The sequence below is a fragment of the Nicotiana tabacum genome, chromosome 15 (genome assembly GCF_000715075.1).
Source record: "Nicotiana tabacum cultivar K326 chromosome 15, ASM71507v2, whole genome shotgun sequence".
Taxonomy (NCBI): domain Eukaryota; kingdom Viridiplantae; phylum Streptophyta; class Magnoliopsida; order Solanales; family Solanaceae; genus Nicotiana; species Nicotiana tabacum.
In genome coordinates, this window is record NC_134094.1 from 11,379,669 (window position 1) to 11,523,847 (window position 144,179).

General features: G+C 36.9%; 5 protein-coding genes and 1 non-coding gene across 14 annotated transcripts; 3 read left to right on the forward strand and 3 right to left on the reverse strand.

Moving 5' to 3' along the window:
* Window positions 1-3,664: 3,664 nt before the first annotated feature.
* Window positions 3,665-19,663, reverse strand: LOC107828586 (inactive poly [ADP-ribose] polymerase RCD1). Of its 2 annotated transcripts, XM_016655933.2 has the most exons (8): window positions 19,351-19,488; window positions 16,977-17,100; window positions 9,048-10,308; window positions 7,820-8,061; window positions 6,854-6,945; window positions 5,833-5,994; window positions 5,599-5,694; window positions 3,665-4,120 (listed from the first exon to the last, which is right to left on the reverse strand). In XM_016655933.2, the coding sequence occupies exons 3-8, from the start codon at window positions 10,175-10,177 to the stop codon at window positions 4,055-4,057; spliced, it is 1,788 nt and encodes a 595-aa protein (XP_016511419.2). In that variant the 5' UTR covers window positions 10,178-10,308; window positions 16,977-17,100; window positions 19,351-19,488; the 3' UTR covers window positions 3,665-4,054. The 2 variants fall into 2 exon arrangements, with proteins under 2 accessions (XP_016511419.2, XP_016511418.2); XM_016655932.2 differs by lacking the exon at window positions 16,977-17,100 and having other exon boundaries at window positions 19,351-19,663.
* Window positions 19,664-44,114: 24,451 nt separating this feature from the next.
* On the forward strand, window positions 44,115-48,855 carry LOC107809964 (dolichyl-diphosphooligosaccharide--protein glycosyltransferase subunit DAD1). Its single transcript, XM_075230547.1, has 5 exons — window positions 44,115-44,273; window positions 44,487-44,534; window positions 48,137-48,224; window positions 48,305-48,348; window positions 48,569-48,855. The coding sequence occupies exons 1-5, from the start codon at window positions 44,187-44,189 to the stop codon at window positions 48,650-48,652; spliced, it is 351 nt and encodes a 116-aa protein (XP_075086648.1). The 5' UTR covers window positions 44,115-44,186; the 3' UTR covers window positions 48,653-48,855.
* A 25,958-nt stretch (window positions 48,856-74,813) lies between these two features.
* TRNAT-AGU (transfer RNA threonine (anticodon AGU)) lies at window positions 74,814-74,887 on the reverse strand. Its single transcript has one exon. It is a non-coding gene; the product is annotated as a tRNA-Thr (tRNA).
* Window positions 74,888-76,050: 1,163 nt separating this feature from the next.
* LOC107797376 (cellulose synthase-like protein D3) lies at window positions 76,051-82,272 on the forward strand. 2 transcript variants are annotated; one of them, XM_075230548.1, is made up of 4 exons: window positions 76,051-76,315; window positions 77,455-78,353; window positions 79,129-79,936; window positions 80,299-82,272. In XM_075230548.1, the coding sequence occupies exons 2-4, from the start codon at window positions 77,497-77,499 to the stop codon at window positions 82,048-82,050; spliced, it is 3,417 nt and encodes a 1,138-aa protein (XP_075086649.1). In that variant the 5' UTR covers window positions 76,051-76,315; window positions 77,455-77,496; the 3' UTR covers window positions 82,051-82,272. The 2 variants fall into 2 exon arrangements, with proteins under 2 accessions (XP_075086649.1, XP_016475745.2); XM_016620259.2 differs by lacking the exon at window positions 76,051-76,315 and adding an exon at window positions 76,389-76,896.
* Window positions 82,273-85,726: 3,454 nt separating this feature from the next.
* On the reverse strand, window positions 85,727-94,546 carry LOC107797380 (bZIP transcription factor 16). The gene is made up of 13 exons (XM_016620265.2): window positions 94,180-94,546; window positions 92,914-93,029; window positions 92,608-92,664; window positions 92,438-92,512; window positions 89,779-89,868; window positions 89,472-89,531; window positions 89,203-89,372; window positions 88,366-88,420; window positions 88,065-88,101; window positions 87,684-87,973; window positions 86,921-86,998; window positions 86,720-86,845; window positions 85,727-86,494 (listed from the first exon to the last, which is right to left on the reverse strand). Exons 2-13 carry the CDS (start codon window positions 92,986-92,988, stop codon window positions 86,381-86,383), a joined length of 1,227 nt encoding a protein of 408 aa, XP_016475751.2. The 5' UTR covers window positions 92,989-93,029; window positions 94,180-94,546; the 3' UTR covers window positions 85,727-86,380.
* Window positions 94,547-102,928: 8,382 nt separating this feature from the next.
* LOC107797378 (uncharacterized) lies at window positions 102,929-107,873 on the forward strand. Of its 7 annotated transcripts, none has more exons than XM_016620261.2 (3): window positions 102,929-105,954; window positions 106,515-107,215; window positions 107,366-107,873. In XM_016620261.2, exon 1 carries the CDS (start codon window positions 103,005-103,007, stop codon window positions 105,876-105,878), a length of 2,874 nt encoding a protein of 957 aa, XP_016475747.1. In that variant the 5' UTR covers window positions 102,929-103,004; the 3' UTR covers window positions 105,879-105,954; window positions 106,515-107,215; window positions 107,366-107,873. The 7 variants fall into 7 exon arrangements, with proteins under 7 accessions (XP_016475747.1, XP_016475749.1, XP_075086652.1 ...); XM_016620263.2 differs by having other exon boundaries at window positions 107,102-107,215; XM_075230551.1 differs by having other exon boundaries at window positions 107,102-107,215; window positions 107,488-107,873.
* The last annotated feature ends 36,306 nt before the right edge of the window (window positions 107,874-144,179 follow it).

Here is a 144,179-nt window from a genome sequence, read left to right on the forward strand (position 1 = left end):
ACTTTTATTTTTTCAAGTACATCATCAATATATAATTCCTACTCAATAATCTATGGTTCCAACTTCCAATACCTATGTGATTATTAGGAATATTCTTATCAACATAGTCACAAATAAACCCTTTTTTTTATTTTTCACGCGGTGTCCGGTGTTCGGTATCTGTCACATGCATTGGAGTCCGACTATATTCGGATTCGCGCCGCGTACGGCCCCATTCGGGAGGAAGAGTTCCCTACTAAGGATTTTTCTATACTCAGGGCTCGAACCCGAAACCTCTAGTTAAAGGAAGTGCAGCTCATCCGCTGCATCACATCCTTTGGTGGTCACAAATAAACCTTACTAAGAATAAGTAACATAAATTCTTCTCACAATATTCTCTATTCTCTAAGGTTTGAAACACTTCCAAAAAGGATTGATGCAAAGTGTCTCTTTCCTAAAAAGCAAAAAAGAAATATTCTCAAAGAAGACTTGACCATATTTGAAAGAAAGAAAGATAAACAAGTTAAATAAAAGAAGAATAAAAGTATGAACATTTCCTCAATCATAACTACAAAACATGACTTAAAGTAGTAATTCTCACTTTTTACGTTTTATGAGGTCCTTTACCTTGCTTAGGCTTAGGTATATAAGGCTTAGGTAAAGCATCCTCTTATTTTGATTTTTTGGGGCAAGTTAAACATTTGGCGAGTCAGCCAAAAACTAATTATATCCGCTAGTCAAATATATAAAAAATATGTATAATATATATATTGTGTCGTTTTATATATTTTTCAGCTATTATTTTTGAAAACGAGTATACTGTGTCGATTTTCCCCCTTTTTGATATGTGTGGTGCTTGTACCAACTTATGCGCACCTCCTAATTTTAAGAGGTACCTGCTACATCCTATTAGCACAGATATCGAATAATTATATACACCAAAGCTTTAACATATGAAATAAATGACCTAGTATTTTTTCATCCCTTGGAATTTGAACCTAAAAGGGCTTATAGCATTCTCTAATTATAAAGACTAGCATAAAGCAGCAATAAGTTGGAAACATAATGAATCTTTCTAAAGACTTTTAACCTCGTTGAAAATGACCTACATATCTTATGAAAGCAACTCGATGAACATAATATTCAGATTACTCGACAAGAGAACCCAAAAACACCTTTGTCTAATTATTCTTCGTTTTTCACTAACCACTTATTTTAAGAAAAAGTAAAGTGAAATTACATATATTATTTTGACTGATATTCTTACTAATAATTACAATAGTTAATAATTAAAATGTGGCGTATAACATGTAGCTTGACTAATGACTACTACCAATCGTTAAAACACAAGCGGGAGACATTTGTTTTTCAAGCCAACAAAACCCATAGCGGTGGAGCGTATCACTTTGTCATGCCAGAATTTTAGTATTATTCTCGTATTTTTTTATTCTTTGACTTTTATTATTTCTTGTTGTTTCTCTTGTTTCAATTATCTTATCATCTTGTTGTTATTACTACCTCTTTTTTATGGCTTTTTAACTACTGTATTTCTTTTAAATAGTATTGTGATTGTGTTTCAATTGAGCTGAGGTCTATTGGAAATAGTCTCTCTATCTCACAAGATAGGGCTAAGGCTGCGTATACACCATCCTTCTCAGAGCTCACTTGTGGAATTGCATTGGGTTTTTTTTTTTTGGTTGTAAAAATCATAGTGATTTCAATGACAAATAGGTATAGCAATTAACGATATAATCGCCCCTATTTCTAAAAGGGCTTATGCACTTCACGACTTTATTATGCTATGGGGTCTCGAAGTAGAGATGGAGGAGATCAAACTCGGGAATAGAAAGAAAGCTCGCCCTCCTTTTTGATCATTTTGATGGTGGGGGATGAAGTGAACAAAACAAACTCGCATTTCTTATGGAAGAAATATAGGGAATGAATCATATTGGAAACGCTCCTAACCCAAAGGTACAACAAATAGGTCAAAAGTTGTTGATAACCTAACGACTGCTAATCACTTTGAATAAAAATCAACACTTTCTCCACATGAAAGCTAATCAGACACCAAGTAACTTTTTTTCTTTTTAAGAAGTTAAAACTAAAAATTTATCAATTTTGAGATAGGAACAATCAATATGCAAGACTAAAATTCTAAACAAGAAACATAACTTTTTACAAAAGCAACCAAGATAATGTGTTGCATTTTTCTCAACCACTAAGTTGGCAGTTGATCGAAAGATAACTTCAATTCTCCTAGCCAGCAGATGGGCGGCGTGCTTATCTTGTGTGACAACACTATGGAAAAAGCGCGCTTTCTTTTAACATGCTATGTTTCTCACATTTACCTCTCTCACTTGTATTCTCTTCAAGAAAGGGCAAGAAATGACATTAGCAGCAGTGATGGGTCCATAAACTATCAATAGAAGTGTTTCCAAATATTTTCATAATTGTTCTAAGTTATTCAACAATTCCACCCCATGTCTTCATTTTGGTTAGATGCTTACATCTTTCCGCATAGTATCAAAGATGAACCTTAAAATAGACAGAACATATAGATGAAAGTTTTTACCTAGTTGCTCCAAAATGTTTGATTTCACATATGAAGTGTTTCCTCGGATTTTCTGCAATTGTTCTAAGCTGTTCCATCTGTTATCAAACTTTTTGGGTTTATACTTGTGTTTTTTTCAAGTAATATCAAAGTCAATCTTCAGTAACTTCGTAACTCACCTTATGAAATGTTAATCGTGTTGACTGCAACTTGTTATATATAATAATGTGAGGTCTAACATTGCATGCCGACGAGACGCACAAATATTTTTTTGGTGATAATACTTAGGCTTGTAAGCAACTCCTCTCAAGACGTTGCAGCCAACCATTTTGCTTTATGGTCTTCCCAGCTAACATTCATATCAAATAAACCGAAATCCCAATAGTATGTGTAACTTCTTTTCCGTGACGCTCATGCCTGACCTGAGAAGAGGTAGAGGGCGGCATAAAAAGTATTGGGACGAGGTGAAAGGTTATCAGACAGGGCACGGCTTCAGATTTTCGAGGACATAACCCTTGATAGAAAGGTGCGGAGGTCGAGCATTACAGTTGTAGATTAAGGGTAGCTCGCTGCGCCGGCAGGACTGCTAGCGGTGGTTTTTATTATGTTCCACATTTTTTTGTCTCACATTTTGGCCTTTCCATTTATTTGCTGTATTTTACGATGGTGATACTATTTTTCTGATTTCTGTTATTACGGATCTATTATCTCTGAGCTGAAAGCTTCCGGAGCTGAGAGCTTCCGGAAAACAGCATCTCTATACCTTCAGGTATGAGTAAGGTATGCATACACTCCACTGGGTGGTGGTTGAGTTTTTTTTGTTGCTAATGCCTGATCCCACTTGCACGCATCTCAACTATTATACCCTTTACCTACTACCTGCCTCCCACAAACACAAATACCGGATAAATCTACCTACCAATACTTAGATGGGAAGAAAATACCTAAAAAAAAAAATTTGCCTCCGATGAAACTTGAACCTAAGATCTCATAATTCGTCTCCCACTTCATTGATCACTAGGCACTTCGTAAAAGATCAAGTTCATCCACCACACCAAGAACAATGAATTACACGCAAACGAAGCTCTTCACAGATCCAATTTTTTCATGCATAGTCAACACAGAAACACCAGGTAACGCCCAATTTTCAAGCATAGTCATAACCGTTTAAGAGTACAAACAAGCAACTTCAGTATGAACTCTACAACACACTTGACACAGACGTACCACTTGCCAAAATATAAGGGAGATAGAAACCTGAAATGTGCAAGTTTTTATGCGCTCACTTCATCTATCAAATCCCAGAACTCTGTAGATTCTGGATAGGTGAAAGCTAAACGCACGTAACACATTTTCACAAAAAGTAGCAACCTATATTATGTCTAATCGAGCGCTCTTGCGCCGAAGATGAACGGGGCTACGCGATCCGACATTCAAGGAAAAAGCAACAGCGACGTCTACTCTATCCACTTGTTATATAGCTAAGAAAAAACAGCTGTTCATAGAAGCAAACACTAGAAGCCTTCACTCCAGGCAGACACTCTCCTGCTCTTGCTTTACGGGGACCAATTCCATTGATTTAGGTGGCACCTGCGAAATAGCACCAAAAGGAAGTCTTCAAAGAAAAATAAATGAAACCGAAATAATGCACTCAGTAACGTATCCAGCTCTCCAAGCAATTCTGCTTACACTATGGGACATAGAGTGTATGGGAAACTAGAAATTTCCAGTTTTAAAGTTTCTGATGTTCATATTTTAAGAAACATACAAACATCCGATGCAGTTTCTTAAATTTTCCGCAATCATATAATATATATTGTGGTTCAATGTTAGTAAAGCATCCGATGCTACGAGATGAGCAACTGTCCCTCATTACGCATCTCAATATGATGCATATCAAATATCTTAAGCCATCAATTCAAAGAATCCTAGGGAAATCCACTCTTTTATAAGCACCATATACTTGTGCCAACAAAGATTAGAACTGAACAATTACACACGTACGCAAGTCGACCAACGACGACATTAGTGTCAAATCAGACCAACGATAGGAACTATTTATAGACGGAAAAACATCCAATATTGAGTAACCTACCACTTAAAAGTACAGAAGATATCTTTGTTCACATTGACTTCCTAATGGCTACTTAGATTCAAGAAAATTTTGTTATCATATATGTTATGATCCCATATATTTTCGATATTTTATGATTATATAAATCTTTTGCAACTAAGTTGCAGCATATTTCCTTCGACTTTTATGCACTACATCGAACTAACAAATATGCTCCATTGTTAGGCCCCCCTAATGTAATTATAACAATCGTACCTTATAATTATAAGATATAGACTATAATATGTCAAATTCAATTTAGTGGTTGGTTTTTCTAATTTTTTCTTTTTTCTTTTTATTTTTCTTTTTTTGAGAAGGTAACAGATTTCATTATATTAAAAGATAGTCCTTAGCACAAAGACTGCTAAGGAGTAAAAACAGTGTTACAAGACCCAAAAAGTTGCAAAAACAATCTTGTAACAGCTACAAGGAACCAATGAGATCTACTAGAGATCTCTACATCTTGTACAACGGTTTCTTTACACCAAAAGTCCTTAACAGCAACCAATAATAGACATCAGGGTGCATGAACCATATAACATTGGAAGCCCAACATTTGGTAAACCAGGAATAGGGATACGTCAAGACTCCGATAACATGTAATGAAAAAATGGACCTTAAGCCTTACTCAACCCACAAGCTAGCCCATAAAGTGAGGATTGAGCAAGACATACACGGAGATAACAACTTATCCCTTAACCAATGTGAAACACTTAACGTCGCCTTACGAAAAGATAAAATGTGCAAACCTAGTTGAAATTGCTACTAGTTGGACCCAAATGAACATTTTTCCAAAGATTGTGTGGAAGTCTGTCTAACCAAAATCTAACTCAACGTTTGGATAAGCAACATAGAGAAAAATTCTTAAATGGACAGGGTATGATATTATGAATGAAGCATCGACCAGCTAGCACAGCAGCTGCACCTATTTCTTTAGAAAAAGCAAAGACCATACCTTGCACTGAAGACTCGTTATTGTGGACCTTAACAAAGTATCCCCTACGATCAACCTCAACTTTCTGACAAATTCATCCCGACTTATCTTCTTGTCCTATCGATGTCAGATAAATGAAACAAGAGGAAAAATTTTCAGTTCAGTAACAATCCAGGCACAAATTAGAGAAATAAAACATTCAGCAATTGTTACTTTTTTCTGATATGCAATTTTCAGCAGATGCAATATATATACCTTGAATAACTCATAATTGCTACTAACGAGGTTCATGTCCTCTTGAGGCACTTTCCTCGAAATTGCTGCAAACAACATGGGGAATGGCATCCAGGGGGACTTCGGCGTCCTTGCATCCTTTTTTGAGGCCAACCCCAGTGAATTCTGATAGCCGTCAGTTCCCTATAAGAACACACAGTAATTGTTAGCTGAAAGGAACTCCACAAAGTTTGATGAAAAGATGACCACCAAAATGACAATGTTGCTGAAGAAGCAGAATCGCCATACTAGCACGTCATTCACTCTCCTCTATTTGGATCAAGTAAGGCTTGCTGGATGAAGTACAACTAAACAACTGTCAGGATAGGAATCAGGAAGCTGGGTTTAGAAACCAACAACTTCAGTATCAGCAATTATTGGAACTGAGTTCAAGATCTAAGTATATGTACAAAAAAACCTGCAGCAATTATTTATATACATTGTTAACATAAATAAGAGTTCTTTAAGCATGTGCATTGAAATAATAACCGTCTCCAGTAGCTTATGCAGATTCCAGGTGACAGCATGTATTCTGTAGTGGCATGCGCCAAACACTATCTCAAGTATCCAAGGTAGCAGCATGTATTCTGTAGTGGCATGCGCCACACACTATCTCAAGTATCCAAGGTAGCACTAGGGCAATGCTTATGAAGTCAATTGTGTCCCCTACAGAACTAGCATGCAATTGAGGAATATAAACAGGAGATGATTGGAGGTGCTAATATTTGCACAAACATCTTAAAGTAGGAGGCTGCCCTTATACATTTGCTTATTTTGCCAAGAAATTCACGAGGTGGTCCTTGAGTTGGAAGAACTCCCTCTGTGTTGCTCGACTCCCTCTCAAAGTTTTTTCAAAATCCTAGTTTTACTGCCTCATCTGCCAAACTATTTCGCATGTGCTTCATATCCAATAAAATCCTCCAACTTACCCCATCTTTTGGTTCAATCAAGACCAAAAACATAAATCAGCAGTCAAATTATTTATAGCTGTCAATAGACTTACCAAGTCAGTAGGAAGTGTATCTGCCGGTACCTGATTACAACAAGTACTGACAGCAGAGACATCAATTGGGCTCTCGTTTCCAACAAGATATCCTGTAAGGGCAAACATGGTAAAGATAATTCAACGGCTACATTATTTTGTAAAACAATATCTATCAAGTATTCCTCAAATTTAAAATGTCAAAAGAGAAAGGCGCATAATTTATCTGTACAACGCCAAACACAATAAAAACTGCAGTTAGAGGAAGGCAGACAAAAAAAGGCACACAAAAAAAAAAAAAAAAAAAAATTAACAGGCATTCAAGAACCTAGGCAGGTCTAAATTGCAGAACACTGAAAACCAAAAATCCCGTAACTCAATTGCCCTCAAACTTTTACAAATCAAATTCCATCCAACACTAATCAAATTTGCAGTCCCTCCCAAAATTTTAGAACATTAGAATTAGTCATATTAACCCAGCTCTCAATTCCCATCATTAACCAACATGTAGAGATTAACACATTAAGAATCAATCTTTACATGAAATATTCAGTACAATATGAACAAAAGTAGTACGTTAAATGAAAAATACAATAATGTTGGTAAAGGCAATCCTAGGAATCGTCTAAACAGGATTAACATGGACATAAAATAACAAATACAAATGCTATAACACTGATAAGCACTAACAAGTATAAAATATTTATTGTTTATTGTCCTATCACCCACAAAAATTAAGAAATGGGGATGAATTTGATGATTTCAAAAGTTGGAAGGGGCGGACGAATATTCGAACAAAGCTGGAAGGATCTTTTACTTCCTTATCTGCAAAAATGAACAACATCCGTCCCTCCCCGAGCAGCCAATAAACTGTTGGAGTATTTAAGAGACGGATTCATGAACATTTAACACGAGCTAGCTAAGGGGAATAACTTTCCTTTGACTTATGCAAACAGTAACCATAAAGGAAAGGACTTAAATTATCACCTTCAGCATCAGGAGACAACTTGAAACTGACAACATATTCTGGAAAGATATGAGTATTCATATTCATAGTCCAGACCACATAACACTTCGGATTTTCAAGATTATCAACGCCATTATCGAAATCCTCACTACTGGGATGGAACTGCTTAGATCCAGGATAAACCAATTCCATGTTTCCCATTATTACACGGCACAATATCATGTGTTGTACACCATTTTCGTCATAATCACAATACTTTGCACTGTAAAGAAATGAAAGCAACAACATCAATAAGCTTCATAATGAGAACAAACAAATCGACAAAAAGGAAAATACGATCATGGCAGGTCAGCCACAAAAGGCATAAACTTCAAAGCATCAAAAGAGAAGCGACCAACTATAACAAGCTCCTTTACGCATCAAAAGACATCTTATCAAATCTCACAAGACGACTAGAACAAGTGAAATTTCAAGACACAAAATAATAACACACAAGACTAGCATAGCATATCATCAAACATTCCACATGAAATTCCTCTACAACAACATGAAACTAGTAAACCCAGAGTTATATCAACGCATAACACAGGTCAATATTTGCATCTTTTAAAAGCGACTTATGTCATTACTCATTTGACAAGCACTAAGGAATCAATTCATGGAGCTTCTTAGGAAACTACCGTGAAAGGTCGTAAAAGCTGTGACAAGACCCAAAAAAATCTAGTATTTGAACCTGGATACCAGCAATAGAGATCAACTTGGCAATGCAATCAAACAATCCTACAGGAAACAGTCAGGTACCATACCGGAAGAAAAAAACAGAAAGCAGTAACTGCCACTTTCAAACTTGATTCATATTCCTATCACTGATGATATACACTGGGGAAAATTATAAATTGAGTAAACAAAAAATGAAATCAATATACATTAGACTGGTCCTACTTTTCCAGATCTGAATCTGTATAGCATTTTAGAGACATACAGCACGACAAGCATTCAGTCTGTTTTACCAGCAAAATTATAGGGAAGATTCAGATTACCCCAAACCTTGAGGTTTGAATGTTGCCACTACCCCACTGTTCTCATAAAAAAGTTCACCGCTTTGGCCATGTTGCTCGAAAACCTATATGCTCTACCGACCGAAAATCATTATTTCTAAAATGCACCTGTATGTGTCTTCTTGCAACTTTGGCCATGTTGCTCGAAAATTCAGTTGATTGAAAAAAGCAAAAGAGGAAACAACACTACCTGATCTCAGTACAGTTAGCAGGGAAAAGATGAACACCAACGCCATATCTGGACTTGGATTTGGATAGATCATAATTAGCAAGCCCATATTTCATAATATTCGTAATCATTCCTTTAGAAGAAGGAAGCCAAGCACAACTAAGACTGGCACCCCCACGCTGCTTCTTCGTAATTTCCACCTGCTTTTGAAAGAGTTCCCTTCGAACTTCCATGAAAGTACTTGAAACACGATGTAATTCAAATATCTTTGCACCAGAAGGTGAATTGATACCCTTGAGAAATATCTCACCCACAACATCTGGGTCCAGATATTCCCACTTGCAGCCCGCAGCATATTCCACCAATTGATGATTTTCCGCGGAGTCATCCTTGGATTTCGTATCTGAGACTCTGACACAATTATCACCAACTTCTGCAGTGCAATTTTTTGCTGCAGGTTTGTGACATAAGTTAACTTGCTTAACAATAGCATTGGACTCTCCACTAGATTCCTTCAAACTTGACATATCCGCTCCATTAATTTCAATCTCCAGCTGCATCTCCAGATCATTGGATCCCTCTGTCTCAGAATCTACCTCTATGGAGTCCTTGTGTTCACTGTGACAACACTCATGCAGTTCATCACAATTAGCAAATAATTCCGGGAAAAAGCAATTGCCTGCTTCATCAATCCATGCAATAGGTTGTTGCAGACCTGACTTCAGGTCCAACCGCAACATATGGAAGAAATCAAGCACAAATTTTTTACCATTGAACTCCACCTCTGTCACTGATTTCTTTATCCGGAGATTTTTCTTAGCCATTGTAACAATGTTCTCAGGGAAATCAGTCCACTGACCCTTCTGATAGTACATCAAACGTTGTGGAAGCCCACTTTTCCTGAAATTGAGATAATATCTACGCAAAGATTCTCTTGGGTGAAACGCACAACCACCACACGTGCTGTTTGATCCATTAAGCTTCCTCCGCTTTCCAAGAGGGCGGATGGATGAGTTCAGCGAGGATCGGACTGGAAATATCATGTGGGTAGCCCCGGAGAGATGGGTCTCGCATCGAGCCACCCGTTTTCTCTTCAAGTCAACAACAATGTTTTGGCTCCTATCCAATACCTTTCCGTATTTTGTTTCCATTTCTACCTACAGGATCAATCCCTATCCGCTGGTTTAAAGCCAAAGGTTCAAAGATAGCAGTTATATACAACTCGGTCTTGGTTCTGCCTCAGAGAGACCACGCGCATGCCATTGGTTGAGTTTGATAAACCCTGACAAAATAGTGAGACATCATCAATAACAGGATCATAGGTTAAATAATAGGTCGCGCATCACTATTTCTAGAATACCACAAACTAATCATCGCATACAAGTCCACTAGGAAAACCGAATATAAACTGTCAGTCCAACCATCTAAAAGCTGACAAGCTGGCACTGGGATGAGTACATGTATGCGCTGAAACTACTCCGCAATATTGGTACTTCAGTCATTCGACTAGCATATGGAGCCCGCTAAGATAATTATCCATGATCACAAAAGGGTTGCAAGTTGTAATCCTTTAAGGAAAAGTTTCTAGCATTAGTCTACATCAGTAACAATCAGCACTTTAACAGAAAGAAGCATACAAATATAGAGTCTATCCACCTGCAAAATTTGTAAGAACCACAGAAAAGTACAATACCAAAAACTCCAGTGAGGACCAAGAGAACTACAGGAGTAAGCCATCACACAGGAAACATTCAAACTTTCAAAGATTAAGCTGAAAATGCATAATGCCGAGAAATCAACATACATTCAAAGCTCAAGATAGAGCTTGAGACAGAGGCGGACCATTATCCACTGAATTTCAAACCGTTTGCCACTGCCCTCGGAAATTTCTAGTTTATCAGCAAAAACATAGAGCTTGAGAACGCCAATTTGGATTTTTAATACGACTTGATTCATCTTGTTTTCTTAAGAGTAAAGTCGAGATCCAACGTTTTGAGATCAGGTTGAAGGTCTAAATATGGATCAGTCCCCAAAGGGAAAATGAAACAAAATCCTTACAAGGCCACAGGCAAGTGCCGTTCCCAAGGTTTCTAGCATACTAGACACAATTGTTTCCTCGAAAAACAGTCAAACAAGATGCTCTATATGGTACCACATACCAGATAATGTTAGATCCACAAAACCAAGAAAATGCTGGCAGTTTTTTCCTTGAGAAGAGCTTCGATATTGCACCAACCCAAACAATTATAAGCACACATGGAAAACAATTGCCATCTTATCATCAAATAGTAGACATTGGATCACATTCATCACAATTCATAACAAAAGGAACATACTCCCAACAAAATGTCTTGTTGTATTGATGCAACTATCTCACATTATTAGGAAGATAGTGCTTGGGCCCCTCATCAGAAGGGACATCCAAGACTGGAAGTTAAATGATCTGCTGGGTTTGCTCGACAAATTTCAGGTGCTAACGTCAACTCCCAGGTGCAAGATAGGTTGGAATGGGGTGAATCAAAAGAGAGAACCTAGCATGCTCCAACAAGGAACTGATCATCAAATGGCCATGGAAGCTTATATGAAAAACCAAACTACCTACTCCCTCCGTTCATTTTTACTTGTCCATTACACCAAAAATACATGTCCACTTTTACTTGTCCATTACACCAAAAATACACTTTCACTTTTACTTGTCCATTTTACCAAATCAATAGAAAGACAATCTTCGTTTCTTATTTTACCCTTATCATTAACTACTCATTCCTCAAATCATTTCTCAATACTTTTTTAAATACTATCATTATTAGGGGTTATATGATAAAATATATACTACAATTATTATTTCTTAAGGGGCATGTAAAGTCAAAATCAAAAGTGGACAACTAAACGTGGACCCGAGTACAAAAGTAGCTAGGTTTATCTGGACAACCTTGTATGAAGCTTGTCTTACTCAAGACAATCTTAGGAGCATATGGACTGTGAATAGATGTTATATGTGCCAAATGGAGTCTAAGAGTGTAAGGCATTTTTTCTGCACTGTTAAGTAGCAGCTGAAATTTGGAGTGTTTTTTTTTTTCAGTTTTTGGAATTGCTTGGGTCATGTCAACAGTATCAAGGAAGCTTATGAGAGCTGGTGCTCAGGAAGAGTTGGGCAATCAGTCAAAAAAATTTGGCAAATAGTTCTTGGTGCTATTTTGTGGAGTATTAAAGGAATCATAAATATTTTGATGGGATTTCAACTCCGATACCACTCGTTTTTTTTGGTTAGCATCCGATACCATACTCTTAAAGCCACTTCTTTAATTAATAATTTATTTAGTTGGTTCAGTCAGGCCCATGTAACTAGTGTTGAACTTTTTCTGAATTTTATCTGTTCCTTAGTTGTCCAGTTTGTTTTGGTATGAGCAGACGCTCCCTTTCCGTAGTAATTTTTGTTATGCATCTTCTTAATGTCATTTAGTAAAACTCTCTAACTTCATCCAAAAAAAAAGAGGAAAAACTAAATAAGTGTGCAAGAAAGGGGCTCTTTTTGATAATATCATTTGTATTTTGCTGCAAAGACAATTTTGGTCCTCATAAACACGAGCAAAGATAGCCTTAGGAAAAATATAAAACGAAAATATGCAGCAAATATCTTGATCCTCTAATGGTTAATCTTTCTATATTAGTATACCTCAAACTTTAAACATGCTTAAAATTATTAAATGAGAAGACAATTAACCCTATCAGCCACCAAGGCTTAGTTCAAGTGGCAAAGATTGAGGGACTATCACAGCTCAGAACCTTACGTCATGCTAACTAAGATTGGCACCTGAGTGGAGAAGGGTAGAGGAGGGGGCCATTATCCCCGAGTATCAAAAGTAATCTTTGGTCCCAAGGGTTGGCTCCAAACAGATTTCTCAATCATAAAAAACAACTAAGCGCATTACCCACATCGAATTCAAATTGGAGAGATGACTCATTTCACAACCCATTTTTTTTTATAATTGTGATGTCCGTACCAGCTTGCTCGCACCTCGACTAATTCCACAGGGTACCTGCTACCTTCCACCACCATAGGTATCGGGTAACTCTGTCCACCAAGGCTTGGACAGATGGAAAGAAATCACCTAGTGTGTTTGCCTCCGCTCGGATTTAAATTTGAGACCTCATAGAGTTCTCAACCCACTTCATTGACCACTAAGACAAATCCTTGGGTGCTTTCACAACCCATTTTTACTCATGTTACAATCGATTTTTCCATATAGCAAAAGATCAATCATGTTGTTTGAGATGTTGTTTGAGAGACAAACACATTGACACATCGCACATGGTATGTTTATGGGAAGGTGTTAATCAAAGGGTGTAAATATTTTAATGGTCATCACTTCCAACGTACATCTACCATCAGTATTTTGAAGCAAATATGGTGCCCGCAATGCGCTATTATGTGGACCCTTTTTTTTGGATAAGTTGAAGAGTTACATTATAGGACACCTAGATGGTGTAGGATGTAAAGATTGCAAGATTAATATTAAGCATTACATAAAACTAATTATGTTATATATACGCTAATCCTTCCCAAAATCCTAACCATCTATCTATACAAGCAGGCATCTCCACTATACACAACAAGAACAAAAATAAAAATAACTTTTGACCGATCCAACAAGCTCCCAACTCCAAGAAATTGCTCTTATTATTTATAATAACCAAAAAGGTGTAAAAATGTGTTCTTTCATAACTTTTTCTCCCTTCATCCGTATTGTTGCTCCTCGAGCGGGGGCCAAAATTTCCGTCGGTAGAACCTAAATGTTGTCCGAAAGACCTCGCACATACAACACCAACTAAACTAAAATGCATCTGCTTCTTGAATAGTGATGTTCCTAGGGCCTTACCACGTGGAAAAAATCAACGCTTGATGCTTTAGATTCCACTGAGACTTAAGTACAGGTACAACTATTCTTTCCCCGAGTCTTGAAGAGGTATCTTTTATGTCGTGAATTGTTCGCTTACTATAAAGAAGAGTGCGCTACGTCTCGCTTTTTGATTCAAGCCCATGAAACTTGTCAATTTTTTTGTGTTCTTCGCTTTTAAAAACACCAATAGGACAAAAACTTATTACAGAGGTACTACACCATTTGAAGATACCTAATAAAATGAAAGATGTTAGACGCTTATGAGACCAAAACTACTATACGGAGTGAATGTTGGGGCGCCAAGAGTTGAGTACAACTAGTACCCACAAGATAAATATATCAAACAAGTAGATCAAATTAGAAATGATCAAATCAACCAAAAGGTGTAGAATCTCTCCTACATTACATGAAACACCAAAAAGCACTGGTCTAAATACAAGAAACTACGGTCATTGAAGGTGTCAAAAGGAAACGAGACAAATTTGCGTAGTATGGAGCTGGAAAAATTAAATTTGACGCCGATTCATATATATTACCCTAACAAATTTGAGATTTGGTCTAGTTGATTGATCACTAGCCAATGAAGTGCAGGACAATAATCTAGTTCTCCAGAAAGGCATTCTAAATGGCCTTTTTTGAGTAACAAGTTTTTGCATAATGACGTTTCAAAAGGTTTTAGTGATATTTACAACTAATTAACATTGTGAGAAGTAGTGTTGGGGAAAGCAAGTGCTTCAGCACTTTTAGCGTGAAGCGAAGCGAGGCGATGGGAGGTCGGTTTTTGAGTCCAATGTTAGGCGGGTTAAAGGAAGCGCTCACTTATTAGCTTAGTAGAAGTGTGAAGTGACGAAGACCCAAAGCGAGCGCTTCGTTAAAAAACGACAATTTTAGAAGAACAAAGAAAGTTCGGGACTCTTTTTTAAAAAAATAAAAATAAAGGAGAATGATAGTCCAGGTTGGGACTATTTCAAAAGAAGTCAATCCTTTGGGTCCGAAGTTGGCAATTGCTTCTTGCTAAAGAACTACTCCCTCCGTTCCAATTTATGTGAACTTGTTTGACTGAACACGGAGTTAAAGAAAAAATGACGACTTTTGAAATTTGTGATCCTAAACAAGTCAAAAAGGGCCCAGAGTATTTGGGTGGTTATAAAAGTTTCTTATTAAGGGTACAATTGTAAGTTTAAGCTAAATTATTACCAAGTTTAGAAAGGGGTCATTCTTTTTGGACCGGACCAAAAAGGAAATAGGTTCACATAAACTGGAACAAAGGAAGTATCAACTTTTTGAGTCTGAGGAAAAGTGGGCTGTAGGAAGCGCTCGCTTCTTAGGCAGAGCATGAAGCGATGAAGATGCGAGGCGAGCGCTTCTTTAAAAAGCGACAATTTTAGAAAGGAAAAAAAAGAAGTCGACATGACTCTTTTAACAAAAAAATAAGGAGAGTCCAGATTGGGACTATTGGACTATTTCAGAACAAGTCGCTCATTTGGGTTCGAAATTGGCTGTCGATTCTTGCTAAGCTATCGACTTTTTGAGTCTAAGGCGAAGCGGGGTGAAGAAAGCACTTGCTTCTTAGGCGGAAGCGCTCAGCGTGAAGCAATGACGACGCAAGGCGAGCGCTTCTTCAAAAGGGATAATTTAAGAAGAAAAAAGGAAGTTGGTGACTCTTTTTTAAGAATAAAATAAAGGAGAAGAAGAGTTCAGGTTGGGACTAGAAGTCGCAATTTGGGTTCAAAATTGGCTGCCGCTTCTTGCTAAAAAAGTATCAACTCCAGGTTCTTCTTCCCTCCTCCCTCCTCCCTCCTCCCTCGCTATGGTATTCGATATGGGGATTTTAATTTTTTTTCCAGTTACATTTGGCAGCTTATTTTAAAAAAAATTATTTTCTTATTTTCCCTTTTCTCTGTATCTCTCTATTTTTTATTTCTGTTTTTGAGCCGGTAGCTTCTATTTTTTAAATTATTACTAAAGGCTAATGACTTCTTCTATTTTATCCATTTTTAATATGAATAACTGTTGATCCACTTATATTTTGGTTTAAAATAAAAAATATATATTATTTTTGTTAGAATTCTGGTTTATTTAGTTATTATATTTATTTGAGCAATGTTCATTTTAATATTATTTTGAAATTGCACCTCACTTCAATAAAGTGAGCACCTTGCTTCACGCTTTAAGCGAGGCGGGCCCTTGTCGCTTTTTTCCGCTTCACGCTTTCAAAATCACTGGTGACAAGACAGCATTTCAGGGCTCTACAATACCTTTACATACACTCATCTAACAACCTTGCAGCTTAGGTTGTAGCAATGCTGCTCTTGCCATTTCATTTAGTTTTTTTTTTTGAGTTACTCAAAACACGAAAATTATATCAGTATGAAGTTCAGTATTACTTTATCCTTCATTTAGTTGTTTGCACCTTTATTTTTGTTGTAAGTAAATTTTATACCGATGTCCTGGTACAATTGTATACAACATTCAATGTGGAGTGACAATCCAAGAATTTGGATAGAGCTAGTAAAATAACAAAACTACCCTTCTGCCGAAGCCTTTCCCAAGGATCATAAAAAGCATCAACAATTTAATACATCCTAAATTATTAATCTTATATGTCCTAATAACTTCTATTCATATTTCCCAAAAACTTCTGTTTGTATATTCAAATTTTCAAATAACACGTGCACATTTATGCATCGCTTTAACTTTAATATATTACTCTAAATTCAAGATTTAATTAGTAAATTAAAATATGAAATGGGAAACAAAGGAGCTTAACAACTAATATAGGTAAAGAAAAAGAGAGAAGTCGTGCTAATTTTAAAGGAGTGATATCTGACCTTATTCTTACATTCCAATAGATTAGTGATTGTGTATGAAACAACTACATGTCAATAACTAAACAATAATTATTAAAACTAGAAAGCATTTTGTGTATGATATACTTAGCTAGAGAATGTCATCTTTTCATGATACAAAGGAGAAATACGCAAAAGGAATAAAAGCAACGTCAATTAAAAATACATATATAAAGAAAATAGGAGAAAGCGAAGAGTACCTCCTCAAAGAATTAGTTGAATCCACTGACAAGTTGATGTATTGAAGTGCAGACTCGTCATAGTTAGATCGAGATCGTTTGGAATGTGAATTATTTGCACGGTATAGTTCGAGAAAATTACTTCCTTAATTCACCAAATAAGGTAGATGATTGTCAAACACATAAGATATTATACTAGTGAGTACACATTTTACGCATTTAAACTTTACATGTAAGAGGTCTATAATTGTTCCTTGGTGTCTACTTGTGTTAGAGGGTTGGATGGGTTGAGTTAAATACAATTACACATAAATACCACGGCCTTGGGCAAGATTTCAGAAGTAAAATAAGCTCAAGTGCCGATAAACAATCCCTTATCACCCAATGCATTCCTTCAACTATTACTAAAACGTGGGGAAGGTTCAAATTATCCTCTTGAATTTCTAAATATATAGATATCTCACCTACAATCTTCTTTGATCATCATGTCCTAAAAATAATAAACTAAAATTGGATCGTAACACGTCTATGATCTTAAACCTTCGTCTCTACTCATTTTTGTTAGAAAAGTACCACGCTCGAACTCTTGACATAATGGCTTGAAGAGGATTCTTCCAACCAATATAAACAAGAACAACCGATAACATTCATCTTTGCTCATAAACTTCCAAATCCCCACCACGGTGAATCAATTAAAAAATATCCATAAATGCTACCAATGAAGTTAGACGAGGGAGAAGTCTGGAGAGGACCTTGTACCACGCTAAAAAGTACAACATACCTCCGTCGACATGCAGGCACCATTTGTTTTTAAGAAACCTTTAACATGCATAATATCTAATATCTTGATTTAAGTACAAATAGGTACAAACTTTATATTTTGGCACATTGGATTCATCTCCATGATATATGTCTTTGTCTTGAAGTTTTGGCATGTGATCGTTTCTTCTAAAGAAACCAAAATTTATTAATAAGAACCAATAGGTATGTCACCAAATACACCCTAATGAAATATCCCAAAATGTAAAATCAACACCAAATAATTCCAAAAAATAGACACTACCCACCAAACATTCCACCATTTTGGGAATAAATATGATCAATACAGCAGCATCTTGACTCCCAAGAAATACACTAAGAAAATCACTATCCTAAATACTAAATTTTAGAGTCCGAAAGCTAATGCTGAAACCTTAGTGTGAAGAAATTGAACCTAAAGGACAGGCAAAAACATAATGACCATAATCTGAACATATGCATGCAAAAGTGTAGGAAATGCGACGAAATTACATAACATCACCCGTGATGACCTAGCCCTCGGAGACCCCTTTACAAACTATACAAGCTTTTTCCAAAGCATACGGCTTTCTGGATGTAGATGATGATATCTATACAGATGGTGTAGATTCAAAAATTCAAGTTCTCTCCGGTCCTTTACTAATACATTCCCGCCTTGTTGGGCAAGTTCACTTCATTTCCCATCCAAAAAGTCACAAAAGGGCTTCTTGGGGGTGTAGGTGGCATTTTCGGCCAAGGCAGGATGTGAAGTATTTGACAAGAGTGGGTTGCTCTAGTGGTGAGCACCCTCCACTTCCAACCAAGAGGTTGTGAGTTCGAGTCACCCCAAGAGCAAGGTGGGGAGTTCTTGGATGGAGGGAACCGAGGGTCTATCGGAAACAGCCTCTCTACCTCAGGGTAGGGGTAAGTTCTGCGTACACACTACCCTCCCCAGACTCCACTAGTGGGATTATACTGGGTGGTGGTTGTTGTTGTTTGCAGGATGTGAAGTATTTGTTGAAAACTTCTTGGTTATAAACAAAAGATCATCATGAATGATGATCTACCACAACATGCCCAAAAGTGCGTCCGAGTACAGTTCTTAATCGATATCAGCAATAAAAGCTAAAGGAACTAACGCCCCAATGACATAAACTCCAACACACAATAAGTAAAACAGATTTTTTAATTCAATATAATGTTAAAAGAACGTCGTAAGTTACTAAACATCTAAACCAATTCATCAATTTAAAAAAAGCTAAAACTTTATATTCTCAATGCCATTTAGATGAAAATATTCCATTTTCAGGAACATGAATGATCATTCACCAGTTTGTTCGACAAATTACAAGTGCTCAGTAGCCAATCACGACTACGATAAACGAAATAACAGAGCCTTCACCTTTAACACCATAAAACATCATATATTCACTACTAACAATAAAACACAATGTATTCTAACATCCACACACATATATTAGATATAATAACATTAAACAAGACAAACACACACACACACAACAACAAAAAAAAATGCATGTATCGTATATGAAATAAAGACGAGAATACTTCAAAAAAAAACTGAATTTTCACACAGATCAAAGATCGAGGGATTTACATAAAGATGAAAGAAGTCGACGAATGAATTTTGCCTCCTCCGATTTCCTCCTTCTCCAGGGAATGGTGGCGTCAAACCCTAAGTCGGCCCAAAGATTTACCAAGTTCCTTTTCTTCTTTGTATCTGGAGAGAATAAAAGAATGAGTGGACTAATATGCCCCCAAAGGTACAGATCTCCTTTAGACCGACTATGATATTTCGGTTATTTTAGGAATTAAAAAAGGGTAATGTCGGTAACGAATACGGGTAGATGGTGTAGTGCAATGAATCGGGCCCCTTTTTGGCCCGAAGTACAGGCCCGAGCCCGAGATATGACCGTTACTTTCACCGACTCAATGGGTGATATTGGATGAGCGTGTTACTGAATGATTTAAATGTGGGACCCATTCATTATGTGTTTTCAAAGGATAAGACGAAGCTAATTTATTTATTATTTTTATTTTTATTTTAAAATCATTAGGTGGGGATTGGGGAAGTAAGATGATAATGTCTATATTATTCGAACTATTTTATTTTAAACTTTATAAAATTATTTTCGCTATAAGTATTTCGTTTTGGGTTTTCGATTCTTTAACTATCGTTTCTCTTTTACTCATACAAAATAAAAAGATAAAAGAAATTTGATTTGTGAGGATAGCGAAAAATAAATACCAAAATAACAAATTTTCTATTTAGAATCTTAAACAATGTGGTTGTCATGAATTCACTATGTTTAATTAAACTATCTATAGCTAAACGAACTATGATTTGCCTACTTAGGAAAAATGATTGACATAATTTTACATTAGAGAATAGCCGAATCTATTCAAGTTTCGATACATTATATTTACTCATAAATTCATAATTGTGTGGTAGTAGGTACAAAATATAATTGTGTTTATCATTCTTTTATGACAATAGATGTAAATCTAATATATGTATATATGTTCTTAAAAAATCTACAACAATTATATATAGTTTGGGTTGAATGTAGTGAGTATGCTTTTCTTTACTCCCATTAACCGAAGGACATGAAAGTAAATTAAAGACAAGAAAAAAGCTAAATAATTTAGTGTTGTTTTATGTTTTTCATGATAACGTTGCAAGTAAACTCAACAATTTAATGTTATTTTATATTTTTCGTAATAACGTTGCAAGCGTACCCTTCAAGTGAGATCTCAAAACTATCAAACTTCATCATACACAAAGTCAGGTATAAATTCAACGTGTTAAATTTCAAGTTGAGTTAATAGCAACATCATTATATTAGTCCAATGATAGATCATCTACGTCATTTCAATATTAGCAACTCAAATACAACACACAAAAAAAATCAACTATATTTTATGTCACATAAAGTGTTTGTAATTAGGCAATGGAAATACCTAAATCTTAATAGGAAAACTGTAATGACCCGATCGGTCGTTTTGAGTTTTAGTATTTCGTTCAATGGTTCGAGGTCTTGAGTGACTTCATATTGTGTATTATGACTAGTGTGTTTGGTCGGATTTGATTTTCAAATGTTTCGGGATGTATTTGAATGAGAGATTCTCACTTTAGAAGCTTAAGTTGAAAATGTTGATCGAAGTTTGACTTTTGTGAAAATGACCCCGGAACTGTGCTTTGATGACTCCGGTAGGTTCGTATCGTGATTTTGGACTTGGGTGTATGACCGGAATCGAATTTAGGGGTTCCTAGGTTGATTTGACTTGTTTTGCCGAAAGTTGGCAATTTAACGGTTTAGAATTTTGATAAGTTTGACCGTAGGTTGACTTTATAACTATCGTGTTTAGATTTTTGTTTCGGGTCTTGGAATAGGTCCATTTTTTTATTTGAAACTTATCTGCAAAGTTTGGCGTCATTTCGAGTTGATTTGATTGGAATCGGACGCGCAATTGTGTTTTTAGAAGTTCTTGAATTTCATGTATTTTGGAGGTCCGATTCATGGTTCCAGATGTTATATTTATGGTTTGATCGCGCGAGCGAGTTCGTGTTATATTTTTAGACTTGTATTGATATTTGGTGTGGAGCTCCGAGGGCTCGGATGAGTTTCGGATGCGTTTTGAAGTGTTTGGAAGAGTTGTACAAATGCTTCAGGTCTCGCAAATGCGAGACTATGTTCGCATTTGCGAGGTGGGTGATCGAAATTGCGACGTATGCTGGGGTCTGTCGGGTTCGCATTTGCGAACTCAGTGTTCGTATTTGTGATGGGGCCTGGGCTAGGCTTGTTCGCATTTGTGATCACCAAGGTCGCATTTGCGATATGTTCCATGTTCACATTTGCGATATTTCCGCCTCATTTGCGGCGCCAGCAAGACTGTGATGGATGTCGTTTTTGCGATCATTCTTCGCATTTGCGACATCTGCGACTGAACATAAAAACTAGGGGGTGACTTTAGTCTCGTTTTCATATCTTTGAACCCTAGACTCGGTAGGAGACGATTTTGAGAAGGGATTTTCATCTACTCTCATTGGGTAAGTGATTGTGATCAATTTTTAATTATTTTACATGATTATATATGAGATTTAACACCAAATTTGTGAGAATCAAAGTGAAATTTTGGAAATATTTGTCTATTTTTGAAAAATGAACTTTTGAGATTTGAGAGTCGAATTGGACTCGGATTTTAAAACAAAACACATATATGGACTTGTGGGTTATGGATAGTCGGAATCTCTAACCTTGGACTCGGGTTTTGACAGGATGGACTCGAGATTAATTTTTGGGGAATTATGTAAAGATCATAGCTTTATTTATTGGAATTAATTTCTCTTGCATTATTTGATGTTACTAAGCTGATTTTGGTAAAATTTGAGTCGAGCGGAGGTGAATTTTAAAGAAAAGGCTATTTTAGAGTATTGATTGAGGAATTTTGAGGGAACTATCTTGCCTAACTTTGTGTGGAGGAACTACCCCGTATACCCATAATGGATTGGTTTGTTTGCACTATTTGAACTACGTGAAAGGCGTGTACTCGAGGTGACGAGTGTATACACGGCCTTATATATGAAAATTTGACTGGTTTAGACTCTTAGGTTTCTTATGCACACTAAAGTCAGGTTGCTCTATCATGTTATGTCCTCCATTATTTAATTCACTCTTATATGCCTTATTTGAAATTGTTGGTTCGTATCCTATTACCAAATATACTCATACATGCTTTAATTGGAGTTGTTGCCTTTTTATTATCATGTTATCTCTTTTCATAGTTGATTTATTCTTAATGAAAATCATTGTAACATGTTATGTCTTTCATAGTTGATTTATGCTTATTTGAAATCATTGTTACATGTTATCTCTTCCATAGTTGATTATTCTTGTTTAAAGTTGACGTTACATGTTATCTCTATTAATTTTGAACTACTCTTACTTGAAGTCGTTATTATTTGTTATGTCTTTTATTATTGAGTTTATCCTTCTATTTCATTGTATTGTTGTAATTCTTATATTGATTTACTTGTCGTACCCTCGTATTATTGTTGTTCTCGTTGTACTTGGTGTTGTTGAGTTGTGGACTATGTGTGGTTGTGGTTGTGGTATTGGAATTATTGCTATGAAAACATTGTGGTATATAAGAACATGTGGTGCGAGTTGTTATATTATATTGTTACGCTTTTGGTACATGTGGGATTGTTGAGAGGATTGTCGGGGTATTTGCACGTGAGTTGTCTGTGCTAAAGTTATTATTAATATTTGCACATGCGGCGTGACAAAGCAGGCTATACATTTTGGGTTTGCGCATGTGGCGAGACAAGGTGGGATAATTATTATACGCGTGTGGCGAGACAAGGTGAGCATTTATTTATTATTGTGCACGCGGCGAGACAAAGGGAGGCTTTGTCGGGGATGATTTGTGATGGCCTGGGCAATGTTATTGATGATAGTTGTGTTGGTGTGACCTTCGTGTGTGTGTGTGTCATGCATATCACAAGTTTTGTTGCGTTTTCTCAATGTGCTACTTGGTGTCTCTAATTTTACCTGTTGACTTGAGCTCTGATAGTACACTTGCACAAGAATACACTGTAGCATGTCACATATAGCAATGCATGAGTATGAATTTTGATGTTTATTGATCATGTACATGTGTTATTGTATACCTGCGTTCTGTGCGTGATTGGACTGTTGGTACGTGAGTTGTCTATGCGGGTATGAAGTATTGTTACTATTGTCACTATTGTCATTGTCACAACCCAAACCTACGTGACCGGTACCCAGCACACTACCCGACCCGAGCGAACCAAACCATGTGATGCATCCAAATCATATGCATGAAAACCAATTTAACTGTGGAAACTCCTTGAAAATCATATATATTTTTAAGTTAAATGATAAAATATTTTTCAATTCAAAATCACACATGACGTCTTCCATGATAATAACAATGAGACTAAGTAAAATAAATATACTTTCATGTATGTCGTGTACAACCCCATTACTACAATCTTTCACAACTATCTATGGAGCCTCTATATCAAAGAATAGAACCAGCAGTTGGAGTAATTCCAACAAAAAAAATAAGAAAGAACATGATAACTACCACGAAATAAAAGTGGTGCTTCATAATACCTCTGAAAGAGAGTCATCCCAGCCTGACTGCATGTCACGTATCATACTTCGTCCTGAAACATGTAAAGTAAGCAAGGCCCTGGAAGGGAGGGCCCTAAGGGCTGAGTACACCACAACGGCACTAAATAAGTATCATAAACTCTCTCTAACTTAAATTCTTGGGACAAACTTTATAAAAATAATGCACCGATATTTGATATAAAACGATAAGAAATTTTATCAATTCATGACCCTTGTTATTTTAAATAACAACCAAGTGAAATATAACCCACAATATAAACTTTTAAATCATTTACATCAATCCAAGATTTTGGATAAATTCATACAAAATTATTCCATTTGCTTTAAGTCATCGAAATCACTTTCGGCTCCTTAAGCCTAAACATAAGAAAACCATTCTTACCTTTCACTGGGAGTACTATACCATCACCGACATAAGAGGGTCAACTAGGTTATGTACCCGTCACACCTCATTTTTCCTGGGGGATAGGGGGAGCTGTCACACCTATTTTTTCCCGAGGTGGTAGGGGTAGGAAATTTTTCCAATTAAAGTGACATTAATCGAAATTGAATTATTATTTAATTCAGAGTCGCTACTTGGAATAAGTTATGGTGTCCCGAGTCACCGATTTATTTTAAAATTCCAAATCAAAGAAATTGACTCTATTTATGGTCCGCGAACACAGAAGACCGGGTAAAAAATTCTGTTAACCCGCGAGAAGGTGTGAGGCACTCCCGAGTTACGTGATTTTAGCACGGTCGCTTAACAATTAATACTTGGCCTAATTATCTAATTTATTACATATTTTATTTTACTTTTCAATTATCTGATTTATTACCTGTTTTAAACATATTGTGCATTTTATCTTTGACCGCTTTTAATTATATATTTAAATCGATTTTTAGTATTTATGGAGTTATTTCTTAAACAAGTTATGATGTCGTACACTTGTCGTTTGGTACACATTGCAAATCGCGCCATGTGAAACGCACGCGCCACGTGAAACGCACGCGCGATTTACAACATGTTTATTATTATTATTTGAAGTTATGGTCAAGTCGCGTAAAAAGCGCACTCGAATTGGGATTTACGTATCGTGACCATGCCACGGGAACCGTACCCATGGCCACAATAATTTATTAATCGCGCCCAAATCAAGCTACGAAGTTTATGAATTATTTGTCTTAAAGTGATTTGAGATTTGTAAAGCCATAAGAGTATGTCATTGTAGACAAACATGAAATAGATTAAATTAATTATTCAAGAACTACAAAAATGGGTCATTGTATGAGATTAATGGGCCTAGCAGATTTCAAGTTTTGGCCCAAAAATAAAATAATTTTTTTCATTAGCTTATAGTAACTTCACAACTCCACTTCCTTCAACAACTCATGTGTCTAGGCCCAAACATTGGATCTTCACCAGTGACATAATTCTAGTTAAACTTGTTTAACAACTTAACTCTATACTTTAGACAATTGACAACTTAATTTAAAATAAATATGGAACTACTAAAACTCATTTATTAACATATGAAGGACTAAATAACCAAATAGAGACATGACATTACTTGAGCTTCCATTTCAATGAGATTTTTTTTTTATGAATAATCACAACTCACTTATCAATTAACAAATTTCATTAAATCATTTATGGATGAACCTTTTTTTAAGAGAACATGCTAATAAACTAAAATAAATATACAAAGAGAAAACTCAAAAATTGGCATGTTTAACAGAGAATAATTTCATTCATTCAAGATATAAATGAACACCAAAGAACACCAAAAGAAAAAGAAGCAACCCATATCATTAATCAAAACAAGATAAGAAGTGGACCTCAAAAGTTGAATCTGAAAATTTACGGTTTTACAGTTTTGAATCTTAAACTCATTCAGACCGCACGCAAGACCTCAAACAGAGCATCGAAACTCGTCGACAACCTCAACTAAAAAACTCACTCTTTCGACTGAGTTTGGATGGTAGTTTATGATATTAAAATGGTTGTTCTATGGAGGTTTAAAGGTTGTTTTTGGGTGGTGAAGCTGGTGGTTTTTCGAAAGAAAGACGAAGAAAGAATGACACAAATAGAAATTCACTAATCCTAAAAGAAGAAAATAAATTTCTCTCAATCCCCTCCTCCCTCTTTTTTTTCTTCTCTCCCTCTCATTTTTTTCCCTTGCATTTCTCTTCTATTTATAGAAAACATTTCGGATTTTTTTTATTTCTTAAATTTTTTAATTAAAAAGAATTTGCACTCCCCATCTTTCTTATTTTTTTTAAAAAATAATTCCCCACTTTCCTTTACTTTTATTTTTTAATTTCTCACTTTTTTTACTTTTAAAATCCTACTTTTTGTACTTTTCTTTTTTTATTTCTCACTTTTTTTCTTATCTTTTTTTTAATTTCCACTTACTTTACTTTTCTTTTTTTTAAAATCAGATACTCTTACTTTTATTTTTTAATTTCAACTTTATTTTACTTTTCATTTTTTAAAATTTTCACATTCTTTTACTTTTATTTTTTTAATTTTTCACTTTCTTTTACTTTTTGTATTAAATAATTTCTGCCTACTTTTACTTTTACTTTTTAATTTTATATTTCTACTTTTACTATTTTTTTAATTCCCATCCGAATTGTTTTTAAAAATAATATTAATTAATTAATTAATTTTTATTTAGTTTCGGTTTTTAAATTCATTTTATTTAAAATAAAGATAAAAATAAAAATAATACTAATAGTAATAATTGACTTTTTTAAATTATTATTAATTTTTACCCTAAAAAATGTAACAAAGCTAAAAAATATTTATATTAAATTTCTGAAAATATTTACATAGTAGAAAGTGATAAAAATTCAAATATAGTCAAAAATTAGGTGCTCACAGTTGCCCTTCTTTGCTTGGAAACATGAAGAGTTTTCAGGCAAAGACTAAGTGAGTCATGTGACTAATTTTTTACCAAACCATTATTCAAAAGGAAAAAAAATAAAATATAAGGTGCAGCCGAGTCCTGCTTTTGGACAGCCTACATATCCCGGGTTATAGGGGAATCAGGTCGCGTGTAGTTCAAAGAGAATGGTGGAATGATGAGTTGAGGAGTCAGGTGAGGTTTTGTCGAGGCTCCGGTCCGTTGTCCTGCTATTATATCAAAATAAAAAAGAAACTAAACAAGTCTATCAGTTATGAGTTACAAGATTAATATCTATGAGTCTTCTAAAAATTTGATCTTGAGTCTTGACTGGTTCTTCATGCAGACTCTGATCTAAACCTTGATGCTCGCTAGCTATGGGTTCCAGTTTATTGTTCTATAGCTTCTTCTAATCAAAACAGGACTCCAATGCTCGTGGCTTCAGTCATGTCTTGAGCATTCTACATCTTTTCAAATGCTTTTGCATTTTGGATTCACTTATTTTTTCTTTTCTTTTATTCTGAATTGAGACTACTTCTTTTGGTCATCTCGAACCCTGTGCCTTGAGGTAAAACCTACTCAGACACCAAAACAAACAAACGAACGAAATTTTTCTGCCCCAGTTTGCACTGGAAAACTTTCGTGAGTTATTGTAATAAAATTCTAATCTACTTCTTTATTGAAAGCAATAAAAGGTCGGGAGTGGTGTATCCCGAAAAAGTTATTTTTTTTGGATGGTGTTCCTTTATTGTCAAAACTATGTCTCAACTAAGGATTGGTGTACCTTATATTGGAAAAATGTAGCCAGGGAATGGGATACCCTATATTGGCAAATATATAGGGAGTAGTATACCCTGCATTTAAGATCAAATCAACTACGGAGTGAATACTCTATGTTGGAAAGGAGACTAAGGAGTGAAGACCCTATGTCTAAAATAAAAACAACTAGGGAGTGGAGACCCTATGTTGGAAAAGAAGATTAGGGAGTAGAGATCCTATGTCCAAAATAACATCAACTAAGGAGTTGAGACCCTATGTTGGAAAAGAGACTAGGGAGTGGAGACCCTATGTCCAAAAATCATCAACTAGGGAGTGGAGCCCCTATATTGGAAAAATGACTAGGGAGTGGAGACCCTATGTCTAAAAATCATCAACTATGGAGTGGAGACCCTATGCTGGAAAAGTGACTAGGGAGTGGAGACCCTATGTCTAAATATATCAACTAGGGAGTGGAGACCCTATGTTGGAAAAGCGACTAGGGAGTGGAGACCCTATGTCTAAAAATATCAACTAGGGAGTGGAGACCATATGTTGGAAAATCGACTAAGGAGTGGAGACCCTGTGTCTAAAATAATCAAATAGGGAGTGAAGACCCTATGTTTAAAAAGTGACTAAGGAGTGGAGACCATATGTCTAAAACATCAACTAGGGAGTGGAGCCCCTATGTTGGAAAATCGACTAGGGCGTGGAGACCCTATGTCTAAAAATCAGCAACTAGGGAGTGAAAACCCTATGTTGGAAAAGCGACTATGGAGTGGAGACCCTATGTCTAAAATAAAATCAACTATGGAGTGGAGACCCTATGTTGGAAAAGTGACTAGGGAGTGGAGACCCTATGTTGAAATAATCATCAACTAGGGAGTGAAGACCCTATGTTGGAAAGTCGGACTAGGGAGTGGAGACCCTATGTCTAAAAACATCAACTAGGGAGTGGAGACCCTATGTTGGAAAAGGCGACTAGGGAGTGGAGACCCTATGTCTAAAATAACATCAACTAGGGAGTGGAGACCCTATGTTGGAATGGAGATTAGGGAGTGAATACCCTGTATCTAAAATAACATCAACTAGGGAGTGGAGACCCTATGTTGGAAAATAAACTAGGGAGTGGAAACTTTATATTGGAAAGGCGACTAAAGAGTGGAGACCCTATGTATAAAATAACATCAACTAGGGAGTGGAGACCATATGTTAGAAAAGCGACTAGGGAGTGAAAACCCTGTGTCTAAAACATCAATTAGAGAGTGGAGACCCTATGTTGGAAAAACGACTAGGGAGTGGATACCCTATATCTAAAATAACATCAACTAGGGAGTGGAGACCCTATGTTGGAAAAGAGACCAGGGAGTGGAGACCCTATGTCTAAAAACATCAACTAGTGAGTGGAGACCCTGTGTTGGAAAAACAACTAGGGAGTGGAGACTCTATATCTAAAATAATCATCAACTATGGAGTGAAGACCCTGTGTTGGGAAATCAGACTAGTGGAGGCCAAATGTCTAAAAATATCAACTAGGGAGTGGAGACCCTATGTTTAAAATAATCAACTAGGGAGTGGAGACCCTATGTTGGAATAGCACTAGGGAGTGAAGACCCTATGTCTAAAACATCAACTAGGGAGTGAAGACCCTATGTTGGAAAAGCGACTAGGAAGTGGAGACCCTATGTCTAAAAACATCAACTAGGGAGTGAAGACCCTATGTTGTAAAAAACGTAGCTAGGAATTGGAGACCCTATACTACCGTGATTTTGAACCCTTTTTTCTTTCTTTTTTTCTCTTTATCATCATTTTTTTATTTCAGAGAATGAGTAAATGCGGGAAAGAAGTTTTGGAGGAGACTTCCCTTTTGGAGTGGTTGCTGCAAATCTATTTCTAGCCTTTGCACAATTTTTATTTGATTGTACCTCCTTCTTGCAAGGTTGCTTTTGGTTTGCACCTGTTTCCTGTTTTTTTCAAACAAAAAACAATTTGTCAGTTTTAAACGGTGGTTGGTTTTGTGGCCTTGATTGTTTCAGTAACTTGGTCTCGGCCCTTTCAGCTGCAGCTGGTTATTTCCTGAATATCGATTGCACTTCTGACCCTAGAGAAACTTTGGCTTTTCCAGGCTTTGTCATGACGGGTAGTCACGTGAGACTTAACCTTTCAACTTTATTTTGCCTTTGTGGGCATTCGACTTTGATTTTCCTTTCTTTTCAGGAGTTTTGATTTTGAAACATCGGCTATCATGACCAGTCGGAGTCGACTCGATGCACCTACCGAGGCTGGGTGCCTTCTTGAATAATGGCTCGTATCAGACAAAAACCCTGTAAATCAATCTTTCCATCCTTTCTTTGTCTTAGTTTCAGAACAGAGTTAGACCGAAAGAGATTCAAAAAAAAAAAAGAAGCAATGGAATGGACAAATGAATTTAAACAAGAGGTATCCCTTTCGGGGAAAAGGAAAAAAATGGACTTATCTAGAGTGCATGCGGACTTCAATGAACATGACATGCCTCTTGGACTGGATGTCTGATCTGCGTAAACCGTCCAACTCTAAGAAATTCATCATAACTTATACCTCAAAATTGAGAAACCTTGCCAGGACTATGTCGATGCCGATAGTTGTGAGGATCCCCTTTTCGATCAGTGACGCCCTTTGCGGGTTTTCACCAACTGACCTCTATCATTTCTCTTCTTACCATCGCATTATAGTGCTCTTTTCAAGTCTTCACTAACAATACTCTCTCATTATAATTTCTCTATTTATCATCGCCTTATGGTGCCCGTGAAGGTTTTCACCATTAAGACTCTCTTATTTTATTTCTCTCATTTGGTTGTATCAAATCCAAGTGGTTGCATCCTTCAATTCTTGAATGTTCTTGTTGCTTGATCGGAAGGACTTTGAAAAGGACTTGGGTGAAAAAGGATTTGGATTAAATTATAACTTTGGAACCTTTCAGACAAAACCATCGCCAACCAATTATAACATATGTCCCAAATTCACTTTTGGGGAATTGTGGATTTTTATTTTGGTGTGACTGAACCGAGAGAGAGGCTGCCTACGTATCTTTTGTAGTTCAAGGAACATGAACTTGTTTGGATTTTTGTTTTGTTTTGTTTTTCTTCTTCTTCTTTTTTTTTTGTTTTGTTTTTCTTCTCTTTTTCTTTATTATTATTATTTTTTTTTTAAATAACATCTTCAGGCTCCAAAGAGGGTAATCAAATAAAGGTAACCGACTCAAAATGGTTAGCAAAAGGATTAATGATGTTTGGATAGCGAGAATGAAAACCTTCGTCATCCCAATCAGAGAACATTAATGCACATTGAGGGTCAAACATAGTACCTTTTGACTACATCCGCGTTGACAGTTATTTCAGGGACATTTCATTTGTTGCTTCCGAGGTACAACACTCTCTTTTGCAGTACTCTCGTTATAATGTATGGACCTTTCCAATTTGGAGCCAATTTTCCTTTAGCTTCTTCATGAGGTGAGAGGATACATTTCACAATGAGTTATTCTATTTCAAATTTCATGGGCCGCACTTTCTTGTTATAGACACGGGCTATTCTTTGTTGGTACAATTGCCTGTGGCAAATTGTGGCCAATTATTTTTTATCAATTAGTGTCAATTGTTCCAATCGGTTTGTGACCCAATATTTATCCTCAATCTCGGCTTCGACAATGACCCGGAGAAAGGGAATTTCAACTTCTGCAGGTTTTAATCGGGCTTGGCATATGCTTATTCTCATACTGTTTCAATTTTTTGTTTTATTTCCTTAACCTCATTTTCATTGCATTCTGCTTCTTGATTCATTATTTCGAAGTTTGACAGAGTTTTAGGATCTAGTCATGAAGTCCGCAAACATGTCATGTTATTAAAATCTACATGAATCAAAACTGAAAAGAGAATAAGAAAAGTGACAAGATTAAAAAAAAAAAATCATAGACAATGAAATATTAATTTCATTTGATTTTTTTATTCTTTTTTTTTTAATTTTGAAGATAGAAAGGTTTACATCGAAAAGTACGACAATAAAGTAAAATATTTGGATCACACCCTGAGATAATCCGGACGCAGAAAGGATAGCAAGACTAGCTACCGAGACTCCCGTATGATGAAGAACTTTCAGGCTTAGCGACCGTTTTTTAGCTTTTCTTCTGTCTCGGCAATGGATGCAATGACCTTCAGTGACGGATCAAATTCTTCATCTTCACAAATCATTCCGACTAATGGCACATTGGCGTGAGTAGGCAGAGGATTGTTCATCATATTAGGGTCCTTTTCTTCCACTGCTCTTTTGAGAGTCCAACAATCTTCAGTATCATGTCCCACTCCTCCGGATTAGTATTTACATCTAGCATCAGCTCGGTGCAAGGGGGACTCGGGGTTTGGCCTGTTCGGGGTTAATGACTGCAGTAGAGCTAGCATGACTAGCTTTTAGAATAAGCTCGAGAATGATTCACCAATAGGGGTGAACTGATTCCATCTCGGGAGGCTTTTTTTTTTTTTTTTTTCATATCTTGATTTCTTTTTCTTTCTCTGTTTTTTTCTCTGTTATTTTTTTGTCACTCTTTTCTTTCTTTTTCACTGAATTTTTTTTCGGTTTATTTTTTCACTCAATTTGTTTATGGCTATGATCGAATCCAATAGAGATTGTCTACGTATTATGACGCCGCATGAATCAGATCTCGTGTAGTTCGGAAAGATAAGAAATAAAATATATAAACTAACTCTTTTTTTTACTCATATACAAATAATCCGACAAAATCTCCTAGCAACGAAAATATTTTCAACTTTTTTTTTCGATTTCAATTTTTTATTTTTTTTATTTTTATTTTTGGGAATCGATGAAAGAAAGACATCTAAATAAGAAAGAAAATATTTTTGGATTTTGATTTTTTTTTATTATTTATTAATTTCAAAAGAAAGAAACTATTTTTTTAGATTTTCATTTTGTTTTTGAAATTTGGGAGAAAGACTTACAAAAAAAGGTTGAAAATATTTTTTGGATTTTAATTGATTTGTTTTCCTTTTTCAAATGAAAGACTTCTATAAGGAAATATTTTGGGGATTAAAGTTTTTTTTTGTGTTTGGATTTTTCTAAGAAAAGACTCCTAAAAATGAATTAAAGGATTTTTTTTTATTTTTAAAAATTGGAGCCGGAACCGATGAGGTTGCCTACGTATCTCACATCCGGTGAGAATCAGACCCGCGTAGTTCGGTCAGTTTTGACTGAACAGGAGAATCATGACTTTTGAAAATATTGGCTTATTTTCTTTCTCTTTTTTTTCTTCAAAATTTAGGCAGATTTTCAGAATATTTTTAAAAATACCTAACTCTCACTCTTGTTTTTTTTTTTTCTATTTTTTTAAAATTTTCTTTCCCTATTCTAGAAGTCGGTCAACATGCAAGCCGACACAAACAAATGCACAAGTAGCACGTAAGATGCATCATGATGGTCTTTTTAAATTGGGTACATCTGTCCTAGATGGACCCAACCCGTGTGTTGAGTCCCCAAAGTCAAATGCACGTGATGCAAACAAACGTTCCTACTAGGGATCCGGCATGAGGCTATGTTATTCTAAGTTTAAATCCTAGGGTGTATTGTTCTAGATCTGGTTTACCCGAGCGGACAACTCGAGCCGGGGGGGGGGGGGGCAGCGTACCGGGAATACAGAAACTTCACCAGCTTTGAAACTTGTCCGATCCTCGTTCTAAAATTAGGATATGACTCTAACATAAAATAAGCCAAGTGAAGCACACGCTTCCCAAAAGATTTAGAAGACTCAGAGAGAAGAAAGGTTTTCGTAATAGTTTATAAACAGTTCACGGCAATATCAAAGCGGTAAAGAGCGGTAATAAGCACATTAGGCTCAAACACGTAAAAAATCAGATAATAAACAAAAGCCAAGTATAAAAGTCATCTAAGCTCGAATTCTGAACCCTGAACTAGAAGTTCTGGGTTCGTATCCCCAACAGAGTTGCCAGAGCTGTCACACCTCCTTTTTCCCGATGGATAGGGGGAGCTGTCACACCTCCTTTTTCCGAGGGGGTAGGGGTAGGGAGTTTTTTTTAATTAAAGTGACATTAATCGAAATGAAATTATTATTTAATTCAGATTCGCCACTTGGAATAAGTTATGGTGTACCAAGTCACCGATTTATTTTAAAATCCCAAATCAAGGAAATTGACTATATTTATGATCCGCGAACACAGAAGACCGGGTAAGAAATTTTGTTAACCCGGGAGAAGGTGTTAGACACTCCCGAGTTTCGTGGTTTTAGCACGGTGGCTTAACAATTAATACTTGGCCTAATTATATAATTTTTTTAAATTATTTTTTTTACTTTTTAATTATCTGATTTATTACCTATTTTAAACCTATGGTGCATTTTACCTTTGACCGCTTTAAATTATGTATTTAAATCGATTTTTTTAGTATTTATGGAGTTATTTCTTAAACAAGTTACGATGTCGTACACTTGTCGTTTGGTACACATTGCAAATCACGCCACGTGAAACGCACGTGCGATTTACAACATGTTTATTATTATTATTTGAAGTTATGGTCAAGTCGTGTAAAAAGCGCACTCGAATTGGGATTTACGTATCATGACGATGCCACGGGAACCGTACCCATGGCCACAATAATTTATTAATCGCGCCTAAAGCAAGTTACAAAGTTTATGAATTATTTGTCTTAAACTAATTTGAGATTTGTAAAGCCATAAGAGTATATCATTGTAGAAAACATGAAATAGATTAAATTAATTATTCAAGAACTACACAAATGGGTCATTGTATGAGATTAATGGGCCTAGCAGATTTCAAGTTTTGGCCCAAAAATAAAATAACTTTCTTTATTAGCTTATAGTAACTTCACAACTCCACTTCCTTTAACAACTCATATGTCTAGCCTCAAACATTGAATCTTCACTAATGACATAACTCTAGTTAAACTTGTTTAACAGCTTAACTCTATACTTTAGACAATTGACAACTTAATTTAAAATAAAGATGGAACTATTAAAGCTCATTTATTAACACATGAAGGACTAAATAACCAAATAGAGACATAACATTGCTTGAGCTTCCATTTCAATAAGATTTTTTTTATGAACAATCACAACTCACTTATCAATTAGCAAATTTCATTAAATCATTCATGGATGAACCTTTTTTTAAGAGAACATGCTAATGAACTAAAATAAATATACAAAGAGGAAGCTCAAAAATTGGCATGTTTAACAGAGAATAATTTCATTCATTCAAGATATAAATGAATACCAAAGAACACCAAAAGAAAAATAAGCAACGCATATCATTAATCAAAACAAGATAAGAAGTGGACCTCAAAAGTTGAATGTGAAACTTTACGGTTTTATAGCTTTGAATCTTAAACTCATTCAGACCGCACGCAAGACCTCAAACGGAGCATCGAAACTCGCCGACGACCTTAACTAAAAAACTCACTGTTTCGACTGGGTTTGGATGGTAGTTTATGTTATTAAAAGGGTTGTTCTATGGAGGTTTAAAGGTTGTTTTTGGGTGGTGAAGCTGCTGGGTTTTTCGAAAGAAAGACGAAAAAAGAATGACACAAATAGAAATTCCCTTAACCTAAAAGAAGAAAATAAATTTCTCTCAATTCCCTCCTCCCTCTTTTTTTCTTCTCTCCCTCTCTTTTTTTCCCCTCGCATTTCTCTTCTATTTATAGGAAAAAATTCGGATTTTTTATTTTTTAAATTAAAAAGAATTTTCATTTCCCATTTTTCTTATTTTTTTTAAAAAAATAATTCCCCACTTTCCTTTACTTTATTTTTTAATTTCTCACTTTTTTTACTTTTGATATATTTAAAATCCCACTTTTTGTACTTTTTTTTATTATTTATTTCCTACTTATTTTACTTTTTATTTTTAATTTCCACTTACTTTACTTTTATTTAAAAAAAAATCAGATACTCTTACTTTTATTTTTTAATTTCAACTTTATTTTAATTTTAATTTTTTAAAATTTTCACATTCTTTTACTTTTATTTTTTTAATTTTTCACTTTTTTTTACTTTTTTTATTAAACAATTTTTGCCTACTTTTACTTTTACTTATATTTCTACTTTTACTATTTTTATAATTCCCATCCGATTTTTTTTAAAAATAATAATAATAATAATAATTATTATTAATTAATATTTATTTATTTTTGGGGTTTTAATTCATTTTATTTAAAATAAAGATAAAAATAAAAATAATACTAAATAGTAATATTTGAATTTTTAAAATTATTATTAATTTTTACCCTAAAATAAAATGTAACAAAGCTAAAAAAATATTTATATTAAATTTCTGAAAATATTTACATAGTAGAATGTGATAAAAATTCAAATATAGTCAAAAAATAGGTGCTCACAGTACCTAGCGGCAAGTATCATATACCATATTTGCTCAGGTCGTCTCATCGTAATGCCGTACGAATCGACTCAGCCATGCTAATAATAGCACAAAATAGTACCCTCTCGAGGGAGAGCACTCTGCCGTAGTCTATACTACAAAGTGACCATCTACGCCTACACTGGTACGTGTAATTTCATGACAACGAACACGATATATCCGAAGCCAATCTCGATGAACACAAGTAACTCCCAAAATATTTGATACTTCAAAAATAGATTCATAGCATAGTAGCCTCGAAGGATCTATTTTTTATCAAATTATAGCATTTACAGAAAATTTAAATCGCTTGAACAAAATTTAAATAAATAGCCTTTTACATGCTAAAGCCTTTAGCAATTTAACATCAATCTTTAAAAGATACCACAAATGTTATTCTGCTCATCAATTTCCAAAAGAAAATACTTTTCATGAAAACTTATCTTTAGCACTCAAATATGTATACTCTTGTCAATACGTAAGTTTTGATAAAAACTTATTACATTTACCTTGAGTGTCATTTTTGCGAACAAGATTTAAAATAAAATTTTATAATACACCATGACACTACATATGTAACATAATATTTTAATACATGGAGACATCCGTACTTGTTTGTCCCCACAAGCACGAAAGCACATTTGCAAACACTTAAGTATTAACTCGAAACATGCTTTTAGAGAAAGTCCCTCAAGAAGAGTAAGTTTTAATCAACTTACATCGCTTTCGCTTTATTAACATTCACAAGCCTTCAATCCTCCTCCATCATTCCAATGTTGATTAAAATGATCAACATCACCAACAAGTCGATATCTAGAATTATATATCTTAATTACATCAAAATATAACATAAGATATTGATCAACATCCATATATGGCTCATAAGTTGGATACAAGCCTCCAACAACTCAAATCGCCAAATAGTTTTACATGCTAGACCATTCAACTCCATTCTTATGTTTTAATACCCATTCGAAGTCATTAGTGATACTACATCAATTGTCCATTGCCACCAAGTTACTATTCATCGTCTTCCATAATCAACACTTGCAAAATATACAATTCGAGCAATTATTTAATTGATCACTTCTAACTTTTGCCAACAAATAACTCCATAGGTTCATTGTACTCATCAATTTCATCGCCAAGATCACTACTCATCTTCTCTCTTATTTTCTCAAAAGTACTATTCATGCCATGAATTAGAGTTTTATAATCCAATCTTTCAACCAATAAAACTTGTAACAAATGCTTTAAATACCTCTAACTACTCATAATAAACGAGTTTGAAGCATTGGAATTACCTCTAGTAGATCAATCTTGAAAAATTATAACTTTGGTGATTTTTGTGTTCTTGAGGATTTGATGATGAAATCTAGCATTTGGATGCAAAAATGATGTTAGAACTCATGTATACTGAGTAAGAATCAACCCAAAACATTATTAACAACTTATCTTAGTTGATTGGACTTGATTTGAACTCAAAATCATCTCTTCACCTCAAGAACCCTAACCCTCAATACACAAAATACTCTCTTCCCCCGGTTTTGTATTTATAAGCCCAGATTTATGGGTTTCGGATGCGGCCCCGGATGCTTCGTATCCCCACTTCACTCCTCATTGAAGCTCGGATGCGGACCTGTATGTTATGGCAGCACTTCACTTCCAGCCTTTCTTTCGGACGCAGCCTCAGATGTTTCGAATCCGCAGACTCCTCTGCTAGTATTTGGTAATTTGGTTATAACTTCTTGTAGGAATGTCCAAATGACAAACGGTTTGAAGAGATAGAAACTAGACTCAAAGAACTTTCATTGGATATATTTGTCCATCACACACATATATATATATATATATATATATATATAGAGAGAGAGAGAGAGAGAGAGAGAGAGAGATAGATATGCTCATCCAAAGTTTGATCTTATGCGTACTCATTTAGAACTTTAGTCTATCATGTAATTTCCAACTTGACTTGGACTTAGGTCTATCCTTAGACCCCACATCACTTATAATATTCCTCGTACACTTATTATCATATCCAATTAATATCCATCATATTAATAGTCCTCGTCTACATACAAAATAATATAATTAGCGCATATCAACTTTCTTAATAGTGCTTAAGTACTTCGAAATTTTTCGGGGTGCTACAGTCACGTGAGTTGTCCATGCGGATATGAGGTATTGTTACTATTTGCATGTGAGTCGTCCATGCAGATCTGAAATATTAATGGTATCGGCACATTTCATGTTGTCACGACCCAATTTCACATATAGATCGTGATGACGCCCAACGTCAGCGCTAGGCAAGCCAACTAATGAATTAAATATATATTTCCTATTTTAATAAGTTTTCAAGTAATTAAACTTTATGTATTTGCAATATTTAAGGAAAAAAAAGGTTTAAATAAATAAAACCAAGTAATAGTTCAAAACCACAATTTTACTAGCGTGTGTGCCAAGACCTGGTGTCATAAGTGTATGAGTATCTAGTAAATTATACAAAACTCAACTACTGTCAGAACATGAAATAAACAAAGTACAAATACAAAGGAGAGGCTCTAGGAGTTACAGAACGGCTCAAAAAACAGCTCCCAGTGAGTATCGAGTCTAATCTCGAAGAAGTAGCGACGAGAGGTTGATTTCGACACTTACTATGGGTCAATAATATTAATATATGATTATTTAAATAAGCACAGTTTATGGGAATAATAACAAATTTCCTTAACAAGCAGGAATAAATAATTCTTTCACAATTTAATAATTTTCAATAAGTCATTTATCTTCACAAGCTGCAATAATAATGTTAAGAGACCGTGTAATTTTTATTATTAAACACAATTTATGTCGAGGTCGTACGACCCGATCCAGAATAATGTGTACACTACCAATGATCGAGCGGCACGAACCATAGATGCATCTATCGAGTGCCGAGGCATTCGGCCTACTCCACAAGAAGAGAAGGATATATTATAAGCATTTGACTTAAACATTTTTGAGGTTTTATACAAAAGCAATACGAATTTCATTAGCGATCTTTCACAATTTCTCCAACAAATACCAATATAATTTAGGCATTTTAAACTATCAAGTATGATGCAAAAATTCCAAATAGTTCATGAATTGGGTCATAAACTACCCGGACAATAGCATAATAGTAGCTACGCACGGACTCTCGCTACCTCGTACGTACATAGCCCCCACAATTATCAACAATTATTTATTTAAAATACCTATGGGGTAAATTCCCTCTTACAATGTTAGATAAGAGACCTACCTCATCTCAAAGCTCACTTCCCGATCACAATCTTGCGTTATAGCCTCAGTTTGGTGCCGAAAAATCCAAAACTAGTCAAACGTTACATAATTTAATCAATAAATACTCAAAATTTCATAACTTATCTATTAGGGTAATTACCCAACCCAAATTGGTAAAATTCCTAAAATTCACCCCAGGCCCACGTGCCCGGATTTCGGAAATTTTCAGAGAGAATCGTCATCCATAACCTTAAGAACTCAAATATACAATTTTTATCCCATTCCATAACTATTTTCGTGGTTAAAATCTCATTTTTATCAAAAATCTAGGTTTTTCATCTTAACCCTTGATTTCCACAGTTTACATGTTATAATCTACTCATAATCTATGTATTTAAGTCACAATAGGTAGAATTAACTTATATCTAAGTTGCTAGGTGAATACCGCTCTCAATAAGCTCCAAAATCGCCCCAAAAAAGAAGAAAATTAGTAAAAAATACTCAAACCTTAACTTAAACGAAGGTTCTGCCTTATGTGATTTTCGCACCTGCGGAGGTACGACAGCTTCTGCGAAAAAATCCCCGCAGATGCGGTCTCCTCCAGTTGGGTCAAATTCTGCACCTGCGGACCATTTGCCCGCTTCTGCGGGTCTCACGCCGCTTATGCGGCTTGGTCGCTTCTGCGACTCATCTCTCGCACCTGCGCGCTCACAGGTGCGCCCAATGGCTCCACTCCTGCAGCTTCTGAGATGCCTCTGCTGGACCGCTTCTGTGGCTTCTTTCTCGCACCTGCGGCTGTCCATGCAGAGGTGCGGTTACACTAGAAGCTAGAAGCTTCAACCATTGCTCCTAAGTCCAAACTTGGTCCGAGCCTCGTCCGATTAACACCCGAGGCCACACCCGAATATACCAACAACTTTGAAATCATAAAAAGGACTTGCTCGAACCCTCGTAATGCGTAAAACAACATCAAAACTAAGAATCATACCCCAAACCAAATTGATTCAGCTTGGAAAATTCAAGTTCTTCAAACGCACTCCGAACTCGCCGAAACATACTTAAACTACTCGGGATGACACCATTTTTTGCGTGCAAGTTTTAAATCACCATATGGAATTATTCTTAGGCTAGAAATTCCAAACGGATCTCGATTACTCCAAAACCTACTCCAAATCAAATTTGAAGAACTTTAAATCTTCAAATAGCTAACTTTCACTATTAAGTGCCGAAACGCTCTCGGGTTATCCAAAACTCGATTTGAGCAAACGCCCAAGTACAAAATCATCATATGAACCTATGGGAACCGTCAATCGTTTACTCAAAACGTTGACCGAAGTCAAACTTACCCTTTTAAAGCAAAACTAAGGGACCAAGTGTTCCGTTTTTAATCTAAACCCTTCAAATTCTGAACTAACCATCCTCGCAAGTCATAAAACAGTAAAAGCATATACTGTGAGTCTTATTTAGGGGAACGGGGTTCTAGAAGGCAAAACGACCGGTTGGACCGTTACACATGTAGTACATGAGTCGTCCTTGCGGTTGTGATTGGTAATGTGGGCACGAGATGCCAAGTGATTATAATTCGTGATTTGGGACTTGTGATTGTGATTATGAGGTGTGGTACCTCAGGGTGATTCTCGTGTAAACCTTGTGTAAGAACGATTGATTATTTGATTGTTACTTGTTTTCCTTACCTGGTTTCATTAGTACTTTAATTGTGTTCTGATTTTTTGGCAGCATTATCACCTGTTTATTCCTTGTTGCTAATTGTTGCTTCTACTCTCTATTTGCTAATGTTGTATTGTCATTCTTTCCATGGTTAGCCTTATATTAGTATAGTTCTTTTGTTAGCTTTATATTCATACTTGTACAAGTTCTTATGTCTAGTAGGTGCCTCGACTGTACCTCGTCACTACTCCACCGAAGTTAGTCTTGATACTTACTGGGTACCGTTGTGGTGTACTCATGCTATGCTTATTTAAATTTTTTGTGCAGATCCCGGTACCTCTGAGCTTGCTGGTCGTTAGCTAGCTGTTGGAGTTTTTGATACGCAGACTTCAAGGTACACCTGCCACTACGCTCGCAGGCCTCAGAGTCACCTTTTGGAGTTTTACATTGTTATTATTTACTTCTATTCCAAACAGTGATGTATTTGATTTTCTTAGTTACTCTTAGAAAGGCTTCTAACTTCATACTGCCGGTTTTGGGATATTGTAAATCTATTGATCGTTGTTGGCTATGTATGGCAATTACTGATTCCTGTTTAATAGTTAAATGGTTTAAATATATTAATAACTCTGTATGTGTTAGGCTTACCTAGTCTTAGAGATTAAGTGTAATCGCGACATCTTAAGGTAGAAATTTGGGATCGTGATAAGTTGGTATGTTGAGAATGAACCCTTTCTATACTCTGTATTTAATTTTAATCACTTCCTAATAACAAAAACGTTCTAAAACGCACAAGTTAAGGTGTAATCCTCAATCTGCCACCAATAGGATATAATTCTTAGTGAGTACATTAATTTTTCATATTTGGAGAGAACTTATGATATTTTGTTTCTTTACCACATTAAATATTTGGATGAAAAGAAAAGAAATCGGAAGATTGTAATCGTCCACAAAACAATGTGAACTTAGGGAATCAATGTAATATTTTTTTTTGGTCATTGGGAATTCAATGTAATATATATGCATGCATCCACATATATAATTTGTGTTGTGCAATGTATAAAAACAAATTTTTGCTTAACATTGAGACACTAAAGAATAAATTAAATATAATCAAAGTTGAGACCAAATATTTTTATATTTCCCCACAATACATCCCCACAGCTAGTCTTCTCATCACGCTTTTGCGATGTTTGTTCAAGGCAGACAATGCACATGTCTTAAGGAAAAATCACATGTGTCACTGCCAATAAATAAAAAGTACCAACATTATTAAGCAATATGATGAATTTGCAATTATCTAGATGTATATATGAGGTAACAAATGAACACTATGTGTCAATTTGATTTATAAATGTTTAACCTTTGTAAATCATCTAAAAATGGAACATGTTGAATAAATAACATGTTCATTTATTAATCAAATCAAAAGTTTGCATAACTTAGAATTATATTACTAGCCCGAATAAATCAAGAATTCAACCAAAAGAATATTAAGAAAAAACGAACAAGACACATTTTTTTTGGTGGTAACTATGGACTTTTATTAATTACCAAGAAACAATTCACGTTCAGCTAAAAAAACAAAATGATGTTTTAAATTTAACCTCTACTCTGTAGCTTTTTCTTCTATTTATGATCTTGCTTTTACCAATTAAAGCTCCAAAAGTGATAAGGGTACTCATGTCCTAGAAAGCCGTACCAACCCGACTATAGTAAACAAGCAAGAGAAATAAAGCTATAACCTACACATTACAAGTCATATGGATCCAAATATAACAATTATTTTTTATCTCTAACTTGAAAGTAATTTTAAATTATAATATAAAATTAATAAGCAAATATGGACACTTTATAAATTTGGATACGTCAAATATATTTATTTCACGCTGAGCTCTTAGGAGCAAAAGTATAACTAGAGTGGCAAAACATGCCCAACCCATGTAACCCGCCCAACCCGCTCAACCCGTCCAAGTACTAATGGGTTTGGGCTAGAGTGATTTTGTTAATGGGCTAATTTGGGCTAGCCCAAAGTAATCAATGAAAAATCACTAGCCCAAATTGACCCATGATAGTGCCCAACTTTGGCCCATGTGATTGCCCAAAATTCTCTCTTGAAGCTGGATATATGTGAACCTCTACTGATGCTCAATCAAATAAAAATATGAGTAATTCCTTATCCAGAAAGGTGGATTTTAATTTATAATCTCATGATAAAATAGAATTATCTTATATGGTCAAAACATTTGTTCTTTTTATAAATCACATTTGTGGATCAATCATATTGTTTGGAATATTTAAAATAAAATAGGAATTAATTTAATCTTAAAAGTGAAAGAATAGATCTCATATAATTATTACCTTTGAAAAGTTTCATTTTTAGAAAACAAAATATTAGTTCATTTTTAGAAAACAAAACATTACTTCAACCGTACTTTTGCACCATAGATGATTGAATTAGTATTAAGCACAAGAATTTACCTTGCAAATTAAATAATTCTCTAACATTTTCATTTATTTTTATTAATTACAATAATTAACAAGTTCAATACTATCAGATCTAAGCAATCGAATTAGTTGTGATCTTAGTCATAGAACGAGTTGTTGATAGAGTCTTACAAAAAGAAAATTCAAAATAAAAGAGAACATATACAAAAAGTAAAGATTTCTCGTGACATTGATGGTCTACAAGAAAAAAAAAAGGATATTGTATTGTAAAAATAACGTATCAAGTTGGACGGATTGGGTTAACTCATATTGACCCAACCCATTTCACTCCAAGTAACATTTGGACAAGGTTGTACAATGACCCATTTATTAGTTCAACCCATTTTAACCCGTCCAATTGTAGTCCAACCCGCCCATTTGCCACCCGTAAGTATAACATATGACAAAATAGATGCAAATTTAGACCTTTTCCCTCTTCACCATCCGGGTCAATTAATTTTTTTTAGCTCTTTACAAATTTATTTATAGTTTTATGATCATATTTCTTTTTTTTTATATTATTTATACGTAAGAGATCTGTCATTTATACATAAGAAATTTTAAAAAGTTATTTTCTTAAATTCAAAATTATAAAGGAGCACGATGTATAAATAATACTAACACTGTGAGATTCAAAGCCATTTGACATTTTTTTTAAATTTGTTTTTGGTTTTTCTTTTTCATTGAATATTTCATTTCGACCCGTTTTATACTTGACTAGTTTGGGGGTTTAACACTTTCATCTCATATCAGTTAGAGGTCGCAACTAGCAAGTGAGAGAGAAAAATGGCGAAATCTTCAGCGACCAAAGACGCTCAAGCACTTCTCCACTCTCTCCGTTCTGCTTACGCTTCAACTCCCACTAATCTCAAGGTTACCCTCTCTCTCTCTCTCTCTCTCTCTCTCTCTCTCTCTCACCATTTTTATGTTCACAAGAGCATTTTTAGATCTATATATCAATCAATCAATACATCTCAATACTAGTTTTGGTCAAATTAGTCGGGATCAGCTATACGAGTGCTTTATTTTAGTTATACTACTGAATCCTTAATTGATTTTTTTGTTTTTGTTTTTGTTTTAAAACAGATCATTGATATATATGTCCTGTTTGCTATATTCACCGCTGTAATTCAGGTAATATTTTTTTTTGTTATGAATATACTCTGTCTTATATGTACTCGTGGTTAGATTGATTGATTTTACTGTATAGATCTATGTATTGGTTTATTGTGTTGGCTATGTTATTTGTATTGGTAAACTTGGACGATACGTGGCTAATATTGGAATTATTTGGTTCTTACGTGCTTACTTTGAGGCTTTGAGCAAAATCTAATTGTTAATTGAACCATTTGTTTTGCTTTTGGATGCTGAGGCTTAATGAGTTCATGGCGGGCATTGTGCAGCGTAAGTAGATTTAGGTTTATGGTAGAGGGGCGGGCTCATTATCCCCGAGTTCTGAAGGCTGCGGTTGGTCCTAAGGCTTGGCCCTAGATGGAAAAAAGAAAAGAAAAGAAAAATAGATTTAGGTTTCATTGGCATTTGGTCTCTTGGTCATCTCAGAAATTGCTGATGTGTTATATATAGCATTTAATCCCCTGGTGAAGAGCTCATACCCTCTAATCATGCTGACCGCTGACGGTACAATAGAACCCACAAGCCATAACAGTTGGGTGGAACCTTTGATTATGGAGTTATAGATTGCTTTTGTTGATCTAACTCTGGAGTTAATGTTGAAATTGTATTGTAACTTCTCTACAAAAGATTTTAGCATTTAAACAGCTGTAAACAACAATTTTTTGCTTAAAGTACAAGTTTGCATAAATAAAATGGCCAAATTATTAGTTAGTAATCGATCTTTTACTGAAGAAAGAAGCATTCTTGCTAATGTCATTGTCTTAGCAAAGCTGTTGTCGAACCAAGGGAAGAGTCTACACTATTACTTCTTTGATGATGGAACTCCTCCTTTTTTTTCTAAACCAAAACAGCACCAAATTGCGTTGTCCTAATGGATTCTCTACGAACCACCATGAATATCATCATCTTACTCCTCTGGGGTCTATTGTTGCTTCAGAACATCTCCTTTTCTGTGCTCACATCACAAAAAGAAGTCTCCTTGCACTTATCCTATTTCTTGAAATTCCTGTACTGGGTCTTGGCAGCAGCACTGTCCAAGGTTATTGCACTGCTCTAGGTTAATATGTCCCTAGAAATCTATGTTAAAGTGAATTTACAGTTTCTCCTCATGAAAGGCCTTTGATACCCTGATATTCCTTCACAATTTATGGCCTTAAACTGATCAGACTTGATAACTTCTCCCGGTTGGGAGTGAGCAGTCATCTATTGTCTGTGAGAATTAATATGAACTGTTAAAGCACTTGGGCATCAGTCAAGCTACCTTGGGTCTATTATTTAGGGGGATGGGGAGATTGATGAAGATGTCACACATCGTATTGGGGCGGGATGGATGAAATGTTGACTCGCTTCCGGTGTTTTATGTGACAAGAAGGTGCCACCGATACTTAAGGGTGAGTTCTACAGGGTGGTGGTCAGACCAATATTGTTGTATGGGACTAAGTGTTGGCCAGCCAAGATCGCTCATGTCCAAAAGATGAAGGTAGCAGAGATGAGAATGTTGAGGTGCGGTCACAGCAGGTTAGATAGGATCAGAAATGAGGTTATTCGCGACAAGGTGGGTGTGGCTCCTATTGAGGACAAGATGCGGGAAGCGCGGCTTAGGTGGTTTGGTCATCCGAGGATGAGGAGCACAGACGCCCCGGTGAGGAGGTGTGAGGTTGACATTGGAGGACCTACAGAGAGGTAGAGGTAGGCCAAAGAAAAGGTGGGGAGAGGTGATTAGGCAAGACACGACGGAGATTCAGCTGACCAAGGACATGACCCTTGATAGGAAGGTATGTAGGTCGAGGATTAGGGTAGTAGAGTAGGTAGTCTAGAGTGTTTATAACAATAGTATTGGTACACAGTTTCGCTTTCTGTGGGCAGCAGGTTTTTATGACTAACCGTTGTTTTCTTTCATTGTGGATTACCGTATTACCTTGTTATTTTTATTCTGCTTTTATATGGCTTTTTGGTACTGTCCCTTTTTGTCCATATTTTCATTAATGTGGTGCTTATGCTTTTCTGAGCCGAGAGTCTATTGGAAACAGCCTCTCTATCCTCATAAGGTAGGGGTAAGGTATGCGTCTAAGTTGCTCGGACACGGGTGTGGATTTAGAGGTCGGATCTTTCAAGATGTAAATTTTAAGATTCAAGGATACGGATCCTAGTACGGATACGGGTGCGGGGATCCGGCTAAAAATAATTTAAAAAAATAAAAATCTCTCTAATTTATGAGAAATTTTGTGGAATACTTACGTATAACTTGTAAAGTATGGATTTCCTTTTTATTCTCAAGTTGTAGATAAGTAAAAGATTGATTTCCCATATAAGATATGCTATTTTCTTCAAATTTACCCTAGTTTTAGTTCTGATTTCGGTAATCAAATTGTATCTCGTCTCGAATTTTTCTGTCAGTCGTGGTCAAAGTACCCAAAATTGTTTGACCAGATCCGGTACGGATACCATACCCACACCCATACTAGTGTCGTATCGACACGGGTGCGGCACCTAAACTGCCATATCAGAGCAACTTAGGACGGCGTACACACTACCCTCCCCAGACCCCACGGTGTGGGATAAGACTGGGTATGTTGTTGTAATGGTCTCATCCATACCCTTATCTTCATTACAAGCCCTTAACTCATCACAAGGGTGCTACATCTGATGGAACAGGGATGGAGCGATGTCTCTGGTAGAATGATTCAATTGAAATAGCGAGAAAAACTCACTAAAGCACCTTTATATGAATCTTCTGCCCTTGGCATATGGGCACAATGCATTGCGAGAAAGTGAGAGCTTCTGTGGGAAACCTCGAAAGGGTGAATATCATCCTATTTCATTTTTTATCTTCTTCTGCTTCTACTTCCACCGCTACCAAACAGGTTGATATTAGGTCATGTGCACCACCTCCACCACTCATTCCTTGAATACATTTTTCACTGCATAGATCATATATCTCATGCTACAGGCCACTCAAACCTCATGCTCTTAGGCTAGCTCTTTAAGCTATTGGTTCTTGATGACAGTGTAACAGAAGCATTTGCTTGGACTCTGCCATAGTACTTGATGTGTTGTCCTTCTTTTACCCGTCCAAAACATCTTTTGATCGCTTAACTAGTCAAAATGACCTGCAAATAATAGATTGCGAAACCAGCAATGAAAGGAGTAACGCTCTTGATACCTGGCGTTAGGTGTTCGGAATGGAGAAGAGAGATATGTATTACTAGTTACTACACATCATTTATTGAGGTTATGCGACATGTTCGAAGTTCTATGTGATTATGCAAAATGCTAGCCGATTTTCCTTTGGAAGTTAGTAAAGCCTCTTATTTTGGTCAGAATGAGTCCTTGAGACCAGAGCTGCTCATAACATTGTATAAAAAGAAGAAAGCTAGACATTCATGTTATCCCAGATTCGACTCATAAGCATAAGTAAGATCTATTTGAAGTTTGCCTGTGTATAGAGCTTCGCTGCTGCTTCATGCCTGCATGGAGATCCTTTCAGCTATTTTACTGCTCATGCCTAAAGAGTGCGGAATTTATTCTGTATCTGAAATTGAGATGTCAACGTGCTTTGTTTATCCCTAATGGGGATTGTTAACCTTTTTTCACTTTATCAGGTTGGGTACATGGCTATTGTTGGGTCCTTCCCATTCAACTCTTTTCTCTCTGGGGTACTCTCTTGTGTAGGCACTGCAGTCCTTGCTGGTGAGCTTATTGTTCTCTGTCATACACTTCTTCGTGGGAAAATGTTGAGTTTAACCAATTGTATCTATCTTTGGTCGCAGTTTGTCTCCGAATCCAAGTAAACAAAGAAAACAAGGAATTCAAGGTAAGCTTTCTTTGGGAAAGATCTTCTCTCATAGTTTCCAGCTCATCAATTCATTATTCGATCTACTTTCCTGAGATGCAAGGAGAAACTGAAGTTTTGGATTAACAACAAATGCATGGCGTTCTCATCCTAATCATCTAATAACTTGCTCATTTCATAATAGAAGTAGAGAATTATTATATATATATTGTTGTTTCCTTATATTTTGCCACTACTGCAGGATTTGCCACCAGAACGTGCTTATGCAGATTTTGTTCTCTGCAATTTAGTGCTCCATTTGGTGATCATGAATTTCCTTGGATAGATTGACGTTCCTAATCTCGAGTGAATGCTGCTTATCCAAATATTCTTGTCTGTAAGGATGCTGTTAAGGCAAGCACTTTAGCAATATGAGAGTTCTGTTTGCCCTTTTTCATCATCATTTATGAACCTGATAATTTGTCAATTAGACATAGGTACTTTGGATAGCTGTTCTTTGCAGTTTTAAAAGTATGAACTTTACCTCAATATACGTACCCGTTCTCCCCTTGGATTTCTTTTTGCACTCCTTATTTTTGATAATTTAGCTGTTCAAGCCTATAGTTTTCTTGCATTATTGTTTCTATAATTAGTTATTTCTGACTCTGCCTTATAATCTCTCTTGTAGGGCTGGTAAATTATCTTTCTGGGCTTTTAGAGTGATAGGACTATATACTAACTGTGAACAACTAATTTTTTACCACACCCAAATTCTATACTATTTTAGTGTAAATATTTCTTTTAGGTCTAATCTTGATATTTTTAAACTTTATCTCACTTTTAGTAGAGTTTATAAAAATACAAAAATATTCACACTTTTAGAATACAAAGTTTATTTCTATTTGTAAAGAGAAAAAGAAAATTTACAAACAAAAATATTTTGTTTCTTTTAATTAGAATTTTAATAAGTAAATTATGGTATATTTTCTTAGTATTGTTTAAAGTACATATAAATATTTAGTTTTTCTATATTGTAAGAAATGTTGGTTAATCTTCTTATATTTCTAATTTAATTTATCTTTTAAAAACAAAAAAAAATAAGTAAAAAAAAAATGAAGTTACGTTAAAAGAGATAAAGTTTGTTATCTCAAAACTTTATCTCAAAAATCTGATTTAATAGTCCCATTACCCACTCCCTTCATCTCTCTCACCCCGCACTCCCACTCCCTCACGTCACATGCACACACAATATATAACCACGATCCCATTACAGTTAGGGGGGATCACTCACTTACACATTTTACTTGCATATATATATAGAGAGAGAGACACACAGTTAGGCACTCAAAGGGAAGATCTTAGAAGGAGGAAAATAGCGTGAGAGAGAGAGAGAAGAACGAAAAGGCTGCTTTCTTCTTCAGTGTTGGTTTCCATCTCTATTGTAGCAAAACCCAGAAATTTTCAGCCATAAAAATTCCATAAATCGAGCTTCAACTCCAACCCATATCACTAAATGTAGCACCTTAAACCCACCTGAAATTAGTGTCGATTTCCGTTCAAAGTTCCGGTCTTGAGTCAGCTGTTGGGTTGTATCATCAAATTCCTCATGTTCGTGATTGTTCGGCGCGTTCTGTCGAGAACTTTGTTATATTATAAAGAAGAAAACATTACTCTAAAGGTTCAATTTCCCCTTTTGCTTGTGATAAATTACCATCGACATCTTATTGAATGTGTTTATCTGTTTGTTTGAAAGCTATATGTTGTGCCGTCCCTTCATCGTTGATTATCTTTTTGTAATATAGATATTTTGGTGCTATTGCCTACATGTGTGATAAATCTGTAACTCACTGGATTTCCCATCTTCGTTTAGTTTTGTAGTATTTATGTTGTTTTAGACAGATTTTGATAATGAAATGTAATGAAGAAGAAAAAAAAGGTTTTTAAGACATTTTATCTAGCTTTTTATACATTTCTTAATTGAACCAATAAAGCTATTGTGTGGCATAGATATAAAAGGACGTGAAAAGAGCATGAATTGTTGTTTGATAAACATATGTAAAAGTTAAGTGAATTGGCTGGAGGTATATCCTTCCGTTTTTGTTTGCTGTACTACTATGCTTAGGAACACATGCTTTTGTATTGCGAAATTTATGTAGTTTGTCTCCATACTGTTTGTTTGGATATAGTCATTAAGTTAGTTTCTGGGTTAATTAGCAATTGGAGTACTCGAGTGCCTACATGTTAAGAAAGGTTTGTTAAAATTGAACAAGTTGTTATTTGGTTTAGTTGGCCTAGACACAAGTTTAGTAGGCAATGAACTTTTGATAGTTAATTTGAATTAATTGGGCCAAATCAGAATCATCGGGCCCAAGATGAATAAGCTAGTCTATTACTTATAAATTAATAGATCATCCGAATCCTTCTAGAATAGTAAGATAAATGAATTGGCTAATAATTCCAATAACCGAATCTTACCATTTCTATCCATAATAGTATCCATAAATCGTGACCTTCACAATAATTTCAAGCTTAGGAATGAATTACTCTAAATATGCTAGAAAGTTTTAGACGCACTTTAAATATTAGCCCATGTGTTCATACCCGAACCTTGGATTGATATGCTTGAAAAATAAAATAATCATGTGCGCATTCCCGCGTCTCGATGCCTTTAAATTTAAAATAATTATGTCTTAACCATGTGTATATTTCGTACTTTGGTTTAACATCTAACTTCAAAGAAATACCTTGTGTGCGTATCGCATCTGGGTCCAAACAATTAATAAAATTTAATAATTAATTAAGCGATAATAGACACATCACAACCAGTAATATACTAGCATAGTCAATAATTGATTTAAGCCTTATGTTAGTCAATAAAAGCGACCGTGCTAGAACCACGGGACTCGAGGGATGCCTTACACCTTTCCCTCGGTCAACAAAATTTCTTACTCTGTCTTCTATTTTTGTAGACCATAAATAAAGAGTCAAAACTTCCGTTTGTTAAGGGATTCAAATAAAAGGTGACTTGGAACACCAAAACTCAATTCCAAGTGGCGACTCCAAATAATAAATAATCCCTTTTCAAAACGTCACTTTAATTGGAAAAACTCTTCTAACTCAACCTCGTAATAGGATTGCGGGAAAAAAGAGGTGTGACACTAACTAAACTGAATTAGCTAACCATTGTTTAGTGAAGATTCTTGCAAATAATGTATCCTAAATTTCATATCAATTAATCAAATACTCTACTTGATTATAATCGGCAAAAGAATAATTAGAACAAAGAGCTCTACAAGCTTGGGTCATCGACAGATTCACATGTAGTGTAGTAGGAAAATAAAATATTTATTCATACTACTGAACTATAAAGGCTGTTTGTGAAGAGAGAATATTGTTCAAATTCAGTTGCTCCTAATCTTAAATACTTATATTCATCCAATTATTGCTAAACACGTATTAAAAATTGTATTCCAAAGTGAACCCAGTTTACTATGTAGCTAGGACTAAACTTTTAACATTTACTTAAAGAATGTAACACTAATATAAGCCATGGCAGAGACAACATTCATCCGACACTTATGAATATATAAAATTGTCCAACACTGCTTGAAACTAATATAAAAAATATTAATTGGGGAATACTAAAAACATTGATTGAGCTTTAAGGTCTTTCTTTCTCTGGGAATAATTTCATAGGCTAAGTGCAAAAGCATTGTTCTCCAAACTTGTAAATAAAGTGTTGGTGTTACAACGTTTTCTCTACGCCGGTCCGTAGGCGAGAGTCTTGAACAACTTATAAATTTTAAGAAAATTACAATAAATAGTAAATATAAACTCATAACTCTATTACTCTTACCTCTTCCCAAGTCCTTTTCTGGGGGAGATTTGTTTGTGCCTTGAAATTGATTCATTTTAGTCAATGTGCTTAACGACATATCTGGTCATCAACAAAGAGGAATCTAACAAACATACGACATTTGTTGGCATGTAGATATTCAAGGAATAATAATTGACAATAATAAAGATGCACATGTTGTTGTTGTGGACTGTGGAGGTCATGATTTTAACCCATATTGCTTCAATCCATTGACCACTGTTTTTCTGGTCCCACGCTCGAATAAATAGTAGTTTCATTTTATTATTATTATTATTATTATTATTATTATTATTATTATTATATATAAAAAGGGAACAGAGCAACAGAAAAAACTAGTTAGAAACCAAAGCGAGGGAATGAAACCCAACAACGTCCTCCGCAACACGCGAAAAAATGCTAGAAGTCACATGCTATAAGTTATTGTTAGTGTTTCTTTGAATTTTTTCCCTTTTATTTTCTGATATTCATTTTTCAAAACGCGAAGTTTGCGTCGTGTTATGGTATCTGTTGCTCGAATTTTTGAGGACATATTGGGCCAATATTTTTTTTTTAAAATTATATAATAATCGATGAATTTGTTCGCGTTTCACACAATTATCAAGGACATAATTTAGCACTATTGCACCAATATGAGCGCAAATACTATTTCACTTTTTGCCAAATTTGAAGTTTAGTATTTGAACTACAAGTGTGAAATATTGAAATATTGATTCGATAAAAGTGTTCATGTGAAGTACTGATTTTCGACTTGCGAAATCTTCAATGTTCATAAGCTTTTTCTTTTCTAAATGAACTTCATGGTCAAACCAAACTTCAATATCGCAAAAATTAATTTTAACTTTTACTTTAAATACTTTTTTTTTTCAACATTAACTTAAGCTAGCGTTTGAATATAAATTTAGTTGAAACTTGAAAAAAGAGTTTTAGGAGTTGTGTTGAAAAATAATTTTTGGAAGTTAGGACATGCATTTTATTTGGAAAAAACTTGAACTTTTGTGAGTGGAAGAAAATTTTTTACACTGTCCTAAACCAGTTTTTGGGAACTTAAAAAAAATATTCTTCAAAAATTGATCATATTCCATGAACAAACAGTATTTTTAAAAGAAAATTGAAAAAAATATATCCAAAATCTATGGCCAAACGGGTACTTGGAACTTGGGAAAAAATTCTTTAAAAAAGTGTGGGGTCAAAACAGTCAAAAGCAAAAGATTGGGGGCGTGAAAAGCGCAAATCATGGGCTGGGTAAGGCCCACACGGTGTTGGCCCACTAAAAACAAACTTTTTAAGACATGAACGCACGAATTGGAAAGGGAATCAGAGATTCATACACGTGGCTAACGGACACGCAATATTCCTCCGCAAGTTTTGGCGTCTACTCAGCAACAGATTCTACAGCTCAGCAGATTTGGATTTGGAATTCATGACCTTTTCACTTCATCAATAGACCAATGGGCCCCATGTCTATTCCCTTTTGTAGCTTTGTAAAAATTAATTTAAGCACTAACTTAAATTTGTTATGAAATATATCTCAAAGTAACAATATAGAACAAGAAAAAACAAGCTAACAAATATAGAGATGAGAGATTCTTATTTCTTCTTCAATTGTGTGTTCTTTTCATTTATTACAAGCCCTTTATATAGGCACGAAAAATGAAGAAATATGTCATTAAGCATTTGAGATCATGGAGGAAGATCATGGGGAGGTTATGGAGTTACAATCATAATTCCATAAGTATTATAGTAGTGAAAGTTATGGAGATAATGGAGAAGAGTAGTGAGCATTACTCCTTTGGTGGTTATGGACATCCACCATAATTCAAGATTTTATAACACTCCCCCTTAGATGTTCATAGATAATGTGCCTCGTTAAAACCTTGTTAGGAAAAAAATCTTATGGGAAAAAAATCCTAGTGAAGGAAAAAGAGTACACATATCATGTAATACAGATTGCTTGATGCCTCATTAAAAACCTTGCAAGAAAAATCCAGTGGGATAAAACCGTAGCTAAGGGAAAAAAAGTACAATGCGTATTTGCCTCCCCCTGATGAAAATATCAATTTATTTCACCTAGATGATGTGTTCCGATCATGTATACCAACTTCTCAAATGTTGAGGTTGATCATGCTTCGTTGAATAGAATCACCAAATTATTAAGCGAACAAATTTATTGAATATCTATTTCACCGTTCGGTGAAGATTGTGTCTGATAAAGAACTTTGATGAAATAAATGATTTATTCTGTCTCCTTCAATATATTCTTCTTTCAATTGTGATAAGCAAACATCACCGTCTTCACTATTATTGGAGTCTTCTCTTCAAAGTAAAGTCACACACCGGTTGTGTGTTGAGTGACTTAATTTAATCAGTTGCTAGTATATTGACATTGTTGAATAAGTATCAACAATTGATTGCCTTGTGAAATAATAATATGGCAGTACCCTCACATACAAATAGATTGTTTGAAGAACGAACTTCAGAAAATGCCTGCATTTGCATAACCAACAAAACTTTGGCAATATTTGTTAGAATAAACAAATCTATATCAAGGATTCCTTTTGCAATATAATCCCAATAGTATTCCAATATCTTCATATAGGAATAAAACTATATGTTGCTAGTATATTGTTATACTCATAGTTCTAGCAAGATATATTAGTGCACCAATTTCATTAGACATAAAAATAAATCATGTACACCATGATCGCTCTAATTCACATAAGAATTTGCTGAAACTTTATTTAATAAATTTCTTGGGAATCTTAATATGCTTCAGAACAATTTAAATCCTTCAATGATTTTTCATTATACGCATATTAAGTTTTTCATATATTGCCAGATTAAAACCTGAAATGACTACATTCACCACAGGAGAACATGTCTCTATATAATCAATGCCAGGATATTTCCAAATCTTCTTGTGACACAAGTCGTCTTTATATCTATCGACTTGACTTTTTTCGCACAAGAATACATTTATACCTCCACTGGCTTTATAATTTCAGGTGTTGGGACTATCCGTCCAGCTTTACATTTTTCAGGTGAAGTCAATTTTATTGCGTATTTTTTTTTAATTTTGGCCAATTATTTATCTGTTCACATTCCATGACAGATTTGAGCTCAAGATCCTCGTCAATATTAATAATATTGAGCGCTACATTATATCAACAATATCGTCGACGATCATTTTATATCGGTTTCATTATTGCCCAATAAAGCATAACTTATTGAGATATCGAGATCTCATTATTTTCAGGTACCTGAGCCTCTCCCATGAGGTCTTATGAAGTGTTATGTCGTGATACTCTTCTAGAGCACTTGCATCTTTATTATGACCATCTTTGAATATTTGCTCATCTCCTTCTTCAAGGAGTTTTATCTTTGGAACTGATTGGTCTATTACGCTTCTTGCGTGCCATAGACTTTGTCCCTCATGGACTTTATTCTATTTGGAGCATTAGCAGCTGAAATATGATATTTAGTTTTGGGTCAGCAAATGCGTCTGGCAATAATTTGCAAGTGAATTATCACTTGAACTTCAAGTTCATATTTTCTTTACGAGGATCTATATGTATTCACAATAATTTATTCCACGTATCACTTTCTCAGCTGTCCATTTTCTCCCCTTAATGTTGGGATCACCAACACATTTCCCAACCTTCTTTAGGACCCCATCATTGTGCATTGTGGTGGCATAATTAAATCATATAACACATCCATATTTCTAGATGGAAATTATTTGGTTCCTGACCCTGAATCAATTGTGATAGGGAGAAATTTTCATAACTTGGCTAGATGCGTACAAGTGCTGCTGTATATTAAATAATACATCTCATACCAAATTTTGTTTTGGGAGTTTTGTTCTCATAACCAATAGTTTAACTATAATTGCAGGCATATAATTTCTGCTAAACCAACTTGGATTTAAACCAGCATTATCAAGATAAATCATCATAATTTATATTCTAGAACTTTGCTCTAATAATTTGAGCAAGTAACCTTGCAAAAATCAAACTGCAAATTGAACAAATGCACATGTGACCATAGAATAGATGCATCTATTAAAATTATATAATAATAAATGGTCCACATGGCAGGTGACTGGACCCATATATTTATCACCTTTTATTCGTTCCAGAAATCAAGGGATTCAATCCCAACCTTAACTGGCATATCATGAGTATAAGCAGCACAAGAGATTTCTTGAAGAATCTTTTATTTCTTCAATATACGTGAATTCTCAATTAATTTTCGCATCATAATTGAACCGGGATGGCCAACCGGTCATGCCAACTAATATTTATTTCAGTAAACCTCTAGTTTACTTGTGGCATGTGATTCCATCATCATGCTTATACTTGTGTAGTACAAATAGAAGAAAAGTCGGGTAACCTTTTATATTTACCCGGTATGATTATAGTAATTTGAAGATATTCAATCTTCTTTTCATTTATAGTCTCAATATGCCAACCACTTTGTCTTGTACATTTGAAACTCAAAAAGTTTCTTTTGAGACTTACTACAATATTAATGTCATGAATAATTTTACCCATCTGGGTAGTATAAATTAGCTCTTTCGTAGCTCTTAATTAATTTTGTACTATAAGATCTTTTGTGACACCATCCATATGGTGAATTTCTCCTTTACAAATAAAATCATATCATAATATCATGGTCAAAATCATCATAAGCAAAATCATTTCTTGCTTTAATTTTGCCTTTAATAACTTTTATAAGGCATGCCAAAATATTTTGGCGTATCACATGTACGCGTCAATGATATATTTATGTAACCACACAATAATATTTATTCTCTTTATTTCACTCAAACCTCCCTTAGAGATGAGTTGTGTGGTATTCATCCAATCATGCATTGCATGTATTTATTCATTATTTTTATCACATATTGCCACATTCACCTTTAGGAATTGGTCTGCATTCTCAATGCTTATCACAAGACACATTCTTTTCAAGGAATGGATCATAGTCAGCAGCGTGCTTTATTATTTTTTCATACCAATTTGATGGTAAACATTGCCTTCACATTCTGAAGGACTATTTTGAGAACCCTTATTGTTCTCCTTTTATAATCATAGTGATGACTATTATTATTTTGTTCTTTGGAACACTCACGTTCATCAGTCAATCACTTGTCTTCATTTAGACTTATTATGCGCCGCTACCATATTAACTTCAAGAATGGAGCAAATCAAGTGGGATGCGCTTCATGCCTTTTTATGAAAAATATGTTATTTTTCTTTAGTCATCATTATATTATCAATATGATGCATTGGGACTCAAACCCAATATCTTACCCATATAAAGGCATATTAGGCCATAATGAATTGAGACTCAAACCCAACGCTTATCATCATGGAGCATCAGGACTTGCTCCCGATGTCTTACCCTCATGGTGCACTGGGAAATGAACCCACCGTCTTATCCTTATATAACATTTATCACAAATTGTCTCGTTTACTTCAGGAAATGGAACATAATTTTACATAGCCATAAATTCAAACTTTAGTAAGTTCATGATATAATATAAGGGTCTACCAAACTCTATAGAGAACCAGGTTCTCTATCTGTTCTACTAGAACACACGCACACAACAGTAAATAGATGACAAGAGGAATTTTACGTGCAAAATTCCCAGCTCAACGGGATTAAAAACCACGACCTACCCTTGTAGGATTTCAACTTCACTACTGAGCAACTTTTAGATTACAACCTATGCAACCTAGGAATTAACCTCTTAATCCCTTACTAACTTGTAATACTCTATTACAAGCCACTTTGTAATAACTCTATTACAAAGATTTTACAACTCAACTAACTCTAGCCAAGACTCAAACACAAAGGTTTAAGGTTTACAAAGAGTTTTCTACAGAATACTTTTGAACAAGCTAAGTAGGAAATACAATTTAAGAACTATTACAAAGTTACAACTCAACTAAGGACATACAATAACTTGCTGTGGGGAATTGGTCCGTAGTAGTATTGTTCTTTGTTCTTGATGCACTTGAGAATTGCTTGCTTGATGATCAATGACCGTATGAGAGCTTCAATGATTTCTCTAAGTGAACAAGTGATTTGTTTTACCTTTCTTGATGTTAATAATGCATTTGTGACATCACTAGGATGATGTAAGCAAGGTAGGTAAAAGACACTCCCCATAAAGTTGACTGTTGCATTGTTTCTGCACTGTAGCATGTGCAGGCAGCAACTTTACAGCTGGGGCAGTTGACTTGTACTGTTTCCTCGGGAAATGATAGTTATCTGTTCCCTCTGTTGTTCCTCTGACTCTGAAGAGTTGAAGCATATTCCAAGCTGGAACCTTTCGATCTTAAGGTCTTGAGGATATGTAACTGGTTCCTTATCTGGTTCTTGGCAGTAAGTTTATTAGATCATAAAATATAAAGCAAGATAGTTGTAACCTATCAATTTCCCCATTTTTGATGATGATAAACTTATAATTGAAGATCCCAAAGAAAACGCACAGAACCAGAACGTGAACCTGAAAAGTCTTAAGTTTCCCCCTGAGTCTGTATTCCCCCTTAATCAGTGCTCATTAATCAATTATGCACATTAATCTTTCCCCTTTTGGCATCATAAAAAGAAGAGCAACAAGTATATAGCAAAAAAAAGTCTAGCTTGAGTTAACTCATGCCACTTGTGTGCACACAACATGACTAAAAATAGAGCATAAAGACAGGGCATAGTTAGAAAAAAGGGAAAAGCTTGCATTATCATTAATTTGGATTTTTCAACAGGAGCAGAGTCAATGTTACTACCACTATTCACAATTTTTAACAAAAAAAAAACACCACAAACATCATCATAAAAAAAACTGATACTGAGGGAATAGACTGATCACTAAAGACTAGACACTGAAGAGACGCTGTTTAGGGAGCATTGGAAGGAGATGGCTTAGAAAGGGCTTGGAGGACTAAATCCATTCGAGCATTTGCTGACATTTGCTCATTGAGCAGTCTCTCTTTCAGGTCCTCTACTCGTTTCCTGAGCTCAACATTCTCTTTGGTTAGACGAGCAACCTCTTCTCCTTGAGAACAACTAGAACCAGGTGTCTCCTGCAACTGACTTAACTGAGTCTCAAGGATAGCATTACTTGCTTTCAATTTCCTTATCTCCGAGGTAGCACTGTTTTGAGCGTTGATCAGCTGAGATATGGTAGAAGTGCTTCCAACCCCTCCAATTTTCTCGATACACTCACATTCTTCAAGGGTAGCTTTGGAGAAGGTTTGCTTCTTGGTGCCCAATTTAGCTTGTCCCAAAGGAACCTTGAAGTGCTTAAAGACCTTGGTGAGAAGGAACCCATACGACATCCCATGATTACCATCTTTAAAGTCTGTCACTTTATTCATATGCTCTATCATAATCCAGGCAGATTGATGGTAGTGAAGTTGTCCAGTGCTTCCATGAGGAACATGTCTGCACGAGAGGTGATAGATCTTTTCTCAACTCGAGGCAGCAGTACTTTATTCACCATCTCAAACAACAGTTGATATACAGGAAAAAGGCCTTCTTCTGAACCCATTCCCCCTGCTGAACTGCTCTGTCCTTTAATATGGCATTTCTGAAATTTTGAGAATAAGATCTATGGACACTAGACAACCCTTCAGCAGGCACACCAAGAATGGATCCCAACAAGGATGAGTCCATCACCATATCAACTCTATTCACCAACACACAAATGTGATCATCTTCAACTTTAAAAAGGTCAGCGTAGAAACTTTGGACTTCCTCTTCATACACCATTGGGGCATCATTCGTGAACAAATGTGTCCAATGTTGGAACTCACAGATCTTAACCAACTGTCTCATACCAGCCTCCTCCAAGATATTAGGGGCAAATATGCAGCCCCAAAGTACCTTTTGACTTCTTAACCCCTCTTTCCCGGCAGTCCTTGGATCTCTCATTCTGGCCTTCTTTGTGGAACCAGGTTCCTCATCCGTATAAGCACTTCTCTTAGCAGATTTGCAAACATTCTTTCCCTTTTCATCAGGCTTCATAGACTTTTCACCAAATTCTTCCATCACCCTGGCAGCAAACTCTTCTACCAACTTATCACCAGATTCCTTCACCACACTTTTACTAGCAACAACATCATCAGACTTGTTCAAACCTTCAACAGACACATAAGATCCCATTTTAGGCTTGGGGAGACCATGTGTCACGACCCAAAATCTAACCATGGTTGTGATGGCGCCTATCGTGTTATAAGGCAAGCCTATTTCCCAAAATATTACAACTAAATCGATTATAATAATTTAATAAAACATTTCCAACATTTGAATTTTTCATAAACTAAATCAACTCTAAATATAATTATAGAAAATACGGAAACGAGCCCCAAACATCGGGGTGTCACTAAGTCTTGAGTATCTAGATAACCAAACTAATACAACCAGTGTCTAAGTATCAACACAAGACAGAAAGAAATATATAGAAGGAGAGACAAGACCATGCGAACGCTGGCAGCTACCTCGTAGTCTCTGAAACTCAATTCTCCCGGACTCAACGACCTCCGTAATCAAACACACCTGGATCTGCACATGAAGTGCAAGGTGTAGCATGAGTACAACCGACTCAGTAGTAACAGAAATAACTAAGGAACTGAGTAGTAGTGACGAGCCAAGCAAAACAGTCCAAGTATTTATTTTCACAATTTACAATAAACATAAATAAACAGGTAAATTCCATAAAAACCAACAAATGCCACAAAGAAATTAACAGGTAAATGCAGCAACAACAAAAGTAAATGTAACCTCATAGCAATGTCACTTCATCACTCAACACTCAATACACTCAACACTCAATAGGTACCTGCGCTCATTAGGGATGTGTACAAAATCCGGAGGGGCTCCCAAAACCCAGGCGCTAAGCACGGACAACTCACGTGCTACACGGACAACTCACGTGCCATAATATCAATCCCTAGATCCGCACGGTCAACTCACGTGCTACGCAGACAACTCACGCCCTATGGTATCAATACCTGGATCCGTACGGATAACTCACGTGCTGCACGGACAACTTACGTGCCTCAATCAAATACCTCACAACAGGCCCTCGGCCTCACTCAGTCATGTACCTCTCTAGCCTCACCATCAACAACAAATAAGGGAAACACAGCCCACGTCAAGTATCACAGCATATCAGAAAAATAATAGGAACTGAGGTAAACATGTACAATAATATCTATGACTGAGTGCAAATAATGTGAGCATGAATAAAGCCTAAGCATGATCTCTAACATGAAGGCAAACAAGTTCAATAACAAATAAACACATAACCACAGATAATAGCCATTAGGCCTCACAGCCTCACAGGACGGATCAAGTCTCAATCCCTCATGGTTCACACCCACACGCCCATCACCTAGCATGGGTATCACTTCCAAACAATCACGTGATGTCAAATCTCCGGGTTTATACCCTCAAAGCCAGAGTTAAAACTGTTACTTACCTTAACAACGTAAAATCCTACTCCGGGATGCCCTCGTCTCTGGACTCGGTCTCCAAAAGATCTGAATCTAACCAAAATCAGAATACTACTAGCAACATAGGCTAAAGAATCGAATTCCATAATAAAAACTACATAAATAGGCCAATAATCCGAAATCGGCCAAAACCCGCCCCCCGGGTCCACATCTCGAAACTAGTCAAAAATGGCAGAATAACAACCCTCGTCCTCACCCGAATCTAAACATATAAAATTCGTCAAAATCGTACTCCGTTTGGTCCCTCAAATCCTCACTTAAAACTCTCCAAAACACAAACCCTAACTCCCTCAATTTTACCCTAAACCCCTACTAATTTCATGGCTAATCAGTGGAAAAACATCATAAATGCGTGTAAATAAATCCAAGCGACTTACCTCACTGATGTCTCATGATTCTCCCTTGAAAAACACTGCCCAAAGCTCAAAACCGTTCAACAATGGTGGAAAAAGGGCAAAAATTCGCGAAGGGTTACTTTTATAGGTTCTGCCCTAGGGGTTCCGCACCTGCGGACCCTTTCTCGCTTCTGCGCAACCGCACCTGCGTAAAAATCCATCGTAGGTGCGGAACTCACTTATGAGCCCACGTTCCACACCTGCGCGTGACACGCCGCATCTGTGAAGCCAGCCTTCTTCCTTCCTTCCGCATCTGCGCCCCAGGTCTTGCATCTGCGGGCTCGCAGATGCGATAGCCTTCTCGCACCTACGCATCCTGCTTAGCCCACCACTGCCCGTACCTGCGAACCCCCATGCGCACCAGCGGCCCCGCACCTGCGACTCCCTTTCCGCAGGTGCGGAAATATCAGTAGCAGCAAGTTCAACTGCATTTTCCTACTTCGACAAATCCGTTAACCACCCGGAATCACCCCGACGCCCTCGGGACCTCAACCAAAAATTTAAACAAGTCATATACCACTACCCGAACTTAGTCAAACCTTCAGAACACCCAAAACAACACCAAAACACCGAATCAACCTCTAATTTAAGCCTAAGAACTTCTAAACTTTCAAAATTCGCCAACGATGTCGAAACCTATCAAACCACGTCCGAATGACCTCAAATTGTGCACACACGTTAAAAATGACACTACGAACCTATTCCAACTTTCGAAATTCCATTCCGACCTCGATACCTAATTTTCTACTGCCAACCAAAATCGCCAAATTTCTAACTTTCGCCAATTCAAGCCTAATTCTACCATGGACCTCCAAATTATATTCCGGACACACTTCTAAGTCTAAAATCACTCAACAAAGATAACCGAATCATAAAAATCCAAGTCCAAACTCGTTTACTCATAAGTTAACTTACGATTGACTTTTCTAACTTAACTTTCTAACTAAGAGACTAAGTGTCTCATTTCACTCCAAAATTACTCCGAACCCAAACCTACCAACTCGATACAACTCAACACAGCTGAACAACACATAAATAAGCATAAATGGGGAAAACGGGGCTACAACTCTCAGAACGACTGACCGGGTCGTTACACCATTCTTCTGTAAGCGCTTTCTAGTTAAGGAACTAGGTTCCTCTTCTACTTCATCATCCACATTCACAACTAGCACTGACTTCTCGCTCACAACTTTCCCATCTTTCACTAATTTTCTTCTCCTTGACTTAGCTTGGCTATTCTTAAGTGCAGACTCAAGAGCCTCCTTCCTTTGCAACCTTATAGTAGGTCGCTTAGGAGTGGACTCTTGAGCAACCATTGGTCTACGCCTAGTCAAGCTAGCAATCGACATATCATTAGAATCTTCTTCACTAACACCTTTTTCTTCTCTGGACACATATCTTTCCTCAGGCATCACTACACACAAAGGCTCAACATCAAAGGGAGCAGGGTCAATACTGACCTGGGGCTCTTGAGAGGACCTCTGAGTTAAATCCTCCTGGGAGGAATCAGGTCCCTCATTTGGTACCCAGTAGTATTGTCCTGTGCCGATTATTCAACATGCACAAGCTCTCTATCCTCTTTCATAGTCTTAGACTCTTCTCCCTGAGTCCCAAAACCATCATCATCTCCTTCTATAACAACCCATTCATGAGCTATAGATAATATGTTCTCTATTGCCTCCTTTTCTTGTATATCCATGAAAAATTCAGTAGAGAAAGGAGTGTTACCCGTGGACATAAGATCGGGAGCAGTCTTTGTTGAGTCAAGCTTCTCGGAACTATCAGTTGGATCTACCTTTGACCCCTTTTTCATAGGTGAAATTGAAAATGCCTGATTTTCTTCTTTGTTAGTAATACTCTATTCATCCCCTTTTTTCGGCGAAGTAGGAGAAGGGCCCTGGGCTACAAATCTTTTGGGAGTCGAGATTTTGCGACTCCTATGAGAACCAGAACTCGAGTGGGTAGGAGAGGAGACAGAATATGGGGTGACTATGTCCTAGGGTTTTGGTTTGCAGTGGTGTGGGGTGAGGAGTCTAATATGGGTGTATCAACAGGTGAGGACTCAATGAGGATGTCACTTGGAGAACTTGAGGTTGTTTGATTTTCAGCCACGGTGAGAAGAAGAGAAGGGATTTGGCAGTTTGAAGAGAGGCAAAAGAATGGGGTTTTGAAGTTTGATGGGAGGAGTTGTAACAGTGATAGATGAAGTTATGATGGATGAGGGACCGATTAAGAAAGGGCAGCCATTTTGGGAGTCGAATTGATAATTATCGGGTAGGACGTTTGGGTTCACAAGACGCAGTGAAAAGAAACTAACGCACTGATGATGTGGCACTTGTTTTATCCATTCAAAATTGTGCATAAGAGAATAAAGAAACTACTAACTTGTGTTAGAGGAACCAGGTTCCCTGACAAATCTTGCATCTATAAGCTTTGCCCTTTTTACCAGCACGAACTGCATCAACTGCCTATTTGCTCTGTAATCATCATGCGTGTCTACCTGTAACGGTATAGAGATGAGTTAGACTTTCCCAGAAAATACTTTTTAGCTAATTTTACCTGAACATGTCTTTCATAGCCAATCATCGAGGGACCAGGTTCTCAGTTGGGATTTATCAATCCCAGAGCCAGACGATTTCTTTCAAAATGTTCTCTACTCAAGGCCTTGGTAAATATGTCTGCAATCTGATATTCTGTGATGCAGAATTTCATGCAAATGAGTCCCTTTTCAACATTGTCTCTGAGGAAGTGATGCCGCACATCAATGTGCTTGGTTCTCTTATGTTGGACTGGATTTTTGGCCATATTGAGTTCACTTGTATTGTCGCATAGGAGAGGCACACAATATGAGAACACTCCAAAGTCTTCCAGCTGCTGCTTGATCCACAACGACTGAGCACAACAAGAAGCAGCTGCTACATATTTCGCTTCTATAGTTGAGAGTGCCACTGAGTTTTGCTTCCTTGTACCCCACGAGATTAGGCAGGAACCCATGAAATGTGCCATTCCAGACGCGTTTTTCCTGTCCACCAGATATCTTGCATAATCAGCGTCAGCATACCCAATAAGATCAAAGCTGTCACCTGAGGGATAGTAGAGAACCAGTTCTTGCGTTCCTTTGAGATATCTCAATATTCTCTTGGCAGCTTTCAGATGAGATTCCTTTGGATTGGATTGAAATTTTCCACAAAGGCCCACGCTGAACACAATGTCTGGTCTGCTTGCAGTAAGATACAAGAGTGACCCTATAATCCCTCTATACATGGTCTGATTTACAGGAGAACCAGGTTCATCCATGTCTAGTCGGGTAGCTGTGGCAATAGAGGTGTCGATGACTTTTGATGCTTCCATGTGAAAGCTTTTTAGCAACTCCTTGATGTACTTCTACTGACTTATCAATGTTCCCTTTTGAGATTGCTTTACTTGATGTCCTAGAAAGAAATTTAATTCGCCCATCATACTCATCTCGAACTCACTCCCCATGAGTTTAGTAAATTCTTCATAAAGCGAGTCAGTTGTGGATCCAAAGATGATATCATCAACATATACCTGAACAATGAGCAGGTTCCTCCCTCTTTTCTTCAGAAGAGTATTGTCAATTTTTCCTCTTGTAAATCCATTTTCTAGAAGGAATTTTGACAACCTTTCATACCAAGCCTGGGGAGCCTACTTTAGCCCGTATAATGCCTTGTCCAGTTTGAACACATGCTCAGGATGCTCGTGACTCTCAAAACCAGGAGGCTGCTTGACATAGACTTCTTCTTTCAGATAGACATTTAGAAATGCACTTTTGACATCCATTTGGAATAGTGTGAACTCCATATGAGATGCAAAGGCAATAAGAATTCTAATGGCTTCCATTCGAGCAACTGGAGCAAATATTTTATCATAATCGATCCCTTCTTTCTGATTGTAGCCTTGAACTACAAGCCTTGCCTTGTTTCTTGTTGTATTTCCAAACTCATGAAGTTTGTTCCTGAATACCCACCTGGTTCCTATGATGGTTCGATCTGCAGGTCGAGGGATCAGGTGCCATACCTTATTTCTTTCAAATTGATGTAGCTCCTCTTGCATGGCTGTGATCCAGTCTGTATCTTTCAGCACTTCTTTGATGTTTTTGGGCTCTATTTGAGAAAGAAAGGCTGAAAAGGCAAGTGAATTTCTGGCTCTTGATCTGGTTTGAATACCTGAATCAAGAGGGGTAATTATGTTGTCAAGAGGATGTGAGCTTTTGTGCTTCCAGTTTGGTACCTGAATCTCATTTGTAGAGGATTCAGGTATATCTGACTAAAGTTCTTGGCTACTTCTTACTTCAGTAAGTGGAGTACCTTGGACTGCATCAACAACTCTATTTTCAGCTTCAGTTGTTGTGATCGTAGGGCCAGGTTCCTCTCGAAAGGATGGAGATGTATTTGTATCATCTTTTCTGGAATCCTTGACATGATTCATCCTGTCTTCCTTTCCATTTTCCATGTCGATAAATTCACCTGGAATAGATAAAGGTTCTCCATCTTGGTCAACACGTCTGTCCTTCTCACAGGAGAGGTGAGATTCATCAAAGATCACATGTATACTCTCTTCAACACACTGAGTCCTTTTGTTGTATACTTTGTAAGCTTTGCTGTGGGATGAGTATCCCAGAAGGATTCCTTCATCACTTTTGGCATCGAATTTTCCAAGAGCTTCCTTTCCATTGTTGAGGACAAAACATTTACACTCAAAGGTCCTTAGATGTGTCAGCTTGGGCTTCCTTCCATTCAGCAGTTTATATGGAATCTTGTTCAGAAGGGACCTGATCATGCACATGTTCACCAAGTAGCAGGCAGTATTGAAGGCTTTTGCCCAGAAATTCTTTGCGATCCCACTGTAAATCAACATTGTCCTTGCCGTCTTCAAGAAATCTATTTTTTCTCTCCACAACACCATTTTGTTGAGGTGTTCTTGGAGCCAAAAAATTATGAGTGATACCATTTTCAGTACAGAACTCATCAAATTTGGCATTGTCGAACTCTGTATCATGATCAGACCTGATGCAAACTACATTATTACCCATCTTCACTTGAATCTTTTTGATGAAAGCAACAAACACTTCAAAGGTTTCGTCCTTGGTTCTGACAAACAGGGTCCAGGTGAATCTGGAGTAATCGTCGACTATAACGAAGATATATTTCTTTCCTCCCTTGCTTGCCACCCTCATGGGTCCACATAGATCCATGTGAAGAAGATCAAATGACTTTGAGGTACTGACATCCCTTTTGGGCTTGAATGAAGATCTGACTTGCTTACCTTTTACACATGCATCAAACACTTTGTGATTTTTAAAACTTGACTTGGGCAGACCACGAACCAGGTCCTTCCTGACCAATTTGTTCAGCAACGTGAAGCTTGCATGACCCAGCCTCCTATGCCATAATTCGGTATCATCGTTAATAGCACTTACACAGTTAAGATCACCATTCTGTAGATACTCAAAATCAGCAACATAGATATTTTTGTATCTTTTTGCTACTAGCACCACCTTACCAGTCACTATGTTTGTGACTGTACATACTTGTGACACAAATTCTACCTTGTTTCCCTTATCACAGATCTGGGAAATACTTAGTAAGTTGTACTTTAACCCGTTCATGTAGTACACATTTTCGATTGAGTGTGAGAGAGACTTCCCAATCCTTCCAACTCCTAGAATGTATCCTTTCTTGCCATTACCAAAGGATACACTCCCTCCTTGCAGGGCTTTAAGTGAAAGGAAATCAGATGTACTTCCAATCATATGCTTTGAGCAGCCACTATCCATGTACCATTGTAGGCTGCTTCCTTTCAATGTTCCCTGCACAAGAGAATTATGAGTTAGACTTAGGAACCCAAACGAGTTTGGGTCTATTGTAATGAGGAAAGAGGTGAATGAGGGATCTTGTGGTCCAAGCAGGCATCATGCTTTTTTTTTATATGAGGGACCAGGTTCTCTACCAGTAGTTACTTTTTCAACGAAAACAATATTTTTCTGTTGTGACTGAAATCTGGTCTTACAGTTTTCTTTAAAGTGCCCAGTGTTTCCATAGTGGGTGCAAAGCCAATTATCAGGTACAGTAATATACTTGCTACGAGGGTTATAGGGAATCTTTTCCCTTTGGAACCCAATCCCCTGCCTGTTTTCCCTATTGTTGGTGTACATGCCAGTGATAACATCATAGGACCAGGTCCACTTGAGTGACTTTTCAAGATCACTCTTCACTCTTCCTAGTTCTTAATGTGTGCCTCGCTTGCAACTTCCTTTCCCTTTTGAGAATTTTCAGGCCTACTCTCTATTTTAGGTTCTCCAATTATTTCCTTCAAGTCCACTATCACCACTAATATGTCATCTCTCTCATGCTCAATGTTAGAAACTCTCTCAGCTAAGACTTCTTTTTCCTTTCTTACACACTCACAAGTCTCTTTTAGGTCTACCACATCGACCATTAGATCATCTCTTTCATGTTCTATATTTATAATTTTTTCATCTAAGGCATCCTTCTCTTTCTTCAGGTTCTCAATTGTTTCCTTTAAGTCAACAACCACGATTACTAAGTCATCTCTGGTTTGTTCTGCTTCTCCTAACTCCACAGTTAAATCATCTTTATTATTTATAAGACTGTGATAAGCATCAATTAACATATTTTACAAAGACATGAGTTTTTTAGGAGAATAAGATTTCAGATTTCTCTGAACATCCAGAAAATTTACCTCATCATCGTCGTCATCTTCATCATCATCAGACTGAGCCATCAAGGCAAAGATTGAGTCATACTCAGTTTCTTCGCTTTCTATTGCTATCATTGAACTATCACCATGATTATTTTCTTCTTCAAATTCGCTGGAGGAGTCTCCCCATGCAGCAAGAACTTGCTTTACAACATTGTTAGTGGCATTCTTTCTCTTGAAGCGTTTATCAGGAACCAGGTTCCTCTTGGCTGCTTTGGCAAAGTTGTTTTTGTACTGATCTTGCTTTAAGAGAGGGCACTCCTTGATGAAGTATTTTGGCTTGCCACATTTATGACAGAGGTCATAATTCTTTGGCTTGCTAGAACTTCCCTTTTTTGGAATGCCTCAATTCCTGAGAACCATCTTCTGAAATCTTCTTGTCAAGTAAGCCATATCACCATCCTCACCACTTGAATCATTGTTGTCTGTCTTGAGGACCAGGTTCTTCTCCTTTTTGGGTTCTCTTCTTTTATTATCCTTCTTCTTCTTTATTTCATATGTTTTCAGATTGCCAACAAGTTCATCTATGGTCAGTGTTTACAAGTCCTTCACCTCTGTAATGGCATTCGCTTTGCTTTCCCAAGAACTGGGCAGAACACTAAGGATTTTCCTGACAAGCTTGTTTCTTAGAATAGTTTCACCAAGAGAGTGAAGCTCATTAATGATGGAGGTGAAAAGAGTGTGCATATCTTGGATGGATTCATCATCTTTCATCCTGAAAAGCTCGTATTCAGTTTTGAGCATGTCGATCTTGGATTGCTTAACCTCCTTCGTGAGCTGTCTGAAGAGCCTCCCAGATTTCTTTTGCAGATTGGCATGCCGATATCCTGTTATATTCATTAGGACCAATGCCACAAACAAGAATTTTCTTTACACGAAAGTTCTTTTCTATGGTCTTTCGATCAGCGTCATTGAATTCCTTCCTCGTCTTGGGAATGGCTACAGCTGGGTCGCCAAGATTCTTGGTGGGAACAAAGGGTCTGTCACATATGAGATCCCATAGCTCAGAATCTTCAGCCATGATGAAGTCGTGCATCCTAGTTTTCCACCATCCGTAATACTGTCCATTGAACCTATGTGGCCTGTAAGTAGACTGGATTTCTTCGAAGTTTAGAAGAGCAGCCATGAGGATCCTTTCTAGGTGTTAACCTGATAGAAAAAACCTGTTCTGATACCAATTGATACAATATAAGGGTTCACCAAACTCTATAGAGAACCAGGTTCTCTATCAGTTCCACTAGAACACACGCAGCAGTAATTAAATAGCAAGAGGAATTTTATGTGGAAAATTCCCAGCTCAACAGGATTAAAAATCACGACCTACCCTTGTAGGATTTCAACTTCACTACTGAACAACTTTTAGATTACAACCTATGATACCTAAGAATTAACCTCTTAATCCCTCACTAACTTGTAATACTTATATATATATATATATATATATATATATATATATATATATATATATATATATATATATATATATATATCTTTTAATTATGTTATTCATCTAGATTAATGTTTTCACTGCTTGTGAAGAAGAATAAAAAAAAAAAATAAAAATCTTCCGGTCACGGGCCACGAATGAAGATAAAATTTGATTTTGATAAGTTTACATATAGTATATTAGTACACAAATATGTATTGGATCAAAAGTTTCATTGATAATATTTCTTATAATTTTTAATTCACTTATTTATTACGATATTGTTTACTATGTTGAACTCATAGGTTACAACTATCTTGCTTTATGTTTTGATGATCTAACAAACTTACTGCCAAGAACCAGATAAGGAACCAGTTACATATCCTCAAGACCTTAAGATGAAAGGTTCCAGCTTGGAATATGCTTCAACTCTTCAGAGTCAGAGGAACAACATAGGGAACAGATAACTATTGTTTTCCGAGGAAACAGTACAAGTCAACTGCCCCAGCTGTAAAGTTGATGCCCGCACACGCTATAGTGCAAAAATAATGTAGCAGTCAACTTTATGGGGAATGTCATTTACCTACCTTGCTTACATCATCCTAGTGATGTCACAAATGCATTATTAACATCAAGGAAGGTAAAACAAATCACTTTGTAAACCTTAAACTTTTGTGTTTGAGTCTTGGCTAGAGTTAGTCGAGTTATAAAGTCTTTGTAATAGAGTTATTACAAAGTGGCTTGTAATAGAGTATTACAAGTTACTGAGTGTATTTCTTGTTTTTCCATCAAAACAAGAAAGTATGTAACAGATATTGCATTTAAGCCAGGAAGACAAGTAATCTTAAATATTAGAACGGGTAAGAAAATTTTCTAACCATTTTAAACAATTCAGAAAGTAAGTTTCAATAAACACTAATCATCACACTAAATATTACATCAAACTCAAAGTGACAAAATACTTGGTAATTAGACTTAATTCTTACTGGTTAACGTGTATCAATAGCTATTAAGCTCAATATTAGAAATATCCTTTATGAACTACTAGAACTAACTATTGTATCAAACATTTCCTTTGCAAATAATTAAACATTCTGGAACGTATGCTTCGTGAAGGTTAAAAACAAAACATGTAGGCAATATATAAAATTTTATTGGTCAGAGAGTCATGTAAGAAGAGAAAAGTTTAACAATTATATATATATATATATATATATATATATATATATATATATATATATATATATATATATATATAATATTAATTAAATAAAGAATACAATTTTTGATAAATTAAAACTAAAAAGGCATCAACCAAATTTATGATTGGATTCTGTATTATATATGAAACAAATGATCATTCTGCTTTGTATGGTTATATAGAAGTGATTATAATCACAAATAAAACTTAAAGCAGATTTCACATAAAAATGCACAACTTCAAAAACAAGTACCTTATTCCGAAGAGAAAAACACAACTTAAAAAGAGTTAGCAAATCAAAAAGGGGATAAAGTAATATTAGAACATATCACCTGATTTACTTCAATGAGCAGCACCATCAAACAGTTCAATCTCAAGGAGAAAATCAAATTCAATTTGAAGGCAACAATAAAGACTGACTCGTGCTGATAACGTGTTATAAAATATAGTTCAAAGTAACAATATAGAACAAGGAAAAACAAACTAAGAGATATAGAGAGAAAGAGAGGAGAGGTTCGTATTTCTTCTTCAATTGTGTGTTCTTTCCATCTATTACAAGGCCTTTATATAGGCATGAAAAATGAAAAAAATATGTCATTGAATATGTCATTAAGCATTTGAGATCATGGAGGAAGATCATGGGGAAGTTATGGAGTTACAATCATAATTCCATAAGTATTATAGTAGTGAAAGTTATGAAGATAATGGAGAAGAGTAGTGAGCATTACTCCTATGGTGGTTATGGACATCTACAATAATTCAAGATTTTATAATAAAATTCTATTTATTAGGCACTAATACTTGTTAGTTGTTACTCCCTCAATTTTATTTCATAAGAGGGTGTGGAGATCGAGAATATTAATAAGTAGTCGAGCTTATTTTTTCTCATATTAGTAGTATCAATACTTTTTTCGTATTTCCTCATTCTTAGATTTTTATTACTAAATATTGTTTTTTTTGTTTCGGTTATCTTGTTATCTTGCTATTGTTCATATTTTTTTTTCTCGTGGCTTTCACACTATCATATTTCTTTTTCACTAATGTTGTGACTATGCTTCCTTTGAGCCTAGGGTCCATCGGAAACAAGTTCTTTATCTTCACAAGGTCGGGGTAAAGTCTGCGTACATACTACCCTCCCCAGATCCCACTTTTAGAATTACACTGAATTTTTAATTGTTGTTGTTGTTGTTGTTGTTGTTGTTATTAGTATTGTTGTATTTGCATAGCTACGAAGATTAAGGAAAAAATATTTGATGTATCTTAAATGTATTATTAGAAAACTTGTAGTCTTTAAACACAAATAATATTCCGGTTGGCGATCACTATAAGAGTATGTTATTAGAGGTAAACTGAAAAAATTTAAAGTTAAAAAATTTCAGCTATACAATTATGTCGTTCATTTGACAACAAAGGAAAAATGAATGAGTGTCATAAAAATAGAACAAAGAGAGTGATATGTAATTTCAATAAATAGTTGTTGTTTTTAGTTGACTTTATAGCATGTTTGGCCAAGTTGGAAAAATCTGCTTATTTTGAAAAGTGTTTTTCAAAAAAGTACTTTTGGTGAGAAACAGTTTGTGTTTGGCTAATCAATTTGAAAAACACTTTTGAGCTGCAATTAGTGTTTGACCAAACTTTTATAAAAAGGTGCTTCTAAGTGTATTTTTCTCTAAAGTGTTTTTCAAAAAAATGCTTCATAATTGGATTACTTCATTCTGTTAAATGGAGAATCAGTAGAGCCTTTTAATGCAGCTAAGTGATTGAGGCAAGGAGATCCAATATCACCATTCTTATGGAGTATCTGAGTCGACTACTCAATGGACCGAAATAAGATAAACAGTTCAAATACCACCCTCGATATAGCAAACTGCGCATCACTCACTTGTGATTTGCGGATGACTTATTACTATTTGTTAGGGGGTGAGCTAGAATAAGTGCAGAGGCTCCATAATTATTTTAGGACATTCTCATTTGCCTCGGGATTATAGGCTAATTTGTCAAAGAGTGCAATCTATTGTGGGGATATGGATCCTATGCAAAAGGCAACTGTCATTCAAGCTCTTGGTTACTCTCATGGGCAATTGCCTTTTAAATATTTAGGGGGTTCCACTATACACTAAAAAGGTATCTATTCTTCAGTGGCAGCCCCTTATTATCAAAATAGTAGCAAAAATAACATCCTCGACATCAAAAAAATTATCCTATGCTGGCAGAGCTCAGTTGGTGCAAACAGTGCTGTTTCGAATACAATCTTATTGGGCTCAGTTGTTTACACTACCAGTTAAAGTTGTCAAATTAATTGAGGCTTACTGTAGAAGCTACCTATGGTCCATTGGAAATGTGAATACCAAAAAATTACTGCTCGCTTGGGAAAAGGTATGCCTCCCTAAATCTGTAGAGGGACTCAACCTTACTAATTTGCAGATGTGGAACAATGCTGCAATTGCCAAGTCCTACTAGGACCTAAATCATAAGCAAGATAAGTTGTGGATCAAGTGGATCCATGCTTATTATGTTAAAGGATAAAAGATTGATGATATGAGCATCCCTCAGAGTGCAAGTTGGATGATAAGGAAGATCCTTGAAGCTAAACAGATCATCAACCAACTTCACAGACCATTTGATGAACAAAAGAGTATGATCAAGCACATATACTTACAACTGATACCAATACACTCTAAAATGGATTGAAAAGGCTTAATGTTCCAGAATAATGCTAGACCTAAAGCCATATTTAATATGTGGCTACAGAAATGGAAGGCTGCTAATAAAAGACAAGCTGAAGGGATGAGGTCACCAAAAAAATATTTGACGTATCCTAAATGTATCATTAGAAACTTGTAGTCTTTGAACACGAATAACATTCCAATTGGCTATCACTGTAAGAGTATGTTATTAAAGGTAAACTGAAAAGTTTAAAGTAAAAAAAAATTCAGTTATACAATTATGTCGTTCATTTGACTATAAACGAAAAATGAATGAGTGTCATAAAGTAGAAAATTGAAATTATATCTAATTTCAAGAAATAGTTGTAGTTTTTAGGTGAACTTAGTCTGCATCTCAATTTCAAGATTTTGAATTCTACTGCAGTGATTTCGTCACTGAAGTTTCTTGTTAACTATGTAAAGTATATACTATTAAATACCAATATATCAAATTAATCAAGCAGAATAAACGCTCTACTCAATAACATACTTAATAGTTTAGTAACTCCCCTTTAATTTCCACATTTACTCATGCCTCTCTATTGTTTTTGACTAACTTTTCAACAATTACTAAAGTAGCCATAAAAAAGGACATACAGCATAAAATTCTAAAAGACAAAATTGCACTTAAAATATATTAATGCTCTTGTTGAGAGTCGAACTCAAGACCTCCCGCTTACTAAACAGGTGCTCTAACCAACTGAGCTACAAGAGCTTGATGTTGCCAATTTTACGTATTACATATATGTACCTGTGATATATTTTCCTTTATTGCTCAAGTTCACCTTTTAACCTGATAATTGATTTCTAGGACAAATTCAATATCTTAAAACGATTAAACATTTTGGACCCTATTTAAAATTTATTATGTCTAATTTCTAAAGTGAACTTATATGAGTTAAATAGGAAGGAAGAGGTTTTTCAAGAGTTGTCATACATATAGGTTTCATGACCAGATTAAGGGAACAAGTAAAGGGAACGGTTGGTTTTACGTGTGAAACTTTGTTATTAGGTTAAAGTAGAACTGAATCCATTGTTTTGACATGATATTTGCACATTTAGATGCTATTACTCATAATAGCTTTTTTTAGTTTTCGGAGTCTATTTTTTAATTCAACATCCTTACTAACTCGAATCAAAGAATTAGTACATCTATTCTGCTCAAAATGAGAATGAGCTAGGGTTATGAACTTATAATATGATGATCGAGTCAACTCCATGGTTATATAAGTTTATTCAATATCAGATCAGGCCGGAATAGGATTATGTGCATTCTCATTACGAGAAAGGGTTATTCGGGCCTATTTAAATAACATAAGTATGTAATATACTAGTATATTGTTTCTTTTAAGACTTTTTACACGTTGGGTTTATATTATATACATTATGAGTATAAATTCTTTTTAAGCTATAGTTTTTTCATTTACTACTTTTCTCCTTATTACTGGTTCCAGTTGTAACTTGTAAAGATTGTGAAAGTATCCCACCAAAAAGATTTTACCGCGTAAAGCGTGTTTTAGACCGACCCCCTAAATTCCCGATAATTACTTTTAGATCCCCCATATTTCCGCTTTCTCTCTCTCTAAAATATCCTCACAAAATATTATTTCTTCCCCTTACTCGGCAAGAAAATAAAGCAGCAGGAAAAGTATACATATGAACATCTTCTATAGCTAGCATTAAATTCACGTTCTCTTTCTCTAAATAAATTACCTAATAAAATCTTAATAATAATAACTACATACAGTTAAGGTAAAAAAATCCATCAAATCTCCATTTCCATATTTTTCTTAAAATTCTCAAACAACCAAAAAAGAGACTGTTTCTTTTTCCTGTCACATAAAAGGTGACTCATTTATTCAGTCTGTCACTTTCCTTTCTAACTTCACACACACACACACACACACATATAAATATACTCTATATATTTTACACACACATATATGTGTATATGTGTGTGTATACTCTATATAGACATATTCTTGGAACATATGAATACTTAGATATTGTGTTTTTTGTGTGTCAATAGCCGGCTGCTATTTGCTATTTACATTGGAAGGTGTCAAAAATTGAGTCTTTAAATCATTTTCTATGTAAAGTTTGAATCTTTCTCATCTGGGGTTGTTCTTTTTTTCATTCTGAGGTTGGTAACTGCTAATTAAAGTCCATTTTTTTTCTATTGTTAGTACTTAATACCAAGTCATAAAGACTCCATCTTTGAGACTTAAAGAGTGAAGGGGTATTTGTTTTAATATAGAATATTAATAATTTAATTAAGAAAAGTTAATTTTATTGGATAATTAAAAGACTGAGTCTAGTTGTAACATTTTGATGGGATCCCATTAAAGCTTTTTGTTACAGTTGTAAAATTTGTAATGTTTGTATACATGTATGTATGTGCTGCTGCATGTTGTTGAGAATCTGAAATTTTTTTATTAGCATTTCCTTTGAATGTTTCTTACACGCCTTTGGTAGGCAGATTGTTTAATATTATATATTAAAATTTGTTGTAGTTGTTTATATGTATTGGACAAGGAGTGGAGGTCACATATCTCACTACTTATGCATGCCAATATAGTTCATATGTATATCAATTGATTTGTATTGAAAGAAGCATCTGAATTTCCATTCTTTCTTTGGTTTTTGGAAAGCTTGAGACTTTCTTAGAGATGGTGTAGGAAAATCTTGATCCTTTATTCTTTCTCTACCTCATCAAGACTATAGGTACATTTTTTGTATTTCTGATTTTTGTTGTAATATGAACTTTTTCTTGTGTTTGGACTAAAAATGCAATCTTTTAATCAAATGAAAAGATGAAATGGCTTGACAAATTGTGGGTCTTTAGCCGAGGGTTTATCGGAAACAGCCTCTCTACCTTCCAGGGTAGGGGTAAGCTCTGCGTACATACTATCCTCCCCAGACCCCACTTTTGGTAACTCACTAGGGTTGTTGTTGCTGTTGTTGGTTGCTAGAGAAATTGTGGGAGAGGAAGAGGGTCGGGTCTATGTTGCTCGGACTCTAAAATACTCCAAAAATAGTGCATTTATGGAGGATCGGACAGGGGGCAATAGTATTTTTGTAGAGTCCGAGCAACAAAGGGTTGGGTCATAATTTCTTTAAAATTGTTTTATTGGCCTGCAAAAGATTTTTAATTGTTTTGTCCCTTTCCAACTCTTCTTTTATGCTGTTTCAAATGGAAGTGTTGTGTGAAATCTAGAGTACATGAGCCTCTAGATTTATAGCTAGCTAAAATTATCTGTTTGCTTCATTACCTTTGTGCAGTTTCAGGTTCTAGTGAAATCTTGTTGCATAAATTATAGCAAAATGGCTGGAAGATCCTTCAAACCTTCAGACTCACAGCAGGCTAAGCCTCCGGGTGTGACCTTTGCGAGGAGAACTTCATCGGGTCGATATGTGAACTTATCTAGGGAATCCCTGGATAGTGAGATTAGCGCTCTTGAGTTTGCAAACTACACGGTGCATATGCCTCCGACACCTGATAATCAACCTTTTGATCCTTCCATTTCACGACGGGTTGAAGAACAGTACGTGTCGAATTCCTTGTTTAGTGGTGGTTATAAGAGTGCAACTCGTGCACATATGATGGATAAGGTGATTGACTCAGAAACCAATCATCCTCAGATGGCTGGTACTAAAGGGTCATCTTGTGCTATACAAGGTTGTGATGGAAAAGTCATGAGTGATGGGAGGGGTGAAGATATTCTTCCTTGCGAATGTGATTTTAAAATTTGCCAAGATTGTTATGTTGATGCTGTGAAAACAGGTGACGGGATTTGTCCCGGTTGTAAAGAGCCATACAAGAACACTGATTTGACTGAGAATGATGTTGATCCCTCTAGACAACCATTGTCTTTACCTTCAAATGTTGGGATGTCTAAAATGGATAGGAGGTTATCAGTGATGAGATCAGCTAATAAGTCAGCCATCGTAAGGAGCGAGTCAGGGTTGATGAGGAGTCAAACCGGGGATTTTGATCATAATAGATGGTTATTTGAGACGAAAGGAACATATGGATATGGGAATGCTATATGGCCACAGGATGAGGGATTTGGAAATGAGAAAGATGATGACATTGGTGAGCATTCTGAACTTCTCAACAAGCCGTGGAGGCCACTTACACGTAAGCTGAACATACCTGCTGCAGTTCTCAGCCCATACCGGTAATTTCTAGTTCCAAGTAGTTTCAACAACTATTTATTTGTCTTCTCTGTTACATGTATTTTAAGCACTAATATTGAATGACTGACTTTAAATCCAATTGCATAGTGACTTATTCTTTTAACTTGTTTGGCTCTGCTCTCTGATGTTTCACTATTGCCCCTTCACTCAATGACTAAAGCTAAATAAGTTTTACTTACCAATATTTCCTTCTGGTATACTTTGATCAATCTGGAATAACTTTGTAGGGGGACCATCGTATACGTTGTCAACTTTTGTTGATGTGCTTAATGCTTACCGTGTTTGAGAGACAGGATCCAAATATTTTTCCTTTGTCGAGTACATTTGAATACTCCTATGCTGTCGGTCGACATAGCCAGTTGCGGAACCGCCTTATGCTAAGGGGTCCAACTGACCCCCCTCCCCCCCTTGCCGAAAAATTACAATGTTTAGCTAGGTTAAAAATTTATATTTAATTGTAGATAATATATGTTGACTCCCCTTATTTTCGTCGTGTGTTATACTTTTTTATATTTTGACACCCCTTGGTAAAATTCCTGGCTCTGCCACTGGACATAACGTGATTCTCCAAAGCATAGTGAACTTTTACTAGGTCTGCGGTTGTTTTACTAATATAGTATTGAAGGACTTTGATGCCCTTTCTGTTAATGTGTTTATATCTAGAATATACGTATTTAGATGGCGGGATAGGTATCTTATTCTTGTGATTTTTTAAGTTGTTTGAGAAACTGTCTTGAAATATCTCCATGTTTTCAGGCTTTTGATCTTAATTCGTATTATTGTACTCGGACTTTTTCTTCAATGGAGGGTCAGTCATCCCAACAATGATGCTATATGGCTGTGGTATATGTCCATAATCTGTGAGATTTGGTTTGCATTTTCGTGGCTACTCGACCAGCTTCCAAAGTTATGCCCCGTCAATCGTGCTACTGATCTCAGTGTTTTAAAAGAAAAGTTTGAAACTCCGTCTCCTGCCAATCCCACTGGAAAATCTGATCTTCCAGGAATGGATGTATTTGTTTCTACAGCAGATCCAGAGAAAGAGCCACCACTAGTTACATCAAATACAATACTGTCTATTCTTGCAACGGATTACCCTGTGGAAAAACTTTCTTGCTATGTATCTGATGATGGAGGTGCTCTTTTGACTTTTGAAGCAATGGCAGAAGCTGCAAGTTTTGCTAACATTTGGGTCCCTTTTTGTCGTAAACATGATATTGAACCAAGGAATCCTGAGAGTTACTTCAGCTTGAAGAGAGACCCTTACAAGAACAAAGTACGTCAAGATTTTGTCAAGGACCGTAGACGTGTTAAGCGTGAATACGATGAATTTAAGGTTCGTATCAACGGCCTTCCTGATTCAATTCGTCGGCGTTCTGATGCCTATAATGCTCGAGAGGAAATCAAGGCTTTGAAGCTTCAAAGAGAGAGAGCCGGGGATGAACCTTTGGAACCAATCAAGATAACTAAGGCCACCTGGATGGCAGATGGAACTCACTGGCCTGGAACTTGGATGGTAGCTGCTCCTGAGCACTCTAAGGGTGATCATGCTGGAATCATACAGGTATTGATCATGCTTGTTTATAGCGTCTAATAATACGTTGTCATCCCATTTTCTTTAAGAGTTTGGGGGGTCGTCGATTTTGTTGCCTAATTTCTTTTGCCTAATGTCTTTTATTCGAAGGGGAACGTTGGAATAATGGTAAGGTTGTCTCCGTGTAACCTATAGGTCACGGGTTTGAGCCGTGGAATCAGCCACTAATGTTTGTGTTAGGGTAGACTGCCTACATCACACCCTTTAGGGTGCGACTCTTTCTCCAACCCTGCGTGAACGCGGGATGCTTTGTGCACCAGACTGCCCTTTAAAAGTCTTTGATTCACAATTATTAGACCGCTTTATCATTTTGGTTTCCTTGCTAATTGTAGGTGATGTTAAAACCTCCAAGTGACGAATCGTTGCACGGGGGTACAACTGCTGACGGCAGTATGATTGATTTTACAGAAGTTGATATTCGGCTCCCCATGCTGGTATATGTTTCTCGTGAGAAGCGTCCCGGTTATGATCACAACAAGAAGGCTGGAGCCATGAACGCATTGGTCCGAGCATCAGCTGTCATGTCCAATGGCCCTTTTATTCTAAACCTTGACTGTGACCACTACATCTACAACTCACAGGCAATAAGGGAAGGCATGTGTTTTATGATGGACCGGGGTGGGGATCGTATTTGTTATGTCCAGTTTCCTCAGCGGTTTGAGGGGATTGATCCTTCTGATCGCTATGCAAATCACAATACTGTTTTCTTTGATGTGAATATGCGTGCCCTGGACGGCCTTCAAGGTCCAGTTTATGTGGGGACCGGTTGCCTCTTCCGTAGGATTGCTCTTTATGGTTTTGACCCGCCACGAGCAAAGGACTACCACCCTGGTTGTTGCAGCTGTTGCTTTGGTCGGCGCAAGAATAAAGCCAGCGTCTCTGACGAAAAGAGGGCACTTAGAATGGGTGACATTGATGATGAGGAAATGGATCTTGCTTTGTTTCCTAAAAGATTTGGTAACTCTAATGTCCTCATTGAATCGATCCCGGTGGCCGAATTCCAAGGTAGACCACTGGCCGATCACCCTGCTGTAAAGAACGGACGGCCTCCTGGTGCACTAACTATTCCAAGAGAACTTCTTGACGCTTCCACTGTTGCCGAAGCAATCAGTGTCATTTCGTGTTGGTACGAAGACAAAACCGAATGGGGAAATAGAGTTGGATGGATTTATGGGTCAGTCACTGAAGATGTGGTAACAGGTTATAGGATGCATAATAGGGGTTGGAGATCTATATACTGTGTGACAAAAAGAGATGCATTCCGCGGCACTGCACCAATCAATCTGACCGACAGGCTTCACCAAGTCCTACGATGGGCTACTGGCTCTGTCGAAATCTTCTTCTCGCGAAATAATGCTTTTTTGGCTAGTCCGAAGATGAAGATTTTACAACGGATTGCTTACCTCAACGTCGGTATTTACCCATTCACTTCAATATTCCTGATTGTCTACTGCTTCCTCCCGGCACTCTCACTTTTCTCAGGTCAATTCATCGTCCAGAGCCTTAATATCACCTTTCTCGTGTATCTCCTTGTCATCTCATTAACTCTCTGCATGCTTGCTATTCTTGAGATCAAGTGGTCCGGCATTGCTTTGGAAGAGTGGTGGCGTAACGAGCAATTTTGGTTAATCGGAGGAACAAGTGCTCATCTTGCTGCTGTGCTTCAGGGCCTGCTAAAAGTGGTTGCTGGCATTGAGATTTCGTTCACTCTAACGTCGAAATCTGCTGGTGATGAAAACGACGATGAGTTTGCTGATCTCTATATCATCAAATGGACATCCTTGATGATTCCACCTATTACAATCATGATGGTAAACTTGGTCGCGATAGCAGTTGGTTTCAGCCGGACAATATATAGCACGATACCACAATGGAGTCGTTTGCTAGGAGGCGTTTTCTTCAGCTTTTGGGTGTTGGCGCATCTCTATCCTTTCGCGAAAGGACTGATGGGAAGACGAGGAAGAACGCCAACGATTGTTTTCGTTTGGTCTGGACTTATTGCCATCACCATTTCACTTCTTTGGGTTGCAATCAATCCCCCAGCAGGTACAACTGAAATTGGAGGTTCATTTCAGTTCCCTTAAACTTTTTTTACACAATCAGTTTCAAGTTATTCTTTTAGTTCTCTTTTCTTTCTATTCTTGATATGTAAGAAAAGTGGGAATTGATTGTTAAGGTGGATTTTTCATCACATTTTCCTTGGAGTTTTTATTGTTGGCTCAATGTTCATAAGAAAGAACAGCAAATACAATACATTCTTTGTAATCAGAAACTTCAAAACAGAATAGTGAAATTGATTCTTTTAATAGTCTTTTCTATATATTTTTTGCTTCTTTGAAGTTTTTCAACTTTGCTGCTTGTTTCATGAGGAAATTTGACGGTAAATACCTAATCGCGTCCGATGTTTGCACCAAACCAAGAGATATCTCAGCAATTGCAAATTGAAGGCGGAATACATATTCCTTAACCATGGTTAAATAATAAATGTGTGAATGAAAAAATACAGTCTTATTCATTGATTTGGTGTAAACACAAAGTGCTTGTACTTTTTTCGAACTTTGACATGATCAGACACATCTAACATACCCGCACTTGATGTTTACACTAAACCAAGAAATTCAGCCTTAACAATTATAAATTTTTTTCCACCCGGTGTCTGGTACCCATATTGGGACCCGACTAAATATGGATCTGCGATGGGAAGTTCAACTTTGGAGGGTAACATGGTACTTAATAAAGGCGAATTCATACACAAGACTCGAACTCAAGACTTCGGGTTAAGAATGAAGGAGTACATATTACTACACCACAATCCTTGTTGGTAACAATTATAAATTGAAGTCAGAATACATTTCACTTCCATGGTTAAATGATAAATGTGTGAAAAATACGTTTTTTTATTAATTTTGTATAAACATCGAGTGTTGTTAAGTTTTTCTCCGAACTTTGACATGATCTAAGGTTGTCCGACGAGACGGGACGAGACGGGACCAAATAAACGGGACGGGATGAAATTTAGCCGGGAAGGTGGCGGGACGGGCCTAAACGGAACGGGATAAACAGGATGAAACAGTAGGCCCATCCCATCCCGCTAACAAACGGGATGGGACGGGACGGTTTCGCCGGCCTTAAGTGACCGCTTTTAAAAAAATATATATTATTTAAGCATTAAGTTTGGCAACGGCTAATTTTTTGACAATGACTAAGTTTTTAAAGTTTGCAACGGCTAGTTTTTTGACTTATTTAATAAACTTAAAACTTAATAAATTATAAGAAAATTAGAAAATTAAGTAAAGAATTATAAAATATTAAAACAAAAGACTTGTAATGAAATATTTTAGTAATTATAATAGAGTTGTAATTTATTTTATATAATTTCAAGCGATTAAGTAACTAAGAGTGTAAGACAATTCATAAAAAAATTCAAGGCTTAGAGCCTTTTATTTTATTAATTGAACTTTCAAATTTCACATACAAATATAATTCTTTTGAAGCGCACCTAATCTATGTAGCCACCTTCTAGGAACGGCTAAATATGGCCGTTTATAGTCGTTTATGGCCGTCGGGAACGGCTAAATTTGTAATGGAGACTGTTGCCCAGCGATTATATTTCAAAAACAAAATTAAAAAAAAATACGCGGGACAGACGGAAAACGCGGGACGGGACGAAAACGGGATAGCAGGAAGGGATAAACGGGACGAAATGGGCATCCCGTCCCATCCCGTGTACCGTTTAACATGGCTCCGTCCCGTTTAGATTTAAGTGGGCCAAGACGAGACGGGGCAGGATACGGGACCGGAACGGGACGGCCCGTTGGACAGCCTTATGATCACACACGTCTATATTTGGTGTTTTAGACTTTATTTAACACCTATATATTGGTCAACATATACTGAATAATACTTGGTTTCATGTTCGCACGTCAGAATTATCTTTTCTTTTGACTCGGCAATGTTATCATGTTTTTGAGTCATTTGTTAAGTATTACCAAACTCTTTGAATAAATCAATTCTTTTTTTCTGATTTCTAACCAACTCCACTACTTTTTCAAATCTTAGCAGCATGATTACCTAATATGCATTGTGAAAATTCTAAATGTAATCCATATACTCCAAGTCAACCAATTAAAATTATATCAAATTGTTCAACTTTCTGGATATTAGGACTTTATGTGGACCTCGTAGGTCTTAGCGCGCCTACAAATCACTCATCAATATAATTAAAGGATACTATCTTGGTCCGAAATGTAAGATGACTTAGCAAACTGAATTTGTTTTAAAATATTGATATTTTAGAAAGAAACAAAAAGTCATTCATTTATTTCAAAAATATATCCTTATTGTCTTAGTGGTGCGTTAATTATGCGAGATATTTAAGAAGAGATAAAAAGTAGTTTAAATAAATACTCTACTGATCAAGGCATTTACGTGTCTTTCTCAAGAGGCATGCAATAACCTTAAAAGACAGATAATATAGAACAGAAGTAATATTATACATTTTGCATAAAGCTTGAATTTTTTGCTATCTTTACAATGTTACCGCCAGAACTCAACCATAAACTCACCAAATTATTTCAAATGCATTAGGAGAGTGTATAGTATTTTCTATCTTTTGCTCTTGATTTGTCATTAGATCAACCTTTTGTGGGATTTGAAGTTTCAGATAAGAAAAAAATGGAATTAGATCTTGGAAATGATCGACTCAAATAGATGTGCTCATCATAAGCTTTTTGCTTTCCTCATCTTCGTGTTCTATTGATCAGAAGCATCCAGCAGCGCCACGCCAGCAGAAAGATTGAAGGAACATTCAAGCTATGGCTGCTCATTTGAAAATGTTGTCTAGTCAATGCGAGAGAGAAGAATGGAAGGTTTGCTTGTCGGATCAAGCACAACAATAACAACCACCCAGTGTAATACCACTAGTAGGGTTTAGGTAGGATAGTTTGTACGCAGACTTTATCCCTAACCCGGGATAGAGAGACTGTTTCCGATAGACTCTCTGCTCCATCCCTTCAAAAACTCTCCACCTTGCAAAAAGAGTGAAGGAACATTCATGCTATGGCTGCTCATTTGAAAACGTTGTCTAGTCAATGCGAGAGAGAAGAATGGAAGGTTTGCTTGTCGGATCAAGCACAACAATAACAACCACCCAGTGTAATATAACTAGTAGGGTTTAGGTAGGATAGTTTGTACGCAGACTTTATCCCTAACCTGGGATAGAGAGGCTGTTTCCGATAGACTCTCGGCTCCATCCCTCCAAAAACTCTCCACCTTGCAAAAAGAGTGAAGGAACATTCATGCTATGGCTGCTCATTTGAAAACGTTGTCTAGTCAATGCGAGAGAGAAGAATGGAAGGTTTGCTTATCGGATCAAGCACAACAATAACAATCACCCAATGTAATACTACTAGTAGGGTTTGGGTAGGATAGTTTATCCCTACCCTGGGATAGAGAGGCTGTTTCCGATAGACCATCGGCTCCATCCCTCCAAAAACTCTCCACCTTGCTTTTGGGGTGACTCGAACTCACAACCTCTTGGTTGAAAATGGAGGGCACTCACCACTAGAACAACCCACTCTTGTCATTCTTGAACGTGTAAAAATTGCTAACTACTTTCTAATAGACTCATTAGTTCGCAGCTCGGGAAAAAATGTTTCATAATTCAATTAAAAATAAATAGAAGGGAAAATGTCATTCTTGAACGTGGAAAACCAGAGGAAGAATACCAATATGTCACCCCGAAGATGCTACACTAAGTTCTGGCAATAATATTTCATTTATGCATTTGAAAAAAGAAACAATCATCAAACAAGGACACAAATATGCAGAAGAAATATTCCTAGGTTAAGGGGAGTTGAAAATACTAATGGGGTTGAAATACACAAATTGTATAAGTACTTATTACTACTGACATTTTTTACCTAACGAGATGCTGAATAAAATACACCCATAATCCACAAGAATCTATGGAGCACAGCAAAGAACCTTGGCTTCAGCTTTCGTCACCTTAGTGAATACCGAAACCCGAGTCAGAGGCACTGCCAGCAAGCAAAGAAGCACTTCTAGTAACCAAAACAAAAACCCCACGGATCAGCATTTGGATCAGTACTGGTCAACCATATTAGTAAATACAAATTTGAGGGAAAAAAAAGACATCTCCCTGCACGCGGCTGGAACAGAACTAGTGCGACGATCGCATCCTCTACATATTATCCAGGTTTCTCGACCATAAAAGATTGGTCCAACAGAGAAACAATGGACAATATTGGACATACAGATCCTGATAATACTAAAAAGGTGACCTTTCGCGAGTTACAAACTACCACTCAATGTGCAAATTAAACCCTTTCTATTACAAAGTTTGTTAGGTTAAGCTCCTAATCATTAGTCCACATTAATGCAGCCAGAACTTCATTAGCTACCCTGCTCGGACTCTTTTTGTGCAGAATGCTGGGCTTTTTTGCCCAGAAGTTGGTCATCTCGACTAGTTCTTGGATCGTCTTCCCCTGGAACTTCCCCAAGTCTCTCCTGCAAAGCCAAATCCAATGACTTAATAGCATAAAAAATACTGCATCCGGTCCCAAATATTAGTCAGTTTTGCAGACTGAATTTGTTTCAAATATTTGAGAGGTTAGAAAAACAAAGAAGTCAATTTATTAATTTTTCCAGATCTACTCATATTGTTCCACTAGTAGAGTATAAATTATTTATTAGCGTCTATTGGCCGAACTGAAGAAGGGTAGAGAGATATACCTTAAGAGATGCATTCTGAGCAAGAAGTTGCTCATACTCACTCCTGATACGATTCACTTCAGCTCTAAGAGAGGAGTTTTCTTCCCTTAGAACTTCAGCACGCTGCGCAAGTTCATCACACTCTGCCTGGCTCACAAAAGGCAAAGTGGAGTCAGGGTTAATCATGATTGAAAAAAGAAACAACTGAAGGATTATTCTTACCTGCTTGCGTAACCTAGATCGACGAGCAGATTCCCTGTTGGACTGCTTTCTTCTCTGCCTCTTAAGCTCCCTTTCATCCTGAATTCAATCGCAAAGAAAAGATCGTCAGTGACAATGCATTAATCTATCTAGAAAGAGAAGAAACACTATGTTAAAAGAGACATGAAGAAAAGCAGAAAATTAATTTGACAGAAATGGTTGCAGAGAAATCAGATGATCTTCTAGGTGCTCAGCACTGAGTGAACGGCAAGGATGACACCTCATTAGAGGTGGGATCTTGGGTAGAGGCAGGTGTTATTTTAGTAGTAAAGCTTCTGCTTCTGTTCAACACATAATGACTGAAGTAAAATAATAGAAATCATGGAGCGTTCTCCTCCAACTCCGTATCCTAACTCAGATCAAACCATCCCATGCACATATATGTGCATTAAGTCATCAACAAAGCCTATATCAGTGTGAATAGTTTAGTCCATACTTAGCTCATGTAACTAAAACATGTGCTCTTTTAAGTGTGTTTTACCACAACAACAACATACCCAGTATAATGCCACATGGTGGGGTCTGGACTCTGGAGAGGGTAGCGCGTACACTGACCTTACCCCAACCTTGTGGAGATAGAGAGGCTGCGTGCTCTTTTAAGTGTGTTTTATGTGGACATAAATCATAGTTATCTACATATGTGAATCTAGCTGCATAGACTCGCTATTACAATTCAACATACAGAATCATGAGTTCTTAACAAATGGAGAGACAAAAAGGATACCTGAAGCCACATATGTGATTGGGCGCTATCTCGTGATCCAGCAGCAACCAACCCTCCAGCAACAGAAGCAGGAGGTACATTTCCGTGTATTGCAGGAATAGATGATGCGGTGGCAGCACCCCAGTAATCCATACCAATATTCAAGTTGGTTGTGGGTCCAGGAATACCTCCCGCCGCAGCAGCTGATATCGGGGCGATTGCCATAGTTTGGTTAATCATTGAATGAGGAGCGCCGCCAGTCCCTCCATTCTGGGAACCATGTGCAGCATTGCCATTTTGAGATGTGTCAGCTGTAGCAGAGACATCATACTACTTTTCCATCAAATATATTCATCGCCAAAATAGTTACCACATATTCAAAGCAAATTCATATCACCAGACCTGAATCTTGCCCACCTCCTGAATTCATTGGTGACTCCTACAAAATCAAGATGACAAACAATCAGATACTGGCTCGACGAACCAATGGACATACTGAAATAACAATGAGTTTGCTTTTCCCTGTAATACACACGCGCACGCGCATAACTGACTGTTGAATTGTACAAAGCACAGACAAGCCTGAAGCCATTGCTTTAAGATGGAAAGCATGTTTATCATACTTCCCATAAACAGGAAATAAGAAACTACCTTCTACCATATAATAATTGAAATAAAACAAAATACATCATACAATACCCACATTCTGAGAATTTGCGTCACTTCCTTCACTTGACCCTTCACTTGCACTCTCGGCACTGCAAGTCCAACATTAGCACAGGTCATAAGTCTCATGAACTGATAGGGGAAGTATTTACGCTTGACAACTCGGAATACTTTAAGCAAAAAAGCATTCTCACATGGATAGAAAATATAATGATTAGCAACAAACATATTAATATATTTGATACTCCAAAATATTTCTGTATTCAACCTAACCAATAAGTATATTTTATATTCCTGGACAGCAATTATCTTGCTCAGCAAAAGCTAAAAAGATTGCAAAACAGTACCAGAAAACCATACATGAGAAACACATCACTCCAACTGGAAGCAGAGGCGGATCCAAGATTCAAACTCTATGGGTTCAACTTTTAAGGTTTTTAGCATTGAACTCATTATATTTTTAAAGTTATGGGTTCATATCTACTATTTTTGCAATTTTAATGAGTTTTTACATATAAATTTTTACTCCGCATCGAAAGTTATGAGTTCAATTGAACCCGTTGGTAGAACACTACAACCGCCCCTGACTGGAAGCCCTACTCTTTTAACTTAAAAACTTGTTTACAATACTGCTTATTCCAGCCAACTCTTACGGCATTCAGGAAGTGCTAACAATAGCTAAACTAGGAAATATGGAGCATGACTTGCAACCATCTGATGACTAGAATCCGCTCAGACGAGAAGATAAACTGAAGTTGATCGACCAGAAAAAACTAATAAGGCAATTTGGTCTGTAAGTGCCCATCTAATAACCATTCTTCTGCTTATATTATAATTTCCAATATTCGGAGAACTTTCATATTATGCATCATACCTTTTAGAATAGACTCCATTGGCAGATGCTCCAGATGTCTTACCAGGTCCATTGTTCTTCCCGGTGATCATATTCAAACTACCCAAGCTTCCCTTAGATCTCTTAATGGGCAATTTTTCCTTTCCCTCGGATGACTTACCATCTACTTCAACATTACCAGGGTTGCTAACCTGCATAAAGAAAAATGAAGGAAGCAATATGAGAACTGGAAACTTAAAGCATTGATTATGTGGACGAAGTTATTTAACACATTCAGCGTAGGTACTCACTGCAGCTTCAGCGACACCATTTGGGGAAGGCATCGCAAAAGGGCTGAAGGGGTAAGATCCCTGATTAATTTGGAAAATATCAGTTTCGAGTTAGCAAAATCAAAATTGAGATGCATATAGTTAGTAAGACAGTAAACATCAGGCAACAAGATTATACCGGTGACAAGAGTGGGTTGCTCAAGTGGTGACCACCCTTCACTTCCAACCAATAGGTTGTGAGTTCGAGCCACCCCAAGAGGAAGGTGGGGAGCTCTTGGAGGGAGAGAATAAAAAATAAAAATAAAAACAAAAAAAAACAAGATTATACCGGAGGCATCGATGGATGAGCATATATGCCACCATGGGGATACATTGCAACGTATGGATGTGGTGGAGTACCATAGGGTGGGATAAATTGCTGAAAAACCAGCCACCAAAATTATTAAAGAAATATGATAGAAACTGGTAAAAAATTTACATATTAAAAGATAATCCCTAAAATAGAAATACTACATTTTGGCACTATTATCCATGAGCTTGACGATTCATCAGAACAATCTTTACATGTTCACAATCCATGGAGATGGGAGTAAAAAAGAAACCAGCATAATTGTTGTACAGAAATATCATTAACTTATTCATCAAGATTTCAGAAGAAAAACTGCGAAACTTCGATGAGGACTTGAAATGAAAGCCTCACTTGCTCTTGCTCTCGGTAATCCTGTAATACGAAATATGCAGTCTGGAAAAAAATTGCATCCTTGTGTCGGTTAACCATATTAACACTTGCGAAACGGTGAAGAACTACCCAAAGAACCGCCTGAGCGAGACTACAGAATTTATGCCAAGCCTCTTTGTTTTCTTTACAATTTAGGATCAGTACAAGTCATTGGCAACTTGGCTAAATTTGGAGAAAGCTACGTAAACTCGACACATGGAATTTTTAGGAGACACACATCAACACAAGGTGGTAGCAAACTGACACAACATATTCTTCAAAATGCAGTAAGCCAGCAAGGTTTTGCCGCTTGAGACTTGAGATTAGTCGTACTATAGAAAATCATGCAAGCAGAGATGTGCATAAAGCTAACAACTCAATTACATATTTTCATGATATCCAGATCAATGCAGAGGTGTATGATGCGTATGATGAAAGCATCGCTTGCAAAACACACACATGCAACAGAAGTACCATGTTACCCGTTCTTATTTCTTTTGATAATACCATAATCATGCTAATTTCACAATAAAAAGATAATAACATAATGAAAGAATGCCACAGAGATCTATTAGCAGTCACTTTTTCCCCCATAAAAAGCATTAGACAAGCTATTTCTTCATAACAACCTGCTTTATTCAATTTGTGCAAGCTATGCTGAAGTAGCAAAGGTAAAACAAATGCGCAGTTTGAGCACTATAAATTGCTTTACTGCTCGTCTTGTTAAGTAACAGTATTTCCTACAAATTTGATACCACTACAGTACTTTTAAACTCAAATTAAAAGGAGGTGGGGCAAAAGAAATATAGCTGAAACAACAAGCCTTGTAGCTCATTTTAAAGCATTTAAGAAGAGAAAGACAAGCTGCTTTATTCAGGTTGTGAATCAATGTCTCCAAGCGAACTCAAGAAGTTGCTTTACTACCCTTCTCTAAGTGACAGAATCTCCGGCTAATTTGCCACCATTTGAACATATATTCTGTCCAAAAGGGATAATTGTGCTTTTGGTCCCTCGTTAACAAATTTCAGTTTAGGTCTCAGCAAAATATGATTATTTGACCTTTGATCAATAGTATTATACCTTTTTTAGTAAAAAGTTTTCTCAAAATCAGCTTGTTTTACTCTGAGGAAGCAGACGTAAAATAAGGAGTAAAGGTACAAAAATAACTCTCTCTCAACATAAAAGATAAGTTTGTTGTCCCATGGTTTAACATTCAAAAATCCAATAAATGTTGTAAAACATATTAGAGGAAGGGCCAAATGCACAATCCTATAGTTCTATTCTTGGATAAAGTTCGAAAATTTCATTAAAGGCATCAAGAAGATGCAGAAAGTACAAAAGAGAACATAAAGACAGAGCCAGCTCTACAGACAAAAAAGCAATTAGGCTAAAGCCAAGGAGCTGAGAAACCAAAAAATTGATAGGGCAGTCTATAGGAGCTAAGTATGCACAATCCTAAAGTTTGGAGTTTGGACAGTAGATTTATTTACTTGCATGTCACAAGGACCAAAATTGGAAGTTAATTGAATACTAAAACCACAATCTAATATATCCTTGACCCTATTTAACAGGTTTGAACCTTTCCCATAATTTTAATCAAGCTTGTGAATCGCTTCGATATATTATTTATAAACATGCCGATTAAAAGATAATTGAGGCATATTGCAATCATTCTCATTTTAATTAATTGAATTCTTATATGTGCCATATATGAGCACTTCATGTTAACCAAAAAATAGCTTAAGTTAAGAATGCTTCTACAATTAAATTCATAAGTGATCAGCCTAGTAAAGAGAATGCCTATAAAAAAGGGAATTTTATAATGTCCATAATAGATGCCTTCCTCGCCAAAAAAAAGGTGTCATATCGCAAATAAATATTAGAAAGCACAGTATCCAAGCCCATAAATAAGAACTGTACTGAAATCACACTGACCACTGCATATTCTGAATCGTTGGTAGTAGAAAAGCAGGGTTATCAAATAGATCGAACTACTTGAGCTAATAAATTGAGATGCAAGTATGATGCTTGTTAAAAGACAAAAAACAGCCTTCAAAAACTCACTATAGTGAAGCTCACAAGTATCAAACTTATATCTTTAAACAGCTCTATCTGCACCACGTAAGTGACTGATATCTTTAGTTACACACTTTTTCAAGAAGATGGCATGATCAAGTTAGCCCTACATTAAGCTGGTTAGATCTGACTTTTGAAGGAAATTCAAAACATCACGTGAATCAGAGCCACGCCATATGTGAAATTTCCATACCTGAACTCCCCACATATAAGAGTGTGCTTGAGGACTTGATGCCATAAACCCATGTGGAGGCATAGGAGAATACGCCTGCATAATGATCATCAATGTCCTTAGACTACCAACAAAGAAATGTCAATAAATGAAGCAAAAGGCTGAGAAACTATAATACAGAGAAACCATACCTGAAAGCCAGACCAATCTGGATTGACTGAGCCCGCGGTAGTAGTAGAAGCCTGCGCCTTTATAGTGCCAAGAAGCAAAACACATTAATTGGTGGTATGATTAAAAGAACTCACACAAAATACTTGTTCAGGGGAAAAACATTTTTTTGTTTTTGGAACAAAAGTTCCATTACTGAACACCAAGCCAGTACCAAAAGTATGTCAAAGTTGTTTATATGTCTCTACCAGCGTCATCAACTGGCATCTATCAACTTTACCAGTTATCTATAGAACACACAGTATTCTCTCTTAGCACCAACCAGTTACCTGTGAATTGGGAGTCTTCGGCTCTTTTGCTTCCTTTGCCTCCTTTGAGGATTTATCCATCTCACTGCTACCCATGGCTCGACTGCACTACTACGTCAAAAATTCCTCAAACCATTCTGTCGTGCACACACATATATGCATCAAAAATTAGTTTTAAATCACTTTCTAACTGATAAATATTCTACACATGAAATTGTCAAAAGTAACCAAATAGACCAAAAGTACCACAGATCAACATAGACAAACACAGACAACAACAAAAACTACAAATCAGTCCCAAACTAATCGTCTATATGAATCCTCGCTGACAACTTTACTTCCATTTAAACTCATCTAACGTGAGGATTCATCATGAAATTGGCTAGTTTAACGCTGGATGCCCACCTACCGTAACCCTCTCCTTTACCTGGGCTCCGTAAAACTGTCAAACATCACCGGATAATCGGACTTAATCGGCAATATTCACCAAGCTCGAGTGTCCATTCAAACAAATTCCCAATTAACTTATAACAATCTCCCAACTTTCAAAATGAAAACTAACTCGACAAAGCATAAAGTTAAAGTCCACCTCCTACATACAGAATTTTACGATCTATCAATCAATCAATCAACTATGCCTCAATCCCAATCCTCCACTCCATTGCACCCATTTTTGAATACTAGAAAGTCCTCCATCAATTTTAATGTAATTTCACATAGATAAAGAAAACCCCTAAAAGGGTTGCAGTATGCCCACATCCAGTGTAAACATAGTCCATTTTATGAATCCACATACAGAACAACATAACGATATCACACCAAATCGATCATTAAATAAAAATAGGGTCTTTTCGTTGTGTCATAACAATGGGTTTAATAATAAAGCACTATAAAATTAAGTAACAATCACAACCAACATTGTATTTAAGATAACAATACAATACAAAAATGTATTCCACACACAACAACATCCAATCACACCAAATCAATCAGTACATAAAATGGGGTCTCTTCGTTGTTTCATAACAATGGATTTAATAATACAATAAAAATTTAAGTAACAATCAAAACCAGCATTGTATTTAAAATAACAATACAATACAAGCTGTAAGAGGGTTGCAGTAGGTTTGCAGCTAGTGTAAATATAGTTCATTTAATGAATCCACGTACAGAATTATGCAAACATAAAAAAGAAAAAGCAACCTAAAACACCCAATAAGAAATTAAACATGAAAAAAATGTCAAAAGCCACAGAATCTAGAAAAAATTGATGAATTTATTAGTTACCATGAACATTAGACAAAGACTAGTGAATATTGAAGAACTGGGTCAGCTTTAACTGCAGTAAAACTCCAATTACAGTCAACCCCAGTTTAAATTACAGTACCCAGCTATCTGGGTAAACCTCAAAATTAGCAACAAAAAAAAAAACAATTAAAGATTGAATTTTTCAAGACAAATTGGGGATAAAAACGACAAAAAAAGAAATCCCCATTTTTTGGGAAATTAAGGAGGTGAATTTGGAGAGAGAAAAATTGGGGACAAAAGTGTGTCGCTGTTCGGAGGATTTGCAGTAAGAGAAGGTGGAGTTTCGATGGCTTTGTCTTGTTCTGTTCGATTGTGTTGATGATTAGTTTTGTTGATTGTTTTCCGTGGACTTGTTTCAACGGCTCAGATTTGTCTTTAATAAAAAAAGGTGAATTAATTTTACAAAGTTATTAGAGAACAAATTTAAATTCTTTTAACCAAATATTATTAGGAGAAGAGTTTTTTTATATTTTGTTAGAACTGAAAAATGGTGTGGATTTCAAGTATTTGCAAAAAAATTCAAAACTTTATTCAATTGAGTTGGTAAAAAAAAATAGGTAACAACAATATGATCACGAATTTAAATTATTAAGATCGAACGATTTTATGAAGAATTGATTAATCAAGAGTTAATCAAGTTTGACCGAATTGATCAGTAGTTGACTACCATTAGAATTTTGGGAGATTCAGGCATGAAATTCACAAGCCCTACTAACTTAGCTTTATTTATAAAAGGGCGGTTTTAAAATTACTTGAACTTTGGGTTCAAACCTATTATTTAGTTAATTAGTTTTTATATACTTGCTTTGTACGTAAATTTTTAGTTAATTATTTAAATAAAAGTATAATACATTAAATTGTTAAAAAGCTATATAAAAGAAAAAAGACTCCTTTTGTAAAGCAATTGCTATAAGAAATTGCAATAATCATTTAAATATTGTAATCAATATTTATTAAATTAACATAATACTGAATACAAAATAATTTGATATAATTTGAACCTAGAAAGATGATATGTTTAGTTAAGTTGATAGTACGTGTATGTATTATGCAAAACATGCAATGTGAACGATCATGTTTTACCAAATATTTTTAACGAGGATGATGTTTATGGTGTTTGTTTCTATTTTTCGCTTTGGCTATGCTTTCGGACCAAATATTTTGTTGTCGATTTTGATATTCGTTTTGAAAGTGCAACATAAAATTATTTGTGTGAAACAAATATAGTCTTAAAGTTCTACCAACTATTTTGATTGTCTGACGCTTGGACATAAGTGTTTCATCACAAAATAAATTTTTTATTATTATTAATTTAGTATCATCACTCTGATTTGACATATGTGTGATGATTATCTTATGTCACGCCTCAAAACTGGAGGAGCAAAATAAGGTATTAGTGCCTTAAAACTTGTGACCAAGTAAACCAACATCAATTTCATTCTTGTATGATATAACACAATTTATTGATTATTTATTATTATGCTACGAACATTTGCACCTTTTTCACCATTACTTCTCGTGTAAATAGAGTTTTATCATTTCCTTATATTGATTTATTACGATATAGTCGAAGTTAATAGTTACTACATCAACCATCCTTCATGCGTGGATCTTTTTCACTAAATATCTTATTTTGGTTTTGAAGCTACGTAGCATACTACAAATAACATCATAAAGCTAAATTCACCAGTATATTAACATTGAGATTAGTTGTGAAAATTCGATGACTAATCACTTTTTTTTTAATTTACATCTCTAATCAAGCATTACTGTGTGTCTAATGAAGTAGAAAACAAACTATGGGATATATCGATCTGTATTAATACACCTTTCCTTGTGAACATTACTTAGAATAAATAATTATATATATACTTATAAAATAAATAAGAAAATAAATAAAAGGGTGTTAATATATCTATGGCTTTGGAAGTTCAATTCCCTCTATTATACCGTCATTATTAATTTTAAATATTATTCAGTGCATAAAATGAGTAGTGATTTCATCTCTACATCAATTGGCCATTTTATTAAAATCGGGATTTAGTTAAACCATTTGGTATTAATGTCTTTTTTATATTAGTTAAACATTTTCTAATGTATAAAACAAATATGAATTTCACTAAAATTTTGACTAATATGAATTTGTATGGACTTCTATAAACAATCAAATGCCAAATTAATTTTCAACAATTTGAGATATTTATGTCCATGTTGGTAATTAATGGGATGGAGATTCTACGGCTGGTGGTGATTACTTTGGTGAAAAAAGAATCCCCATAAAGAAAAATGGATTGAGAATGACCCATAAGTAAAGATCGCATGTTCGATAATATTTACACAATATTATAGCAACACATACGGTAATATACAGTTTAATATAATTTTTATTTTATAGGCAAAAAATAATAAAAAGTCCGACAAAGAATTCTTCCTATTCAAACAAAGATTTGAAATTCCATGAAAATTTGGTCAACTAACATTGTATTCATGCTTTTATATATATTTTAGTAAAAGATAGTTTATCAACAAGAAGTTAGAAGAGTAACAGTACATTGTTCTCCCATTGGGAGCAGACTTATTTATACTAGTACTAACAATGTTACAGCCAAAATATGTCATAGCAGAGTTTCCAAGCGTAGCCAAATTTTTTGAAAAACAACGTTGGTGGTATCGATCCTAGTAGCTTGCTTGACTCCTCGTTGTGCTAGTACTTTTTTTCCTTTCTCGGAAGTTATGTTGGATTGATGGATTCCCCAACCTCCTCAATTAGTAGCTGCAATCAGAGATTAGTGCATTATAGGGTGGATAATTTGAAGTTTCAAGTAGGATTGGTACGGACATTGAGTTCGTTTCAATTTGAAGGCTGATCTAGTTATGATCCTTTGATAGTTGCAATCCATAGCATAATGCCTCTAGTTCCATAGATAGTGGAGATGGATCATAACTAGTTTTACTAAATCCCATTATCCAATCCCCATTATTATCTCTAAATACTCCACATATCCCCCCTTAATTAAACTTACCTACAAAAGCCCCGTCAATATTAAGCTTTTATTTGGTTCATGGAAGGGGGTCCCACTTAGGTAATACTGTTAGGGGTCTGTCTAAGTTACCACAAGTGATGTTACTACCATGGAGGTATTCAAGACTTCTAGAGATGTGTTCCTATTCCTATTCAGCCACATGTGCCAAATTGCAAAGGAGAAGAGGTAGTCCCAAGTTAAAGAGTGATAATTAACATGTGGGTCATAGAGAGCTTTGAGCCAATAGGTATTTTGTATGTCTAGTGATTGTGTGTTAATGCCCAGCTCTTACCATAAGGAGGTGGCCACGGGGCAGAAGAGAAAGATATGTTGGGGCAATACTTCTACTAAAATGGAGCAGTATATTGATATACTAATACCAAATATGATATAGGTAGCTTTTGGTGGGTAATCGGTCATGGTAGCATTGTCATAAGAAATACTTGATCTTATTCCAAGTTTTTAACTTTCAAAGCCAATTGAATTCTTTACTTTGGTTTAGTACTATATTGGGAGATATAAGGGGTAAACGGATTTGGTGGTGAATATACCATTTGTGGTAGGGGCCCGCATTGTTACATCAATGTTATTATAACTAGTGGTTGTTTGTAAGCAGATAATTTCATTTGGGGTATTGGGTGGAAGTTCGAAAGAGAGGTTTGACAAGTCCCATGTGTCATTTGTTTTAATATTCCAAACTTTGAGTTGTAAATCATTATTTGAGATGGGGCCTTGAATCATGCTACGCAGGTTTTTAGTGCAAGGTAGCCAATTTGCAGGCCAGAAGTCAATGTTCTTGCCATCCACGATATTCCAAATAATAGCTTATTCGTAAATTTCTAACCCATGAGGATGTTACTCCAGATAAAGGAATGAGTGTTCTTAGAGTATCTACCAACATATTTGGAGGTTAGTACTTTCGCCCTAGTGGCGGATGGATGACTAAATAGTCTCCAAGTGAGGCCAGTAATAATGTCAGTATTTTTATCTTTGGTTTTTTTTATTCCAAGTCCTCCAGCACCTTTTGACATTGAGACAATGTCCCAATTTATGTAGTGAATTTTCCTAGAATTTTGGTTACTACCCCATAAGAAATCTCTTTGTATTTTATCAATTTGTTTGTGGATCGCTCTGAGCAGAATAGTGTATTGCATTACATAGTTTGGAAGGGCATTGAGGGTAGTTTGAACTAGGGTTGCTCTTCCTGCAAGTGAGAGAAATTGAGTTTTTCAGTTGGACAATCTTTTATTTAAGTTGTCTAGGATGAATTTAAAGTCAATTGGTCTAGGCTTATGATTAAGTACTGGAAAGCCTAGGTAATTCCCAAAGGTGTCACTGACTTTGATATTAAGAATGTTCGAAATGGAATTTCTGAGGGTAGTAGAGCAATTTTTTGAGAAAATGAGCTTGGATTTTGTAAGGTTGATTTTTTGCCCTAATAGGGAGTTGAAGTACTTTAGGAAACTCTTGATTGTTGTGGCGGATTTCTCATTGACATTAGCCATTATGGTTAAATCATATACGAAGAACAAATGGGAGAGGGGAGGTCATCTTGGACTTAATTTAATGGGATATCAAAGTGTAGAATCCATTTGATAATTAATGAGGATAGAAAGAAGTTCAATACAACGAATAGGGTCGCCTTGTCTTATCCCTCTTGATGGCTTGAAGAACTCTGTTTGAGAGCATTCACAAGAACGACAATACGGGAAGTGGTAATACAAGCCACGATAAGCTTAGTGATACGAGGGGGAAATTCGAAATAATGTAGGGCCCTACGTATGAATGACCATTCAAATCGGTAAAAAGCTTTCTCTAAATTAATTTTTAAAAAGAGTTTCCCATTGGAGCCCTTTAATTTATTATAGTGATGAATAATTTCCTGAATTATGATAGCGTTATCTGAAGCTCGTCGCCCTTTAAGAAAACTGGATTGGAATTGGCCAATTAGGCTATCAAGGAATGGTTTGATACAATTAACAATGATTTTCGTAATAACTTTGTATGTTGTATTGCAAAGTCCAATGGAACAAAAATTCTTGAGGATATTTGCATTTGAGAATTTTGGAATTAAACAAAGATAGGTAGTATTACGATTCTCCGGGATGGTGAGGGTCTCAAATATGGAGTGGCAATAATCAAAAATAGTATTCTTGATGATGTGCCAATATTTTTGGTAAAATAAAGGATGTAGACCATCAGGTCCTGGTGTTTTGAATGGTTTGAAGGAGAATATAGCCTTAGTAATCTCATAGTTTTGTAACGATTTGTCTAGGGATACTTAATCTGTGTATGATGGGGAGTTTGGGGAGGATTTCATGTCAACCCAATTAGTCAGTTCATGGTTTGTTTGATACATATCTGGAAGTATGTAAAGGTATGAGCATTAATCCAGTTATTTTGGCCATATTTGAAGAAAGAGATACGGTTTTTATGCCTTCTAGTGAGAACACTTATATGGAAGGACTTAGTGCTCGCACCCCCTCGCTAAACCAATTAATACGTGACCTAAGTTTCCAATAGTTTTCCTCAATTTTAAGAATATTGTTATAGTCATTAGTTAAGGAATGCTCAAGTTCCTTGAAGAAATTACTAGTAGGATAGTGGGGAGATTTTTGAAGGCCACAAAGTCTCGCAAGGATTCGCCTTTTCTTTTATACAACATTACCAAAAGTGGTGGCTTCCCATTTTTCAACATTTTCGCTAAAAAGACTAGTGGAATTTGGTGGGGTTTGACCATTCCAACTATCAAGAATTATAGAGTTGAAGTCTAGATGGTGGCACCAATATGTTTCAAGTCGAAAAATGCGTTGATTGGGATTTCTATTGTGCTGGAAGAGAGAAATAAGTAGGGGGTTATGGTCAGAGTATATTTTTTGTAGGTGAGTAACGTTTGCATTGGGGTAATACTCTAACCAATGATCAGATCAAGTGTATTTTGTTCCTTTAAAGCCAAGATCTATGAGGTTACAGTGGTTAACACAAGATTGAAAGCGAGAAGCTCTACTTCTATTAATTGGTCTCCCTCCCCACTTATTTTCTTGGCTAATAACCTCATTAAAGTCTCCTCCTAAAAACCACATTCCTTTATAGTCATTGGCTATATTCTCTAGGTTTTGCCACAATTGTTGCCTATTATTAACATTAGTACTAGCATAGATAATGCTAAATAACCAAGGTCGGTGGTTTGGGAGTACCTGGATTATTGCATGGATCTCCTGATCATCTAGTCAAATATGGTTGAGGTGGACATTGTTTTCGTACCAAAGGATGGCAATTCCTCCAAATTGAACTTGTGCCGGAACTTCGACCATGTTTGAAAAATAAAATTCAACCCTAAGGGTGATATAATTGATCATCCTTGTTTCAAGTAGGGATACCATGCATGGATTATGAGTATTGAGTAGGTCCCTAACGTTGCACCTAAATTCATCGTTGTTTACACCCCTGAGGGGAGATCACTTGTATAGTTCCGTTGGACACTTGCAAACATATTTCTTGTCCTCTATTGCTTGGAATAACATAATTTTGACTTCGCGAAAGTTTGACATTTATGTGAACGATGTTATGGCTAATAGTGGGATGTTCATACCTTGTTCCACCATCTCTTGTTCTCCTAGTTTCGGTGCATTATGATGCGGATGTATGGGCTCATGATGAATGTTCATCGGGGCCAGAAAGTGTTGAGGAATGGACTGCCATGCATGAATTAACCTGTGGAACAAAGAAATAAAGTTGAGGAATGGGTTTGCTTAGGTTTTGCGTATTCTCCATGGTATTATTATTATTATTAGTAGTAGTAGTAGTTTTATAATAAGAGGAAGTATTTGCCAAATGACTCATTTTATCAGATTGCTTAGATTTAAAAACAAGCTATTGTGTGTTTAGAAACTTACCTGGTACCGCATCAAATATTTTGACATTGATACTTGGGCTTATATTTTATGATGTATCATAGGAGGAACTGGTTGCTTGCCTTCGCTTCTTGTTGTTTTGCTTATTACCTCTGGGGAATAAAACGGTTTGCCATTGTTCCTCTGCTTGTTGTTGTATATTTGTGGAAGAGTTTGTGGAGGTGATGGCCCAAAGACCTTCTTGTTTATGACTAGTTGTGTCATTTGAGACATATGAGCATGTTGGTGCCGTGTGACCTAGTCTGCCACATCTTTTGCACATGAAATATTTGCCTTCATACAGTAGTTGTTGGATGTGAGTGCCAATTTGTATTGCTATCTGAACTAGTTGATCCAGTGGGACTTGTACGCATAACCTTGCATGCCTTCCTCTAAGTGTTGAACTGGTACATGTGTCTATACGGAGGAGTCGACCAATTAAGTTTCCAATCCTGCCAAGTATTATCCCGTCGTAAAATTATAGTTAGGGAAGACGAATCCAGACTGCTGAGTGAACTTCTTTTGCTTTGCTTGCTACAAAGTTTGGCTCCCACCGGCGTACAGAGAGATAGTGTCCATTGATGAACCAAGGGCCGTTTTGTAGAACCTTAGCCATGTTTTCTTCCTTAGTGAATTTGACTACTTAAAAATCAGGCCCAATATCAATTAATGTGAAGGGTTCGTTTGGTTTCCAAAGGTCCTGGACATTAGTTTTTAGGTATTGGTGGAGGACACGTTTGCCTAGGAGTTTAATAATAAGGGAAAATTTCAAAGGGGTGTACATTCTGCCTCTGTCTTCTTCAGTCAGTGCGATACTTTTTATTTTGGAGGAGATAGAGTTTAGGGTGTAGTCAACCATCATTGACTCGGAATAATCAAACACGTGGGTGTTTGCATTGATTAGGGAATATGTTACATTTTCATGGAAAAACAATTTTTCTTTAAAAGAGTAAGTGTTTGTGTTTATAGGTGTAGAATTAATGCTAGGGATTGGAAGGCCCCTTTCTATGTCCGGGGGTTTGGGTGGAATTTTTCTGTATTGTTGAGTTCATAGTTGAAAATGCATTGAGTGAGTGGTGCGTGTATGTGTGTGTAGTTCTAGGGAGAGACCACTTCTATAATTATAGAATGTTCTCCTTTTTACCTAGTTAATGATGAATTAAAAACTCTCTTGAAAGAGCATTCTTTTGTCAGTTAAAGCTATGGGCCATAATTATTATGAAAAGTCTTTACATACATTTTCCAGCAATAATTCTAGGTACTAAATGTAACTTAAGTTCGATCATTTTAGAACCTTCAATAATCGGTGAATTCATATTTAAATCGTAGCTAGTTGTGAAAAATAACACTTTTAGGATCAATGTTTAAAACATAGTTAGCATTTGCAAAGTTCTGAGTTCGAACCGAAAAAGTGAGTTTGAACTTAGAATATTATGGCTTAAAATTTAATTTTTTTCAATTCAAACGTTAGGATACTGTGTTGTGAAGTTTAATTTTATTAGTATGAATTTGTGAATGTTATCTTAAAATTTAATTTTTTCAGCTTAAACTTCATCCGTTGTCCTGAAATTTGATCATAATATCACAATTTTTCTTTTTCCAATCCAAACTTAAGCTTTCTAAAATTCAACTTTTCAGTTCAAACTATAGGACAGTAAAACTGAAAATTCCAAATGGAATTCATTTTTTTGAGAAATAGATATCCAATTTCACACCCACCTAATGTGAAAAAGTTAAGGGTGTTCAATAGGTTATATCTCAAAACTTAAGGAGTTAAGCATAATTTAACCTCACTATCGGGGTTGGAATATAATTACTAGTAGTATCTTTCTTTCCTCTTTCACATTTCTCTTCCCTCACCGGTCCCCGATTACACCTCCGACAAAAAATGGCCGACGACACAGAAAAACCAAAATCCGACGCCGGCGCCGAATCCGAATCCGAACATGAGCCCGAAGCTAAAGCTTTACGACTCAAAACCCTAGCGGAGCAGAAATACAATTCCGGCAACCTAAAATTAGCTCTCAAATACGCAAGACGAGCTCACCGTCTCAACCCTAACCTCGACGGCGTTTCCGAAATGCTCACTTCCTTCAAAATCCTCCGTACATCCACTATTAACACCGTTAACACTTCAATTCTCCCTGACTACTACAAAATCCTCCAAATTGAACGGTTCTCACACATAAACACCATAAAAATACAGTACAAAAAGCTAGCCCTAACCCTACACCCTGATAAGAACCCTTACGTGGCATCAGAGGAGGCGTTTAAGCTTGTTAACGAAGCGTTTAGGGTTTTATCGGATAAGAGCAGGAGGAAGGAGTATGATGTGAAACTTAGGGTTTCTATGCAGTCGGATTTAATGGCTGAGGAGGGTAGTGAAACGGGTGAAACGACGACGTTTTGGACGGCGTGTTCGGGGTGTAGATTGTTGCATCAGTTTGATAGAAAGTATTTAGGGCATAATTTGATGTGTCCAAGTTGTAAGAAAAGTTTCGAGGCGATTGAGGTTGAAGAAAATAGTGAAAATTTAGGGGTTTCTGAAGGGACAAGAGTGAGTGCTAGGATTAAGGCTAGGAAAAGTGTGAATTTGGGGTTTTCAAGAAATGGGGAGTTAGGGGTGAAGGGGAAAATGGGGAACGTTGGTGAGGTTTTGAAGAGGCCGAGAGGAAAAATGATGAGAAGTGTTGATGAAAATGGTGTTGGTGATAAGGGTGTAAGGGCAAAGAGGGCGGCGAAAGTAAGGGATGTGGACACGGAAGGAGATATTGAGAGCGATGATTGTTTGATTGAAGGGTTGAGGTCGAGGACTAAGGGTAAGGTGAGAATTGGTGATGGAACTGAGGTTGTAGGGGCAAAGAGGACGGTGAAAGTAAGGAATGTGGACATGGAAGGAGATGTTGAGAGCGATGATGGTTTGATTAAGGAGTTGAGGTCTAGGAGTAAGAGTAAGGTGAGGAATGTAGGTGAGGGGGAGGAAGAGACAATGACATTAGCTGAGATGCAAATGTTAGTAAAAAAGAAGGTGAACAAGGAAAAGGTGGAGGTAGGAGAGAAGAGGAAAGAAAAGGCGGAGATTGATAAGGCAGTTAATTTTAATTTAACAGAAAAGGTAAGCGAGGAAAGAAAGGAGACAGATTTGAGTTTCAAAGACGAGGAAGATGAAGTGGAAATGGAGAGGCTGATTGCGAGAGTGAGAGAGAAGAGGGTGAGGCGTGAGTCGTTAAAGGGGGATGGTTTGGAGCATGGAGGAAAAGGAAGGGATTTAGATAGAAAGAGGGGTGGTAAAGGGTCAAGGCAGGATGATTTGGAGATAGTGGCGGAGAATGAAAAGGAGGAGAATGAGAAGGCGATGGAGTTCAATTTAACGGAAAAGGAGAGTGAAAAAAGAAAGGAGACTGGATTGAGTTTGATAGAAGATGAAGATGAAGTGGAGATGGAGAAGCTTATTGCGAGGGTGAGAGAGAAGAGGGTGAGGCGTGAGTCGTTAAAGGGGGATGGTTTGGAGGATGGAGGAAGAAGGGACTTAAGTAGCAAGAGGGGTGGTAAAGGGTCAAGGCAGGATGCGGAGATAATGGCAGAAAATGAGAAGGCGATGAAGTTCAATTTGATCGAAAAGGAAAGTGAGAAAAGAAAGGAGACTGATTTGAGTTTGATAGAAGAGGAAGATGAAGTGGAGATGGAGAATCTTATTGCGAGGGTGAGAGAGAAGAGGGTGAGGCATGAGTCGTTAAAGGCGGATAGTTTGGAGGATGGAGGAAGAAGAAGGGTTTCAAGTAGGAAGAAGGGTAAAGGGTCTAGGCATGAAGAAACTGAGCAGAATAAGAAGGGAATGAAGTTTAATTTAGCGGAAATGGAAAGTGAGAAAACAAAGGAGACTGATTTGAGTTTGATAGAAAAGGAAGATGAATTGGAGATGGAGACACCGATTGCGAGGGTGAGAGAGAAGAGGGTGAAGCATGATTTGTTAAAAGGGGATGGTTCGGAGGATGGAGGAAGAAGAAGGGTTTCAAGTAGCAAGAGGGGTAAAGGGTCTTGGCAGGATGTTTTGGAGACAATGGCAGTGGAAACTTTTGATCTTTATAATTTTGACAAGGATAGAGTAGAGAGGAGTTTCAAGAAAGGACAAGTATGGGCTGTTTATGACGATGATGGAATGCCAAGGGACTATGCTTTGATTGATGATGTTATTTCTGTGCATCCCTTTGAGGTGAAATTGAGTAGGTTGGAGTTCCAAAGTAATAGTGATGAGGCACTGCTACATTGGGGGAAAATGGGTTTTCATATTTCTTGTGGGAAGTTTAAGGTGTCTACGCATGCTTTGGTTAAATCTTTGAAGAAGTTTTCACATGTTGTTGATTGTGAAAGAGCAGCAAGAGAGTTGTATAGGATTTACCCCTCGAAAGGTTCAATATGGGCATTGTATAAAGAGAATGCTTTAGGTGCTGGCAGCAGGACTCTAATGGTTGAGGATAAGCAATCTTATGATATTGTTGTATCTTTGAGTAGTTACACTGACTTACATGGCGTGAGTATTGCATATCTTGAAAAAGTTGATGGGTTTAGGACGCTTTTCAAGAGGAGAGAGATTGGGGCTCATGCTGTTAAGTTGTTAGGGAAGAATGAGCTTGGGTTGTTTTCGCATCGGATTCCTGCAAGGAAGCTATCTGATGAAGAAGCCTCAAACATCTCCAAGCACTGTTGGGAAGTGGATCCTGCTTCATTGCCTCACAAGTTCCTAGCTATTTGGGGAAGTTAAAGTGTATGCATATCAGATCGAAATGGACTTCTTGCACTCAGCTATTACCTCTTGAGATCCATTTTAGGTAAAAACGGTATGGATTGAGCATGATGTTCTTCTAAATCAGTCTGTTATTAGAAAGTACTCTGCTCACATATCAAATTGTATCTGGTTCCTTGCCATCCTTGTAAATAGAACAATAATGGTCAACATCAGACCAACATGGCCTTTTACACTTCCGCATTTGATACACCTCCATGCCTGTTGATAAAATACATCTTAGTTATTCCTGTAAATAAATAAGATTTAGTAAAAGCATTCAGAAATACTGACAAAAATATGGAGCCATCTTGCTTCTCATCACCTTATCTACACTTTTCCTACTGCAGATATATTTTTTTTGCTCTTGGTTATTCATGAGATAACAATCATCAGCTTCATCCTCTACTACTGTCACATACGAACAACATTTAGTCTGAGCCAAGCACATGAAAATTATATAAGAAATGTTCTATTTGCAGTAAAACATTTTTTTATGGAATGTATTTTTGATAACCATTGCTGATGGAATATATTCCTTGTCGAACATTTTGTTGATATTCAAAAGACCCTTTATCATCTTCATGCTTACCTCCCTATTGCTATTAATTGTAGTTGGCCTAGATGTATGGGGAAAGTTGGTCAAAGTAGTCCGAGAAGCATAGGACGCAGCACGTAGAAAAAAGCACCAATGTCTCCAGTCAAGCAGTGGGAGCAAGTGGTGGATCGATACCGGAGTAGTGAAGACAGTTTCCTGAGGGACTTCATTTGTCCCCCTTCAGATTTTGGAGACTTTCACTTCTTCTCCTTGAATGTTAATTGTTCTTATTGTAGCTTGCCTTTGATGGTGGAAATTGGTTCTTTTAGAGGAGCATATGTAACATTTTAGTACTTGTAATTGTGTCTATCGATTTTCTTACTCTTAGCGAGTCTCCTGGAGCAAGAGACCACCTTAATGGTCCTGTAAGTTTGGGGTGACATTAACCTGGTCTGTACATCTGATACATACGATAAATAGTCCTCTGTGTTGCAAAAGTGAGGTTCACTTTTAGTCAACCCTAGATAGAAATGTTATACAGCAGTGGGACCGCATGCCTGAATTTTGTAGTTACTGAAATGTACAAGGCTTTCATCTTCCAGATCAGATGATCATCAAAATGACAAGGCTTCACATGATTTCTCTTTATTTTCTCCTTTTGTAGGTCAATCGCTCTTATGTTGTCACATTTACTCAAGAAATATATCATTTGATCATCTCTTCATCGGTATTGGATTAAGCAGGATAGCGAGCTTCTCAATAAGAACTGCAGACTCAGGTATTTTGTCCAGGATTTTTAAATTCCGAAGGAAAGATATGGAAATTCTCTAGAAACACAAGGTTGCACGATTTTTTGGTAGAAAGTATTCACATAAGAAAGTTACTGTTTTGCACATAAGAAATTTGCAACCTTTTGACATGGTAACAGATGAGTCCACCAAATGTGGCAATAGGAAAGAACTAGCTAGCTGCATCAAATAGTGGAATTCTTTTGCTGCTTTTCTTGGAGAAGGGATTGGTAAACTAAAGAAAGTTTCAATGTGTTTTCAGCAAAATCCTTCACAACTGGTGTGATGATTTCCTTTTATGAACTAATTTCATTAAAGTGGAAAAATTTCCCGTATTCAAGAAGTATACCAGAAAGCGTAGAGAAGTTATCCAAAAAGTATGATTCTCTACAAATTGCATCCAATCTTTATGCAGACAGAACCTCACTGGTGCACAAAAAAATGGGTTGCTACTCCATATAACCCTCCTACTCCAACAAATGTGTTTTCGTGTATGTAATATATTCTATGAGTAGAAAGACTTTTGGAGTGCATGATTAAAGAGTTGGTTTAAGTTCTAAGTCAGCTGGTAAGAAATACTATACCAACTAATATTTCCAGTTGTTACAATGATTACTATATTGAATAGATATACATTCTTTGTTAAAATTGTTCCAGTGCGTGTATGTATATATATAATTGCTTTGCCTATAACATTTCCTACCATTCTTACAAAGAGAATGGTTTGCCTGAAAAACTTTAAATTATAATAGAATGTTTACTGGTTTTGATTCGATTGATTCTAAGCAATCTCATGGTTTTTTATTGTGAAAAATTTGAACAATGAATATAGATGGTGAGCACCTAATCGAATTGATCAGGTCACCGTAGTAGAATAACAAAAAAAGGAAATTAAAAGATAAATACGTACTTCTTCCGTCCCAATTTTTGTAGTGATATTTTTTTGTAGTGAATTTGAATATAGAATTTTTAAATTTTAAAAAAATAAAATTGACATCATTAATTGAAACTTGTTAGCCACTAGTCTTTTTTCCCGCGAATGTAAATATTACAAATACTGCATTAAAGAAAGAAACTGAGCAAAGGTGCCCAAGATATTTCCTTCAACAAAGTTACACGAAGTTGAAATTTAAAATTGCCACGACCCAAATTCTAACCTGACGTGATGGCGCCTATCTCGAAACTAGGCAAGCCGAAAATTTCAGTAAACCACAATTTCTTTTAAATTTGAAAATATAATATTTAAATAAAATTCACAAATCCTACAAATATCGATACATCCACTCCCAAAATCTGGTATCACCGAGTACATGGGCATCTATATATTACAAGTCTGGAGAATACGGTCTATATTAAACTGAGACCAAATGCAATACAAAAAAAACATAGGGAAGGAGAGACAGTGTCTGCGAAACATGACAGCTACCTCTGAATCTCCGGAAAATCGACTGTGAAAGGATCAACACCCACAGTATCCGGGATCACCTGGATCTGCACACGAAGTGCAGGGTGTAGTATGAGTACAAACAACTCAGTAAGTAACAATAATAACTAAGGAACTGAAGATAATGACGAGCTACACAGTTATAGTTTACTTTTAGTAATTCCCGCAAAGAATAGACATGCTTTCAAATCCGGCAGTTTAAGTCAAATTAATTTTATACAGTTCAAGTTAATGTAATCCGGATATAAAATCTTTCAGAGATTTCACAACAATGACATATAGCAACCAAGTGCAACAACAAATGTAAAGCAAGTACAACCTCTCAGGCAACAGTCACTCAACTCATCACTCGGCTCTCAGCCCTCAACACTCACACTCAATGGGTACCTGCGCTCACTGGGGGTGTACAGACTCCGGAGGGGCTCCTACAGCCCAAGCGCTATAATCTGCACGGACAACTCATGTGCTGCACGGACAACTCACGTGCTATAATAATAAAGTGTACGAAAAACTCACGTGCTATAATATCCTTACCTCACCGACAGGCCCTCAGCCTTACTCAGTCCTCAACCTTTTCTAGTCTATCGGGCTCTCAGAAATCACAAAGATCAGCCCAAATAAAGATAACATAATGCATCCACAAATATCAAGAAAGGCTGAGGTATGGTACGTAAGTAAAATCATGACTGAGCACAAGATAGCAATTAGCAAATAATTCAATAAGTACGTGACCTCTGTGGGTCCCAACAGTACTATCACATAGTCTAAGCATGATTTCTAACATGATTTATACAGTCAAATTTCTTCAACACATAGAGAGCATATAGCTAACAACACGTTATTCAACTTTACAGTTTCACGGGACAGATCAAGTCACAATCCCCTCGGTGCACGCCCACACGCCCGTCACCTAGCATGCGCATCACCTCCAAAATAATCACATGACACAAAATTCGAGGTTTCATACCCTCAGGACTAGATTTAAAACTGTTACTTACTTCAAACCGTAAAATTCTTATTCCGCTAAGACTTTGCCTCGTGAATTGGCCTCCAAACGTCTCGAATCTACCACAAATAATTCGATTCAATCAATAAAATTTATTTGAATTAATTCCATAAGAAAATGCTAATTTTCCATAAAAATCCGAAATTTAGCTCAAAAATCGCCCGTGGGGTCCACGTCTCAGAACCCGACAAAAGTTACAAAATCCGAACACCCATTCCGATACGAGTTCAACCATACTAATTTTATCAAATTCCGATAATAACTCAACCTCCAAATCTTAAATTTCTGTTTTTGGAAAGTTTTACAAAAATCTTGATTTCTTCCATTTAAATCCAAAATAAATGATGAATATAACCATATAATCATGAAGTATACTCACTTTCGGATATAGAACACTTACCCCAATCCATATGGTAAAAAATCGCCTAAAAAATCGCTTCAATCCGAGCTCCATAGCTCCAAATATGTTTAAAATGACTAAAATTTCGAAATATAGCTACTGCCCAGGTATTTACTCTTCGCGATCGCGGAAAATGCTTCGCGATCGCGAAGCACAGAATTTTTCAGCCCCAAAATTGCTCTTCGCGATCGCGAAAAACTAATCGCGATCGCGAAGAACAAACTCCCCAACATCTTCCAGACAACCTCTAGTATAATGGTCATAAAGTTTTGTACAAAACTCTAAATTGCAAATGGTTTAACTTTCTGAAAATTAGACACCAAGGGATATAACTTTCATTTGTTTCTCATCTCCCAATTCCTTATAGATTGCTAGATATAAGCTTCCAAAGTTAGGCTTGTGCAACAGAGATTTCCAAACTCTTCCCAGACAGCCTATAGTGTATATACCATAACTTTTTGTACACAATTTCAAATGACAAATAGTTTACATTTATAAAATCTAGACATCAAGGGCTACAACTTTTATTTTTAGATCATCTCCAAATTCCTTATAGATTGCGAGATATAAGCTTCCAAAATCGGGTAACTGCAGCAAGATTTTCCTCTACGCGATCGCGAAAAGGCTTCCGCGATCGCAATTCACAGTGTCCAAATAGCAAAATTGCTTTTCGCGATCGCGACCCTTTGTCCGCGATCGCGATGCATACCTCTGTGGCCAAAAACCAACAACTAAGAATGGCGTAGAGATGGTCTAAAACCACCCCGAAACTCACCCGAGCCCCTCGGGACCTCAACCAAATATACCAACAAGTGCTAAAATATCATACGAACTTAGTCGAAGCCTCGAATCACATCAAACAACGCTAAAACCACAAATCGCACCTCAATTCAAGCCTAATGAACTTTGAACTTTCAAATTCTATATCTTGTGCCGAAATACATCGAATCAATCCGGAATGACTTCAAATTTTGCACACAAGTCATAAATGACATAACGAAGCTATTCCAATTTTCAGAATCGGATTCCAACCTCGATATCAAAAAGTCAACTCCCCGGTCAAACTTTCCAAAATTCAACTTTCGGCATTTCAAGCCTAATTCCACTACGGACCTCCAAATAATTTTTCGGACACGCTCCTAAGTCCAAAATCACCATACGGAGCTATTGGAATCATCAGAATTAAATTCTGAGGTCGTTTACATATAAGTCAATATCCGGTCAACTATTTCAACTTAAGCTTCCAATCATGAAAATTTATTCTTCCAAGCTAACTCCGAAATACCTTAAAACCAAAACGACAATTCACACAAGTCATAATACCTCGTAGGAAATTATTCAAGACGTCAAATAGTTGAAAGGAACGTAAATGCTCAAAATGACTGGTCGGGTCGTTACAAAAATCTAGTTAATACTCCCTATTCAATTTTTCATGTTTCTGCCCCTATTTCAATAATCATCATATAGGAAATATTTCAATTTCATCATCCCGAATATAAATTGGAATAATATATATATATATATATATATATACTAGTCGTTCATTGCCGCGCATTGCACGTGTACCTTGTCTTAATGAGTTAAAACTTTTTAAAAAATTGTAAAATTTTTATTACTTAAAAAGCTATTGCATTCCTAGTGTTACACTATAAGGAAAGATAGATTTTAATCAATTAAAAAGGTCAAACAATGAAAGGAAAAATGAAATTGTTAAAAGTTAACTGTAAAAAATATTCTTGAAATAAATATACATTGTTTTAAATCTAACCTCTGTAAAAGTGAGGGCGAGAAGCTAGAGTGCAGAATGAAGCAGCACATTAGGATATGATTCCAATTATTGATATTGTTTGTAGGTTAGCTCGGTAGATTTATCCCCTTGAAGAAATTTCAGTTTGTGTTGAATTCCTCCCAGCAGTGTGTGTAACGACCCAACTTGCCATTATAAGAATTAATACCCCGTTCAATGACTTAAGGCCCCGGGCAACTTCATAATATGTATTATGACCCGCGGGTGTGGTCGAGTTTGATTTTCGGAAGATTTAGAATTTAATTGAAAGAGAAATTCTCATTTTGAAGCTTAAATGGAAAGAGTTGACCAAAGAGTTGACTTTTGAGCAAACAACCTCGGAATAGAATTTTGATGATGTCAATAGTTTCGTATGGTGATTTCGAACTTAGGTGAGTGTTCGGATTTGGATTTGGAAGTCCGTAGGACAATTCGACGCATTTTGGCGAAAGTTGAAAAATAGACGATTTTTGGAAAGTTCGATCGAAGGTTGAATTTTTGATAACGAGGTCCGAATCCGATTTTGAAAATTGAAATAGGTCCGTTATATCATTTATGACTTGTGTGCAAAATTTGAGGTCAATCGGACTTGATTTGATAGGTTGCGGCATCGAATGTAGAAGTTGGAAATTTCATAATAGACTAAAGTTCAATTAAGTTCGCACAAGACCTAACTTCAAATGAGCATAACTCTCATGATACGAAGTGTTATATGGTGTATTACATATAAAAAGAAATATCTTTGAGTCTAGTTTCTAACGCTTCAAACCGTTCGTCATTTGGACATTCCTACAAGAAGTTATGACCAAATTACCAAAAGCTGAAAAAATACGATTATGCGTCAAATTGTGCGATCGCAGAACCAGTATGCAATCGTAGAAGTAGTTATGCGACCGCAAAATGGTCGCAAACCTGTCCAGTGAAGCCCATTTCTGGGCATCGATTTTGCGGTGCATTTTGCGACCCGCATACCCATTCTGCGGTCCATTATGCGACCGCAGACCTGCTTTCGGAGAGTTAATATTTCTATTTTCATAACCCGACCCCATTTTGATAAATAGGCTTTGTGACTCATTTTGGAGCAATTATCTGATGATTTTAGAGAAAAGTGAGAGTGTTCTAGAGAGAGGAAGTAGATGAAGTGTCTTGCTCATCAAGATCTTGTCCAAACTTTGAAATCCAACAAGGAAATCTCACAAGTTCTTCATCTAAGAGGTAAGGTTCCATACCCTAGTTTTCAATTTCGAATTTGGGTAGAAGATGGTTGATTAGGAGTATGATTCTTGGGTATGAGAGTATTATTTATACATGTATGTACCAATAAGATTTGTGGAAAGATTGTTGGGCTAAAATAAGTAAAGATTTAGTTGAGGAGTGAAGGAAATCTTGTAGAAGAACCTTGTAGCCAAATTTGTACACCTAGTGATTGATAAAATGCTCAAATGAGTTGAAACCATAAAAATATTACTAATTATGGTTCACTTTTGTTATGTTTCTAAATAGATTGAAGTTGCTAGGATTTCCGGAACCCCGTAGTAATGTAAGGAAGGCTCAAGAAAGATTGGAGTCGTCCGGAGGTCAATTCACGTGAGAAAGCTATTTTGGAATATTGATCTAACTTCAAAAAGGTAAGTGTCTTGCTTAACCTCGAGTGGGGGAATTTTTTCTTAGGCATTGAGTCTTATGTTCAATTTGTGCAATTGAAAACTATGTACGCGAGGTGACGAGTGCGTACTTGATTTATATGTGCAAATTTTATTGAGTTAAAGTCTTGATCATATTGTGTAGTAAATTGGATAATTGTTGACATATATTTAATCATCTATTTGTCGTCCCTAAATCCTTGTTGTTGACTCTGTTGTTATATGACAATTTGATGTGATTGTTATTTGATTATTTATGAAATTCTATGAATTTGCTGTTTTGATAATTATTGAAATTTAATTTCCTTTTGGATTTTTCCTTCTGCAAATAATTAATTAAATGTGTTTAAGAAGAGGTGTTTATATAATTATTGAAAATTTGGAGTTAATGAAGACTTTGCTTTATGTTGAGTAATTTTTATCTCTGTTGATTATTTTTGGGTGTTGTACACATTGTATGGAGCCTTCAGCTATTTGTTGTGAAATTAATTGACTTGGTTGTGTCTTTGGAATTTTGGTTGTAGCCATTGGGCAAATTGTGATATGAATTGATTTTGTTATGTTGCCGTGATAATTTTTCGTGTAAATTGTTATGTTGTGTTAATTATTATTTTAAAGATATAAGGGTGACATTTCACCGTTGATATTATGTGGGTATAAGGGTGGCATTTCACTGTGGTTGTGTTTGTTGGAATATTGTCTGGCCGGAGCTATAAGGGTGGCAATAGGAGCGACAATGGTAGCTATTGATATTGTTTGGGCGGAGCGATAAGGGTGACTATAGGAGTGATAAGGGTGGCAATAGGAGCGATAAGGGTTGCTATTGTCAGGGACGATATGTGATGATATGGGGTTGATGATTTTCATGTGATGTTGTGATATTCTTGTGTTTATTTTTATACCTTATGCAATTTTTTTTGTTGTTGGTAAATTGATGGCAATCTGATTTATGTTGAAATTGAGAGCATGTGGCTATTGTCAGGCGGATTATAAAATAAAATGTGGGCACGAGGTGCCGTGAGTAAATAATGAGGATATTGGCACGTGAATTATCCGTGCAGTTGTGATATGAATTGTGGGCACGAGGTGCTGTGATTAAATGATAATGATATTTGGCACGTGAATTGTCCGTGCAGTTGTAATATGAAATGAGGGCACGAGGTGCCGGGGAAATATGGTGATTTAATTATGGGCACGAGGTACCGTGAAAATATAAAAAATGGGTTGAGACCTGTGTTTACGAAAAATATGAAAATGGGCCGAGACCCGTATTTTTATGATTATGAAACGAGGTGTAACATTGTGACTTTTTAATTGAAAGAATTATATTCAAAATATTTATTTGAAAGGATTTTTTTGTAGAAAGTATTATATAAAAGAATTATATTTGAAAGGTAATTATTTGAGAAAATTATATTTGAAAGAGAGTTATTTGAAAGAATTATATGTGAAAGACATTTATTTGAAGGATTTGATTTATTGTGTATAATTATATTTATTAATTGTTGAGCGATATTAATGATATTCTTGTTGTCTGCTGTGCATATTACTGGTTATTTTATGTTGCCCTTATTGTTATCTGCTTTATATTATTTTGTATATTATATTGCACATGCTATTAGACTAGTGAGTGTTTTGACTGTACCTCGTCTCTACTTCACTGAGGTTAGTCTCGATACTTACTGGGTACCGACCGTGGTGTACTCATACTATACTTCTGCACATTTTTGTGCAGAGCCATGTATTGGAGTTATTGGACTTGAGAAGAGTTAAAGCGGGATCGTAAGAATTCAAGTTAGAGCTGCTTGGTCGTCGCAATCCCTTGGAGTCATTTCATTTCATTGTACTGTTAATTTTTAATCAAACAACATTGTATATTCGGTCCTCGTGACTCAGTACTACCAGTCTTGGGAGGTTGTACATTCATATTTGTTCCGCTGTTAGTTTTGGTTACTTACTTAATTAAAAAAATAAATGGCTCCAAAAATATAATTGAAATCAGCTTACCTAGTCTTAGAGATTATGTGCCATCACGATACCTGTGGTGAGATTTTTCGGTCATGACAATGTGAACGGAAAAAAGTTGATTGGCCAATTTAATTAATCAATATCTGATGTAATTTTAAGGAGATCGAGTAAGCAGTCGTAGGGAGTTTAGTTAAGAGTTTTTGTTTAATAGGCTCTTATAAGGTATAAGTACGACCTTTTATATGTATTTTCTTCCAATAAGAATTTTATTTAATTAACTAATCCCTTATCTAGTAAAACTTTTTGTCATGCTATATGTTATGTCCTATTCTTGATTTTTTTTGAAAGAATCAATCGTTCGGCGAAGGGTGTAGAAGTGAATTAGGACTTCAACAATAAGTAAGGTATAATTACCCAAATAACCGAAAAGTAGGAGCTAAATTAGAATTAAAAGTCCACCTAGCTTGGAATTTTATGTTAGAAGCGGTACACAAAAATCTTTTTCAACCAAAATCGATTACAGATCATCCCATTTGTGATGACCCAAAATGTCATCTTTTAAATTTAATGATTAATTATATAATCTAAGCACTATTTACCATTACTCGACTTGCGTGTGTAGTCCGTAAAAATTTTTCGAAAAGTTTTCAGGTGAAAAATGGATTAAAATGTGAATTAGATGTTTAAAACACAACTGAGTTGACTTTGGTCAACATTTTGAGTAAACAGACTCGGATCAGTATTTTGATAGTTCTGGTAGGTTCGTATTGTGAATTGGGACTTGGGCGTATGCCCGGAATCAAATTCCGAGATCCCTAGCCCGAGATATGAAATTTTGATGAAAAATTTAAAGTTTAAGTTCAAATAGTGACCGGATGTCGAATTATGTGCAAATGACTCAGGAATAGAATTTTGATGATTCCAACAGCTCCGTATGGTGATTTTGGACTTATGAGCGTGATCAGAATTTTATTTGAAAGTCCGTAGTGGAATTAGGCTTGAAATGCCGAAAGTTGAATTTTTGGGAAGTTTGACCGAGGGGTTGACTTTTTGATATCGGGGTTGATATCCGATTCTGAAAATTTTCATAGCTCAGTTATGTCATTTATGACTTGCGTGCAAAATTTGAGGTCAATCGGACTTGATTTGATAGGTTCCGATGTTGTTTGTAGAAATTGAAAGTTTCAAAGTTCATTAGGCTTGAATCTATGTGTGATTCGTGATTTTAGCGTTGTTTGATGTGATTTGGGGTTTCAAATAAGTTCATATGATGTTTTAGGACTTGTTGGTGTATTGGGTTGAGGTTCCGAGGGCCTCGAGTGAGTTTCGGATGGTTAACGGATAAAAAACGAGACTTAAACAGCTGCTGCAATTTTCTATTGAAAATGCTGTCAAAATCGAACTTCCTGAGGATCGAAGGCAGGCTCGAGATCCATGATCGATGGCAGGCTCGAGAGCCATGATCGAAGGCCACTGATCGAAGGCCCAGGATCGAGAGCTATGACCAAGGCCATGATCGAAGGCCATAAAGATCGAAGCCATGATCGATAGCCAGGATTGATGGCTGTGATCGAGCCCCAGGGTCGAGGGCCATGATCGAAGCTATGATCGAAGGCCATGACAGAGGTCCATGATCGAGGACCATGATCGGACCCCATGATCGGACTCCCCTTTTCGAACTCCCCATGATCGGACTCCCATGATCGAGGTCCAGGATCAGACTCCATGATCGAGGTCACCCCGGATAGATCTGTAAGATATAAAATCAGGGGGGCTTCGTCCCATTCGTCATTTTTAACAACTTGGAGCTTGAGTAGAGGCGATTTTTGATATATCTTCAAAGAAAAATATTAGGGTAAGTGTTCTTAACTCAATCTTGGTTAGATTACCCTAATCCATCACTGTTTTTAACATTTAATTGGTGATTTAAGTTGGGAAAAATTTGAAAACCCTCTTGGATAGATTTGAGGATTTGAGGGTCGAATCATTATCGAAATTTAGTCATTTTGGTATGGTTAGACTCGTGGTTGAATGGGCGTTCATATTTCGTAACTTTTGCCGGATTTCGAGATGTGGGCCCCACGGAAAAATTTTGAGTTAATTTCGGATTTTATTGAAAAAGATGTAATATTTTCTTATGAAATTGATTTCTATAATTTTTGTTGACTGTATCGAATTAATTATGACTAGATACGAGTCGATCGGAGTAGGAAAATCGAGAAAAAAATATAATATTTGATTAAATTGGAGCAAGTCGAGGTAAGTGACTTGTCTAACCTTGTGTGAGGAAAATTTCCCCTAGAATTGATATTAATGTGAATGTGATTATTGAAATGTGTTGAAAGTCGTGTACACGAGGTGACGAGTGTGTACACGGGCTAAATGTGAATGATTATATTTTTAAAATGCGTAGATCATTGTTGCGCATTTGTTAAATTATTTTATCTTGTTATATTCTTCATCATTGATCTGTGATATATATTTTAAATTTGTTTGCCTTTTTCTTGCTAGTTGTTTTACCTATTTTATTGAAACTTGGTTTATTTCATACTGTGCATTATTTGAAGGTGATTTTCTTTAAATTAAATATTATTAATATGAAGTATTTGACATTTTTAATTTTGATATTGAAGCAACGTATTAGAAATTTGAAATATTATTTTCCTGAATTATTTATTGTTGAATATTTTCGTAAGATTTTTTTTTTTGATTATTCTGGCATGAGTCGTGAGCTCTTTATTATTGAAAAATATTGTTGTTGATTTTTTATGTGAAAAAATTGAAATATTGGGCACTTGAGGTGCAAATTGTGATATATTGTGATATTGATACGCATGCGGTAGTATAAAGTTTGGGTGTTGAAACGCATGCGGTGAGATAAGGGTGCCTTGATACGCGTGGCTAGTAGGGGTGACTACTAGAAGTCATGCGGTGTGATAAGGGTGGCTAAAACGTGGGATGCTATTTCGGAAAAAAAAATTCTTTAAATAAATTGTGAAGGCTCCCGCGGTGGTATAAGAAAATGAGATATTGTGAAATTATTTATAATTTGAGACTACGAGGCGGTACCTCGGTAGTGCCCTTGTTGATATTGATTTATGGCCATAGTTGCTTTTGATTAATTGTTGTGATTTTCATAAAGTTGAAGAAAATTCTGTTTTGATTCCACGAGATATTATTTGAAATTATTTGGTGTCATTAAATGTGACATACTATTTAATTCATTTCCAATGTCATTTTATTTTATTACATTAATAAATATTTTACCATGTCATTATTTTATTCCAGTAGGGCCTCACCTGACCTCGTCACTACTCTACCGAGGTTAGGCTTGGCACTTACTGGGTACCGCTGTGGTGTACTCATACTACGCTTCTGCACATCTTTTTGTGCAGATCCAGGTACATTTTACCAGCCTAGACGTCAGTGAGTTACCTGCGCACGGAGACTTCGAGGTATATCTGCCAGCGTCCGCAGACTCCGGAGTCCCCTTCTATCATTTTATGTTGCTTCCTTATATTTTATTTAGACCTTGACTTATAGAGATATTGAGAATAAATTCTTAGAAGCTTGTGACTTATTTCTACCGGATTTTGGGATTATGATTATTCCGCATTAATAGGCTTACCTAATCTTAGAGACTAGGTGCCATCACGACACCCTACGGAGGAAAATTTGGGGTCGTGACACCTTTCTATTGTAATTTAATTTGTTTCTCTCTTATAATTAGCAATACCAAATTTTCCGTGCAACTTAAGCATAGATGAGGAAGTGTATAAATTGATTACATTAACTATGAGCGTGCAAACTCAATATCTGAGCACCTAAGTCTCCAGGATGCCGGTCCAAACCTTAGTACGACTAAAGATAAAGAAGAACATACATTAATTTTGACTCTTGCTATTGGCAATTATCTTTGATCAAAACTTAATTCTCCGCACCGAGTTAATTTTTGAACGAAAATTCATGTGAAAAAGAAAAATAAATTACCTCAAGAAAGACCAACATTCTTTACGGCTGTGGTTATAAAGCTTATTATTAAACGCTGCAATTAAGGCAAAGAATTAGTAGAACATCGATATTATTTCACAATCTAACATATCAAATTAATATTACAAAATAAATATATGCGGTTGTAATCACAAGTATGATTTAATAAATTCACCATATTAAAGTCCAATATATCCTAAATCTAACATACTTAAGGATATTGTTTAATTTGGTGGCTCATGTTCATATGTATCAAAGATGAAGCAATCGATTGCTGCTCAAATTGAGACTCATTCAAATTTTGCTTTGTGAACGCTGATTCCTCAATCACATTCTGTTATGAATTAAAGTTGTGCAATATATTGACAAACTTTATTCTCCTTTATAGATAATGAAGTTGATCTTTGAAAGAGGAGTTGATGTGATGAAGAAAAATAAATTACCTCAAGAATTTTGCTATTCCTTGAGGCCAACAATAGTTGATAAAGCCTATTATTAAACTATGTAATTAAGGGACGAAATCAAAGCATTAATAGAAGAATATTCGTAATGTAAAACGCTCCACAAAATTAAATTTACAAAATAAATACCTACGGCTGAAGATTAAAACATAAGCATGATTCATACAATCAAACATCATCAGTATGCACTAAATCGTTATATCCATCCCTTGATAATGATACTTAACAGGAGAATAATATTATATTGCTTGGCACCTACCTGAATGAATCCATTGTGTAATTGTAAGAATCTGTACTATGCGAATTTGGTTTTATAAGATATTAGTATAGTGCATCTGGGTTGGATGTGAATTCTACAATTTGACTTGGACTATACTAATGAAATATTTTTACATTATTGTACGTAATATTGTAGAGATATATAATCAATAAAGAACATAAAAGTCTATCAATATTTGAAGGATATTTTTGTCGTTCAATATTTAGTGCAAAATATTTGTACTTTTATAATAACTAGTTTCTATACTCATGCGTTGCACGAATATCTCAAGCTCAAGTATGACATAACTTTGTAAAAAATAGTAAAATTTTAATTGCAATGAGTTTAATATAGACTTGTTAGGATTTAAAAAATGGAACTAATTAATAATTTATCATTGTTCAAAGCGTAAATTGGCCATTGCTTGTCCCTCTAAAGAGTTACAATTAAAATGAGTTACATATAATTTGTAATTGCATTACCTTTATTTATAAGGTCCAAATATGTTATTTGGTCATATATTTTTCTATTTTATGTATATTTGTAGATGCTCTTTCATTGGTATCTTTAAGATGCTGCAACTCGTTAGTATTATGTGATAAATCTTATATTTTACTTTGGCTATTTTGCATGATTTACACTCTCGTAACTGCTCTTTAATTTGAAGTTCTTCAAATATACTTTAAACGTCTATTCATACATAGAACAATAGGAGAGACAACATTCACTTTTTCATTCCTCACAACTTTAACCTATTACACATTTAAAACTTAAATATATTGCTAATGCAATTTACATTGGGACTATAGTTACTGTACATTGAACAAATACATAACTCATTCAAACTATAGTTACTTCAAAAATGCCTTTTGTTCCTCCTTTATGAATCCTTCGTGGAAGAAAAAGGTCTCGTTCCTATTGGCGGTGATATTTTTTGGCAAAAACGTAGAAGAAAAAATTATCCACAAGTTAATACTTCAGTTGGAAACCCTATTCCTCTTATATTATTTAAATTTAAATCTTAATATCATTGTCATCCTATACAACACAATATCAAAGTATTAAATTTATCAAAATTATATACATATATTCAAAAAATACCAGTTAATAGTCAAGAATAGAAAATATACGCAATGTTATCTTCGAATACTCTAGAGCGAAACGGACTCCAGCAACCTATCAACATTAATTAAGAATATCAGATAGCTAGAAAAGATGACACGCTACAAAAGTTAATATCGCTAAAATTTAAAATTTTCACAAATTGATAGAGCATAGTTACCAGTAAAGACAAAGAAAAAACTAATAAAAGTATAAGTATCACCTTATTCTTGAAAATCCAAATCTAAAACATGAAAAATAAAGCAACTTAAAGGAGCATGCTTTGATCTAGATTCGAGATACAAAATTAGCACCGACGAGCTAAAGAAGAAAGCATCATTTTTGTTGAATAGATATGACAACAACCAAATACACAATAAATTGAGCCTTTTATATAAATCTATTAATGTGCCGGATATTCTTTAAACATTCAGTGGTAGTTTCACGGAAGGATTCAACCTCTTGATCAATTTCATTACTGTTCGTACTCGAAGGACTCGTAAATCTAATAACTACGTGAATATAGAATTTGTTTTATAGACGTAAAATTAGACAGTCTTAAAATATGACATTACTATCCCACACTAAATTATAGTTACAAAGCAATAATTTAATTTTTAAAGGGCATAAAAATCGATCAATATTTCAGGGATATTTTCGTCGTTCGACATTTAGTGTATAATATTCGTGCTATATATATATATATATATATATATATATATATATATATATATATATATATATATATATATAAAGCATGAATACAATGTCGGTTTACAAAACTAACCTTATAATATTAAGCATAATAACTCATAATAAAAGGACATAACCGGAATTCTTGATATTAGCCTTATAATCCTATTAGTTTTAGGATATAATACTACACATTAGGAATCCTATTAGTATAATTATTCTCGGGCTGTCTAATTCATATAAAATTGAACATGTAAATATCTTTTCTCATGTAATCCTATTACTTTTAGGATATACTTCTTAAAAATTCCTATTACTAATTTAATTTGAAAACGTATTATAATGTCCTTTTACTAATTTAATGTCACGACCCGAAATTCTCACCTTCGGACCGTGATGGCACCTAACATTTCACTTGCTAGGCAAGCCAACGTTAGAATAATATTATTCATTTTTAAAATAATTTTAAATTTATTAATAACAAGGAAACAAATGCGGAAGCAATTTTGAAATAATCCATAATAATAACAGTGTCTAAATACCATCCCAGAATTGGTGTCACAAGTATACGAGCTTCTAGAATAAATACAAATAAAGGTCTGAATAAAATAAAGTTGTATGAAAATAAACACACAGCTAAAGTACGATAGGCGGGGACTTCAGAACTGCGAACACCATGCAGTTATACCTCAAGTCTCCTCTGATAGCTGAAATCCGAGCAAGTCTATGGTACGCCGCTGGGACCAACTCCAAAATCTGCACAAGAAGTGCAGAGTGTAGTATCAGTACAATCGACCCCATGTACTGGTAAGTGCTGAGCCTAACCTCGACGAAGTAGTGACGAGGCTAAGGCGGGTCACTTACATTACCTGTACGCAATATTAGATACAACAACAATAATGAAACCAACTCAGCAGTCATAACTAATTATCATTTCCATCAATTGCAGTCATAACTAATTATCATTTCCATCAATTCAGTTGCAACGTGCAACCCGCTCTCACAATATATTCACATTCAATTCTGTTGCAGCGTGCAACCCGCTCTCACAATATATTCATTTTAATCAAGTCTGTTGCGGCAAGCAACCCGATCCTTCAATATTGACTTTTAATAAGTCTGTTGCGGCGTGCAATCCGATCCTCCAATATTGACTTTTAATAAGTCTGTTGCGGCGTGCAACCCGATCCTCCAATATTGACTTTTAGTAAGTCTGTTGCGGCGTGCAACCCGATCCTCCAATATTGACTTTTAATAAGTCTGTTGCGGCGTGCAACCTGATCCTCCAATATATTTATTATAATCAATCATGTTGCGGCGTGCAACCCGCTCCTCCAATATTTTCATTTACCAATTCTTATAGAAAATTTTTTCCAATAAATATAACAATTAATATAAAATTACGAGACAACATGCATACAATAATTATGGTTTAATTATGAAGCAAACAATGACAAATAGCAATTTATTATGGAAATCAGGGAGCAAATAGGCAGTTTAATATATAATATGCTAAATATCAAATAACAATTAAGGCACATAATTCAAATAACATGTAACAATTAATGCAGGAATTCAAGAATTAATATTTGACAAAGAATAAGAGAGAAATAATTATTATAATATTTAATTTATGATTAAAAATAATTTATGATTTTTCAAGTAAGCAAGCAAACAATTAATTTGACGACGTATAGACACTCGTCACCTCGCTTATACGTCGTTTACATGCAATTCACATAACAAAAAATTTAAGGGTTCTATTCCCTCAAGTCAAGGTTAACCCTCACACTTACCTCGCTTTGCAAATTCCAATCAATTATTCAACCACATCTTTTCCTTTTAAATTTGCCTCGGAAAGCTTCAAATCTATTCACAAATAATTCAATATATTCAATACTAATCATAGGAATTAATTTCATATGAATTTATAAATTTTCCGGATAAAAATCCGAAATTCATTAAAATATTCGGCAGTGGGACCCATGTCTCAAATCTCGGAAAAACTCGCGAAATCCGAACACCCGTTCCGATACGAGTTCAACCATATCAAATTTGTCCAATTCCGATATCAAATGGACCTTCAAATCTTAATATTTCATTTTTGGAAAGTTTTACAAAAATTCCAATTTCTACAATCTAAATACGAAATAAATAATGAATATAGACATGGATTTGTGAAATACAATTACTCTATGATAAAGAACACTTACCCAGTCCGAAATCGTGAAAAGCTCCTTTGAAATCGCCCCTAAGTCGAGTTATAATTGAGGGTTTGTGAAAAATGGGAGAAAATCTTGTTTCTGGTTCTGTTTTAAGTCATAGGGGCCGGGCCTTCTTCGCGTTCGCGAAGGGCCTATCGCGTTCGCGATGAGTAGCAGCCCGTGGCTTTCACGTTCGCGAGTCCTCCTTCGCGTTCGTGAGTCCTCCTTCGCGTTCGCGAAGGTTTCCCCCCCAGGCCTTCGCGTTCGCGAGGCATAGCTCGCGTTCGCGCTGAAGGAATGATCGACCCTCCCCCAGGTGTGCCTAACACTACGCGTTCACGAGGAGATGGTCGCGTTCGCGAAGGGTAATGCCCCCATTGCTTCGCATTCGCGACCAAGCCTTCGCGTTCGCGAAGAAGAAAGATCCAGCTGCCCAGTTTACCCTTCGCGTTCGCGAGAGTACCTTCGCGAACGCTAAGAAGAAGATGCCAGAACACCTGCTGCAGCAAAATACGAGATTTTCAAAGTCCAAAACATCCCGTAGCCTATCCGAAACTCACCCGAGCCCTCGGGGCTCCAAACCAAACATGCACACAAGTTTTAAAACATCATACGAACTTACTCACGCGATCGAATCGCTAAAATAACACATAGAACTATGAATCGGACACCAAATCAAAGGAAGTTTTCAAGAAAACTTTAAAACTTATATTTTTATAACCGGACGTCCGAATCACGTCAAATCAACTCCGATTCTCACCAAATTCGGCAGACAAGTCATAAATATTATAGTGGACCTATACCGGGCTCCAGAACCAAAATACGGACCCGAGGTCAATAAATCCAACATCGGTAATTTCTTAGAAATCATTAAGCTTTCAAGCTTTTAATTTTTCATCAAAATTCCATAACTCGGGCTAGGGACCTTAGAATTCGATTCTGGGAATACGCCCAAGTCCCAAATCACGATACAGACCTATCGGAATTTTCAAAATACTAATCCGGATCCGTTTGCTCAAAATGTTGACCAAAGTCAACTTAGTTGAGTTTTAAAGCTCTATTTCCCATTTTAATCCATTTTTCACATAAAGACTTTTCGAAAAATTGTACGGGCTGCGCACACAAGTCGAGGAATGATAAATGGTGCTTTTCGAGGTCTTAGAACACAAAATTACTTATTAAATTTAAAGATGACATTTTGGGTCATCACATTCTCCACCTCTAAAACATACGTTCGTCCTCGAACGGAGTTAGAAAAAAGTACCTGAGCTGGAGAAAAGGTGTGGATATTTACTCTGCATGTCCGACTCGGACTCCCAGGTAGATGCCTCTACCGACTGACCTCTCCATTGCACCCGAACTGAAGAATAACTCTTAGACCTCAACTGTCGGACCTGCCGGGCTAGAATAGCCACCGGCTCCTCCTCGTAAGTCAAATCTTTGTCCAATTGGACTGAGCTGAAATCTAACACATGGGACGGATCACCATGATATTTTCGGAGCATAGACACATGGAACACCGGATGAACCGCTGATAAACTAGGTGGTAATGCAAGCCTGTAGGCTACTTCACCCACCCTTTCAAGAATTTCAAAGGGTCCGATATACCTAGGGCTCAACTTGCCCTTCTTTTCGAACCTCATTACACCTTTCATAGGTGAAACCCGAAGCAATATTTGTTCTCCAACCATGAATGCAATATCACGAACTTTATGGTCGGCATAACTCTTGCCTAGACTGAGCTATGCGAAGTCGATCCTGAATAATCTTGACCTTATCCAAGGCATCCTGTATCAAATCGGTACCCAACAACCGAGCCTCTCCCGGTTCAAACCAACCAACTGGCGATCGGCATCGCCTTCCGTATAATGCCTTTGGAATCATCTGAATGCTCGACTGGTAGCTATTATTATAAGCAAACTCCGCAAGTGGCAAGAAATGATCCCAAAGACCTCCAAAGTCTATTACACAAGCGCGAAGCATATCTTCCAATATCGGAATAGTGTGCTCTGACTGTCCGTCTGTCTGTGGATGAAATGCTATACTCAACTCCACCCGCGTGCCTAACTCACGCTGTACATCCCTCCAAAAATGTGAGGTAAACTGCGTACCTCGATCTGAAATAATAGACACGGGCACACCGTGAAGGCGGACAATCTCACGAATGTAAATTTCAACTAACCTCTCTGAAGAATAGGTAACTGCCACTGGAATGAAATGTTCTGACTTGGTCAACCTGTCTACAATGACCCAAACTGCGTCAAATTTTCTCTGAGTCCGTGGGAGCCCAACAACAAAATCCATTGTGATATGCTCCCACTTCCACTTAGGAATTTCTAACTTCTGAAACAAACCACCAGGTCTCTAATGCTCGTACTTAACATGTGCAACTATATCCTTTTTCATTCTCCTCCACCAATAATGTTGCCGCAAATCTTGATACATTTTGGCGGTACCTGGATGAATAGAATACCTGGAACTGTGTGCCTCTTCAAGAATTAATTCACGAAGCCCATCCATATTAAGCACACAAATACGGCCCTGCATTCGCAGAATTTCATCTTCCCCCACAACAACCCATTTGGCATCACCGTGTCCTTAAGGACAAGTAAGTGAGGATCATCATACTGCCTCTCTCTGATGCACTCATATAAAGAAGACCGAGCGACTGTACAAGCTAGAACCCGACTGGGTTTTGAAATATCTAACCTCACGAACTGATTAGCCAAAGTCTGAACATCTGCAGCTAATGGCCTCTCACCAACCGAAATATACGCAAGACTGCCCATACTCACAACCTTTCTACTCAAAGCATCGGCCACCACATTGGCCTTTCCGGAGTGATACAAAATGGTGATATCATAGTCTTTCAACAACTCCAACCATATTCTCTGCCTCAAATTAAGATCTTTTTGTTTGAACAGATACTGAAGGCTACGTTGATCAGTAAATACCTCACACGAGAGACCGTAGAGGTAATGCCTCCAAATCTTCAGCGCATGAACAATGGCTGCCAATTCTAAGTCATGAACATGATAATTCTTCTCGTGAACTTTCAACTGCCGCGACACATATGCAATTACCTTGCCATTTTGCATTAATACTGCACCAAACTCAATGTGAGATGCGTCACAATATACCGTATACGATCCTGAACCTGTGGGTAATACCAATACTGGCGCCGTAGTCAAAGCGGTCTTGAGCTTCTGAAAGCTCAACTCACACTCGTCTGACCATCTGAATGGAACACCCTTTTGGGTTAGTCTTGTCAATGTGCTTGCTATAGATGAAAACCCTTCCACGAACTGACGATAATAACCTGCCAAACCCAGGAAACTCCGGATCTCTGTAACCGAAGTAGGTCTAGGCCAATTCTGAACAACCTCAATCTTCTTAGGATCCACCTTTATGCCTTCTGCCGATACAACATGTCCCAAAAAGGCAACTGAGTCTAACCAAAACTCACATTTTGAAAATTTGGCATATAACTGATTATTCTTCAAGGTGTGAAGCACACTTCGAAGATGCTGCTCATGCTCCTCTCGACTGCTGGAGTAAATCAAGATATCATCAATGAATACAACCATAAAAGAATCCAAATAAGGCTTGAACACCCGATTCATCAAATTCATAAATGCTGCTGGAGCATTTGTCAACCCAAATGACATCACTAGGAACTCGTAATGCCCATACCGAGTCCGAAATGCTGTCTTAGGGACATCGGATGCCCTAATCTTCAACTGATGGTAGCCAGATCTCAAATAAATTGTTGAAAATACCTTGGCACCCTGAAGCTGATCAAATAAGTCATCAATTCTTGGCAACGGATATTTGTTTTTGATAGTGGCCTTGTTTAACTGCCGATAATCTATACACATCCGCATCGAGCCATCTTTCTTCTTTACTAATAATACTGGTGCACCCCAGGGCGAGACACTGGGTCTAATGAATCCCTGATCAAGCAAGGCTTGTAACTGCTCTTTCAATTCTTTCAACTCTGGCGGGGCCATACGGTATGGTGGAATAGAAATGGGCTGAGTGCCTGGAGCCAAATCAATACAGAAGTCAATATCTCTGTCGGATGGCATCCCCGATAGATCTGCAGAAAATACTTCCGAAAATTCACGAACAACTGGTACTGAGTCCATAGAAGGGACATCCGCACTAGGATCGCGAATATAAGCCAAATAGGCTAGACACCCTTTCTCTACCATACGCCGAGCTTTCTTATAAGAAATAACCCTGCTGGCAGAATGGCTAGGAGTTCCTTTCCACTCTAATCGAGGTAACCCCGGCATAGCTAAGGTCACTATCTTGGCATGGCATTCCAATATAGCATGATAAGGAGACAACCAATCCATACCCAAGATGACATCAAAATCTACCATATCAAGAAGTAGAAGATCCATACTAGTTTCAATATTACTAATAGTAACCACACACGAACGGTAGACATGATCTACTACCACAGAGTCTCCCACCGGTGTAGATACACACACAGAAGCACTCAGAGAATTATAAGGCACAACCAAATATGAAGCAAAATAGGAGGACACATAGGAATAAGTAGATCCTGGATCAAATAGAACTGAAGCGTCTCTATGGCAAACTGGAATAATACCTGTGATCACAACATCAGATGATTCGGCCTCAAACCTAGCTGGAAAAGCATAAAATAGGGGTTGGGCCCCACCACTCTGAACTGCATCTCTGGGACGACCTCTAACTGGTTGGCCTCCACCTCTAACGGTCTGACCTCCACCTCTAATGGCCTGACCTCTACCTCTAACTGCTTGACCCCTACCTCTAGCTGGCTGAGCAGTCGGTGAAGCAACCGGTGTCGGTATGATGGCACGAGAATCTTACCGAGATATGTTACTCGCCAATCTAGGGCAATACCTCCTGATGTGACCAATGTTCCTACACTCATAACACCCATCCTGATGTCGTGGCTGCTGAAGTTGAAGCTGACCCAGATGGGCCGAATAACTACTGTAGTAACTCTGGAGTGGTGGTGCACTGATAGGAGCTGAATGTGCACTGAATACTGGCTGTCCAAAGTAAGGCATAATAGGACCGTTACTCCCTGAAGCACCGGGAGATACACGAAGTGCTGAATGAAACGGTCTGAGAGGATGACCCCTACCAAAATTACCCCTGCCTCCATATGAGGCACCACTATAACCACCGAAGTGACGAGGCCTCTTATCGGACCTCTGCCCTCTTTCCTGTGCAAGAACCATCTCGATCCTCCTTGCGACATTAGCAGCCGCCTAAAAAGAAATCTCACTTCCGGTATCCTTGGCCATATGAAGTCTGATAGGGTGAGTGAGTCCCTCAATGAACCTCCTCATTCTCTCTCCCTCCGTAGGTAGTAAAAGTGTGATGACCCAAAATGTCATCTTTAAATTTAATAATTAATTATATGTTCTAAGACCTCTAAAAGTACTATTTATCATTCCTCAACTTGCGTGCGCAATCCATAAAATTTCATGGAAAGTTTTTATGTGAAAAATGGATTTAAAATGTGGATTAGAGCTTTAAAACTCAATTGAGTTGACTTTGGTCAACATTTTGAGCAAACGGACTCGGATCAGTGTTTTGATAGTTCCGATAGGTCCGTATCGTGATTTGGGACTTGGGCGTATGCCCAGAATCAAATTTCGAGGTCCCTAGCCCGAGATATGAAATTTTGAAGAAAAATTAAAATGTTTAAGTTCGAATAGTGACCGGATGTCTAATTATGTGAAAACGACTCCGGAATAGAATTTTGATGATTCCAACAGCTCCGTATGGTAATTTTGGACTTAGGAGCGTGTTCATAATTTTATTTGGAAGTCCGTAGTTAAATTAGGCTTGAAATGGCTAAAAAACAAGAATTTAAGTTTCGAAGTTTGACCCATGAGTTGACTTTTGATTCCGGAGTCGTAATCCAGTTCAGAAAATTTTCATTGCTCCGTTATGTCATTTATGACTTGTGTTTAAAATTTGAGGTCAATCGGAGTTGAATTGATAGGTTCCGATATCGAATGTAGAAGTTGAAAACTCTTAGTTTCATTAAGCTTGAATTGGGATATGATTCATGGTTTTAGCATTGTTTGATGTGATTTAGAGGTTCGACTAAGTTTGTATGATGTTTTAGGACTTGTTTGTATATTTGGTTGAGGTCCCGAGGGCCTCGGGTGAGTTTCGGATGGTTAACGGATCAAAAATTGGACTTAAAAGCTGCTGTAGTGTTTCCTCTTCTGTTGGATATTCTGTGTTGATGTCGAGCCCAGGTATCGAGCCCAGGGTTGATGAGGCTCAGGCTCGAGCTTGAGATCGAAGCCACGATCGAAGGTCCAGCTCGAGGACATGATCGAAGGTAAGGCTCGAGGGCTAGGATCGAGACCCATGCTCGATGCCCTGATCGAAGGCCCATGCTCGATGCCCTGATCGAAGGCCCATGCTAGATGCCCTGATCGAAGGCCCAACCTCGATGTCTTGATCGAAGGTCCAGCTCGATGCCCTGATCGAGGCCATGACCAAAGCTACGATCGAGACCCAGTTCGAGGACCAGTTCCGAAGGCTGCTAGGCAGTTTTATAAAAAGAGGGCATTCGTCCCATTTGCCATTTTTGACGTACTTGAGCTTGAACAGAGGCGACTTTTGACAGATATTTAAGGGAAAAATATTGGAGGTAAGTGATTCTAACTCGGATTTGGTCTACATATACAAGTATATCATTGTTTTCACCATAAATTAATGTTTTGAGATTTAAATTTGGGAAATTTTTAGAAATCTCATAGAAATGAATTTTTGAGATTTCGGTATCGATTCGGAGTTGGATTTGAGTGAAACTGGTATCGTTGGACTCGTAATTGAATGAGTTATCGGATTTCATAACTTTTGCCGGATTCCGAGACGTGGGCCCCGCGGGTGAATTTTTAATTAATTTTGGGATCTTTTCTTAAAAATGTAGTATTTTCTTATAGAATTGATTTCTATAATATTTAGTGATTTTATTGAATTATTTTGGCTAGATTCGAGCCAAACGGAGTTGGAGAATCATGGAAAAGGCCTTATAGTAGATTAAATTGGAGCAAGACGATGTAAGTCTCTTGTCTAATCTTGTGAGGGAGAAATTACCCCATAGGGATTAAATTGAATAATTGTTGCTAATTGCGGGGGCTACGTACGCACGATGTGACGAGAGTCCGTGCGTAGCTACTATTAATGCTAAAGTCCGGGTAGTTTAAGACTCAAAGCATGAATTACTTGTGTGAATTGTATTCTTTATTAATTAAAATAATTGATGTATATATTGTGAATTGTCATGAAAAGTAGAAAAATATGAAATTTTCATATTCTTAATTTTTGTTTAAATCAATTATTGTTAAAAGAAATTGTTCTCCTCCCAAATTTTATCTTATAATAAATATACTCTCCTTCCGGAGGCACATAAGAAAATGTCCTCCTTTCTTGTGGAGCGGGCCGAATACCTCGGCAGGATAGATGCATCTATGGATCGCGCCGCACGTCCCTCGACATTGTACAAGACACTCTGGATCGGCCCGTACGTCCTCGACAGAAATGGTGTTTAATAATAATAATTACACGATACTTTAATAATTTATTTCAGCTTGTGAAACTAATTAATAAATTGGAAAATCCTTGGAATTTAATGAATTATTATTCTTGCTTGTTTAGGAATTAATTGTTACTCCTGTAAATGAGATTTAATTGATAAATTGGAATTTATTTGAATTGAAGGAATTTAATTAATATATTGAGAGTTGTTACATTTGAAGGAATTTGATTATTTTCGTTGATTAAATAAATTATTGTAAATTCTGTAAATCATGCTGGTTTAAATATCCTAGTTTTATTTCAGTTATTATTATTGACCCTTAGTGAGTGTCAAAGTCGGCCATCTCGTCTCTACCACTTCGAGATTAGGCTTGATACTTACTGGGTACATGTTGTTTACGTACTCATACTATACTTGTTGCACTTTTTGTGCAGGATCTGAGACAGGTACTAGTGGAGGACCTATCATCATATACCCACGTCATCCCGAGGCATAGAGGTGAGCTGCCTTTTTGAGCCGTTCTGCAGCTACGAGTGTCTCTTCTTATATTTACATTCTGTCTATTTTATTTTAGACAGTATTTGGAGTTTTGTATAATCTACTAGATGCTCATTCACTTGTGACACCAGGTCTTGGCACACACATTGATAGAGTTTGGGTTTATATTTTTCTTGGTTTTAAACTTTATCAATGTATGCTTAATTTATTAGTGGGCTTGCCTAACTGTAGTGTTGGGCGCCATCACGACCTACAGCTGAAATTGGGTCGTGAGAACATGGTATCAGAGCACTAGGTTAACGTAGGTCTCACAAGTTATGAGCAGACCTAATAGAGTCTTGTGGATCGGTACGGAGACGTTTGTACTTATCTTTGAGAGGCTATATGGTGTTAGGAAATTACCTTTCTTCACATTCCATCGTGCAATTAATGTAGCACTAAATATCCTTCTCTTATTCTCTCACAGATGGTGAGAACACGCTCTAATGAGATTCCATACCAGGGAAGAGCTACTCCCCCAGTTGCTAGAGGCCGAGGCAGAGGCCGAGGGAGGGCTCCAGCCTGTGGTAGAGGGCGAGGACGTCCCAGGACTATTCCGGTTATGCCACCAGTGGATCCAGCAGAGAATCCCATTATTGAGGAGCAGGGTGAGGTGCCTGTGGCAGAGCCAGCTCCGGTGGACTTCACATCTGCACCGAGATTTCAGGATGTCATGGATCGTATGTTGCGATTCATGGACAATATGACTCAGGCCGGTTTATTTCTGGCAGACCCAGCCATATCTCAGGCGGGCGGGGGAGCATAGACCCCTACCGCGCATGCTCATGGATAGACAACTGCTGTATATCAGACCCAGGGTGCACTACCCGTGGGTGGAGTCCAGCCAGTGGCAGCAGCTACACTTGAGCCCAGGCCAGCTGTAGCCGCCGATCCTCAGAAACTATTAGACAAATGGACTAGACTACATCCTTCTGTCTTCGGGGGTGAGCGACATGAGGATCCACAGGATTTCATTGATCGTTGCAAGGATAGACTGTACAACATGAGGATATTGGAATCCCCTGGGGTTGATTTTGCTACTTTTTAGCTAGAGGGTAGAGCCCGTAGATGGTGGCAGTCTTATGCTCTTGGTAGACCAGCAGATTTTCCTCCCATGACTTGAGACAAGTTCACCCGTATCTTCTTGGATAAATATATTCCACCCTCCCAAAGGGAAGAGTTGCGGTTTCAGTTTGAGCAGCTCTAGCAGGGTCAGATGTGAGTGACTGATTATGAGGCGAGATTTTCTGAATTATCTCGCCATGCACTAATGATACTCCCTACTAAAGCGGAGAGAGTGCAAAGGTTTGTAGCCGATTTACATACTGGTATTCAGGCCACTATGGCTCGAGAGGTTGAGATGGGTACTTCTTATGAGCGAGTTGTGGAGATAGCCCGGAGGATTGAGGGTGTACGTCAGCGGAGCCGAGAGCAGATTATGAGAGATAAACGGTTCAGGTAGTCTGGAGAGTTCAGAGGTGCTCCGTCCGGGGGTAGAGGTCAGTTCGTGAGGGGACAGTCCAACAGACCCCCATATCCAGCACCACCACCTCCTCGAGGTGCTCCAGTACGACCTTATTTTAGTGCTATACCAGAGAGTTCTTATCGCCCACTAGCTATTCAAGGTTCTTTCCGTGGGTATTCAGGTCCCCAAGGCCTACACTTAGTCAGCAGCCCATCGCACCGAAGAGTTGTTATGAGTGCGGGGATCCCAGTCACGTGCGGAGGATTTGCCCCAGGCTTCGAGGTAGACCGGTACAGCAGGGTCAGCAGCCTATGCTTACCGGACCAGTTGCTCCACCAGTAGTCCGACCACCGAGAGGTGGAGGACAGGTGGGTAGGGGCCGTCCTAGGGGGTGGAGGTCAGCCAGGCGGAGGCCAGCCAGTTGGCGCTCCAGCTCGGTTCTATGCTTTTCCGGCTAGACCAGATGCAGAGGCCTCAGATGTCGTGATTACAGGTATTATTTCTGTTTGTGGCAAAGATGCCTCAGTATTATTTAATCCAGGATTTACATATTCATATGTGTCATCTCTATTTGCTCCATTCCTGGGTGTTTTTCGTGAGTCCTTGAGTACTCCTATTTATGTGTCCACTCCTGTGGGTGATTCTGTTGTTGTGAACCGGAGATACCGGTCCTGTATTATTACATTCTGTAGTTACGAAACTAGAGCAAATCTCCTATTGCTTGAGATGACCGATTTTGAAATTATTCTGGGCATGGACTGGCTGTCTCCATATCATGCTATTCTAGATTGTCATGCCAAGACTGTTACCTTGGCTATTCCAGCATTGCCTAAGCTGGAGTGGAAGGGTTCGCCTGTTAGTTCATTTAATCGAGTTATTTCTTTTATAAAGGCTCAACACATGGTTGAGAAGGGTTGTTTGGCTTATCTAGCCTATGTTCGGGATACTACTGCAGAGACTCCGGCTATTGATTCAGTGCCTGTAGTTTGGGAGTTCCCCAATGTATTTCCATCAGATCTTCCAGGTATGCCACCTGATCGTGATATTGATTTCTATATTGACTTGGCTTCAGATACCCAACTTATATCTATCCCACCGTATCGCATGGCTCCGAAAGAATTGAAAAAATTGAAAGAACAGCTTGAAGAGTTACTAGCCAAAGGGTTTGTCAGACCGAGTGTATCGCCTTGGGGTGCACCAGTATTATTTGTGAAAAAAAAGGATGGAACAATGCGGATGTGTATTGATTATCGCCAATTGAACAAAGTCACTATTAAGAACAAGTACCCTTTGCCACGTATTGATGATCTATTTGACCAGTTGCAGGGAGCTAGGGTATTCTCTAAGATCGACTTGAGGTCGGGGTACCATCAGTTGAAGATTCGGGATTCAGATGTTCTGAAGACTGCTTTCCGTACTAGATATGGTCATTATGAGTTTCTGGTAATGTCTTTCGGTTTAACTAATGCACCGGTAGCGTTTATGAATCTGATGAACAGGGTATTCAGGCCATATATTGACTCATTTGTCATTGTCTTCATTGATGACATTTTGATCTACTCACGTAGTAAGGAGAAGCATGAGCAGTATATGAGAGTAGTCCTTCAGACATTGTGGGAACAAAAGCTATATGCTAAGTTCTCTAAATGTGAGTTTTGGCTAGAGTCTGTAGCATTTTTGGGATATATCGTATCGGGCGAAGGTATTAAAGTTGATCCCAAAAATATTGAGGCAGTTCAGAATTGGCATCGTCCCACTTCGGCGACGAAGATCAGGAGTTTTCTGGGTTTGCCAGGTTATTATCATCGGTTCGTGGAAGGTTTTTCATCTATTGCAGTACCTTTGACCAAATTAACCTAGAAGGGTGCTCCATTCTGATGGTCCGATGATTGTGATGTGAGTTTTCAGAAGCTCAAGACATCATTGACTACATCACCAGTGTTAGTGTTGCCTTCTGGTTCGGGGATATATACATTGTATTGCGACGCTTCGCGCGTTGGCTTGGGTTGTGTATTGATGCAGGAAGTGCAAGTTATTACATATGCTTCACGTCAGCTGAAGCCCCACGAAAAGAATTATCCGGTACATGATTTGGAGTTAGCTGCGATTGTTCACGCTCTTAAGATTTGGAGGCATTATCTTTATGGGGTGTCTTGCGAAGTTTACACTGATCATCGCAGTCTGCAGCATTTGTTCAAGCAGATGGACCTAAATTTGAGACAGTGCAGATGGCTGGAGTTACTAAAAGATTATGATATTACTATCCTATATCATCCGGGCAAAGCAAATGTGGTTGCATATGCCTTGAGCAGAAAGGCAGAGAGTATGGGTAGTTTGGCTTTCATTTCAGCAGAGGAAAGACCATTAGCCTCAGATATTCAGTCCTTGGCTAACAGACTTGTGAGGCTGGATATTTCATAGCCCAGCCGAGTTCTTGCATGTGTTGTGGCCCAATCTTCACTATTTGAGCAGATCAAGGCTCGACAATATGATGACCCACACATGGTGGTTCTTCGTGAAACGGTACTACGAGGTGGTGCCAAGGAAGTCACTATTGGTGCATATGGTGTTCTATGACTCCAGGATCGTCTGTGTGTTCCTAATGTGGATGAACTGAGGAAAAAGATCCTGGAGGAGGCACACAATTCTCGATATTCTATTCATCCAGGTGCTACGAAGACGTATCGTGACTTGAGGCAGCATTATTGGTGGCGACGAATGAAAAAGGACATAGTTGAGTATGTAGCTCGGTGTCTAAATTGCCAGCAAGTTAAATATGAGCACCAGAGACCGGTGGCCTACTTCAGCAGATGACCATACCAGAGTGGAAATGGGAACGATTTACTATGGATTTTGTAGTTGGGTTGCCGCGGACCTTGAGGAAGTTTGATGCAGTTTGGGTGATTGTTGACAGGTTGACCAAGTCAGCACATTTTATTCCTGTTGTGACTACGTAAACTTCAGATAGGTTGGCCCAGATTTATATTTAGGAGATAGTTCGGTTGCACGGTGTGCCAATTTCCATCATATCAGATAGAGGCCCTCAGTTTACTTCACATTTCTGGAGAGCAGTACAGAGTGAGTTGGGGACCCGTGTAGAGCTCAGCATAGCCTTTCATCCGCAGACCGATGAGCAGTCAGAGCAGACAATTTAGATTTTGGAGGATATGCTCAGGGCATGTGTGATCGACTTTGGAGGTCAGTGTGATCGTTTCCTGCCTTTGGCCGAGTTTGATTATAATAACAGTTACCAATCCAGCATCGAGATGGCTCCATTTGAGGCTTTATATGGTCGGCGATGTCGTTCACCTATCGGATGGTTTGAGCCATGTGAGGCTAAGTTATATGGTACTGATTTGGTAAGGAATGCCTTGGAAAAGGTAAAGTTGATTCAGGAGCGACTTCGTACAGCACAATCCAGGCAGAAGAGTTACGCGGATCAGAAAGCGCGTGATTTATCATTTTTGGTAGGTGAAAGAGTTCTTTTGAAGGTTTCGCTAATGAAGGAAATTATGAGATTCGGGAAGAAGGGCAAATTGAGCCCAAGGTTTATATTCCCATTTGAGGTGTTGAAACGAGTTGGGGAGGTTGCTTATGAGCTTGCATTGCCTCCCAGCCTATCGGGAGTTCATCCGATTTTCCACGTATCTATGCTCCGAAAGTATCTTGCCGACCTATCACATGTGTTAGACTTCAGCACAGTTCAACTAGATAATAGCTTGGGTTATGAAGAGGAGCCAATTGCCATTGTTGATAAACAGGTTCGCTAGTTGAGGTCCACGAGGGCTTCTACAGTAAAAGTCCAGTAGAGGGGCCAACCAGTCGAGGAAGTGACTTGGGAGGCTCAGAAAAATATGCGGAGCAGATATCCAGACTTATTCAGCACTTCAGGTATAATTCTAAACCCGTTCGAGGACGAACGTTTGTTTAAGAGGTGGAGAATGTGATGACCCAAAATGTCATCTTTAAATTTAATAATTAATTATGTGTTCTAAGATCTCGAAAAGTACTATTTATCATTCCTCGACTTGCATACGCAATCCGTAAAATTTCATGGAAAGTTTTTATGTGAAAAATAGATTTAAAATGTAGATTAGAGCTTTAAAACTCAATTGAGTTGACTATGGTCAACATTTTGAGCAAACAGACTCGGATCAGTATTTTAACAAATCCGGCAGGTCCGTATCGTGATTTGGGACTTGGGCGTATGCCCGAAATCAAATTCCGAGGTTCCTAGCTCGAGATATGGAATTTTGAAAAAAAATTAAAATGTTTAAGTTCGAATAGTGATCGGATGTCTAATTATGTGAAAATGACTCTGGAATAGAATTTTGATGATTCCAACAGCTCCGTATGGTGATTTTGGACTTAGGAGCATGTTCGGAATTTTATTTGGAAGTCCGTAGTTAAATTAGGCCTAAAATGGCTAAAAACAAGAATTTAAGTTTCGGAGTTTGACCGATGAGTTGACTTTTGATACCGGAGTCGGAATCCAGTTTCGAAAATTTTCATAGCTCCGTAATGTCATTTATGACTTGTGTGTAAAATTTAAGGTCAATCGGAGTTGATTTGATAGGTTCCGACATCGAATGTAGAAGTTGAAAACTCTTAGTTTCATTAAGCTTGAATTGGGGGTATGATTCATGGTTTTAGTATTGTTTGATGTGATTTAGAGGTTCGACTAAGTTCGTATAATGTTGTAGGACTTGTTGGTATATTTGGTTAAGGTCCCGAGGGCCTTGGGTGAGTTTCGGATGGTTAACGGATCAAAAATTGGACTTAAAAGCTGCTGTAGTGTTTCCTCTTCTGTTGGATATTCTGTGTTGATATCGAGCCCAGGGTTGACGAGGCTCAGGATCGAGCTTGAGATCGAAGCCACGATCGAAGGTCGAGCTCGAGGACATGATCGAAGGTAAGGCTCGAGGGCTAGGATCGAGACCCATGCTCGATGCCCTGATCGAAGACCCATGCTCGATGCCCTGATCGAAGGCCCATGCTCCATACCCTGAACGAAGGCCCAACCTTGATGTCCTGATCGAGACCATGACCGAAGCCGCGATCGAGGCCCAGTTCCGAAGGCTGTTGGGCAGTTTTATAAAAAGAGGGCATTCGTCCCATTTGCCATTTTTGATGTACTTGAGCTTGAGTAGAGGCGACTTTTGACAGATTTTCAAGGGAAAAACATTGGGGTAAGTGATTCTAACTCGGATTTGGTCTACGTATACAAGTATATCATTGTTTTCACCATAAATTAGTGTTTTGAGATTTAAATTTGGGAAATTTTTAGAAATCTCATAGAAATAAATTTTTGAGATTTCAGTATCGATTCGGAGTCGGATTTGAGTGAAGCTGGTATCGATGGACTCGTAATTGAATGGGTTGTCGGATTTTATAACTTTTGCCAGATTCCGAGATGTGGGCCCCGCGGGCGAATTTTTAATTAATTTCGGGATCTTTTCTTTAATATGTAGTATTTTCTTATAGAATTGATTCCTATGATATTTAGTGATTGTATCGAATTATATTTGGATAGTTTTGGATTTTTGGCGTCGAATCGAGAATTCAACGCGACGTGGTAGAAGTGGACTTTGAGACGAGGCAAGTCTCTTGTCTAATCTTGTGAGGGGGAAATTACCCTATAGGGATTAAATTGAATAATTGTTGCTAATTGCGGGGCTACGTACGCACGAGGTGACGAGAGTCCGTGCGTAGCTACTATTAATGCTAAAGTCCGGGTAGTTTAAGACTCAAAGCATGAATTACTTGTGTGAATTGTATTCTTTATTAATTAAAATAATTGATGTATATATTGTGAATTGTCATGAAAAGTAGAAAAATATGAAATTTTCATATGCTTAATTTTTGTTTAAATCAATTATTGTTAAAAGAAATTGTTCTCCTCCCAAATTTTATCTTATAATAAATATACTCTCCTTCCGGAGGCACATAAGAAAATGTCCTCCTTTCTTGTGGAGCGGGCCGAATGCCTCGGCAGGATAGATGCATCTATGGATCGCGCCGCACGTCCCTCGGCAGTGTACACGACACTCTGGATCGGGCCGTACGTCCTTGACAGAAATGGTGCTTAATAATAATAATTACACGATACTTTAATAATTTATTTCAGCTTGTGAAGCTAATTAATAAATTAGAAAAGCCTTGGAATTTAATGAATTATTATTCTTGCTTGTTTAGGAATTAATTGTTACTCCTGTAAATGAGATTTAATTGATAAATTGGAATTTATTTGAATTGAAGGAATTTAATTAATATATTAAGAATTGTTACATTTGAAGGAATTTAATTATTTTCACTGATTAAATAAATTATTGTAAATTCTATAAATCATGCTGATTTAAATATCCTAGTTTTATTTCAGTTATTATTATTGACCCTTAGTGAGTGTCAAAGTCGGCCATCTCGTCTCTACCACTTCGAAATTAGGCTTGATACTTACTGGGTACACGTTGTTTACGTACTCATACTACACTTGATGTACTTTTTGTGCAGGATCTGAGGCAGGTACTAGTGGAGGACCTATCATCACATACCCACGTCATCCCGAGGCATAGTGGTGAGCTGCCTTTCTGAGCCGTTCTGCAGCTACCAGTGTCTCTTCTTATATTTACATTCTATCTATTTCATTTCAGACAGTATTTGGAGTTTTGTATAATCTACTAGATGCTCATTCACTTGTGACACCAGGTCTTGGCACACACATTGGTAGAGTTTGGGTTTATATTTTTCTTGGTTTTAAATTTATCAATGCATGCTTAATTTATTAGTGGGCTTACCTAACTGTAGTGTTGGGCGCCATCACGACCTACAATTGAAATTGGGTCGTGACAAAAAGGAGAGCATGACGGGCCAACACGGGACTCATACTGAGTAACAGTCATACTGCCCTGCTGTAGACTTCTCAAATTGCTTGCAGAATTCCTCTCTCAGTGTGATAGGGAGGAACTTCTCCAGAAATAGCTGAGAGAACTGCTCCCAGGTAAGTGTAGGTGATCAGACTGGTCGGGTCAATGTATAATCTCTCCACCACCTCTTGGCGGAACCCGTCATCTGGAATACAGTAAAATCAACTCCATTGGTCTCAACTATACCCATGTTTCGCAGCACCTTGTGGTAGCGTTCAAGATAATCTTGTGGGTCCTCAGAAGGTGTACCACTGAAGTGAACTGGAAAGAGCTTAGTAAACTTATCCAGTCTCAATAAGGCCTCAAAAGACATGGCGGGCCTATCACCGGTCTGTGCCGCAATAACTAGCTGAACTACCCCAACTGGCGGGGCTGCTGGAGCCTGATGCTGGGGAGCCATCTGCTCCGGGGCAGGAGTAGTGGGAGTTTGTTCTCCTCCCCCAGCATGTGAGATGACTGATGCCACTGGAAATGTACCATTCTGGGCCACACCCTCCATAAGACTCACCAATCGGACTAGAGTGCCCTGAAGCACTGGAGTGGCTATGAATCCTTCCGGGACCTGAACTGGTCCAACTGGTACATTCTGAACTGGGACCTCCTCCTGAAGGTCTATCTGAGGTTCTTCAATAGGTGCAGCTACTCGAGCTCTGGACTAAGCTCTACCTCGGCCTCTAGCACGACCTCGACCTTGATCTCTATCCCTGGCCATAATTGCCATCGGGGGTTCTGGTCCATGTCCATCGGTAGAGGTATTGCGCGTTCTCACCATCTGCGAGAGAATAAGAGTAAAATGATTCAATCATCGATGATAGAATAAAATCGCACGACAGAATAAGAAAGAAGTGATATTGTTCCTAAACTTCATAGCCTCTGAGAGATAAGTACAGACGTCTCTGTACCGATCCTTCAGACTCTACTAAAGCTTGCTCGTGACTCGTGAGACCTATGTAACCTAGTGCTCTGATACCAACTATCACGACCCGAAATTCCTACCTTCGGACCGTGATGGCACCTAATATTTCACTTGCTAGGAAAGCTAACGTTAGAATAATATTATCCATTTTTAAAACAATTTTAAATTTATTAATAACAAAGAAACAGATGCGGAATCAAAGTTTGAAATATAGTGAAATAATCCATCAAACAACGATGTCTAAATACCATACCAGAATTGGTGTCACAAGTGCACGAGCTTCTAGAATAAATACAAATAAAGGTCTGAATAAAATAAAGCTGTATGGAAATAAACACACAGCTAAAGTACAATAGACAGGGACTTCAGAACTGCGAACGCCATGTAGTTATACCTCAAATCTCCTCTGATAGCTGAAATCTGAGCAAGTCTATGGTACGCTGCTGGGACCAACTCCAAAATCTGCACAAGAAGTGCAGAGTGTAGTATCAGTACAACCGACCCCATGTACTGGTAAGTGCTGAGCCTAACCTCGACGAAGTAGTGACGAGGCTAAGGCGGGTCACTTACATTACTTGTACGCAATATTAGATACAACAACAATAATAGAAATAAATCAAGTAACTCATTTATAATAATTGAAGCCAACTCAGCAGTCATAACCAATTATCATTTCCATCAATTCAGTTGCAGCGTGCAACCCGCTCTCACAATATATTCACATTCAATTAAGTCTATTGCGGTGTGCAACCCGATCCTCCAATATGGACTTTTAATAAGTCTGTTGCGGCGTGCAACCCGATCCTCCAATATTGACTTTTAATAAGTCTGTTGCGGTGTGCAACCCCATCCTCCAATATATTTATTATAATCAATCATGTTGCGTCGTGCAACCTGCTCCTCCAACATTTTCATTTACCAATTCTTATAGAAGAAATTTTCCCAATAAATGTAATAATTAATATAAAATTACGAGACAACAAGCATACAATAATTATGATTTAATTATGAAGCAAACAATGATAAATTGTAATTTATTATGGAAATCAGGGAGCAAATGGGCAGTTTAATATTTAATATATTAAATGTCAAATAACAATTAGGGAACATAATTCAAATAACATGTAATAATTAATCCAGGAATTCAAGAATTAATATTTGACAAAGAATAAGAGAGAAATAATTATTATAATATTTAATTTATGATTAAAAATAATTTATGATTTTTCAAGTAAGCAGGCAAACAATTAATTTGACGACGTATAGACACTCGTCACCTCGCCTATACATCGTTTACATGCAATTCACATAACAAATAATTTAAGGGTTCTATTCCCTCAAGTCAAGGTTAACCCCGACACTTACCACGCTTTACAAATTCCAATCAATTATTCAACCACAGCTTTTTCTTTTAAATTTGTATCCGAAAGCTTCAAATCGATTCACAAACAATTCAATATATTCAATACTAATCATAGGAATTAATTCCATATAAATTTACAAATTTTCCGGATAAAAATCCGAAATTCATTAAAATATTCGGCAGTGGGACTCACGTATCAAATCCCAGAAAAACTCGAGAAATCCGAACACCCGTTCAGATACGAGTTCAACCATACCAAATTTGTCAATTTCCGATATCAAATGGACCTTCAAATCTTAATTTTTCGTTTTTGGAAAGTTTTACAAAAATTCCAATTTCTACCATCTAAATCCGAAATAAATAATGAATATAGACATGGATTTGTGAAATATAATCACTATATGATAAAGAACACTTACCCAGTCCGAAAACGTGAAAAACTCCTTTGAAATCGCCCATAATCCGAGTTATAATTGAGGGTTTGTGAAAATGGGGAAAAAATCCCGTTTTTGGTTCTGTTTTAAGTCACAAAGGTCAGGCCTTCTTCGCGTTCGCGAAGGGCCTGTCGCGTTCGCGATGAGTAGCAGCCCGTGGCTTTTGCGTTCGCGAGTCCTCCTTCGCGTTCGCGAAGGTTCCCCCCCTCCCCCGGCCTTCGCGTTCGCTAGGCATAGCTCGCGTTCGCGCTGAAGGAATGATCGACCCTCCCTCAGGTGTGCCTAACACTACACGTTCGCGAGGAGATGGTCGCGTTCACGAAGGGTAATGCCCCCATCGCTTCGCGTTCGCGAAGAAGAAAGATCCAGCTGCCCAGTTTACCCTTCGCGTTCGTGAGAGTACTTTTGCGAGCGCGAAGAAGAACATGCCAGAACACCTGCTGCAGCAAAATACCAGATTTTCAAAGTCCAAAACATCCCGTAGCCTATCCGAAACTCACCCGAGCCCTCGGGGCTCCAAAACAAACATGCACACAAGTTCTAAAACATCATACAAACTTGCTCACGTGATCGAATCGCCAAAATAACACATAGAACTATGAATCAGACACCAAATCAAAGGAAGTTTTCAAAAAAACTTTAAAACTTATATTTTTACAACCGGACGTCCGAATCACGTCAAATCAACTCTGATTCTCACCAAATTCGGCATACAAGTCATAAATATTATAGTGGATCTATACCAGGCACCGGAACCAAAATACGGACCCGAGGTCAATAAATCCAACATC

What these genes read in the sequence shown, in the direction of transcription:
- LOC107828586 (XM_016655932.2), bottom strand. Translation starts at nt 10,177, where the DNA reads ATGGAAACAAAATACGGAAAGGTATTGGATAGGAGCCAAAACATTGTT. An exon ending in GCTAACTGTACTGAGATCAG is followed by an intron (nt 8,062 to 9,047) that starts GTAGTGTTGTTT and finishes ATTTCTTTACAG; the next exon opens with TGCAAAGTATTGTGATTATG. An exon ending in TAACGAGTCTTCAGTGCAAG is followed by an intron (nt 4,121 to 5,598) that starts GTATGGTCTTTG and finishes GCTATTTCGCAG; the next exon opens with GTGCCACCTAAATCAATGGA.
- LOC107809964 (XM_075230547.1), top strand. Translation starts at nt 44,187, where the DNA reads ATGGCGAAATCTTCAGCGACCAAAGACGCTCAAGCACTTCTCCACTCT. An exon ending in CAACTCCCACTAATCTCAAG is followed by an intron (nt 44,274 to 44,486) that starts GTTACCCTCTCT and finishes GTTTTAAAACAG; the next exon opens with ATCATTGATATATATGTCCT. An exon ending in TATTCACCGCTGTAATTCAG is followed by an intron (nt 44,535 to 48,136) that starts GTAATATTTTTT and finishes TCACTTTATCAG; the next exon opens with GTTGGGTACATGGCTATTGT.
- LOC107797376 (XM_075230548.1), top strand. Translation starts at nt 77,497, where the DNA reads ATGGCTGGAAGATCCTTCAAACCTTCAGACTCACAGCAGGCTAAGCCT. An exon ending in GCAGTTCTCAGCCCATACCG is followed by an intron (nt 78,354 to 79,128) that starts GTAATTTCTAGT and finishes CCATGTTTTCAG; the next exon opens with GCTTTTGATCTTAATTCGTA. An exon ending in ATCATGCTGGAATCATACAG is followed by an intron (nt 79,937 to 80,298) that starts GTATTGATCATG and finishes TGCTAATTGTAG; the next exon opens with GTGATGTTAAAACCTCCAAG.
- LOC107797380 (XM_016620265.2), bottom strand. Translation starts at nt 92,988, where the DNA reads ATGGGTAGCAGTGAGATGGATAAATCCTCAAAGGAGGCAAAGGAAGCA. An exon ending in CTCATCCATCGATGCCTCCG is followed by an intron (nt 89,532 to 89,778) that starts GTATAATCTTGT and finishes CAAATTAATCAG; the next exon opens with GGATCTTACCCCTTCAGCCC. An exon ending in GATCTAGGTTACGCAAGCAG is followed by an intron (nt 86,846 to 86,920) that starts GTAAGAATAATC and finishes TTTGTGAGCCAG; the next exon opens with GCAGAGTGTGATGAACTTGC.
- LOC107797378 (XM_016620261.2), top strand. Translation starts at nt 103,005, where the DNA reads ATGGCCGACGACACAGAAAAACCAAAATCCGACGCCGGCGCCGAATCC.